This window comes from Marmota flaviventris, chromosome 4, assembly GCF_047511675.1.
Source record: "Marmota flaviventris isolate mMarFla1 chromosome 4, mMarFla1.hap1, whole genome shotgun sequence".
Taxonomy (NCBI): Eukaryota; Metazoa; Chordata; class Mammalia; order Rodentia; family Sciuridae; genus Marmota; species Marmota flaviventris.
In genome coordinates, this window is record NC_092501.1 from 130672976 (window position 1) to 130817154 (window position 144179).

The window sequence follows — 144179 nt, forward strand, 5'->3', positions numbered from 1 at the left end:
AGATATCGTCATTCATTTGCATCTATAAATGATTATTTAAATCCTAATAAACATTAAGCAAAAATCCTCTCCATTTTCAGCCAGGATTAGGACACCTGCTTCACCCACCTTGGCAGTTTTAGGTATAACTGAGCATCAGAACTGCCATATTCTCGGAGCCCTGGAAGCAAACAAGCTACCTGCTGAGAGTTGAGACCACCAGCTCTGGCTTTTTTCCTATTCAAAAATAAACCCAAAGGAACCCCACTACCAAATAATTGCTTTGCTCTCCCTCTGCCCAGCAATGCCACCACCTAACAGGACTCTTTGTTCTAGGTGGGATTCTCACTCACCCCTGAGCTAGGGGTTTTGAAGGAAAACATATAAGGGAAGTAAGAGTTTTGAGTTCCCTCTTTCTTTCCCTCATTTGGGCAGGGAGATCCATTGCTAAATAGAAGCATGTTTAAAAACTTTAAAATGCTGGTATTTAGAGAGGGTTTATGATGTGTCAGTAACTCATCTAAGTACCTTGTGTATATTTCATGTAATCTGCATGACAACCCTGTGGGGCAGATCTTCTGATCATCCCCATGTTGCAAAAGGGATGCCAAGGCACAGGGATGTTAAGCAACTCTGCCAAAGTCACACAGTTGGTAAGTGGTAGAGCCGGGATTAAAACTCCATCTGGCTCCTGGGTCCATACCTTCAGGCTGTCCTGCCTCTCTTGATGTTGTAGTCCCTCTGAGCACAGGGCATCCTGCTTTGGCTCTTCACCAGCACTGTCATCTCAATCTGCTGAATCTTCCCGAGTTCCCATTTCCTCATCCTCCCAGTTGGGACTAGATGAGCTATCTCATAGAGTTTTGCCGGGAGCCAAACATGAAACATCATGCATGCAGGGCACACAGTTGATGCTCAATTAGTGTTACTAGTTACTATTAGTGTGAGTATTGCTATTATCCCTGTGCTCTTATATTTCACTGAATCCTCACAAAAACACTGTGAGGTAAGCAAGGCAGCAGTCACGAACCCCATCTTACACCTGTGAAAACTGAAACACAAGGCATGAAGTGGTGGAGCTGGCAAGAGCAGACCTCTCTCCCTTTTTTATTTATTCTTTTTTAGATACACATGACAGTAGAGTGTCTTTTGCCATATTATACATACATGGAACATGATTTATTCTAATCAGGATCTATTCTTGTGGTGGTGTATTCAAATACAAGGCTAGGAAAGCTATGTCTGATTAATTCTTCCTTGTTGTGGATTAGCATCCACATATCAGAGAGAACATTCAGCCTTTGATTTGGGGGACTGGCTTATTATACTTAGCAAAATAGTCTCCAGTTATTCTTTATGGCTAAGTAATATTCCATTGTGTATATATACACCACGTTTTCTTTATCTATTCATCGTTGAAGGATATAGATCCTGAGTTTTAAGAACAGATCTCATGACACTGCCCTCTCCATTTATTGTAACCCGAATTTGCTCTGCCCTGCTGGACTATGGGCCACACCTGTCTATTTCTAGACACAAGACCTGGTTGCCACCTAGAAAATTCAGAGCAAGAATTTTAGCTCTTGTCACCTTGCCTTCTTCTCCTGCTCCTGAGATTGGCTGGGATCAGTGTCAGGTCTTGCCCAGGCCCTCCTGGGAGATGCAGAAAGATAGTCAATGCCTCTTGGGGTGAGCAAGAAGGAGTCACAACAAGCTCATGTGCCCTTAGATTTTCTTTTATTACCTAGGTCCAAAAAATGTTTTTCTCATCATCACAAATGCAGACAAGTAGCCCACAGACAACTCTGTCTCCCCAGCCCTGGAGCCAGAGGGGAGGCTCTGAGGACATTGCTGGCTCTCCTCTGCTGCAGGCAGCTCTATCCAGAGCAGCCGGCTGGCGGGGGCCCTGCGGTCAGGCTGCACCCCACTTGTTTCTGTATCTTTCCCAACTCAGCCTTTTCAGTGATCTTCACATTTTCTCTTCCATTTTCCTTTCACAAAATCTCTGGGGAATGCAGCTTTTGTTCTATGGCTTTGCATATTTCCCAGGGCTGGGAATGAAATTGATTTCCTTTCACAACCCCTGGCTGGGCGCCTTTCACATCTCCACTATGACAGTGATTTCTAAACTGCAGCATCTGGGTCTCTTTCCTCGACTCCCCCTTCTCCTCCTTTCCCTGCCTCCTTCCTTTCTCCTCTCCCTCTGATCACCCCTTAAAGCAAAGCATTGCACACAGTGAGCCTCCAAGGTCAAGGTGTCCTCTGAAGTCAGCCCCAGAGCTCCTGCTGGAGAGCCCTGGCTGAGAGCCTGCGCCCCTGGCTCCTGTCGGAAGCAAACAGACCAAGCCCACAGTGGCGCTTACTGTGCACAGAACAAGCAGCCCGCTCTCAGCGTTGAGAGCTGGCTCTCAGCTAACAACGTCTGCATGTTCTGCAGACTTGTCAGAATCCTGTTTCATTTCTAGACTTGTCTTCTCAAAGGGACGATGAGGAAGATGCTACTTAAGAAATTTTGAGCTGGGACGCCAAGTTACTGTTCTTTGTCACCTTACAACTAAAGGGGAAATTAATCTCCAGGGCTCCTATCTCCTCTGTTACAACAAGACACAGAAACCAGACGGCACCGAGTCGCTAGTCTTGGTGGGATCTGAAGGTGACTGTCGGTCAGTGGCCTCCACGGAGTCCTGCCTTGTCCCCAGACTCCAGGCGGGTGTGGCTACATCAGAGCCTGCAAAAAAACCCCAGAAGGGTGAGCAAGTCAATCAAATGTCACGTTGACCTCCCGCCAGGGACTCCATCTGAGCCTTCACCTCCACCAGGATGGGTACGCTTTACGCTACTTTCCTGCCTCTGCAAGATCTCTGGCAGGACAATGTCTTGCATCCTGTGACTCTACCATTTCTCTTGTGCTCCACGATACCATCTTGTCACACCTCAAATCTTTACTTCTGCAAAAGCTACATAATAGCACCAAGTCTCCATTCTCCCCAGACTGGGATCATCTGTAAGTTCTGGGCTACCATGTCCCACAGACTGAGGTTCATACCTGGTGCCACGTGCTGGTGGCAAGCAACTTACCACCCTGTGACAGTGAACAAGTTACTTAATCTCTCTGGGTCTCATTTTTCCTCATCTGTAAATGGGAACCAATAATTACATTAGATGACTGATATCAAGTAATTAGCAGAACGGCCACACAGGGTACCCATTCCAGATGCCAATTAGTCTTCCTAAGTATGCAAGGGAGCCCAAGGAGGAAGCCCAGGAAAGCAACTGCCTTGGGGAGGGAGGGGTCAGGATCAGAGAGCGATGGAGAGGGAGGCCGGCCACAGGACCTGTCTCTATCCCCTCCTGCTCCCCCTGCAGTTTTTTCTGGAAAGCCAGAATCCGAGATCTTAGAGCCATATATCATCCGCATTTCCTTTTCTGACACTAATCATTTTTCCAGAGACTCTCAAGTTCAGAGAGGCGCCCATGATAGATCCCAGGTTCATGAACACCTACTGTTCCATAAAGCATGCAGTCAGGAGGGGCTTCCCTCTTCAGCTCTCCCTCCCCACATGAATGATGGGCTTCCTTCACCTTAGGGGCTGATGCAGTTCAGGCTTCTTTTGAACCTTGGGTCAATGATGGATTTTGCATCAAGATCCTAAGAGTAATGGTAGCCTTCAGCCCAAACAGTTAGACTGAGAGGAGCTCCATTTGCTAATGAGCAGTCACTAATGAATATAAATGATGATATACAGGGAAAACTTTAGGCTACTGGACCAATCAGTTTCCAGACTCCCCTCAGTCTTAGGCCCAGGAAGAGGTGAAAACTGGGGAAAGGACCCTGGAACCAAGAAGGTAAGAGGGGAGTTCCTGAGTCACCTAGAACAACATCCCTGGAGCAACTCTGGGAAATGAGTCATAGGAGTATTTAGCTCATGCACAAATTGGAGCTAAGATGACCAGGAACCAGGTCCATAAAATTCTCAAGTGTGGCATCTTTATAGGGTCTGGACAAACTGGAGTTGGTTAAATACAGATATCTTTAGTTACAGGTTCATCTGATAGCTATACCATATTCTCCATGTCTGTCCGCCCCCACCCCACCCCCCCCGCACACACACATATAAAGATCAAATCATGTGCAGTCACACTTTATGCTCTTTGGAAAGTGTTACTTATTCAGATATGAAGTTGTTGTACTTCCTTGCTAATTCTCTACAAATTTTATTATTCCTTATGCCTTTCATTTTTAATTATAGAATTTATTATAGTATTACATTTCTTTGAAATGTGAGGCATTATTATAATTTTAAAAGGCATTAAATTTTTCAAAACTGGAAACCTGCCATTAAATGACAGAGCATAGTGTGTTTGAAAGCTTTGAGTTCACGTTTGTTTCAGTTTTGTAGCAAATAAGGGAGAATGGAGTTGATTACAGAGGGAAGTATCATTTTTTTTCCACTGACTGAGAACACTTGGCCGTGTGCCTCCTCATCCATCACCACATGTCAGTCTAGAAGGGCAACTGGATGTCCCCATCTAACATCCCTCTATACCTTGGTTTCTCCAAATGTTCAAGAATATTAAACATCACATCCATGTCTCACTCAATTTACAGACTTGTTATATAAGAATCTGTGAGCAAAATCTCCACAGAACAGTATCTTGATCACAAAATATGCTGGGTATCTTGGAAATGCTACCGTAAGGGAGTATTATTCTAATTAAAAGAAAAATGGAGCTAAAGGGGGTTGGAGTTGCTAAAAATAGAGGGAATTCAGCAAAGGCAACTTCCTTTGACTGTCGGTGACCAGCTCTGCTTCCAGAGACTACCATGAGTCTTCTGAAACAACGTGAATACTCTATTTTCTGGCTCAAAGTCTCACAAAGATTTTATAAGTACATTTGATGCTAGGAAATAACACTTCATAGTACTCTTATTTCCTCTCTTATTCAATAGCTTTTCATGGTTTTTTTCTGATTTTTCCTTGTGAAAATTTTTGAACTTTGTTTTTCATCATTGATTCATCTCTTCTGTCCATAACACATTTTTTTCTCTCTTGCCCATTTTTTTCATTTTCTTGCTAGTAGCTTAACTTTGATTGTCCACCTCCTCCATTTCTACTCCCATTTCCCTTAAACTCATTTTCTTCCTTCTCTTTTCTTTCCCTGAGGAAAAAATCCCCTGGTCCCCAATAAAAAGAAAACTGGCTAGGATAGTGTTGGGAAATTGAACTGAGACATCATGCTGCTAGCTGTACAGGCCAGACGTGACTGGATCCATTTGAGTAGATGCCACCTGACAATTCAAATAGACTTGGTCAGCTCAGAATTGCAAGACTTTCTGGGATTTTTCCACACATATGTTTGACATCCTCAATTCAATTCCATAACCCAGATGGTGGAAAAATGTCTTTGTTTACTTGAGATGAATTCTTATCTATCATCTTTCACACCCATAAGACCATGCTCACAGCTCCCAAGATGGCCTATTGGTACCATCATTTTGCTATACTTAATGCTCATTATTGTGCACAATTAGGAAATGTAGCATTCTGGTTAGTTACATTTTCTAATTGGGAATTTTAAGGTACATCTTCTGTGGATTACTGACATCTAGACACCTGGAATAATCCAAACACTAAAGCTAAATTAAATGAAATTACTTTTTCTTGGAAATTTCAGAGGAAACTTCAGGACTTACAGAATATCAGGGTCATCACAGATGGATTGTAGATATGCAGGTGTACAAGGTAATTGGGATTTACATTGGATGCCATATAAATATGGGTCTGGGTATGTAATAGCACAGGCTACACGGAAATAAGGTACCATGTCAAATACATCTTCCTTCCTTTGTTTTAAAATGTGTTTATATTCAAAGGAAAGAAATCCATGACCTGCAAAGTTACAAAACAGTACATAACAGTATGTATGTACTATACACACACCTATACACACAAGTCTGGGAAGATATGCACCTGATTTTTAATAGTAGTATCTCTAGTAGTATTTCTGGGTGATGGAATTACAGGTGCTTTTGTTTCCTTCTTTTCTTTTATCTGCTTTTTCTATTTTTTTAATAGGTAAATAGTCCTTCTCTGATACAAATCAAAAGGCAAACCCCACAGCTCAGTATTCAAAGCAGAACAAAACCCATTCAAAATAAATTAAAAACAGGTTAAATGAAGATGACGGCTGCAGAAGACACCTCTGCATTTGGGAAACAGACATGATATAAGCCACATTGTCAGTTTTGAACTTGAGAGTGTTTGGGGGGATGGGGTGCTATAGGGTCTGCAGTGGGAACAACATGGAGTTTTGGAAGACGTTGGTGTCTTGGAGAAGAGAGGTGGGATTTGGACTATTGCCTGGTTACTTCTAGGGCTCTGTGAGTCATACAGGAAACGACACATATTTACAAGTAGGAATTCTAACATTTGTGAATAAAATCAATTTTTTTTGCCTTCCTGCATCTGTTTCTAACCTCCTAGGTAGATAATAATATATGGAAGATCATATCTTCATTTCAACACCAAGTCTCCATGGCTGGGGTAAAAGTTTGTGCTGAGCCTGAAATCATTCTCTGCTGGGTCTTTGTCACCCTCAAGGACTGCAGCTTCACCCCCTGGGAAGCTGCACCCCATCCTGGCACTTGGCTGCACAGGCCCTGTTATTGGCTTTCCTGGACCTCTGCCCTGGCCTGACCTTTACTCTGCATGGGCTCCCCTGTCTGCCTTCCCACCTGCTTCTGTCTCAGCTTTCCAGGGCATTCTGTGCTAGAGATACAAAGGATGTGATAGTGTCTCCAGAATGCTGAGAGGGTTTGCTATTGCAGAATCATCTCCAGCTCCCTCCTGTTTATATCCTTGGGCAAAAGAGACCTCACTGTGGAGGCGATGTCTCCAGCTTCCAGAAGACCCCACATTTTCCAGCAACCAGAGCAGATTCTTGCCTTTGCCCACTTCTACCATCTCCTACACCTCCTCTGAGAGCTCTTCTCAGTCCTTGCCGAAGCCAGCATCTCTCCTGCTCACTGTGGGTGCCTGGTGCTCTGTGGGAGGCTGGAATTCTGATGTCTCTGTGTGGAGATCCTTCTGTCCTCCTCTGAAGTTCCTCGTGTGTACGTACAGCAAGCCTTTTTCTAGAGTCCCTGTACAGTCTTGTGCTAAGACCTACATTTTTTTTTTTCGGAACGGACTCTCAGTGTTAGGGTCCCCAAGTGAGCAAGCAGTTAGCATGTCCAGATATCTTAGTTTTAGGCAATATGTTCTATCTCATATTCCTCAAACCACCCCTATGAACAGGCCTTCTGACATTCTGGGATAAGAAAAAAAAAAGTTAATTAGGAGGACTCACTGCAGACCTGAACATAGATTTCGGAATTCTGATTTCAACCTAACACTTTCTACCATGATGGAGGTTCCCAAACCCACTGGGGCTCATCAGAATCCCCTATTAGCTGCTTGACAAACTAGAGTCACGGGCCCCACTCTGAACCCTCCAATCGTCCCTGGGATGCAGCCTAACCATCACACTATCCACAGTTGCTCTGGAAACGCTTTTGCTGCTCACACACCTCCCATGAGGACCAGCTCTCATGAAACATGCTAGTCCGTGTTATCCAGGGATAGGTCCTTACCCTGAAAATCTTAGGTTCCTCCATTAGTAACCTGCTTATTTGTGAAAGTCCATGTTCACCTCCCAGTATCTTCCTTCTGTGGAACTTTCCTGAGTTAACAGCACAATTTCTAGAAAGTCCAAGGTTAAAAACAACTCTGCCATTCCTTGATCCCAGGTAGGAAAAGGGAGTGCAGTTTGACAGCCAAGCTTAGGAAGGCCCCACAACAGCTGCCAACAGGCTTCTGAACTGAGCACAGGGACCCAGCCATCCTCAGCAGCTATATCCACATCAGCTAGACCCCAGCTAATTGGACATGTCTGGAAAGACTCTTGAATAGTCAGGACTCTGTAAAGTAAGGGGCAGGGAGCCTGGCAAATTAAATGACCACAAGCCCATCCAAGAATTCAGTCCATCAGGGGGACTGAAAATGGTGGGAAAGTTCTTTCTGTTTGGAAGAGTAGTCAAATTCAGAGGGAATCAGCAACCTCTAGCAGGCAGACCACCAAACCTGAAATTCAGGAGAGACTCTCACCACACAAGTTCTCCCGAGGAACAATTAGGAGCTGGTTTAAGAAGTCCCCTAAGCTGGCTTAACTTGCCACGAACCCAACAAGTGAACACCCTTGACTGTGGTTTCTAAGGAGGGGTCACTTCCAGAGAGGGGCTTGGGCTGCATGCCTAAGTGCTGTATGCAGGTCAGCCTGGAAACGATTACCGTAATCGTCGGGAAAATCGGTTAGGAGAAAAGTTGAAGCAAACTGAAATTTGAAAAACACATTAACAGGGACCTGATGAGATGCCAGAAGAGTCTGCCAGGAGGGACAGCTGGAAGGCCAATTTTTCAGTCCATACTGAAAGGTGGTTGCATACATATCTGAGTCAACATACACTGGTTTCTCTCCTGCTCAATATTCCTGTTTAATTGCACTAGGGGGTCTCCCTATGGACACATCTAACACCCAATACATAGTGGAGTGAAAGAAAAATGTGTCATGGAAGTGCAAATGAGGTTCCCATCCTGCCCACTGCTCCTTCTGCTATGGCCGAGGGTGCCGCAGGAATTCAACAAGGCCACTTTTAAAAGGAGGCCAAGAGAAGGGGTGAGCACCAGACCTCAGCTGGCCCTCGAGAGACATCTGCATGGTGTCCCCATTAGATATTTTGCCAGGGGCAATGGTAACCACAGCAGGCAGGGAGGAGGCAGGGGACTGACTACAACCCACACCCAGGAGTCAAGTCAGATGGAAAGGCATAGAACTGCAGAGCCACCATGTTTGGCAATCAGGTGACAGACAACCTGCCGAGGAGGGTGGCCAATGTCATCAATGAGGTGAGTCCTGAATGTTCAACCAACTACTGAGAGACTGGAAAGCAACCAGATCTCCAAGGCAGTGAAATCCCACAGCCTGACTTTAGGAGTCTCACAGGCTTTGGCTACTGATAGGAAGGCTTCCCCATAATGATGTCCAGACAGGGGACAGGGTAATGGTGAGGGTGGAGGCTGTTGCTGTGATCCTCTAGCAGCCTTCATTATCTCAGAGAAAAGCTAGGCCTGCAAATGCATGGGAACTGGCCTTGGAACTAGGGTGAGAAGTAGGTTCTGTGAGCAGGAGCCACGAATCCTATAAGGCTAAGTGCCACATCTGCTGTCAACCCTGAGAGATAAGAAAGAAGCCCACACAGGGGGAAACTCGAACTCATATTGCCTGGGGAGGATGGGAAAAGATGTGCATTTGGGTAGCTTTCTACCGAAGGCCTACCTGGCTTCAAGCCTCTCGCACATACCTGAAAATTTATCATTCCCCTACAGTGCGAGAGTGATTCACATGAACACACCTGCTCATCACACTCAGTGACGGGAAATCTGAGAGAAATGGGGCTGGGCCATCATGATGCCAAGAAGTCCAAGTGCAGCAGCCTGCCACTCGGGAAACTATGAAATTGTTTTGCTCCATTACTGAAGCCATCTCACACGGACGCGGTCTGTCCAAGAAAACCAAGCCTAAAGATCACATGGTCCTCTTCGTGTTCTAGTTGTGGGACCTTATATGCATCACATGGCCTTTCTGAACTTTAAGTACCTTACCTCTGTCGTGGGATTAGTAATGTGATCGTTGTGTCCATGTGATTACTGGGTCAAATGTGACAATGTGAATGAAATGCCCAGCACCGAATAGCTGCCCAACAAATACCCTTTTTCCACCCTTCCAATTTCCCTTTGATATACAGGTGCCCTCTGTTTTTCCTTTTCTAGCCATTGATGTTGGGTTTTGTCTAGGAAAGCAAAGGTTAGATGAGGTATTAAATCCGGGACCATCTGAGATGTTCCTCTTCCCTCTAAGCAACGTGCCCAACCCCACCAAGCCCTGTTGGTCCCCTGTGCACCATGCAGCCTTTGTCTAAGAAAGGAATTCCTTCAACTTTATGGAGCTTAAGGAATTCTTAGACCTTAATAAATCATAAATCACCTTCTGAGTGATTTATGGAGCAGCTACATATGAATCGGAATAGCAGTGATCTGCTTCCTTTGAAGGTGCCCACCAGGCCCCAGCAGCTCTGCACCTCACCCCAGATTTTGTGCCCATACATTCTGCATGTGGATAAGGAGGCTCAAGGCCAAGACTGTTGGAGGCTCCACCCACCTCTCTGACATCATCCCCTACTGCTCCCTTCCTCCTCCAGCCCTCCCTCTCCAGATACACTGGTCTGGTCTCCATTGCGCTTGCCCAACCTGTCTGCCTCTGGGCTCAGTGTTTCTGGAAGCCCCATTCCCCAGGCTGCCACCTGCCAGCTCTTTCCCTGAATCCTAGTCTCAATTTAGGTGTGGCTGCCTCAAGGAAGAATTTGTTGGCCCTCTTCTCCACTACTCAGATTTATTTTCTCTGTAGCATTCATCTCTACCTGAAATATTTATTTTGCTACATGTGAAGGGTCTGATTTTATCAAAACACAAGCTGTGTGAACGTTCTGTTCAGTAGCACCCCTGGGTCCCAGGGAGGCGCATGCTGGTCACCCTTTTTTCCTAGTGATGTGGCACCCCCTTTCTCCACTGAAAGCCCTCTTCACCATGGCTGATTTTAGGACTGTCAGCAAAAGAGTCCATTGTAGATAAACTTCCTATTTTCATGTCGCCCTGTTTACTTGGCCACTGGCCGAGAAGGTACCAGCACCCCCTTACTAGTTTTCACAAACATATCCAGTATAGTCCTTTGAAGAAATGTGCAAACAAGGCCTCTGGCCTTGAGCTAGGCTTCACAGAGATGTCTACATTTTTAAGATAAGTTACAAATGGGCTCCATGGTAACAGCTGGCAGGGGGAGGAAAGAAAGGGGAGAAGCAGCTCTCCCCTTCTCAGGTGTTGTCCTTGAAGAGTTAACTTGCCCAAAACAGTGAAAGAAAAAGCTGCTTTTATGTGAACTTCTACAGACTGTGAACTTCTGAGCCCTTCCCCTTACATGCTGGGTATAAAACTCTGAAACTCCCTGAATTCGGGGTTCAGGGGATTAATTGATTATAATTGATAAAAGCTGTGCCCTCTGAACCTGGCTGCAGCCAAATAAAACTGTTTCCTGCTCTCTTTGGTGCCTTGCCTCGTTTGTCCCTACAACACTAGAGCAGCAAGAAATGGATTGTTGAATAATCCATGGCTGTTATAATCCTATCCTGTACTAGGCTGGACAACTCTTCAGGTTTGGACACTTCCAGAAACGTCAGCTGTAGGAGAGCAGGGCGCCAGGAATAGGAAACCCCTCTAGGTCATGGCGAAATCTGCTTCCAACTTCTTATGACCCAGGAGTCAGAACTAGGGAAGTTTTACTCTGTGTCCTCTCTACTGAACTGAGCAGAAGGGTGCTGATCATTCCCCCTCTCTCAGATTCAGGAGCCAACCAGAGGCAAGGCTTTAGGCCTTGAGGCAGAACCCAACACCAAAGGCTCAATTGATCCCAGTAAACACTGTCTATATTGCCCAGCTCAAGGGGTATCCGACTGTCCAGAATACAAGAAAGGGGTGTGCAGGGCAGGAGGATGGAGGCTCCACTCCCGAAGGCAGCAGTGTGGTGGAAGCCACCTGTGTCCACTCTCAGACCAAGTCTACTGCAGACACATCTGAAGTGCAGAGTAGAAAGATACCCAATGCTAATGACAAGACCTTGGAGCTTACTCTTGTGATCAAGTGGAGTTTTAGGTCTGCCCATGATCTCATCCTCTGTGGCATTCAAGTTCTGGATCAGAAAGTATGTGGTCATTTTCCCTTTACCTTTTACTTCAATTTCACCTCTCTCAATGATTTCAAACCCTTGATTTTCCAGGGCTCTGCACAGAAAGAAAAAGAAAAACAAAGACCACAGGTTGGCTATAGTGCCAGAGGAGAGTCCCGGACCCAGGACACACACAGCAGGGAGGAAGGAGGATCCAAGCCACTGGTCAGGGCCTCCAGAGGGGCAAAGGCAGTGGGGAGAAGAGGGAGGCACCAAGGTTGGGTGTTCTGAGTCGGGTGCCAAAGAGCAAGAGAGGGCACAGGGAACCCTCCCAAACCCTGATGATCCTCCCACAATGTTCTTCCTCCCACACATTCCTCACACACAGCCCCCCCATTTCTACTGGACTGCTTGGTTTTCACTCCCAGTACCCCGATTTTGGCTAGATCCCTCTCTGAAACTCCTCGTTCAAGATTCAGCGTGGCATCTTCTCCCCCGTGAAGCCTTTCTTTCCAGGGTCAGGCTCCTTCCCCTGGGCTCCCATGACCTGCTCGAATTCCCAAAGCAGGAGAATAGAGTAGCTGAAGAGCGGGGAGTCTGAGCCCTGAGCTCTGCCAGGAAGCTTCCAGGTTCCTCCCCTCCTGACCTACCTAAACCTGGGGCAAGTTATTAGCGCTTTTTAATGCCTTATTTTTTTCTCATCTGTAAATAAGAATAATAATAGTACACTTTCATGGAGTCGTTGCAATTAAATGAATTAATATACGTAAAAGATTTTAGAATCCAGTGTGGACGATTGGAAGTACTCTAGACTTTCTAAGTATTATTTTGAGCCTATCTTTATCTTTGTACTTGTCCCACTCTAAATATTGAAATGTGAATTTTCTATCTTCTTCCCCTAGACTAAGGGCCAGTAAACTTTTTCTATAAAAGATCAGATAGTAGATATTTCAGGCTTTGTGGACCATATAATCTCAACTCTGTCTTTGTATCACATTAGCCATGGACAGTGTGTGATAAGAGAGCATGGCTGTGTGTCAATAAAACTTTCTTTACAAGAAAAAAAAAAAAAAACCAAGCCCATGGGGCTTTATAACTTGCTGTTCTCTCCACTAAGCCACATGGACCTTGAGAGCAAAATCTATGTCATAGTGGAAGCTCAACAATCCTGTCTGGCACAGTGTCTTCTGTGAGCCAGTGAAGCATGGAAGAGCAAACAGGAATCTCCTCCACTCCCCGACCCCATGGCTGGTAGACATTCTGTAAGTTCTGGAATGAGGGGATGGATGAAAGAAGGCACAGAAATATGAATGGCTACCTGTAGGCTGTGGGGCTGAGGTGCACTTTGTTAGGAAGCCCATGACTTTCCATCCTAGAGGCTGTGTTCACAGTGTCACCAAACAAGCAGTACCGTGGCATCTTGTCTCCAACGACACCTGCTAGGACTGGTCCAGTGTGGATCCCCACTCGGATCTGCACAGAGAGAACCTCCCTGAAAAGAAACCATCTAATCCTCTTGCTTTTTGCTTTTCAGTTAATGTATAATTTTACATAAAAGGAAAACCACAGCCATTAATGTGTTTAGCTCCATGAATTTTGACAAGTGCCTATGTCCCTAGAACCTCCATCTAAAACCATTCCACAAAGATATAAAATTGTTCCACTACTTCACAGAATTATCTTGTGCTCCTTTCCAGTTAAACTCTTTTCCCCTCCCACCCCCAAAAGAGATAGAGAACTACTTTTTTAATATCTTTTCCCAAAGATTATTTTGCCTGTTCTGTAATGTCACATACATGTAATCGTCTAGTATATGCTATTTTATATCAGGATTTACTTGATCAACATAATTTTGAGATTCATTTATAGGGTATGGATCAGTATTTCATTATTTTTATTACTGAACACTAAAAGTACTCCTTGATTCATTTATCCATTCTCCTCTTCACTTGGGTTATTACCAGTTTGGAACTAATATAATTAGGCTGCCATGAACATTTCTGTACATATTTTTTTTGTGGACATATGTTTTCAATTCTCTTGGGGAAATTCCTAGAAGTAGAAATTCCACTTCTGGGTCACAAGGAAATTCCAATTTAATTTTACCCAAAACAAAACAAAACTACCCAATAATTCTCCAGAGTTCATTCTCTATTTTCCATTCCTGTCAGCAGTGTGACACTGCTCATGGCTCCACATTTTCACCATTTGGTCTTCTAGTTGGTGTGAAATGATATCTCTCTGTGGTTTTTACTTGCATTTCCATAGTTAATAATGTTAAGTACATTTTATGCCCATATTATCCATCTGTATACCTTCTTTTGTGGAAAGTCTGTGCAAGGTTTTGCCTGCTTTAGAAATTGTATTGTTTACCAGTTATTCTTAACGTGCATGAATTCTATACATATTTGAATATATATATATATAATATTTTTTTCTAGTCAATGGTTTTGTATATTCATTGTGTTTAATAAGCAGAGATTTTAATTTTGTTGAATATATTAATTTGCTTGGGCCACTATAATAAAATATCACTGACTAGGTGGCTTAAACAGAAATCTTATTGTCTCATGGTGCTGGGTGCTAGAACGCCAGGATCAAGGCAAGGTCAGATTTCTCCTGAAGACCTCTGCTGGTTTACAGACGACAGCCTCTCTCTGGGTCCTCACCGGGTGGGGATCCCTGCTATCTCTATGTGTCTTCATTTCCTTTTCTTATAAGTACATCAGTCAGATTGGACTCACCCTTAGGCCTCATTTTCACTTTATCAGCTCTTTAAACCATGTATCTTCAAATATAGTCACATTCTAAGAAACTGAGGTCCAGGACCCATGAATTCTGGGGGATTTTTTCCTTTCATGTTTAGTACCTTTATGTACTAAGGAATAATTGTCCCAAAGATATGAAACAATCTCCTGCATTTCCATCCAGAAGCTTTGTGATTCTAGCTTTTATGATTAGCTCTATAATGTGTGTTAAATTTTTTTTTTTAAAAAAAAAAAAGGTTGTTTTCCCCACTGAATCAATTTGGTGCGTTGACTAAAAATCAATTGATCTTTAAGGCACAGTCTATTTTTGGACACTCTCTACTATTCCAATGATCTATTTGTCTATCTTTCTGCCATTTCTACTTTGTTTATTACTATAGCTTTAGAATAGTTCTTGACATTGGGTAGTGTAAGCCCTATAATTTTATTTTCCATTGTCTGAGTTATTCTAGATTCTTTACATTTTCATACAAATTTTAAAATCAACTGGTAGATATTTTCAAAGAAGGCTTCTGGAATTTTTGACTGCTATTCTATCAAATCTATATATCAACTTGGGGACAATGGACAGCTTAATCATATTGATTTTTTTCCAGTTGTGAACATGGTACATTCCTCCATTTAATTAGGTCTTCTTTATTTTCTCTAAGTAATCGTTTGTAGTTATCAGAATAGAGGTTGTGTGTATCTTTTGAAAGATTTAGTCCCATGAATTTAAATAGTTTTTTTTAAAAATTTTTATTTCATCTTTCAATTTCCTGTCTTAATGGGAGATCTGGTTTTACATCACATTCCAACAGTGAGCTCTTCAGGGTTGGTTCTCGGGCCATTTCCACTCTCTGCACCTGGGGAGATTTCTCTCTCTGCCACTCTTCCTTGCCCTCCCCCCACACCCCCACCCCACCCCCCGCCCCGCCCCACTTCAGAGGATCATTGTTGTGCAGGTACTACAGAGAATGCCCCAGAAGAATTTATCTTGGTTCTCACACACTAACACCAGCCCATCCCAAGGCCACTGCCTTGCATTTGGGGAGGGCCCCAGGAACTCAGGGATGTGGAGGTCTCTCAGCTCTTCCCCTGTCCCTAGCTTTTGGCTGAACAAAGAACTCTATGCACTTGGGGAAAGGACTATAGGAAAGAGTTGGTGGATGGGTCCAGACTCGGCCTGGCGCTCTACGGGTCTTAGCCTATCATTCTGGCCGTCCATTCTGGCCATTAAAAATTCACCAAACTGACCTGCTTCCTCCCTATCCCTATATCTGCTGGGTTACTTCTACTGATGCTCTACCAGGAATGAACAAAGTTACAGTTGTTTCCTTCTCGAAAAGGCTAGACACTTTCTGGAATTTAGTTCATTTAGATTTCTTTGCTTACTGATGGGAATAAAAAATGTCTACGAGCATGAGAACCTCTTAAACCTGCCTTTTTATACAAGATTTTCTTCTCCTAGAAATAAGATTGTAAATTCCTCTAGAAAAAGGCCTGTCAGTACATCTCTAAATCCTTCAAAGCACCTCGTAGAACTGCTGCGTACACTCAAGGACCTCAATAAGTGCACATTAAATAATCTGTGACTGAAAGAATAGATCTCAATGTGCACTAATTTTAAAACTGTAGAAATGCTAGTTTTCCAAAGAGAGATGATTCTGGTTATTATCCCCGACGGCCTTAAATAAAACCTACATGATATGCTGTTGCTGGTGGGTATTTAACTATGTTCCTACCTTAGAGTTGCTAACATTCTTTCCTGTTTTGTTTTCTTTTTTCTTGGTAAATTCACCTTAAGAATTACAAGGAGTTCATTGTTTAATGCTTATTGGTATGGCATTATTCTCATCTATACATCTTTCATAAGCACAAACACTTTCGATTTACACAAACATATATTTTAAGTCATTTTTTCTTCAGTGACTTACCTTAGGGTCCTTTAACTAAAGTACTCATCTCTTGCCTGATCTCCTTATCTCTGCTCCCTCATTACCTTCCATTCTGATTTTTATTTATGACATCAGAGATTTTATCCAACGTATATACTATAGTATTGGAGATGTTTTGTTCTTGTGATGGCCTAAAGCCAGTTTTTACCTAAAAGACTATCGGGGACACTGGATCCGGGACCTTCACTATTTCTTAGCCTCCAAATCACTGGAGAGAGCAAATAGAATATATTTTCAGGACTTCCTACAAAGGGATCATAACTTGGAAAAATCACATCTGACCTTATAATTGGTTTTAATTATAAAATTAAATAATTTTAATTTTAATTAATAGTTAACTATTATTTTGAATTTTTGACTGAAATGAGCAGGGGAGGGATCTGGATGTAAAACATCAAAGAGTACAGCTCCAAGCTAGCTCAGGGGATTAGGATCTGCTCAGTTGACAGAAGAGGACATTTACCTTTTTTCTCCCAAACTGCCCAGATTCTATCATGGTGCTTGGAAGAGCAGCTCCTACAAGAATGGTGAGCAGATGTCTTGCTAATGGCCACATGGTGGAAGGAACCATGCTCAATATCTATGGCATCCTGGTGCCTGGGCTGCTGACTGAAGGCAGCTTTATGCCTCAGTCTGAGCTCTGAACTGCCAGTCAGCACACAATTTCCCCAAACAGGAAAAGCTGGCAGTTCAGTAAACCTGAACCACCTGTTGAAATGTCTGAACAAAAAAACCCAGGAATTATAAATGAGCTTTCAGGATGGATTGAGCCCTACAAGGTAAGTAGGGAAATGCACTCAGTACCATCCTAAGTTATGCACAGAGGAAGGATGCAGTGAATCACAGGAAAATTCTTAGTATCCTAGCCTCTTCTGAAATTTGGAAGAAACTGAGATTATAATATCCTTACTAATATCTCATTTCTTTAGGAACATATGCAAGAGAAAAAGAGCTGGGAAAGTTACTCCCTTTTAATTATTGCAATAAACCCCGTGACCACCTAAGCAGACCAGAGTTTTGCATGAGATGTGTGGTATTAAGCAAAATACTCATTTGCTGCCTACCTGGATAGGTTCTCCAGTAACAGGATTCATCACTTCTTTTGCAGCAATTCTCATCCCCAGTGCAAAATTAGCCACTCTCTGAGCATGGCTTCCAACAGGCACAGGTACACCACCTACCACCATATAAGCATCACCTATTGTTTCCACCTGTCGAAGGGAAAAGAAAGGGTACTCAGAGGCTTCCCTTCATGCACTACGTCAGCCATTTTCCATCTATTTCTGTAAGCAGCGTATTAAAGCCGGTGATTGCATGGTAGGGTATGAGAAGGATGAGGGGGAAGGTAAGAAGGAACGTGACTTAGGGAACAACCATGAGACAGCCAAAAAGACTTTCTGGTGTTTGCTTTGTTTGTTTGTTTTGGTGCTGGGAATCAAACCCAGGGCCTTGCTCATGCTAGGCAGGTGCTGTCTCCCTGATTGACACCCCAGCCTCCTTTCTGCTTTCTGTGGGGAAAAAAATCCCAGGAGGTTCAGAATCTGGCCTCTGGAATAGTCATATGATACTACATTAGATAATGTATTATTTGGATATAAATTTTGCTAAATTTTCTAGAAAATTTTCCTAGAAAATAGTGTTTTCCCCTCAGTTGCACCAGGGGACCATGTTAGCATGAGTATTTCATGAAGAATCCTAGTAAGATATGATTCCTAAAATACTCCCAATTCTCTTTTAGCTCTGCCTCTTCTCCCATCTCGCATTCACACCAAACCCCAGACTAGTGCCTACAGAGGAAAGAAAGAATCAAGAATCTGCCTAGCCGCAACCCATGCACAACCACCACACCACACAGACACTAACTTTGTAGACCTCGTGGACGCTGGTTAGCCTGTCAAACTTGGAGTACATGGAGTTCAGCATGTTCACTATGTGGATAGGCTCACAGGCAGCACAGATGTTGGTAAATGTCACCACGTCGCTGAAAAGGATGGTGCAGGTTTCAAACTCTCCTGCGATAGAAATGAGAATCCATGAGAGCCTAGGAGGGAGAGTTCTGCCTTCAGGTGCCATTTTGGAATCAAACCTGCTTGTACCTTGGGGAAGAAGATCTGAGTGACATTGACCTCTCAACAGTCACTTGATAGACACCAACTGAGCACCTGCCACAAGCACATCTCTTGAGTTTCTGCTGTGAGTAGAGATCGTGTGCAGAGAAATGAGCAGACAGAGCGCCTGCCCTGAAGGAGCTCCCAGTGGAGTGAAGGCGACATGAGAGTAAGCCAGCATTCCCAATAGCATGGACAGGTACGATGGGATGACTTAGTACCCTACCGTGAGAGCCCAGGCTGAACCTGAGCTCTAGGAGGTTCAGAATCAGACTGATGGGGACTGATCACCAGGCAGTCTAAGTACAGTGTGGTAGCTACCCGTGTCCTCCTAACCTGTGCCCTGCTTTCATTCCTGTCCAAACTCACACTAATTTCTACATGGTCATCAGATTTCCTCTTTTAGTCTGATTTACCCCTCTTTTAAGTCTTAGAACCTTAAATCTTAGAACAAAATCCCAAATCCTTACCATGCCCTGCCACAGGGATTCCCTCTCTGAACCTGCCACTTCTCTGACCCCATGTCTTGACACTATCCCTGTGGTTCACTCCACTCTAGTCTCACTGGCCTCCTGGGGGTTTCTCTAGCATGTTAAGTGCCTCCTGCCTCAGGGCATTTGCACCTCCTCTCTCCTCTGCCTGACATACTCATTCATTCACAAGGCTCTTCCCTCCCATCTCAGATGCAACCAATTCAGTGAGAACATTGTTGATCTCCCTGTCTGAAATAACAACCCCAAGACTCTCCATCCTCTCAGCCTTATTACATGCCCCCCCACTCCATAAGACCTATGTGGCATGATTTTTTTAATAAAATTCTATATTTAGTTATGATCTGCCTTCCCCATTGGAATACTACAAAAATTGAGAGACTGTTTTGCTTTCTGCCTAGCACCTAGAACAGGGACTGGCATAGGTAAATGCTCAATAAATATGTATTAACTGGGTGACTCCATGACTCCTGAAACACAAATGGATGCCTTTTAAATTATTTATGCCTCTGTAGTATCCCCCCCTTTGTATAACTCCTCTTCTGTGTGGCTTCAGGCCTCCCAGTCTCTTTTTCAAATCCTTACCATCCTTCTGATCTTGTTTCACATCTTTTGCTGGCTTCTCTTCCTTCTTAAATATTAGGTATTCCCTAAGGTTCAGTATCCCACCCTCTTCTCACCTTGAACCTTTCGGATGATCTTACCAGCCCTCACAGGGTCCATGATTAGCCATCACCTACACTGAAGCTACTCCCAGACCCACGGCTCCACACTAGAACTTCCCTTGAGCTCTCCCTGCAATCCCTAACCAGCTGTGTGAAGCATCCCATGGACATCTCAAACTCAAGAAGTTCTAAACTGACCTCATCACTTGCCTTGAGACCTCATCTTTCAGGATAAAGCATCACCAGCCCCCAAGCCGGGTACCTCAGACTCCTCACTCGCTCCTGTCTCTGATCTTCCCTGTCATATTGGCATGATGGCTCCTCGCCAGGCTGCCTGGGTTCAGGCTCTGACGGTCTCTGAACTTCACTTTGTCAGGCTCTCAGCCCGCCTCCCTCTACACTGCAGCCCAAATGGCCTTTATAAATTCACCACATCACTTCCATTGTAAGAGAAATGAACTCCAATGACTCCTCACCTCCTGCAAACAAAGACACTTTCCTTTCCCTTGACAATCCAGATCCATCACTCTTGTCTCCTGAGCCTCACCCCTCCTCCCCAGCTTCTTCAGACATCACTTGTCCTTGTCCTACTTTGTCCTGCATCTGGTACTTTATTTCAGGCTGCTTTCCCTGGGCTCTGGCCAGACCACTCTCCTGAAGTGCTCTCCCCTTCTTCCCTTGCTGAAATTCAACCCCAAGGCACCTCGAGTGCCACACACTTTCATGAGGTGCCTTCACAACTTTGCCTGCCCCCATCTCTTTCTCTTCTGATACCTGTTTATTATCCGTCTCTGAGACATCTGTGTTTCCACTGCCCCTGGAAAGAGCTTGTAGTGGAATGAGTATGGCTCTTGGAATCAGACAGACTGAACACAATGCATTTCCAACTCATAAGCTGGGCTGAATGTCAATGTGCTCAGCTGTACAGAAAGGATGACACTCCCTTAGAGAAACATAGAACAGGTTCAACAAACAGCATATGTAAAATACCTAACATGGTTCCTGGCACAATAATTACTTCTTATTGCACATTCACTTCCTTTCCATTAGCCAGTCCCATCCCCATTAATATATTCTACATATATCTGTCAAACCCAAAGGCTGGGAACTCCTTTGGGGCGCCTGGATCTGGTACAGCACAGGGCACTAAGCTCACTGGGCATGGCTGTGAAGGAACACACACCGGGCAAATGAAAAGTGAGTTCAGAGCAAACACATCATTCCTCCCTCCAGAATGGTCCTCAAAGACACTCCCTGCTTCAGTTAATGTGTGGATGTATTATTTCCTGTTATACTTAAGGACCCTACTTTTGGTCACTGAGTAATGAGGCCAGTCTCAGGACACAGACTAAATTCTTAGAGAACCTAATATATGTGCACGTTGTTATCAAGCATTTTTCTCTACTCCACATTTCACTCTCGTGTGGTTTTTCTTATTTTCAGTGTAGAGGGGAGAGACTGAGGCAATGCAGGCTAAGCAATGGACCCAAGATGGCGCCACTTACAAGTGATGGAGTAGAATTCAACCCCAGATCTGCTCAGCTTCAAAGCCCATGCCCTCAACCCTGAAGGCACACTCTCCCCTGCTCTGAGGTCCCCGTGAAGGGATGCCCTACCTGCGGCCACCTTTTTGCCCTCCTTCAGCTGGTTGGCCACGTGTTGGGGCAGCATGGCATACAGCAGGGTCTCTGTCTTCTTCTTTTCTATGGCCAAGTGCTTGGACAGGACTCGCAGCTCCTCCTTCTTCCTCTCCAGCTGGTTGGACAGCTCCATCTCCGCCAGCCTCTGCTGGTTGAGGAGGATGAGATCCCTGGTGGTGTCGTGGGGGGCAATGTCTGACAGATGCATCTTGCGCTCCTCCAGCTCTTGCAGACTGCGGAGCTTGGGAGAGCACAGGAATATCATGCACCGCAGGGACTCCATCCAGATCATCTGGCCTTTACACCACGGAGAGAAAGGCAGAAACACAGTCTATCTCCAAGGTGGGTTAGCTGAGTCCTCCAGAGAAGTAAGCCTCACCCACACTGGCCACCTTCTAGCCACTATCATGGCCATATTCCTGCCTTTTCTGCCAGACGTCTTGAGAATGATCCATACTCCTGTGTCCACTACCTCATTTCCCCTCTCTCCACAACAGCTCTCTCTGGTAGCTTCTCTACCTTTGAGGTGGCTCATTCATGGCCTCTAAGTTGCCAGCTCCAACAAGCCTCAGTCTCATCTTTACTCACTCTTCTGTTGGTATTAACCTGAACTTCCTTCCCAGAATCTCCTTTTCTTGAAGATTTCTGACATTGCTTTCTCTATAAAATTTCCCCCTACTTCTTTGAATTTTCCCTCTAGGATTTTGTTTTTTAAATTTCCTTCCTTAAATGTTGGCATTCCCTTGGGGTTGGTCTCGATATCTTCTCTTCTAGCATTACACTGTGTAATGGTTTAGAGGGGAGGTGTCCACAAAGCTCATGTGGGAGACAGTGCAAGAAAGCTCAGAGATGTAATGATTGGGAACCTCAGCCTAATCAGTGCATTAATGATAAGAAAAGAAAGGAAAATGACATTGGTTATGACAATGATTTCTTGGATGTGACCTCAAAAACACAAGCAGAAAAAAAAACAGAGAAATTGGACAACATCAAAATTAAAAACTTCTGGGGCTGGGATGTGGCTCAAGCGGTAGCGCGCTCGCCTGGCATGCGTGCGGCCCGGGTTCAATCCTCAGCACCGCATACAAACAAAGATGTTGTGTCTGCCGAAAAAAACCAAAAAATAAATATTAAAATTCTCTCTCTCTCTCTTTCTTTAAAAAAAAAATTAAAAACTTCTGAGCACGAAAGGATACAATAGCATGAAAGGGCAACCCACAGAGTGGGAGAAAATATTTGCAAGTCATATATTTGATATATCCAGAATATATAAATAAACCCAGATTAAATATAGACAAAATACTTGAAAAGATGCTCAATGTTATAAATCATTAGGGAAATGCAAATCAAGGCTATATAAGATCACTTCCTATGCATTATGGTAGATATTAGTTTTTAAAAAGTCAGAAAATAATAAGTATTCATGAGGAGGTGAAGAAATTGCACCCCTTGTGCATCGTTGATGAGAATGAAAAATAGTGCCGTGTCTACAAAAACCAGTATGGCAGTTCCTCAATAAATAAAAACAGAATCACAATCCATGTGATATGTTTCTGAACCATATTCCATTTCTAGGTAGGCTCAAAAAAAAAAAAACAGAAAAAGAAAAAAAGAAAGTAAAGACTTAAAGAGACATTTACATACCCATGTTCACAGTAGTACTAGTCACAATAGCCAAATGTAGTCATTCAATAGCCAGATAAATGGATAAGGAAAATGTATATACATACAACAGAATATGATTCAGTCTTTAAGAGGGAAGGAAATTCTGACACATGGAACAACATGGGTAGAGTTGAGTACATGTCAGTGAAATAAGCCAGTCACAAAGGGACAAAGATTGTATGCTCTTCCACTTCTATGAACTACCCAGAGTAGTCAAAACCACAGACCGGAATTGCAATGGTGATTGCCAGGAAATGGGAAAAAAGAGGCACTTGAAGCATGTGTGTGTGTGTGTGTGTGTGTGTGTGTGTGTATTCCATTTATGTCTAAACCAGAAACAGTTGAGGAAATATATTGTTTAAAAATAAAGCCAAATAGAAATGTCCAAAAAAAAAAAAAAAAAAAAAAACTTGCACTCAACCATAGTCCCTGCCCAGATTTTGGGAGATTGGAAACTTGGCCTCTTCCCTTTCTGACCAATCCCCCCAAACCTGCAGGGAGCAAAGGGCTGGAGCGAGTTGTTACCGCGGAGTTTGAGAGTGGGCTGATCTTTCCAAGCTTCCGGCATCCTTTCTCTTCGTGTCTTCAGGACAAATTGACTGTTGATAAATTTGCAGATGCTGGAAATGTTGAAGGTAACTTGAGGATGAACGATGGAGAAATACTCATCTAATCGAATCTTCTGGGTTTGGAGTCCTGGGACATACTTCTGAACATTCACTCCGGCTTGCTTGACCCTCAGCTATCCAAGAGGAGAGATGTCAGGCTGGGGAACACAAAGCAACCTTCACCATAAACTTTCCTTTAGAAATAACATTTGGCCTTGCTTTGTGACTCGCTGGGGAGAAAAGGGGTCTGTAATGGAATAAGCATCACAGACTGATAGTTTTTCTTAATCAAATCTGTAGCTCATGGCTGGAAGGAAGGCAAGAGGAAAGGAGGGCTCAGCAGAAAAAAGAGGTACACGAGGCTCTCAACTGGGCCAGTAGTCCTTTCCTCACTCCCTAAGGCCTCTCTGGGTCCTTCTGTCTCACTCACTAAGAAAGCAACTAGCAAGTTCTGTAGCACTGGATCTGACACCCAGGCCTGGTGAAGGAGCCTATCTAGTAGGTGGAGACACATCTTGCTGTCTCTAGAGAACACTCAGAAGGGAGCAGTAAAATGGGTATCCTTTACATAAAATGTCCAATGCAGCAGAGTGTTCAGGGACATGTAGCTTTACTAACCACAGGGAATCTACTAGGTGATAGAAATCAGCCTCCTCTTTTCACACTTGTATCATGAACTTCTATACCCAAAAACTTAAAAAGAAAGGGGGTTTCTAAGTAGACCAGAATTTAAAATATTAATAGAGGTAGTAGTAATAATAATAATAATAATAATAATAATAATAATGCTTTATGACACTGGAGAAAAGTCAAAGTGCATTACTTTATAACCACCAAGTTGTTTCATATAGGGGTATTTTTTTTAACTCAGTGAATTCACAATTTCTTTGTGAATGAAGAGTCCACTCAAATGAGTATGCTTCATAGACTCTGTATTTAGAAGTCAACTGTTAGGTGATGATTTAATATGTCTATTGGTTGCAATAAATTATCAGAGAAAATCATAGTGGCTAAAAAGCCTTTTTTAAGATCTTTATTTATTTATTTTTGTACTAGGGATTGAACTCAGGGGCATTCAACCACTGAGCTACATTCCCAGCCCTTTTGTTTGTTTGCTTTGTTTTTTTATTTTTAGACAGGGTCTCAATAAGTTGCTTAGCCTTGCTAAGTTTCTGAGGCTGTCTCTGAACTTGCGATTCTCCTGCCTCAGTCTCCCAAGCCACTGGGAATACAGGCATATGCCAACATGCCCAACAGCTGAAAAGCATTTTAACTGATTTTTTTGGACCAAATCCATTTTGCCTACTTGTCCTTTAAATTCACAATCAATTCTGTTGACAAATATTTTACCCAGAGAAATTTCTAACAATAAAATGGTATGCTCACAACCCCCACAAAACATGGTAGGAGACCAGCACAGACCTCTCCCCAACTAAGATGCAGGAAGTCAAGCATGGTAGGACTGAGACATTGAGAGTGATCCCAAGGATGGTGGGAGATGATGCTTAGAGTAACCCAATGTTGCTACTGATGTCAGTGTGCATAGTGAATGCTAGCGTCACTTCTTTTTGCATTTATTTATTTGAATGGTAAAAGTTCCCATTCATTCACTAGTTCAAACCTCCTTTCCATATCTACCTAGATGATCCTGAATCCCAGTTTCCAGAAGATGCCACAACTTGAATCCAAGACAATGGTTCTGCCAGGCTAAAAACCCTGGGAACTTAAAAGTCTCCTAAGACTATAAATCAGCCCCCCTTCCCTGGCTTATTCCCAACCCCAAGAGGGAATAATGCTCTTACTGCTTCATCAAAGATAATGTGGAAAGGAAAAGCCTCACAGAACGTCTTTGCTTCAATCCAGAGACTCTCAGGATAAATGGGCTCGAAGGTGTCCCTGAGGTGCCCTGGACACAGAAAGAGAAAGTCCTAATGAGAAGCAGCTCCTGCTGTGGCCCTCGCACAGAGCCCAGCTCGGGACGGGGATAGAATCTTAAGTGTTTCACAGGCAAAGTGTGATCCCCACTCTTTAGCCCAGGCTCCCTCGGCGTCTCCAGATGGCCCCAGCAATTCTTCTTCCAAATTAAAACAAACAGAAAACTTGCTACCAGGTTGAGAAACCCTTCTGCCCCCTGCCAAGTTTCTGCCCGCCGCTCAAGAGTTACTGGGCCAATTGAGTGTGTCTCACCATGAAAACAGAGTCGGCATTGAAATGGTGACAGCCAGACAATGAGTGTGCCCGGCCCAGCATCAGGGACATTTGCCATGGAGCTTTTTAGACTGACAGTTTTGGGTGGCACATGAAAATTTAACCAACAGTCCTATTTGGCAGGGGGTAGAGATTCGAAATGGAGCCTTTTTGATATGAAAATCTCCTAGACAAAGGATGTCAATTGCATGTTTGACTCATTTGCCACGGCTTGAAGGACTCAAAATGCAGCTCTTTGAGTCCTGCAGACCTTCTCCCAGATGCATGTCACCTGACCCTGAGGTCATGACGAGGAGCATCTAGCTCCATTCTTACTGTGGATCAGAGCCCTTGTTCCAGCTCTGGCATTAGGTGCCGGTTGCTAGGCCGGCTTAGTACTCATGGGAGTGCCAGAGAGAGCCTACTACACTCATTTTGCAAATGGAAAATTGAGGACCTTATCCAGGGTCATATAGCTCCTCAGGGACAAAGCCAGAAATCTTTCTTGGCTCTTGATCCAGTGTCCTTTACTTTACTGGATGACCATGGTTATTATACACAGATTTCCAGCCCAGAAACGTGTACCAATCAAGAAGGCCTGGATCCAGAGGAGGACTTAAGGAAACCCCGTTGTTCTTGACAATAACTCAGCCTCTATCCATCTTCCTCCTCAGCAGTCACCAGTTGGGACCAATTCCAATCCTCCCTCCAGTGGCTTAGGAGAGATGTCTGTGTATTATCCAGATGTATAGTATTATCCAATGGATGGCAAGTTAGTATGATATTTTAAAGTTAAAAAAAAAAAACCTGACCACTAAATCTAAGCTCTGCAGAAATCAGGGGGCATCAATCACAGAGAACTCTGTCCCATTTGTGCACGGAGGCTGCTTCCCCTGGGAACCAGGCAGTCTTTCTGATCTAAGAGCCGAGGCTGGGAGAACAGCCCACCTACCTTTTCCAAAAGTGACTATACTTCTCACAACATCCCAGTTGGATTTCTTCACAGGACAAACAGAGACACTTAAATATTTTTCCTTCATCCTAAGGAAAGCTGCCTGAAGAGCCTGCAGAGAGAGAAGCACAGGTGCCCAGTCATGGGACTGGAGATGCACCAGCCCCATTTGCTGTGATGGGGCCCATCTTTACAGTAGAAAAGTGTCCATGGCCGGTGGGACAGTGCAAGGTTTGTGACATCAATGCTACCAAGATTTTTTTTTTTTATCTAGTTAATCCTCATATTGTTTCTCTATCAAAGGCAGCAAGAACGTTTTACATCTCAAGAGGAGACCAGCATGATATCTGGCAGGAAAATCACATGCAACATCTTGTCTTTCTGTGGTTGAAGACTCTGCAGTAAACCCTGAGATGGGCTTTGAATGCCCTGAGACATAAACACTGTGTGCTCCCAGAATCACAGACCTATCTGGGTATTTGTACCAGCTACATGGACAGAGAGAGTTGTTCTCCTAATATATATGGTACCTAAACTGGCAATGATCATCTTATGAGTTGCAGTTGAGGTGACCAAGCACAGAATTTGAGTGGACTTTGGGCCTGTGGCTAGCATTGGGGAGGTGAAGTCAACTTATTTTAGGAGGATTGTAAAGTAAGCCACCAAACTTCAAAGCCTTTATCCTGGCATTTTTATGGGTGAACATTTTTCCAGGCGAAGGTGCATGGCAGAGAGTCTCTGATATCCAATTACAGTTAACCCAGCAGTTCTCAACACCCACCCTGGGGACACTGGTAATGCCAGGAGGCTTTTGGTTGCCACAACTGAGGGGGCAGGGTTCTACTAGCATCTAGTGGGTGGACACCTGGGAAACTGCTTCACATCCTGGAATGCAGAGGACAGCTCATCACGACAAAGAATTTTCTAATCCAAAAGTTCAGTAGTTCTGCGCCTGGTGGCACAGGCCTGCCATCCCAGCTACTCAGGAGGCTGAGGCAGGAGGATCACAGGTTCCAGGCCAGCCTGAGCCACTTAGTGACAACTTGTTTCAAAATAAAATAAAATAAGGTACTGAGGATGTAGCTCTGTGGCAGAGTGCTTACCAGCAAGTGTGAGGCCATGGATTCAATCCCCACTATGACAAAAACAAAAACAAAAAACACCCTGCCTCAACTCCACTATTAGAAGGTCCAGTTGATTGTGTTGTTTGCATAGATTGTGCCAAGACCGGTATCTCTACTTGGGAGAATTTTGCTTTCTGAATATACCACAAACTCAGTACCTCTTGCTCTCTTCTGATGTCCTCACCATCCTGCAACCTGTTTGGTTTTGCCCTCCTAGTCTGCCTGCGAGACTTCTGTGCAACCAGGAACACAACATGCTCTTTTTTCCCTGTCCTCTCCACTTCTTCATTCACATCAAGGATATCCATGGTCACGTCCATGTCAAAGAAGTCCTTAGCCACAGCCTCAATGATACCTGCGGCAGAAGGACACTTAGCGGTTAGGGATGGCAGAAGGCAGTGTGTCAACAAACATCATCCAAAAGTCAAGTCATACAACTTCTGATGAATTTTCCAGGGTTCACAAAGCCCAGGACCTGCCTCAAGACATATAGCATATGACAGATGAGTAAAATAGAAGTACTTAGAGATTTAATTTGACCATGCCTGAATACCAAATATATCCTGCTGTTCCCATTTCCAGTTCAGCATCTATTCATTTGGTCTTTGTTTCAGGAAGGCATGTTACCTCCTTAAACAAACAAACTAAAAATAATGTAAGCAAAATTCGGTTGTAAAAGCATTAAGAATCATGTTTGCAAAGTTTTCTTTGGGAATCTATCCCAGGGTTAAAGTACACAGTGTGGAGAAAGAATGTGTGAAGATGTTCATCACAGTCTTGTTTACAATAGCAAAAGATTCGTATTGATGAAAAAAAATGCAGCAATAGAGGGCTAGCTAAGATAACCATAATATGCAATATCATTCATCCATTTAAGACGTGGCTATGTGAAAACATGGAAGCATGCTTTTTCTACCATGCTCAATTTTTTTTTTAGAAAGAGCCAATACAAAATAGTATCTATATAAATATCATAATTATGTAAACACCTGCATAATTCAAAATGTTCAATAAAAATAAAAATTATTCTTCCTTTGGGCATTTTGGAAACTTATTTAAAAAGCTCGAGGGCTTTGGAAATAATGATCAAGATGACAAGGAATCAGATATGAGAAGGGACAGAGCTCCCAGCCCACATCTGGCTCGTGGCTGTCCTGGAGAGTTTGTGGGCAGCTTTCCTCCCTCCAGTGGCCTCAGAACTAAGCCACGGCCTACCTGGTACGATGTGGCACAGACCACGCCTGTCCGAGTAGTAATGGAGAAGCATTTGTCCATCTGCCCCTCTCTCCACACGAAACGATGGTGCGTTCATCTCCTAATAAGAAGACACAACACGTTTCTTCCCAGGGAAAACAAATTGTTTAAATTATGACGTCAAGGCTCTGGGAACAGGACTTTCCACCATAGCATGCAGAACTATATCCCAGCCTCCTTCCAGTCACACAATACCGATCACGGTTTCTCAGCTCCCATGTATCAGGAATTTCCTTCTGTACCTAATTCTCTAAACAGCATTTTATGGCAACTGGTGTCTCCATTTTCAAGAGGAGGAGACTGAGGACCAGTTAAACCTAGATGAACAGTAGAACAATGGACCACCCCCAGATTGAGCCTTTGTCATGTGCCAGGCCTCTTCCAGCTACATTCCAAGGGGTGCTGGCCAGAAGGCACCAGGAAGCCTCTGTGAGTCTCTGTAGAGCTTGGCCTATGACTAAGTGACCAAGGGCCTCTTCACCCACAGAAAGATCAGGGGCTCAGAGGAATCTGCAAGTGAAATGAATTAATGAGTTTCTTGCAGTGGTATCAAATTGCACATTTGGAAAACAGAACCCTGAAGGACACATCAGAAAAACTCCTCTTTCTTCAGGAGTAAGTGTTGATATTCACGTATGCCCAGTCTCATAAAGGAGAGATACGTACTGGGAAAGAAAGGTTCACACTTTGCCTGGAGAATTCGCTGACAGAAGCAACTGTCTCTCCTGCTTCCCCACCCCCTTCTAATTTTTCACTTCGAGACAGGGTCTTGCTAAATTGCTCACAGCCTCCCAAATTGCTGAGACTGGTTTTGAACTTGAGATCCTCCTGCCTCAGCCTCCCGAGTCTCTGGGACTACAGGCATGTGCTACCATGCCCCACTCTCCTGCTTGATTAGCAGGCAACTCAGCACCCTGGGCTCACAGCTTTTGGTCTCAGAGAGGGATGAGATGAAGAAGGTGGATGTGTTTTTTATGAGATCTTTGTCCTCTTTCCTAGTAGAGGGTTGCTAGTTGGAAATGGGGTTTTTTTTTTTCCTTTCCAAATAAATATTTCATATTCCCAAAAGTATGTATATAGATAAAAACATTTGATGGTATGTTTGTGTGTTTATATCTTTACCAAATCTAAAGAGGATTTGATGAAGTATGCATAAAGAGGAAATTAAAAGTTCATTTAAAAACTATATCCAAATTCTACAGTGAAAGTAAAGTAATTCAGTACAGAGGGGCTGAAATAGAGATCCACGTGCTCCTGCCAACATCCCCCTCAAGCCATCTCCAAGCCAGACCTCTTCCCAGACATTTCCAGAAGTTCATGCTTTTAGTTCTTGTGGTTGATGTCTCCAAGTTTCTAAATAATGCAGTTATAGTTTTACTTATTGATTAACATAAAACATTTTTTTAATGGAGAATAAGGCAAAGGAAAAAATGATGCCAAGCAGCCGAAAGCAAGGCCTTTTTCAGACAGACGTGGCTGGGTTTAGGTTATTGCTCAGCCACCCACAGTATGAGTGAGTTTGGAGAGTGTCTTGACCTTTCTGGGCCTCAGTTTTCTTATTTGTATAGTGGGGAAAATAAAAGTGCTTAATCTTACAGGCGTTAAGAGGATAGTTCATTTAGCCCAATACCTGCCTCATAATTGCCAGTCAATGAAGGTTAGCAAAAAAATAACAAGATTAAAGGCACAGTTTCCACGAGGGGTGTGTTCCTTAAAGTTGGAATCATTTTATTTATTTTTGCCTAAAGAGACAATCTTTAATCCTTTGTCTAGTATAAAGCACTATATAGCTATAGGTATCATTGCATAAAGTTCATCCTAACTTGTGTTTTATAGCAATTTAAATATTTTATCTGATTATATGCTACATGTCCTGACATATCCCCAGAGAGGTTCTAGTCTATTACTTCTCTATCAGTATGGTTTTGGCATATGTGGGGTGAGAGGTGATTAACTAGTACAGGAAGGGTATCAGCATTGGGTATAAAAATCACAGCCGTGGGACTTCAGAATCTCAATTCCTTTCACTCTCATTCATGAAAGTGAGAGTAATATCCAGGGAACAGTATCTGAAATATTAAAAACATTCCATAACATTTTTATTTAATAAATAAATTAAATATTGACACCTTCTCCAGAACCAAATTTCAGATGATATTAAAAATATTATGGAAGTTTATTAAAGGATCCTAACTATATTTCTTTCTATTCTAATAGTTGTGTCTTTAGCTAAGAAACCTGATAGAAAGTTGCCATGCAAATTCTCATACTTTTAAAACTGTTCCTAATGAACAGAAAGAAAGAAAAGGAGAAGGAAGATTTGCTTATGAAATGCCTGTTCTGAGCCCATCATAATGCTAAGAACTTTTATATGCTATCTCTTTTAATCTGCACACCTCTATGAAGTAGGTTATTTTTTCCTATTCCTTTTTGTCTTTGTGTCTAATGTCTTAAAAATTGTTTAGTACATACTAGGTGCTAATTAAATAAATTTAATTAAATAAATAAGTGGGCAACAACTTGTCCAGGATCACACAGCTTGCAAGTTGCAGTTCTGCTCAGACAGTAACATCTGGCCTCATTGCCCAGACTCTTTCCACTCCCACTACCTCAAGAAGTTCATGTGACAATAATAGAACAGGCTCACAAACTCACTCTTCCTGAAGTGGGATGTTTCCAAGCCTCTGATTACTTATTCAAAATATAGAGAAAATAACCTTTTTTTTCCAATTTTACAGATACGTACAAGTGCACATATTAGTGATGTGCTCTAATATACATAACGTTTTTATCCTCATGACAACCCTGCAAAGGTTGTCACTATGAACACGAAGTCTAGAAATAGTGAAGAGGTTGGTAAAGTAAAGGTGTCCTAAAAATACAATATTTTACATAAAATAAGAAACTGTTATCATGATATGTGAAACACTACTTTATCATTTCCATAAAGTACTTTGTCTAAAAAAAAAAAAAAATTGGTGGTGGGGGAGTCTAGGCATTTGAATTTCCAATGATCTCTCCAAAGAAGAAAAGCAAGGCACGAACTCCAGAAGGACCTATCCCAGAAGGGAAATTAGTTTCTTAACACCTCAGTCAGTCGCCCCGTGGGTTAATCAGAGTTGGATGGTTTCCGATTCTGGCTCTTGGCCCTGTCGAGTCTTTCCTTCTGATACTTGAATAACACGAATCTGGCTGCATAAGCTATTTATCAGCTCCATCCAGGGCAGGAAACCTTAGGAGAGATTTTGCAAATCCACTGAAACCTGATTGTTTTCCAGTCTTTGTTGCCATTGTGATCAGCCTCCTAGATTTAATTCCAAGCCAGCTCTACTGCAGAGGCCTTCCCCCATCACAAAAACTGTACCCACCCCCTCTTTTTTTTTTTTTTTTGGCCAGGCAGTTTATAAAGGTGGCCAACAGGTATTTATTTTCCTTTTCTTTCCCATGAGAACTCCTGCACCAGGGACCAAGGGTTCTGCAATGCAACAGACAAGAAGCAGCTCCCTTCCACCCACTCTTCTTTGCAGGGAGGGAGGAGATGGCCCAGAATTGCTAAGTATTTGCTTCTTCTCAGAATCACTGCGACCAGGCCCAGGTGTTCTTACCTGGTAAGAGAGTGCAAGGTAACTGTGGAGGGCATCCAGGTTTTCAATAAACTCCGTGAGATTTCCTCCCAGTGTCCTCAGCATTCTGTCGTAGCCAGACATCTTACAGAATTTAAAGAAGTATTCTCCAAAAAGTTTCAGAATGGCTTCCATGGACACACCTGTGAAATCCAAAGCACACCCCGCCATAAAAGTCCCTGTAAGGTGTTCATCCTCCCTTGGTATTCATTTATTTTCAAAGTGTCTAAATCCCTGCTGTATGAGACTTTCTGAGCTACCGTCTAAGTCTTCACCTTCCTTATCAGTGAAATGTCAACAATAACGTCAATGTCATGAGGCCCTTGTGAGGAGCCCAGTGCAATCCGGGAACCTGGTAGGTGCTCATTAACTGTGAGTCCTTCCCAATCCCACCCAATCCCAGTTTTTTCATGACATCCATGGCAAATATTTTCCTATGGTGCAGGAGGGGATTCAGAGCTATTGTTCCCCCTTGACCACTGCCTCCAGTGGTCAGATCAAGGGCACAGAGCAGCCCCCTGCAATCTCTTCTACCACCCCTACATCTTCAAATACATGGTATAAAGCACAAAGTTCAGCTCTTATAAGTGGCTAATGTAGTAGTACAAAAGCAAAAGTTTTTTTATCTTAATTTACCCAAAAGATGATAGCAAATGCCTGCAAAGACTCCCTCTCCCTTTGGGCCTCACCAGATCCTGGTTGCCCTTCAACGTTTTCACATCACATTCTCCACAAAGATCTGTCTGAATATCCCATGTCCTGCTGACTTCACTCTTCCCTCCTATTTCTAGGGTTAGGCAGCAACTTTTCCTTCCATGTTTTCTGAACTGGATACAAAGTGGATGCTTGATGAATTTCTGGGGTTGGGTTTGCAGCACCAGGTGAGAAATACTGCCCACCTCTCCCACTCCCCACCTGCACTGTTTGTGTAGTAAATATTTTTAAAGAATAGTCCATAGTTCCTGCAGCACCCATTGTCAAAGTTATTTTACCAATGCTTGTCAATTTCTTGGAAGGTAGATAATGTTATTTTCATGTCCCCCTTTTTCCACATGAGCCCATTGAGGCTAAGTCATCTTTGTGAATTGCAGAGGCCAGATTTGCTGAAGAGGCTATAAATCTAAAGTCTGTGCCTCCTTCTACTATAACCCACAGTCTTTGGAGCAGCAGTTAGGGAAGCAAGTGTCTCCCCAAGGCAATGGCTACCTATGGACTGTCACCATTGGCAAAGGAGGAAGGACATCTATTCATCCTTCTGACCCAGAGCTCCTGTAAGGAACATTCTTACTTATGGTGGACTTGGGACTCATGTGCATGCTAGGGGCCAGGGAGAAGGACCAGAATACTCAGATTTATAGGATTCACGATTCCTCAACTGCATATGAAATCATGTTAGTGTTTCATATGCTCATGAACTCTAGGATGCTAGCTGGATCTGGAACTCACAACAAGGGGACTTCTAGGTCTGCTGAGCTCTCGGAACTGGGTCATACAAAGGGACACGGGATGAGAGGAGACCTGAGCACTTTTCAGCCTGTCCTGGCTTCCTAAGATGGCCTGAACAGCGGTTTCTCTATAGTTCTTTGTCCTTAGCTAGACCTCTGAGCAGATAATTGTTCAGTCCCCACTGAGTTGGTCTGGTCTCATCTGACTGAGTTATATACATATTTTTCACAATTTGTTAGCCGCATCTGTATCTAGATCAAGCTTGGGATGGTAGGGTGGGAGGTGGTCCTGGCCTCCATTGCATTCTTTGTTTGGGGTCCATCCTAGCTGGATACCGGCAGGCTTGTCGACACCAGGAGCCATGCCAACTCTTAAGTTAACTGACATAAATTCTACTCAGGTTCTTTCCAACACTTCTGAGTTCCTGGAAGAACTCCTGAAAAATAAATGAACAGGTGGGAAAGTGTTCCTTCCCCTCTCCTTCCACCTTTCCTTTCCTTTCCTTCTAAATCTAGCTTATTCTGGCTGGGAAAAACGAAAAAGAAAAACAGCTGCTCCTTACAGCCTGCAGCCGGGAGCTCTGAACAGGTGCATCCTGTTACCCACCAGGAAAAGCACGGGTCCCTAAAGCCTTCCTTGTCCCCAGGACCTCTCCCAGGAGGACCAGGCTGTGTGCAGGCCAAGCAAAGTTATGTTCAAGTGACAGTGGCAGCTTTGTGTAGAAAAGCTGCCTGCTTGATTTTTCTTTTATACCTGAAAATTTACAAAAATCCATGAAGTTGCTCGTTCCAGACCCTGGTTATTTTGTTTCTGGGCACCCAGCTCTGTTAACAGGAAAGGACATCTGGCTGAGAGACTAACTGTTCCTTAAACAACAATCTTGGGCTCGGGTGTGGTGTTTTCCATCTGTGCTGGGTTTGGGGCTGCTGCTAGGATTCTTGGTTCAGAATGCTTGTCCAGCAGAGGACAAAGGCCTGTTCTTAAATTCAACACCTGTCTTGTTTTTTTGATACGATTTCACCTCAGTGAATTTAGAATTCCAAGAGCCTCCTAAGTCACAGGGTGTCAGGGACATATTGAAAATGATAAGAAAATGCAAGAACAAAATCAGCGCACATCTGAGGTGCTTTAAAATGTTATTTGATAGTGCAATAGGAAATTTATAGTATGCATAGTTTTCTACCTTTTGTGTAAGAAAGAAAGGGAAATAGAGAAATGTGTATCTATCTGCTTATTTGTGCAAAATTAAACAACAGAAGAATAAACCAGGAGCTATGAAGATTGGCTACCTATGGGATTTTGGTGGGAATGGGATGGAAACACTGTGATGGGGGATGCTACTTCTCTGAACATAACTTTGAATAGTTTGGCTTAAAGAATCATGTTAATGTTTCATATGCTTAAAATAAGCAAGATCAATAAGGAGAGGAAAAAACCCTAAGAAGGAATACAAACAGAAACAAATTAACAGAACAATATTTCAGACTGAACAGTTTTAAATAACACAAATACCCAGGGGAAAAAATTAACCCGTTAATATTTGAACACAGTATTTAGATTACTTTGTCTCCAGGCTATAGCAAAAAGAATGTGAACAAATATTTAATTGGAGTTCAGCTTTCTTCCATCATTTAGGTTAACAATTCTGAAAATACTTCCTGAATATTCAAGAATTGAGCATATAAGTAAACATCTTAGAGCCAGTGGGAGACAGATTTCTCCCTGAGAAAGTGGTTACAAAAAGGAGAGGAGAAAGAACCCTGTAATGTTGAATTAGAAAAAATTTAACATAATAAGACCATAAAAGTCATCATAGTATAGATAGATGATAAATGATAGAGAGATTGACAGATAGATAGATATGTATATTAGCATCTGTTTTCCAGGTCTTACTGAGAGAGCCTGAAAGTAGTGACACCTCAGTGGTGATGAGCTCACCTAGCAATCAGATATTGGTCCTTAAGTACCACTCTGCCAAAAGAAGCCATTTCTCTACTTAGAGAAATGGCAGATTCCAGGACTGGGGCATGGTGGAAAGAATGAGATGAACCTATACCATTGTTTCATTCCAGAAAGTAAAGAGGAGATCAAAGAATGATAGGGACATATCAAAAAAGCACAGGGGCCAATTTAAAGGGATTCCCACTAGCTAAATCTTGGAGAATTTGAGCATCGAAATAAATAGTGAAAGTAAAGGATTGCAACCTATTTTTTTTAAAAATTAAGTTTCAAGAGTCTTGCTTATTTAAATTGATATAAATAAACTCGGGAGGGAGAAAATTCTTCCTTATAGAATTCCAACTAACAAATGCAAGAAATTCTATACTTAGAATATAACCATTTTACCAACATCATAAGTATTGACCCAGATCAGAATCATAACTGCATACTAAAATCCCAGAAGAAGGGGTTTGAGAAGCAGTAAGATATTTGCAATGTCTGAATTACAAAGGGAAAAATAGTAACTTTACAGTGGAGAAAGCTGCCACTTTCACAGAGTGATCAATGTTGACAGTAATAATAGGACAGCTCAATGATGAATTGGGAAGAATCACTTCTGAGTCAGGCACACTGGTGGATACCTGCAATCCCAGCAACTCAGGAGGCTGAGACAGGAGGATTATAAGTTTGAGGTCAGCGTCAGCAACTTAGTGAGACCCTGTCTCAAAATAAAAATAATAAAAGGGATTATGGTTATAGCTCAGTGGTTGAGTAGCTCAGGTTCAAGCTCCCAGCTCCACAAAAAACAAAAGAGAAAAAACAAACAAAAAAGATAACTTCTGTGGTCTTTCCACCAAGAAAGCATAATCGAAATTATATTATGAGAAACTATTAAATAATCACCTATTAAATAAATCCTGAATGAAGGAACATGCTACCAAATAGCTGAGCAGAAGCTCCCAAAGATATCAATGTTATAAAACACAGAGATTCTGGAACATGTCCAGGTTAAAGAAGAATGAAAAGACATGACAATTGGCATCATTCAAGATTTTCTTCTGTTTTAAAGGACATATGTGTCAAGTGGGGAAAATACTCCATAAAGTCTGTAGATTATTTCATAGAATCATATCAATGCCCATTTCCTGAGTTTCATGTTGTACTGTAGTTATGTAAGATATTCTTTTACCAACAAAGAAGCATCATGTCTGTAACACAGTAACAATTCGGGGAGGGAGGATGGATTATAGATACAGATATGGAACAAAGACAGAGCCAATATGGTTAGATGCTAACATCTGGGAAACACGGATGGAAAAGTATATGGGAATTCTTTGTGCTATTCTTACAAATCTTTTGTGGGTTTGAATTTATGTCAAAATGAAAAGTTTTTGCTGATTGCCCTGAAAAGACCTTAGGAAATCTTATATAATAAGACTGCTTATCCAAGGCCAGCTGAGATACAGCTGGAACCTGAATCTCCATAATATTATAAATTTTGTTGGATATAATCAGAGCATTATCATTACATTTTAAAATGTCTTTATCTTGTTAGAGACTCATACTGAAATATTTATGGGAAAAATTATGGGAAACCTGAGATTTGCCTTCAGACATTCCAGCAAAAATAAAAACAGAAAAGGGGTGGAGAGACCAGATAGATGAAATAAGATTGTCAAAATCCTGACAATTAGTGTAACTGGGCTATGGGCCTGTGGCCTACAGTATACGACTCTCTACTTTGGGTTATGTATTAAAAGTTCAGTTAAAAAGTGGTTTTGACTTTGTTTCAATGAAAGGCTTCTTTGTTAACAGGGAAATAACCATCACAAAGCATCTAGGCTTGGCTTCCCAGGAGTGGTGCAGAGCCTCCTAACAGGCTTTTAAATTGGAATGATGTATGAACTTGAACTTTCTGACTTAACAAGCTTGGCTCTTCGGTGTTGCCAGGAAATGTTTATTTTTTGCTGGGTTACAGCTCCACGGGCTGGAAAAAGCAGAGGTGCACCATCCAGGGCAGCGGGAGAGGGGCCACCTGCTAAGGCCCCGATGAGGACTGGCATGTGGCTGGCTGAATGCAGCAAAATCACTGCCACCTACACTCAGCCTTCTGGGCAAAGGGTCTGCATGGGGCTGGATGTCTCATAACCCCTCCCCAGCTCCCACCTCCAAAATATAGGCAATGGGAGTTATTTGTTATGTGACCTTCTAGGTCCCCCCAAAAAGCACATGCTGTTCCATAAGACAGGGAAACATGCTTTACGTCTTAGAATGTTTTCCATAGCTTTACTATCCAAAGGATGAAGCTTGAGGGAGGGGTTGCTGATGTCACCGCTGTTTTACCCCAGGGGAACTCGCACCAGGTGACCTGATGAAGAGAGGAGAGGGCCAGGAGGCCCACCCACGACTGCCTGATTCCAAAACCCTCACCAGCGACATCGCCAACATCTCCTCTGCAGGATTCAGAACTGGCCTGGGAATCAGGATTGGAACCATATTTTCAGTTGGTTGCCCAGTCTGGGTTACTGGTCCCACCCTCAGAGGGCTATAGTAAAGAGCAAATGTCAGAATGCCTGAATTCGGGCATTGTATATTTTAAATTTGTAAATTTTAAGTCATTACTCTTGTTTTTGAAGAAGTAAGTGCGAAAACGGGCTGTTGGCATTTGCTGAAGGCTAACTGTTGAAACATACTTTACTATGGGTTTCTTAGCAGGCAAAGTCTAGACAGACACAGCTGTGCCAAATGGCTGTTGGGTGTTGTTTTGAATTTTGTCACTTCAGATCACTAATAACCCACTTACACACTAAGTAGGCACTTATTCACATACAGAACAATTCCTTATGCAACGCTCAACCTGCCATCTGGTCCCATCCTGAATTATGCTAATTAGAAAGCACAGAGCTATGCAGTGGCAGAGGGGTCTGGAAAAGTCCCAGCAATTGCTTCAAGGTAGGGAAACGGCATCCTGGAGCCCATTGAGAAAGCAAAGCACCCACCGGGGAGAAGAAGCATGCTCTCTCTTTGTCCAAGGGAGGAGTTGGCCTCCACCGACCAGTATATTTTATTGAACAGTAAAATGCCCTTCTTGAAGTCTTCCTTTGGCTGCGCCTCACTCTCTCCAAATCATGAGAGTTGTATATACACAGAGAAACCACATGGCCCAGGCTTCTTACGGGCATCCTGATTCCAAATCCCAACTTTTTATTTGAAAAATGTGTTCTGCCATTTTAGGTATGGGCCAACATGTTTTGAAGATAAACAATGAAAAGGTTTCTGATATTCTAAGAGAGGCAGAAAGAAATCACAGGGATATACTTTGGCTTTGGGTAGAAAGTCAGTCCACACATGGGTCTATAAACTTGCTGCTGACTCTAAATGTGTTGGTGGGGCTGGGATTATGATTCCCATAGAGCAGACGTGAGAGGGCATTTCTCTGCTAAAGGTGCCACCACACACTTGGTGTCTACAAGCATGCACAATGACAAAGACAGACTGGGAGGATACAAGATATAAAGAGCATTTCTTTCTGGAGACCTAAAATATTAGAGAATAATTGAAGCCTTGTAGGTCATGCAGTGGTCTCTCGACAGCTCAACTCTACCATTTTTACCACAATAAGGGGCATAGACAATACATTATAAAACAACAATGGACATGACTATGTTACAGTAAGACTTTATGTACAAAAACAGGCAGAGGCTCAGATTTAACCCATTGGCTGTAAGTAGTTTGCTGACCCGGGATCAAAGGACTCACAATGTTATTTTTTATCACGGCCATTTGAAGGGAACAGTAAAGCCTGTGTCTACTTCTCAAGGATAGCATTAAGAGGTACAAAACAGAAATAGCCCCTGCCTTCCTTTCAGTTTCAACGTCAGCTTGTATTTGCTGAATTCTATATTTGCTGTCACCCTGTATATTACAATACACCTTACCTTTGCTATCTGGTTTAATTCATTCCTTCCCACTACACTTTGAGGTATTGTTCCTTTTTAAGGAAATCAACTCTCAAGGAAATTCTAGCCCAAAGTCACACAGCTGGTGTGACAGAGCAGAATCCAACCCCTCCTGCTCCTTCTAGAATAACTACAAGCTGCCCTATGGCAGAGGGCTAGGAACGAAACGGAGTCAGCTTCATACAGACACCCATCTCTTCCCGTTGCTGGGATCCCCTGAAATAAAAACCAGAAAGAACTGGCTTAATTTTTACTATCCATTCCCAGATCTATTGCCCTTTTCTTTCTTTCTTTTTTTTTTTTAAGAGAGAGAGGGAGAGAGAGAGAGAGAGAGAATTTTTTAATATTTATTTTTTAGTTTTCAGCGGACACAACATCTTTATTTTTATGTGGTGCTAAGGATAGAACCCAGTGCTGCGCACATGCCAGGCGAACGCGCTACCACCTGAGCCACATCCCCAGCCCTCTATTGCCCTTTTCTACTTTATAAGCTCAGCCCGAACTCCAGCTTTTCAGATCAGAAATACCCACCTCTCGTTGCAGAATTTTCACCTACTATTTTGTATTCTTTCCAAGGAGAGAACATAGATGAGAGGGTATAGTTGGACATAATTGAACTTGCTTGTGGGTCACCAGCCCTTACTTGGAATACAGACCTGCAGAATTGTCCCCAGAGGAGCAGCACCTGGGCCTCGCCTATGTGGGGTGGGGCTCATTGAGATCAAGAAGTCTGACTGTGTGGTTTGGAAAAGCACTTTGACATCATAGTTATACAACTTAAATTGTGTAAGAAAGCAATGTCTCAGAAAATAAAGCAGAAGCTCTTTGGCAGGTGCATCAAGTAAGAGGACTGACAGATACTACATGTTGAGAAAGAAGGTGCTCTTGAGAAACAGAGCTGAGGCCAGAACCCAGGTCCCCTGGCTCCCAGCCCAGAGGGGACAGTGTGGCACTGTAAAAAACATGTACCTTGGGGCTGGGGTCGTGGCTCAGCGGTAGAGTGCTTGCCTAGCATGTGCGAAGCGCTGGGTTCGATCCTCAGCACCACTTAAAAATAAATAAAATAAAGATATTAAAAAAGAAGTAGAACATGCACCTTAGATTCAAGGCTCCATGTGGAAAGCCTAATGTCATCTGTTTGTTGCTAGCCCATGTCCTGCACAAACCTCCCACGCTGTCAGTTGTGGGGGAAACAAAACAGGCTGGGCAGGAAGGGATGGGGTTGCAGGTACTATAAACGCCTACAGTTTCCAGCCCAGCTTTTCCCAGAATCTCTCTCTCTAAGATTCTCTGGAATCATAGAGGGTGTGGGATGTCCAGCTGTTATTGCTGGGAGGCCACAGGAGCCTGGTGCTGTGGCAGAGGTGGGGCCCTGGCATTAGGAGGGTCCCCAAGGTGCTGGTGCTCTTGGAATCTGAGTTCCGAAGCTGAAGGGATAAACCTGTTTCACTCATGTTCACTATCTCCACTCTCAGGCCCAACCTTGTCTTGTTTTATGAAAGGTGCAGAAGCCAAGTGACTAGGGGTTACCACACATCTGGTCGGAAATTATTTTAATGGCCAAATGGTGCCCGGATTCCTCCTAGCTCCAATCGCCATCATCTTGCCAGGCCTTATTGACTCCTCTGGCCCCTCTATGGCTCCACCACAGATCAGAGCAGCCTAAAGAGCCAGGGCAGCAGGTGGCAAAGTTGGCAAGAGAAGCAGGTGACCGCCTCTTACTGGAAAGGACTCTGATTGTCACATGAACCCAGCTTCCTAAGCTTCAGTGACTTCCCCCTCTTGGCTTGGCAGAGACTTTTGGCCTCTCCTGCATGCAAATCCCCGGAAGGTATTCTGCATACAGTAGACAAAGGGGAACGTGAGAAGAGATGCAGATGTCAGTCAAATTACCATGTGAAAATCAAGGGGAAAGCCCTCCAATCGATCAGTTCCAGGTGCATGAGTTAAAACTGGCCCAATCTTTTTAATTAGAGAATTTTTCTGAAATTCAAAAGAGAGGGAAATAAATGCAATGCCTCACCCAATACAGGCACATTACTCATCACGACTGTGCTCTGGAGAAGCCACCTGTCCCTGTGGACTCAGGATTAACTAGCTTCCCAGGTGGGTTCTGAGGCACACCTGCAGGGCTGGTTATTGAGAAGGCTCAGGCTGGCTATAACTGGTAACCATCTCACAAATTGCTCTTGAAGACAGCAGTCAGTGTGCTGGGCTCCCAGAGGCACCATGAAAACTAGCTTAAAACCAGGGTCGCTGCTCCTTGACCCTTTGTGAGCTGCACAGGAACCAGCTTGCAGGCCCTGAGTGTCAGGACATGTCTTTCAAGAAACTACTATGTGCCAGATATCACACTGGATATTTTCACATGCATTGTCTCAAACCTTGAAACAACTCTGAAAGGTAAATGTTACTATTTTCATCTGACCAACAAGAAAGCCATGACTGCTTAAGTAACTTGTCCTTGGTCATTAAAGCAGAAAAAGATCAAGCTAAAACTTGCTTTTGTCCTATACCTCCTTCCCTTTGGGTGTGGAGAGTGAACTGGTTCATAAAATAAACCATCCCTGTTGATACACCTAAGGGAGAAACATCCGGGAATATGTGTGTTGTTAATAGGACCAGGCACATGTAGGTCCTCCGCACCACCTTATGAACCTATTGTGGCATTTGAGGGTCTGGGAAGATAGACAAAATGAGCCATGGTAGAGAAGATGAGAGAAAGGTCCTCAATGCCCTGCACAGCACTCCAGGTCCATTTCCAGATAAATACAAGTGTGGTTGGCATAAGGAGATACTCAGTATGTGTGTATATGTATATGTGTGTATATATATGTTAAATATTGTGTCTTTAAACAGAAGCACACATAAATTAATATTATACCTTGATCAGTTAACAAAAACATGTGACTCAATACTTTCAGGAACCTAGCCCTGTATTTCATATTTCACTGAGGAGCACTGATTCAGTATTCACTAATTCAGAATTTGCACAACCTCCTAGAACATAACTACCATGAATAATGACAGCCACCTGCATTTTGCTACAGCAGCCCTTAGGACCCAAAATGAGCCCTTTCCTGCTTACCCAGAACCTTGCAGGCCTCTTGGATGAGCTTAATGGTGATGATGTCATCATACACTGTGTAGGTCATGAAGGCATCTTGAACTTCTGCAGAAGCTCTGGAAGGCAAATCAAGGTGCCGTGAACACCCAGCAATGGAGTTTAATTCAGGAATGTATATACTGACTCAGCAAGATATGGTACAGCCACATACTCCTAATCGTAAGGCACGTGAGGCACTGAAGGTCATGTGTGTTGATTCCTACAAGACTTCCCTGAACACCAGTATGGACCAACAGTCTAGGGGACCTTGTGCCCAGAATTGAGAATCGATGGATTAGAAGTTCTCTGAATTTTCCTCCAACTGTAAGATTTCCAGTTTCGGTCCAGTGGTTTCTAAGCATTATTAGATGTAGCTGTTCAGAAGAGCCAGGTGGGAACCCTGGGACAGACAAGGAGTGTCATAAACTATCACTCCATTAAGTGGGGTCCTCTCTGTCATATTGGGACAGGAAACTTCTACTGGCTCCCCAGGGGCCTGTAGTCCTTTGTGAAACAAAACAGACAAAAACTTGTGCCCTCCTTTGGTGCCTATGAACAAAATAAAGACACAATGGGCAAGACTCCAGCTTAAACCTGACATTGTCATCATGGGTTCTCAAGACTCCAGAGAGAATGATGTGATCTCCAGGACACCCGGGAATGTATCAAACTCTGTGGCTTTCCCCAGCACTCTGATGGGGCCACCCATTCGCTCCCTCTAGGCTGGGCAGCCTCTTCTTTCCTGCAAGCACTCTGCTGTCAAACATTTATTTGGGCTTGTCTATGTGCTGCACGTTGCTGCCCTGCCAGGCTCGCTCAGGCTGTTAGCACTACACAGGGATCTCCAGCCTCCTTCACTGATCCCCATGACCTTGGCATATAGCTCCCCGGATCAGTGCACACATACCAGACTCATTCAAACCACTTTGGTAAAACAGAATGTTCATCAAGAATTTACTTTAAAAATAGACCAATCCACGTTTCTAATAAGATGGCAAAGTTCCTGTGAAGAAGAAGGGAAGGATAGGAAAACGACTATCCGCCAGGCATGGGGGTACATGCCTATAATCCCAGTGGCTCAGGCAGCTGAGGAAGGAGGATCATGAGTTCAAAGCCAGCCTCAGCAAAAGCAAGGCACTAAGCAACTCAGTGAGACCCTGTCTCTAAATAAAATACAAAATAGGGCTGGGGATGTGGCTCAGTGGTTGAGTGCCCCTGAGTTCAATCCCCAGTACCCCACCCCCCCCAAAAAAAAAGAAAGAGGAGGAGGAGGATGAGGGGGAGGAAAATGACTATCCGAAAACATTTTGAAGACATTGGGATTTGGAAAAGCAACAATGGTGAGAAATGAAGTAAGAACTGTTTCCAGTTCACACAGAGAGGAGCATATTTCTTACAGCATGAAAACATCAGCCATGTAGGTACTCATGCTCCCACAGGCAGGAGAGTGAGGAATCAATATTTAGTTGGAATAAGGCACTAAATGTGTTTCTCTTTACTTAGTTTCAACTAGTGATACCCAAAATACCGGGGCAGGAAACCAAGGCCGGGATTGCCTGAATCAGAATAACTTGGGGAGTAGAATAAGCACATGGACTCCTGAGCCCCAGGAGGTTTGTCTGTAGTTTCTAACCACTTGCCTCTTGACTCTCCGGATTTGGAAACACTGCTCAGGAACACTTCTAGATTCAATCCGGCAAGGCAATAGACTATGAAAATGGCGGATCTCACACTGCTCAACCTTACTAAGCTGTGGTTCCTAAGAGTCCAGAGGGGAAATAAAAGACCCTTTGCAGCACATTTCAGAGCAAGAAAATTTAAGTGATGGGAAATTGTTCCTTCACCAGGTTCTTCATGGTGGATGAGGAATTCAGGTAACAAACTTGCATGTAGCTATGTGACATAAGGTGTAGCTGGGGACAAGAAGGCCTGGAGAGTCAAAGGTCTGTCCTGGTGTCATGGCTATCTGGAGGTTGGAGAAAGCACCAGCTCCTTCCTGCCTGTCCTTTGCCAGCTCCCTGCACCTCCACGGTGAAGTCCAGATTCCTGGCTCACACGCCTGCCTGCATGACCTAGCTCTCCCTCCAGCCAGCTCCCCTGCCCCTCCATCCTCTGCTCCTCCTGCTTCTTTCCTCCCCTGCTGCCTTCCTTCCTCCTTCACGACTCGGTTGGAAAATCACAGGGTCTAGTCATCGCACTTTCCCCCTCTGGATTCTGAGGTTCCAAATACTACATGTCTGAGCACCAACTGTGCCTGTGAGCTTTGATACACCCATCTGTATGGGACCATCTGTAGATCAGGAAACGTCATTTGATTTCCTATCGTCAATACCTAACATTGTACCTGGTGCACAATAGGAGCTGGATCAATACTTTGAAAAGAGAATTTAGCAATTTAGATGAGAGACCTAATTGGGCAGAGGCTTACATACTCACGGCGTGTGAGTCAGGAAGGAAGGGACCCGAGAGTGAATCCTGGCTCTAGTGCGGACGAGCTGGGTGACACAGAACAAATCTCCTTACACCTCTAATGCCTCATCTTCGTAGTGATAGCATTGGATTCTGTCAATGTTTCCATGGAGATCATGGTATCCAGTGCTCCCCCGCCAACCACCAAAGATACATTGCTCCTGACCTCTGATTCACAAAGAAAGAATCTGGCACTTAAAACAGCAGTTCTCAAAGCATGATTTATAGAACCCCTATGGGAGGTCCCTCATGTGTTTTTAAGGATCCATGAGGTGAAAACTATTTTCATAATAAAATTCAGACATTTTTTTTTGCCTTTTTAACTGGTTGTGGTGCAAAAGCATGAGAGGGTAAAACTGCTGGTGACTCATGAATCTAGCCTTCATTATATCCTTTAGAGTCATTGTATGCTTTTGCTGCAACACACATGCAGAAAGAAAAAGAATGCCAGTTTCTCTACAGATTGTTCTTGTAGAAGGAAAAAAGGTGATCGATTTTACTAAATGTGCATCCTCAGCACACATCTTTTGACCACTTTGGGATGAATAGGAAGTATATGGACCCGGAAAGTGCTACGTACAGGGGTGTGGACGGTCACCTCCAGGGAAAGCACTGACACCATGAGCTACGAGCTGAATTAGCACCTTTCTTATAGAACATCATTTCTGTTTGAAAGAATCACTGAGAGATGAACTGTGGCTGCTCAAGCTTGGATATGTGGCTAAGATTTTTCTTTAAAAAAAAAAAAAGAGGAGGAGCGGGAGAGAGAGAGAAGGAAGAAGAAGAAGAGAAGAAGGCTGTATGTAGCTCAATGGTGGAATGCCCCTGGGTTCAATTCCCAGGACAAAAAGAGAGAACAAAGGTAGTGTATCACTTCGAAGAAAATAACTGGCAGAATGTATTGCCAGTGATAAAACTCAAGCTTTCAAATGAAATGAGAACTTTGGAAAACATGCATCTGCTCCTGTGAGCTAACGAGCTTCCCATTCTTAGAGGCTTCTCTGGCAAGATTGAGATGATGATATTGACCAACATGATTTTCATATCAAATAAGGAAATGACAATATTTGTAAGAACTGACCAATTTGGTGAGATAAAGCCTAACCAATGCAAGACAGTATGAAATGCTTCCCACTGCCTAATGCATGATGGAGCAAAATGATGGCAACAGATTTATTTCAAAGTGTAATGCCGACCAAGGCATTTTAGCATAACATGCAATGAAAAAAGTTATGGGCACAGTTTCAGGTTCAACATTGCAACTGGCCTTTGAGAAACTACCACTTTTCAAACTTTTGTGAACCTTAGAGACAAGAGCCATGATTATCTGAAAAGAGGATTAAAGTCCTTCCTTCTACATACTCTTCATGTATTTCAAATAAAACCACACAGCACAACAGAATACAAAACAGAGAGGCCAGCTATTTTTTATTAAAACAGACATACACTCAGGAGATTTCCAAATATGCAACATCATTTATTCCTTTCTTTTTTGCTAATTTTTTTACTGGGATAATAAAGTCATTTATCATTAAAATATGTTTCTGTGCTAACACATAATAGGCTTATTATTAGTATTATTTTAGATGAATTAACAAATAACCATTTGTAAAATTTTTTCAGTTTTTATTACTACGACTTTAAGTAACAATAGATTAAATTTTAAAAAAGAAAGCTCTTTGGAGTATTCTTAAAGAGAAGGAAGGTTTCCTAAGATTGAGATGTTTGAGAATGTCCGATTTAAACCAAGAATGAGTCATATTCTCTTTGAAAGCTAATGAATCTGGGGAACAAAAAGGAAGAGCCCTGCCATCCCCGGCCAGTTTAGTCCATCTCAGCCTGGGGAGTCACCTTACCTGTCCTGGCAGTCGTCCTGAGTATCTATGGATGGAGCTCTCGAACATCCAGCCTAGCATCATCTGCCCCTGGTATCCTCAACCTGCAATTAGACCCTGACCTCCAAAGAAAGTCTTCTGAAGGAAAGGCTGCGCAGTCCCTGTGGGGACCACCGGTCCCAGAGGACCACCTTGCCCTGGAGGTGGGGAGGAGGGGTGGAAGGTAGAGGGAGATCAGGGCTGAGGTTCTATCACAACAGCTACCAGGTGAGAAGAACACCTCCACAAGACACTGCTGAGAACAAATAAGTTGTCTACTCTATCAATAAAAATAAAATACAATACACACAATTTCCATCCAGTCATGCTAAAGGAATTATTATTATCTTTACAGAAAATGATATAAAATCATTGCCATATGAACAGGAAATTAAATGGAGCCAAAGATATAAAGTAACATTACCAAAGTGAGTCAGTTGGTTAATGAATGAGAGTAACAACAAAAACATTCTCTTTGAGCTTTTAGTGTTTCTGTTATCTGTCAGCTTTACTTTTTTCCCCTTCATTCTAATAAATACAAACTCACTTTTTGTAGCTAAATTCTATTTATAGTTTTTTTTTTCAACACTGGGGATTGAACTCATGGCCTCACACATGTTAGGCTAATGCTCTACCGCTGAGCTACATCCCCAGCCCCATTTTATATTTTGTGGGGAAGGTAGGTACTAGGGATTAAACTCAGAGGAACTTTAGCACTGAGCCACATCCCAAGCTCTTTTTACTTTTTATTTTGAGACAGGGTCTCTCTAAGTTGCTTAGAACCTTGCTAAATTTTGTAATCCTCCTGCCTCAACCTCCCTAGCCACTGGTATTACATTCACCTGCCATAGTGCCCGGCTCTGTTTTATATTATTTTTAAAGAAAGGTACCTAAAGGATATAAACTTTAGGCCTCAAAATATCTACTTCTATTCTTACATATCTTCGATACAATCTCACTAAACAAAAATATTTCTCGAACTTTACCTTTGAGGATTTTTATTAGAGAAAAAGTTTCTACTTTATATATGTAATATTATAAAATGAACTGTATTTTTTAAATGTCATACATTCTTGGAAGCTTCAATATGATCTTTTGGAGGTTGAGTCCTATAGTTGAAATACTCTGGCCAAATGGCTTCTTGAGGGCCCTCTGACAGCCCAGGGTTTGAGGCAGGTCGGTGAAACCAGCAAACCTGTTTATGGCCAGGAATGAAGCAGGAGTGGAAGGCCAGGGGACATTCTCAGATAAAAGTAAAAAAATATAGCTCTTTGCTTCCAGCCACTTTTAAACTAGACTTTATTTGGAGGAAAACTAGGAGACGTGAAGGAAAGGGAAACTTGCGGTATCAAAGAAAGGGGTAACCATTTGATTCAAATGTATGATATGTCAAGATCGTTGTATTGTCATGAGCAACTAATAAAAGAAAAAAAAAAAGAAAGGGGTAAGAAATTTGGTGAGTCCACAGGACGAAGAAGGGGGAAAATGGTGAATGGGAGCTGTTTCGATTTGTTCTGGCTCATCTCATTTCTCAATATAGAAATTCTCCTTGACTTATTGTGGGATTGCTTCCCAACACACCTACTGTAAATCAAAAATATCGTTAAATCAAAAATGCACATAATGTACCCAACCCACCAACATTATTGCTTAACCTAGCCTACCTTAAGTGCCCAGAACACTTAAATCACCCTACAGTTGAGTAAAATCTTCTAACACAAAGCCTATTTTGTAATAAAGTGCTGAATATCTCTTTAAATTTACTGAATATAGTACACCGTAGAGTCCAGTATTGGTTGTCCACCCTTAGAATCAAGGGGCTGATTGGGGCCTGCTGCTTCCTGCTACTGCCCCACATGGTGAGAGATTATCACACCCAATGTTGCTTGCCTGGGAAAAGATCCAAATTCAACATGTGAAGTCCAATTTCTACTGGACACGTATTGCTTTTGTACCGCTATAAAGTTGAAAAGTCCTAGGTCAAACCATCATAAGTTGGGGACCAACTGTACTTGAAAGGATGCCTTTCAGAATGTCAATTTCTTTTTCAGAGAAAGTGAAAAAGCGAATAAGCAGATAAACAAAATAGCACTTCCTATTTAGCAAAAAAAAATAAAAAATAAAAAATCCTATGCATGCACAAGTAAGGGTCCTTGAATTTTTTAGCTTGTAGAGCTCTTAGGGATGCTGATGAATACTATGAATCTTCTCCCCAGAGAATATATCTAGACACATGTTCACAACATTTTCATACATGATTTCAGAAAATTCTCAGGGCCTCTCAGACCTATCCATGACTCTCTGTGAAGACCCCCTGACACAGGGAGAACTGAGTAACCATTCGCCTCTCTCCTACATCAACTGGTTTAGGCTCAGCACTCATCCATCCAGCTCCCTTTCATTCATTCAACTCCATTCATACACATCCGAATCCCCCAACTATTTACCCCTTCTCCGTGCATTTGTTTCTACAGTGGGGAACACATGCCAACCCTGATGTTATACCCATAACCTCTTCTGTCCTACAAAGGACACCTGACCACGGCCACCTATCAAACTCTCTGTCTCAGGCATCTGGAATGGAGACACTCAGAAAGTGAGCAGGTCAGATGATGATGAGCTCTTGAATCAAAAGGACACGTAGAAAATTTTGGGAGAAACAGAAATGAAGAGGCTTGCAAAGAGAACCAGGAAAATAGAGTAAGCATGAAGAAAGATGCGGAGACACAGGGGTCACTGGCCTTCCATTTCCTCTCAAGTGGCTGGGTACCTCTTGCTCCTAGGCTCTGAGATTCCTTAGAACCCTTACACTAAGCTTTTATACGTTCGTTTATAGGGTAACTGCTTATCCTTACACGCAAGATTCTGGATCAGGTTCTACTACCAAAGTGCCAAGAGTGCTAACCTTCTCATCTCTTAGCCACCCCAGTTCTCACAAGTGGGCGAGGTGAAGGCCATGATTATCTACATTTACAAGGGAGGCCAGAGACCTCAGCAAACCAATGCAATTATAATGACATATAAACTCCTTCCCATCTTCTGCAAGTGTAGCTATTCTGGTCCCCAACAACTTTTCCACTTTCATCTCCTATCAGACGTTTTCGTCTCTGATACACCAGGCACACTGGATTATTTTCTGGGCTTCCAATTCCCCATCTCAGTCTTACCTAGGTCCTCTGCACTGGACTGCTCTCTCTGCCTGGAACACACATACTTCCCTGACTCAAGGTGGCCTCCTTCCTTCCCTTTAGTTCAACATAACCTTTGCAAAAAGACATGTTCTGACCACTTCAGGGAAACCAGCATCTTCTCTCCTATTTGAATAGCACTTGGCACAACCTGAAAGGCTTTTGTTTATCCGCTTATTCGCTTTTTCACTTTCTGTCTCCCACATTGAAATACATTCCCAGAGAACATCCCTCATCTTTTCCTTCATTTCTATCCCCACACACTGGCACTCTGCTTACAAGGAGCTAAGTATGCATTGATTGAATCAATGAGCTTGCATAAGTCAAATAGCTAGTACCTGATGATCCAGGTGAAATGTAAAGGTTTGTTGGATTCCAAAGACCTTGCTCTTTCCAATCTATTAGTTGCTTCTCGTGGTTAAGTTTTGATAAGATTTTAGCCAGGAGACTATAAAAGAGTGGCTCCTGATTAGAAATCTATAATCTAGACTCTATGAGAGGGAAATCAACAATGTGGGCAAAGGAGAAGAAACATCTGTTTCTGATTGCTTCATCTAAAATAAAATCTATGTCATAAGGTCTGGAGACATAGTTCATTTGACTTAATCATTTCTTCTTCAAATTTGGGTAGGAATTGATGGGTTTTCCTTTTTAGCAAAAATTCTATTTTAAAAGCACTAGGGAGCTTGTTATTTGAATGTAGCCTGAAGCAAATCCTGCTGCACAGCAAATAATCTTGCCTTAATTTGTGTTTTATAAGTTGAGTTTTCTGTACTCTACTTTTTTTTTTTAAGAATGAGTTCTAATACGCAATTATTATAGCTAGTTGGACTTTAAGATAGACTTTTGACTTTTGGCTTAAAGATGCATTTCCAATTCCATCCCATAGGTGTCTAGTGTTAAGATATGGATAGACGTTCTGTGACTCAATTCAATAAATACTTCAAAATTAAAGCAATAAATTTCTAGCCACACAGACTCAGGACATGGGTCCTCTGGGTCCTCTGCTTCCAGTCATGGTTCTCTGATTCCTTGCACGCTTGCACCCTTGTTCAAATGCCCTTGGTCACCTTGGAGTTCTTGGGGACTCCAGGTTTCCATCTCTAAGGGTGGGAAGAGATAGTATTCTATCCTTTCAGGAGGCCACATCCAGTATCCAAAAAGGAAAAAGTGACTTCACCCAACTCACTCATGGAAACCTGGGCTTGGAACAGTAAGCTGACTTCCTCAAGCAATTGGGGTTCTGGTACCTGGTCACACTACACCTGCTTGATAATGTAGGTCGGGGCGAGAGACCCTCCTCAAATTGCCCATCTCAGCTACTGGCCATAGGCAGGCTGAACACGCTGCTGTTCTATTGATTCCAAGTATTTGCCTATCTCTGGCTATTTCCAGAGCCTTTGCCTTCCTCCCAGGCAGGACTAACTCCTGACCAGTGGCAGCTGAGCTGAGATTAAAAGTCTTAACCAGGAAATCAGACGGTACAAGGTCCATGGATCAAAAATCAGCAAACAAAACAACCTCCCTACACAAAGGCTCTCAAAGTCCCTCTAGGAGGACTAGATGGTGACCCACACTGGACATCAGAAAGGTCAGTCTGAAAAGATGAGCAGAGACAAAGCCACCCATCAATATGACCTCAGGAAGCCAGGTGTCCCTGGGCACGGAGGAAGGAAGACTTTGAGAAACATCTACTTCCTCAGGATGTTGCAGCTATGTACTGGAGGAGGGGGAGAATGATGCTTATTGACTTCCTACGAGGTTCTTTGGTGTAGATTGTTCCACTCAATCCTCTCCTTAGCCCTAGGAGATAGGGACATTATTCCCCTTTTATCCACGAGAATCAGAGCTGCAGAGAGGTGAAGCAACATTCTCGGTTCTTATGCAGCAGAGCCAGGCTCAAATCCATCCAGTGGGATGCACGTCCTATTGACCCTCCACTTCTCCCCAACACCCCCGTCAAGAACTCACATCTTGAATATAAGCCAACAGCAAACATCAGTTTCCAAAACAGCCGCTGGTATCTGTTGAGTGCCTACTCCAGGCATTTGTGTGTATGTCTGCTTAGTATAATTTAATTTAACACTTGTAAAATTTCTACAAGGCTAACTAGTCCTAGTATTCCTTTATGATGAAACAATTAAGTGTCATGCCCTGGGTCATACAGATAGGAAGAAAAGATTATGGGCTTTGATGCCAAAGGTTGTAGCCCCAGATCCCCTGTTGAATTCAACTACAGTTTCCTAGAGACTTGCAACTATGTCCAATGACTTTTGAGAATACAAATGTCCTATTTCCTAAAATGGTTCCCTATGCCACCTTGCAATGTCCACACCATAGCCTGTCTACCCTCACCAACTCTTCTTCCTCCTCCTAAGACTGATGGCCCCTGTGTAGGGACAGCTGATCTTCCAGCAGCCAGAGGGGCACAGCTGTCCTGTTTGTAGCAAACAATCCCATGTTTCATCAAATGTGGGTCTTTGGTGCCCTAATTCCTAGGTTCCAGGTATATATGTAAACTTTGTGCACATCATAAAACGATGCAGGCTGGCCTGTTTTTTTCCTTCCTCTCTTCTTACTGAGTTTTCCCTTTACAATATAATGGCTATAATAAAAGACCCCAAGTCTTCAAATGCATCTCTCCCCAAGGCCGCTTAGGGTGGGTCGAGAAGGAGCCCTTGAAGATACTGTCATCTCACCCTGGCCCTGTGGCCCTCTGGCTGTGCAGTCTTGGCCAACTCACTTTAACTTCCCTAGGCCTGTTTTCTCACTATAAAATGAAGATTTGGGCTAAACAATCTCCCAGGGGCCCACCAGCCCAAGGTCTCTTTAATCATAATTATTCAGTGATATATTCAAAATGAGTATTTCTTGCCTCGGGGACACCAGAAGTTCTTTTTTTCTCATCCAAAAATGTAGAGATCTAAGTAAACTGTCCTGGAGAAGCTGAGGAAATAGCCCTGGACTTTAACATAAAGGGTCAGGACACTGCAGCACTGCACGCACCCGGGGCTTCCGGCCAGCCTGGCTCTGCCTCAAGGTAGCCACAGAGTTCTAGGAGGATCACTGTATTCTCAGTTCTATTTTATTTGAAACATAGGGGGAAAGAAGGAAATTTTGCATTAAGCACTTTAAGTTTTTACTTTACAAAAGCAAAGCCAAGAAAATAGGAAAAACTGAAAAGGGGAAAAAATTCAGCATTTCATCATTCTATCCCTATTAGTTATTATTTTGGCCTTTCTCTTAGTTTTGTCTTTTTGTTTCATTTGTGTGAGTTGCCACCACATACAGCGATTCTTATTTCTTTAGTCATTCCATTTGTTCTTTGATCGGTTTTGCACCACGGAAGACAGTTTTTGTTTTATTATTTAGAAATGCAAGACTCCCTTATATCTTTTTGCGTGTGTGTGTGTGTGTGTGTGTGTGTGTGTGGTGTTTCCAAGAGAACAGACTCTCAAGAATGGACTTACTACTTCCAAGGAGTTGATAATTTTCATAGTTTTTAGTTGTCTAACTGCTTTCCAAAAGGGCTGCCCTGATTGACAATACCATCAGCAATTACCCATTTTGTTGCAACTTAACCAGAATTGGTCATTATCATTTAAATTTTTGGAGATTTAATAGGCAAAGTGGCACCTAATTGCTTTGATTTGCATGTCACTGATTAACCAAGGAAGCCATATTTTTATATTCCCCTCTCTTCATGAGGCCAGGGAGGATCTTAGAACCCTTTCAGTCCCAACTTATAATATTTTGAGGCTGAAAGATTCCAAAAAGCAGCCAGAGAGTACAAGGATACAGGAATCAGATAGGGAACTCTTTGGAGATGTAAATGACAGTATCAAGGGGTTACCAGGTGAAGGCTGGGAAGAAAGACCAAGAATTAACTAAAGAATACCTAAAGGCGCGATTCTGGCCAAACTGAAAAGAGATGTCCCTATTCTGACCAGCAGCTGCTGTCCTGTGCAGTAGAAATGGTATAAGTGATTTCTCTTCAGGGACCAAAAACGGCAAATGAGAGTTCACTCATGAGCTTAAAATGAGAATGACTTTGGCATTATTTATATTGGGGCTCTGTCTTAAGGTTAATTTTAGGAATAGAGAATGATAGTATCCTTAAGCACAGGTATGATTTATTAAGTTTTTTCAAGTTAGTATTTTTAAAGCACTTGAATTCATCTCCCTAGTAACTGAATCTCTTGGAGAGTTCTAATGATAATATTGTAATGAATCTTATTCAACTAACTGGCTTAATCAAGAGTAAAGAGTTGTAACTGTCAAAACCCTGTTGCTCCAGGGATGCTTCATCTTTCCTTTAATATACTTACTTCAGTTTTTCCCACGTCTCTTCACCAAATTTCTCTATCACGAGAGATTGCAGACAAGTGTTGATAAATCCATACTAGAACACAAAGCAAGTACAAAGAAATCTGTATGACGGAGCATGGAATCTGCAGTCGTAGACATCTAAGTGGCATCTTTGTGGCAGTGGAATCCTACAGCAAACCCATTATACCTCTTCCTTGTTTCTCTTGACTTCATTTGCTCAATAGCTGTGCTCATTCCCAACTCAGGGACACCCTTACAGCCCACCACTAGTGTTATTTCCAAGGAGAAAACATTTGAGCTAAATTTCCACAGATTATTATTAAGGAGGTTGAAGAAGCTTCTATGGCTCATTGCAGTCCTCTTTGGAACTGGGAATTGGTTGGTTAGAAAGAAGAGTTGAAAACACAGGTGGCCAAGGCAGGTATTTAGACATGGAGGAGGTTGGGCACACATTTGAATCTTCCAGGGGCCACACAAGTCATAGCTGGGGCACTCCTGAGAAATGTCAGTGCACCAAAGAAATACTAAATATCTGAAAATGTTAAGGATTACCAAATCTTTCTCTTATAAAGAAGACTTGCCACATCCCAGTCCTACTTACTGGGCCTGCCATCTGTTGGCTGGGGAATGGGGCTCCATATTGTAATACAGCCTCAGGGAGCCCAGGGAAGGTATGCAGCTTAGAGGAAAGGGCTTGGGCTCTGGAGACAAATGGGTTTCTGTCTCTGTGTCTGACAGTGGTGTGTCTTTGGGTAAATTGCCTAGCTTTTCTGGGCCCAGTCTTCTCATGAGCTAAACTGGAAATAATAGCATTTGTTCTATTGGAAGAATATTGTAGGGTTATATAGGAATGGGTCCAGATTTAGACTAGGAGGGCCGATTGCTAACCCCAAGCCTTATTCTCTGTTTGACTCTGGCCCTTCACCAAATCTCACTCACTTTCAGTTATTTCATCTGGAAAACAGCTATGAGAATGATCCTGTCCTCTTAGGGTCAAATGACAACATTGGTATGAGCACATGGCACATGGTAAGTGACCAAAAGCTTATAACCATGCCTTTAGAGAATATGCATCTCGAACAACAAGTGCTAACATGAGGAAGCTGGGAGGAGTCTGAAGGAAGGATGCAGAGAACCACTTACCATATTGCCGCTGGCTTGTCTGCAGGCCCGAGAGATCACAGCAGAGCCCCAAGCTGGTAGTTCAGTTGGATTGGCACATCCAGCAGCCTGTCTTATAGCGATCTGGGTAGTCCACCGGGAAATCAGGATGTGCTCACTGGCCTCCAAGCAAGGAGCACACACCAAGCTGAACACTCAGTCGCACAGGGAGTAAAAAGTAAGGTTGCCCCTGCCCAGGAGTGAGTGGCACCCCAAGGGGTGCACCTCTCATATGTCTACTCTTGGGAGATCAGGCTGAAGCCTGAAGCACCTCCCTATGGTGCCAACAAACCATGGCCTCATCGTGCCAGCCCAGAGCTGCTGCCCTGTGCGGCAGAGATCCACAGAGCACTGGGAGATGGGTCCTGCCAGCTTGCTTCCTGGGTGGGGAGACAGGCAGCTTGGAGGAAAGGAACATCCTGGTCCTGCTAGACCCTGGGGTTTATTGGCTCCTCCCACTGAATCCATCCACAAATTCATAAACTCCCTGAGCCCCTCCCTCTCGATTCCCTGCTGAGAGGTTGGCTAAAGAGGGAGGCCAGGATTCCGGAAACCTGGCAGGCTTCTGCAAAGTCACTCATCTTTCCATTGGGCAAATCACTGTTAGTCACCTACCTGTGTACTGTCATCAACATGAGTACCTGGGGACGAGAGGAACTAAAGGTATCGGTTCTGCTCCCAGAGAACAGATCTTGAGAGCATTCCTGGGACCCTGAACTTGACTTTGGAAATTACTGCTAGACTCTTACAGGAAGCTGCCTTTTATATGAGATTGTCTATTGAGGGGACTTTAATGGAACCACTTTGGATACCATCCAAAAAAGGCCGGTCTGGACCAGCACTTGACCCTATAATGTTATAATGTGGAGTCCTCCGGTGCCTGAAAACCCAACTTTTACATTCCTCCTCCAAACCCAACTGTTCCATTTCAGGCTCTGTAGGCTGTTGCCAGAGGTCTATTTCCTAAGTATCATTTGCGGTCAGAGGTGAGAAACCCAGCCACCAACCAGGTCCCGTGAATGTTGCCTGCAGCGGTTCTAACAGACTGCCAGCTTTGGTGTAAAAACAAGAGTAAAAGTAAATAAATACTCTAAAATCAAGTGGGGGTGGTAAGCTCTCCAGGCTGCAATAGAGAGATGTAGGGCAGGTATCTGGAGGCGACTCATGGTTAAGACAGCATCTCGTGACCCTGACAAAGCCAGAGACTGAGGCAATCCACTGGGATGCGTGTGTGGACATCAGATGCCCTTGGGGGTCCTCCAGAATCTTTATCTCAGCATCCCAGCTTGCTGAAAGACTTCCCTTCATGGTTCTTTCTTGCTTGAACCCATCTTCTATGCTTCCCTTAGAAAGGTTTCTCCATCCATCAAGCCTAGTTGATCACAGTCCTGTCTGAACTCATTACCACCTCCTCTTGGAGAGACAAGAGATGGTTAGAGTCTCTCTCTCTCTCTCTCTCTCTCTCTCTCTCTCTCTCTCTCTCTCTCTCTCTCTCTCTTTTCTTTCTTTTTTTGGTACTAAGGATTGAACCCAGGTGCTTTACCACTGAGCTACATCCCCAACCCTTTTTATTTTTTACTTTGTTTTGAGACAAGGTGTCTCTAAGTTGCTGAGGCTGGCCTCGAATTTGCAATCCTCCTGCCTCAGCCTCCTGATTGGCTGGGACCACAGGCGTGCACAACTGCACCTGGCATAAGTCCTCCCTTCTTTCCAAAACAGGGAATTTGCTTATTCCCAGAAGCTGGACTCTCCATGCTGTTCCTATGTGGAAGGGACATGTGGTCTGGAGCAAGAGGAAAAAAAAAAAGTCTCTGGAATAGGTGATTTCCATAATTATGCTTCCCAGGCCTTTGCCACCATCCAGCTGACAATCCTTCTTTCGGCCCTGCCAAGTGGGCTTGCTCTGGCTCTCTCTTACAGCCCCCAGCCCCCACCCTGCTTTTTCAAACACATACACCCACATGCTCACACTTCACAATAAGTAAATGGTTAAAAAAAAAAAATCTCCCTTTTTCTTTTTTCATGCAGCAGATGGCAGGTCTCAGGAACTTGGTGGAAATTAGGCTTTCTGATTTTCTAATAAATTTCAGCATCTCACACAAAAAGCACAAGCTCATTTTGATTCTGATGTTAAGTACCATATGGCACATCATCCGTGGAACGTGGCAGCTTCATACTCAGGGTAACGAGGACGGGAGGATCTCTGCTATAACAATGAGGTCTAGCATGTATGAACCAATTGGATTCCTGGGTGAATACCATTTGATAATAATATTGTATATGGCAGCGGAGTAATTATCCCTCTTTTATGGTATGTGTTAATTTTCCCTGCCAGTTTCCCTAATTACAACTGCCACCCAAAGGACTACTTTTCGTAAATACTCTGTAAACATTTGAAAAGACATCGACAGCATATGCATGAAGAAAAGCGTCCCTGGATTTTGAAACTGTCTGGAAAATTGGCTGAGGTTTTATATGTTTTTCAATGGCATAAACGGCCGGGGAGGAACTTGGACGATATGGAAATGCCCTCTCCCTTCCATGACATCACAGGCCTTCCTGCCCACCCTGTCTGGGATCATGATTTTCAGAGACGTTTTTTCACTGCTATCTTCATGAATCTTAAGTGGACAGTTCCATGAACCTTGACAAATGCATACACCCGTGTAACTCACGCTCCAGTGAAGATACAGAACATCTCCGTCATCACTGGAAGTTCCCTGGGGCCTCTTCTCAGCCAGCCCCACCACCCCAGCTCCCGCTGTCCTGATTACTGTCACCATCCATCAGCTTTGCTCGCTCTTGACCTTCATATACACTGAAGCACACGGTGTGCTCTCTGCTGCGTCTGCATTCTTAGCTTTTAACGTATGTTTGGAGCATTGCATTCAGATATCATTTTCCAAATTACACATGGGTAGGTCAACGCAGCCTCTTTTGATATGTCTTCCACAACACGTAAAGGAGCCCCCACAAGGCAGTCTATGTACGATACGCAAGAGGGAAAACACAAACCTCTTATTTTTCATAGAACAAGGAGGAAAGGGCAAGATAGCCTATGGAGGTCACTAGATAAATCTCTATCATTTAAGGAAAGAAACAAGAGGGGGGATGCATGGTGAAGCATCAGGACAGAAAAATGTCCCCATTCTTTCCCCAGTGCGTGTTGCTTTCCTAGGACAGGAGCTGCCTTCCTCCAAGCCGGGAGCCCCTGGGAGTGGATTTGTTTCTGTTGTCTACCTCCGACTTCCTGGCTTCCTACCAGTCCTGCAGCAGCAGCATCAGGTGACCCAGGCCTGGAGGTGGAGTCCCAGAGGCTCTTGGATCAAAATCCACTCCCACCCCACCCCCGCCCCAACACACAGCTTCCAAGCATCTGAAATTCTCATTCCTTTAGGCTACAGCTTTGGAAACTTCTGCCATAATAACAATATTATCTATTCCTTTGACGAATCAGACTTGCTGGGGTTCACCTAAGAAGTCAGGAGACATGAAACAGATGAACTTTGATGTGCTCATACCAGACACACGGACAGGGCCAGTTTCCTCATCAGGCCAAGGCATAGAGTGCTCTCTAGGAGCCAGGGACAGTGGAGGGAAAAGATGAAAAGTAGCACAACTTTACTTGTGCAGCACTGAGTTATGCTGATTTTCTCCCTTGGTGGGACTCCCAGGGAAAGGTGGTTCCAGGTGGAAATGATGTGGCTAAAGGGAGAGCTGTGATCATCGGACCCAGGTGCGGTGGCTCTCACCTACATCCCAGCTACTTGGGAGGCTGAAGCAAAAGATCCTTTGAAACCAGAATCTTAAAATCCAGCCTGGGCCACACAGGGAGACCCCGTCTCTTAAAAAAAATAAAAATAAAAAAGAATAGCCTGATCTCTTTTAGATATATTTTCCTAGTTGGAACTTCAGAATGCACAAACTAGGGGGTAAATATCAGTAAGAATCTCCAGGGGTGGGGAGGGGGGAGTCCAGAGGTAAGGTAGTCTGTTCACAGTAAACACTTGCTGTACTCCACTGTGGTATGGATAGTTCACTTTTACCAAGCTTCTGTACATGCCTGCAATGAGGCACCTATATGTGTTTAAGGGTGAATTGCATGAAATGACTGTTTTTACAGGTCACTGACTAAGGAATATTGTCACTTACCTCTGGTCCTTCTTGCTATTCATGCCTCCTTACCACAGTCCTGTAAAGTGGGCGCTATTATTGTTAACCCTCTTGAAAGATGAGAACTTGGAGATTCAAAGAAGCTAAGCAGCTTCCTGGAATCTACAAAATTAGCTGGGGTCAGAGCTGGTATTAAAACGCAGGCCCTTGGTCTGTATTTATGTTGCTTCCAAGAATTGTACTCCACACCCCCACTCCATCCCTCTCTCTCTTTCCTTGAAGAAGTTTAGGTCTGTCCTAGAGTCATGTGTTTGCTTGGGAGAGTGGGGAGAGGAATCTCTTTTTCCAGGAAAGTCCAAACTCCAGAGCTGGGGTTGTGGCTCAGTGGTATAGTGCTTGCCTAGCACGTTTGAAGCACTGGGTTCATTTCGCAGCACCGCATAATAATAAAATAAAGTCCTTTGATAACTAAAAATATATATTTAAAAAACAAAACAGAACAAATAAAAAAATCTCTGGTTTACAAAGCCCTTTTTCCTTCATTGACCACGCTGGAAGATGACGTTTTCATTTGCCCTTGGACTTGGATGCAATATTCTGAAAAAAAAAGGAGGGGATTCTTACTGGGCAACCAAAGCTTTCCCCTTAGGTCCCAGGAAACCAGCAAGAACGGAGGTTTTTTCTTACGGCAGGGACATCAGCTAATGATCCCCGTTTGCCTCCATCCTGGCTACCAGCCCCATGCTCGCTGACAATGGTATCTGTGTATTCTAAGCAGAGGGCACGGCCCTTTCCCTTTCCGTTTGAATTTTAAATTTTCAATAATAAGCAGAGGACAGGCGGGATTATTGGGCCTGAAGCGCCACCGTGTGGCCAAAGCGCCGCACACCAAGAGGTGCTGTACCGGTTAACAACCCGCCAGGAAGAGAGAACGAGGGGCCCCAGAAGCCGACCAGGTGAAGCTCAGGTATGGATTAATCATAAAAAGTCTCCTAAGGGAATTTCTCCAGGCTTGGTCGTCCTACAACTGCAACGTGAATGTGCATTTGCTTTTATGCATTACATTCAAAACCAGACCAGATTGGAGGTGAAACTTCAAACCTTCTGACCGAGACTCATTAAGGACCAAATTCAGCCACCCTCTAATCTAATCTAACCTCTGCTTCCAGGTGATCCAAGGAAAGCTACAAATCAATCAGGTGATGTGGGTAAGGAGGTACAAAGGACTGTCACATTGTGATGAGCTGGCTGTCACTCACATAAGGATACTTTTTTTTAAAAAAGTGTTTTATTTGTTTTAATAGTTATACATGGTATATATATGATACATCATATATAATAGAGTATAAGTTCTCATTCTTCTGGTTGTACATGATGTAGAATCACACGGATCGTATAGTTATATTTATGCACAGGGTAATAACGTCTGATTCATCCTACTATCCTTCCTACCCCATACTCCCTCCCTTCCCTTGAGAGCCCTGATAATAATATGAGCTGCAAAACGGACCTCACTCACTATGTGCCAGCGGCTGTGCTGAGTGCTTTACAGGTGTGGTGTTCTCTGACGAGCCAGGTCTATAGTGCATGTCTGTGGCATAGACACTCACTCTGTGTCCATGTTAGGGAACAGAGACTGAAATGGTTGAGCAGCATATTCCAGCCATCTGGCCAGTGGGCGCGGGAACTGAGATGACAGGCAGATCTGTGACTTCAAAGCCCACTTTTTCCACCACAAGTTGCTACAGTGCTGTCTTCTTCAAAGTGATTCTTCCTCCAATTCTGCTCAGAACATTTTTAGAATCTTTCTTTTACAGCTATTTTCAGAGTGTGTTGCAAATTTTTGAATAGCCTGTTTTATGGTTCGGTGTGAGGTGTCCCCCAAAAGCTCAAGTGTGAGACAATGCATGAAGGTTTAGAGGAGAAACAATTGGATTATGACAGCCTTAACCCAATCAGTGAATTAATCTCCTGACAGGATTAACTAAGTGGTAACTGAAGACAGGTAGGATGTGGCTGGAGAAGGTGGGCATTGGAAGTGTGCCTTTGGGGTACATATTTTGTATCTCATGAATGGAGTCTCTCTCTGCTTTCTGATCATCATTGAGCTGCTTCCGTGTCACACTCTTCCACCCTGATGTTCTGCCTCACCTGGAGCCCCAAGGAACGGAGCTGGCTGTTTATGAACTGAGATCTTTGAAACCATGAGCCCCCAAATAAACTTTTCCTCCTCTACAACTGTTTCTTGTCAGATCTTTTAGTCACAGCAGCAAAAAAGCTGACTAAAACACTGAGAGACAGTCAACTTTCTTGTATTACAACCATAGTTAACACTCATTATAGGGCAGGTATAAATTCATTTAACTGTCACCAAAGCAGTCGAGAAGTAGTTCAGTTGTGCCTGATTCACATTTGGGAAAATAAGGCCTGGAGAGTCTCAGGCATCTGCCCCTGTTTACAGGAGGTCCCCAGTCACTGGATGAGGGAGAACTGAAGTCCAACCATTGCAGGACAGAGACCACTGGGGTAAGGGGCATCACACAAAGATATTCAGCCACCTGTGGGCTCCCCTCCTGCGCTCAATAGGGCTTGGGCTTCAGAAACAGCCAAAGCAGTCCAGAGCTGGTCTCATGAGTAGGGTGGTAAGCTTTCCCAGCTGTGCACAATCCCATTTTGATCAAAATTGGGAACCGCCTCCCTCACCTGGTTTTGGAGCATGCCCAGCCAGCCCTGCTGGACCACGGCACCTCCTCCCCTCCAGCTCTCTGTGCTCTATGGTCCCAACCTCAGAGCTCCCCATTACCTCTCCAGGCACATCCCTTGCTCCTTCTCTGCCTAGCCTCCAAAGGTTGGGTCCTTCCTGCCTCTTAGGTCTCCCTCAGCACCTTTCTGACTTCCTCTGCCCAAGGCTTCAGATCCCATCTCTGTGTCGATGGCTGCCAAGATGACACCCCTGAACCTAACCACTCCCTGAGCTCTATGTGCAGATGTCTAGTTCCCATTGGACCTTTCTCCTGGAAGGTCTACAGAAGAAACAGAACTGTTGATGTCCTTCGATCCCAAGCCCCTCCTGATCAGCCCTTCCGTTACATAGCTCCGTAAAGGGACTTCCATTACTAGTTTCTTAGCCAAAATCTTCATAATGAATCCACTGACATCCAGAATACGTGTAAGTTCTGCTTCAGAGATGATCCTAAATCCAACCACCTCTAATCACTCCATTTCGCCCTCCTTCATCTCACCCACCACCATCTCTTGTGTGGACTCCTGCAGAGCTGCCCAGCTGGTCTCCCAACCTTCCCTTCTGTCCTTTACAGTCAAATTCCCATCCAACACCTGAACCATCTTTTAAAAATGAAATTGCATTGGGTATTCTGTTGCTCAGAATCTTCAAGAATTCATCAGCACATCCATCTCTGCATCCTCAAGGTGCCCTTAGTGTGGCTTAGTGTTTATACATCCCTCTCCCCACATTTAAAAGCTCTGCTCTCTTATTGTTCTGTCCTCAGTCCTAAAACAGCACTCAGAGTATATGGTGCTCAGTAAGACCTTATGAGTAAATTAATGATGGCTTTGAGGTTCCGTCAAAGGTGACACATGCCCTCCAGTCCAGGTTGGTTTTCCATGGTATATCCTCAGCCTTAATCCCTCCCTGTGGCCCTGAACCCTGTACATTTGTATGTCCCTGTTCCCCTACATCTCAGTTCATAATTGTTTCAGTCAGCATTTTCACTGCTGTGACTAAAAGACCCAACCAGAAAAATTGTACAAGAGGGAGAGTTTATTGGAGGCTCACAGTTTCGGAGGTCTCAGTCCATAGACAGCTGGCTTTGTTCCTCAGGGCTCAGGTGAGGCAGAACAACATGGCGGAAGAGTGTGTCAGAGGGAAGCAGCTCACGTGGCGATCAAGAAGCGGAGAGAAACTCCACTCTCCAGATACAAAATATATACCCCATAGCCCACCCCCAATGACCCACTTCCTCCAGCCACACCCCACCTGCCTTCAGTTACCATTCAGTTAGTTTCATCAGGGATTAATTATCTGTCTGGGTTAAGGCAACAACACAGTAATTTCTCCTCCAAACCTTCTTGCCTTGTCTCACACTTGAGATTTTGGGGATACCTCACATCCAAACCATAATAATAATCACTTCATCATGCTGCTATTTGTGCATCAGTCCTTCAACAAGTCACTGTTGGTGCGGTTCTAGGCACTGGAGACAGAGTGTGATGGGGTACCTACAGGCAAATGGGCACATAGATATGTGTGTGTTTGTTCACATGTTATGTCATGGTGAACACAATGAAGAAGATTCTAGCATGGGGGGAATGAAGGGCAGGTCGAGACAGGGTAGTCAGGAAAGGCCTCTCTGAGCCATAACAGAGGAAACTTTGAGTAAATGAAGCCATGTGGAATCTAGAAAGTCCTCCCCAAACCATCCTACCCTGACTAACTCGCACTCCCTAGGACAAGTTTTCAAGGTCTTCCTGCATAGCACATATGATAATTCTGATTTGCATGTATCAGTTCAACCCTTTCTTTAATGTCTGTCTCTACTGTGGACTGAAGGCTGTATGAGAGGCTCCAGCCATACCCCAGACACAGGGCTGGAGTGGTGTACATGCTCAGTATCCTTTGTCAAATGACAAATAAATGATAAATAAATACAAGCAATTCCCCCAAGAGAAGGTCAGACAGGCTTTGGCACCTAGTGTGGCCTGTGAGGTCTACCAAGAAGCCCAGCAGGCTTTGAATGGAGGCAGAGAGTCCCTAAAGATGCAGGTCCTGGTAGCCATGTTCTCAGTTGCTTGGCAACCAGGCAAAAGGGTGGGTACACACAATTCAAATCAAACTCATGGTCCCCATGCACATTCCTTCACCACACACACACACAAAAAAAAAAACAAAAAAAACCAACTTTGTGGTGGGAACTAAATTACCAGTGACTAAGAACAAGCCAGATGCTAGGGGATTCCATCTTCTTTTCTTGACATTTTGTCTAAGGATAGGTCAATTTTCATGTGTCCAAACTAATACAGTCTAGGGAAAGCTACAGTCGCTAATGTACACCCCAACCACCAGCCAATTCCACTGAAAAACTAGTCAACTCAGGGACACAGAATCAAACAGATCAGCTTGGTTTTCTGAATTGACTCTGATTGTTTTAGATCCATTTATCTCGAACCCCAGATGATACTGTCCCAGATTCCCCAGGCAGAGCCTGGGGTTTAATACCAACTTCAAAGACAAAAATCATCCCAGAGGACAAGCCAGCCTTATGTTTCCAAACCATGGGATTTTTTTTCAGGCAGACTGTGTATAGTCTCATTGAAAACAAAAACACACAAAACATAAAGCCAAACAGAAAAGGCACAGCTCTATATTCTATAAGGAATATGCTAGAAAAGAAAAAAATCATAATTCCAAACATCCTCTCTGTCCTGTTTATTTTTTTTTTCTTATCTATAAAGCAAAATGTACACAGTGTCTTTACCACATAATGTTAGGGTAGATCTATGATAAACTGTAGTTTGATAAAAGAAAGAGTAAAGAGACCTTTATCCTGGCTTTATCCCCAGCAGAGAACTTTCAAACACAAGACTTCAAACAAGGCCACATTTGGGGGAAAAGAATGATCCATGGAGATATGTTACAGTACTTTAAAGCAGTTTATAAAACAAGTCTCCCCAAAATTTATTTTTCAGTCAAGTTTCTGGCTATAGTTGGGTTAGTATAAGCAACAAAATGAAAGAAACCTCCCAAACATTGGCATTGGCACTCCAAAAATAATAAAGAGAAGTATTAAAGCATTTCCAGTATGTTTTCTTTCTGAAAATGTCTTGATATATTCTAAGAATCTAGAGAATTACTAGTTGGTCTCCTCCTCCTCCTCCTCCTCCTCCTCCTCCTCCTCCTCCTCCTCCTCCTCCTCCTTCTTCTTCTTCTTCCTCTTCCTCTTCCTCTTCTTCTTTTAGGAGCTAAAAATTCTTAGATTCAGACAATCAGGTTCACATAAATAAAAAACTTTTTTTTTCTTAAAAACTGAACAATAAGAATAGTATCACACAGGCCTGGCAGAAGGAAAACCTTTATTCAGTTTTCAGAGTGATCTGGAGTATCCCTGCTGAATTGAGATGATTGCTTTCTCCTCCCCTATCCCCTCTCTCAACCCCCCAGGACACACACATTCATGGGCATGCAACCCCCAGGCACCTGCTGAACCAGAAAGCATCAGAAGCAAGTAAGAATGGATAGAGTGCAGTTTCCAAACCAGTGGCTCTCAAACCCAAGTGGGTACAGCTAGGTGCAAAAATACAAAATGTGTGTTAGAAATAAAAGAAAATTAAATACACTTAAAAGGAAACCCTAACTCAGTTCCTGAAATACAGAAATCCTTTCTAGACCAGAAGAATTTATGGTTCTGATTAACCTCTGAACTAGGGACAAGGGGACATACAGCCTGTCATAAACTGGTCGCATAGGTACTTATAAAGATTTATTGGGTGAGAACTAGAAAACAAAAGATAAAGAGTCATTCCATATCCTTCTCTAGCCAATTGCCTTTGGGAAGTGGAACTGATCTTTTGGTATGGGGGAGACAGTGGGGTCCCAAGGCAGGGCCCTGACAGGCTCATTCCCTTCCCCTACCACCAAGGTATTGGCCTCATCTGCTGCTTAATCCAGAAATCGTTTCTGGAAAACTCTGAGACAAGGGGCTGCATCCTCAACTTCCATTCTGCACAAAAGAAGGCAACTATGGAACCTAACCAGGGTGTTTCTGAGCCCTGTAGAAAGAAGAGCTGCCTCCTTGAAACTTTTGGCCCAGAGTTCCAAAGGAGCACTCATTTCTGGTACTGAACAGAGTGTGCGCACGCACATGGACATGGAGAAGGGCAGGCCAGGCGCGGCCAGGGGAGTGAGCCTGGGCACTCCACTCAAGGTCCTCCGTGTCTTCTGCTCTGAGACACCAGCAAGGCTCTTCCTTCCTGCTCCCTTGTCCACCTGGTGGGGAAACCCAGGCTCCACATCCCCTGAGGCAGGTTCTCTGGGGAGCTCCAGGTCTATTTGGCACTAGCTAGGCACCAGCCAGCAATGGCAGAAGAGTTGGACTTTGTCACAATTTCCATCTTTAACTCCAACAAACACTTTACACTGAACTGCAAGGAGACACCTTCTCAAAGACTCAGCCTGAGACAAGTCAAGGAGTCCAGGTGGGGTCAGGGCACTGTCCGCTCCCATAGTCTTTCTCGAAGCAGCCACTGCCCTTTGGGATTCTCTGTCTCATAGTAGTCCTCCCCTGGAGACGCCATGGGCTCCGGTGCAAAGAGCTCCGTATCCCATCCCGTATCTTCTCCTGAGAAGTTGAAGAGGATCTGTCTGGAGCTCCCCAGGCTAGAAGGGAGGAATGAGGCACAGGGTTTAAGTTCAGCTTGGCCAGCCGCACAGAGGAAAGGGATGCCTGGATTACCACCATTCCTGTGGAGACCATCAGATGGCTCCCCCCATCCTGGGCTCTGGGGAGGAGCCAGCAGTGTCATCATGGGAACTTTGGATGGATCTCAGGTGGGCCTTGGCCTGGCCTTAAGGAAGGACAGGTGATGAGGGCTGGATCATGGTTTCACTATGTCTTGTACATGGTTTATTATTATGAGAGGAAAATGCTACCTAGGAAGCCCTGATTCCATCAGAATTGGGTGACTTCTGTAGAAGCAAAGGAAACCACTGGATGAGTCTCTATAGGCCCTTCTGTTGGACAGGCAGGCCCCACAGCAAGGCCTGGGTTGGCCAGACCAAGACTTAGGAGCACAAGACTCACACCTGTACGGACAGGCACCAGGAGTGTGGGGCTAGTGATTTTGGTGACTGGTCCTGGGACAGGAGGATATGGAGGAGAGACATGGGAGGTGGTGGTAAGATGGCCCTTCAGGATAGAACCGGGAGAGTCTGGGGTTGAACTCTTTTTTCTAACCAACAAATTCTCAGTTCCAGAGAGGATTGCAAGGAGCAATAGCACCTTCTTCAAACACCTCTAGTAATAATCTGTTAAAAATATAGTTTATATGTTTTCTCCATGGAAATAACACAAGTGTAGACTGCAAAGGTATCTCTGAGCCAGGAATGAGCACAGCTAACTAGCAATTGAAGTCAAGAGAAATAAGGAAAAGTTATAATTGGTTTGCCCAAGATGGCCATTGCCCACAGAGATACCATAAGATGTCTCTGACTGTGGACTTCTTACTGCATTCAACCCCAAACCCTCATTAAAAATCTGTAGCGCACAATGTGTCAATGGCACTTGGGAACAATAATGAAAGAAGATGGCCCAAAACATGAGGGTTAAATGAGCCAGAGAGAAAGGGAGGGAGATTCAGAGCTGAAGCTCTATCCAAGGAGAAGACAATGGTGGACCATGCTATAATAGACACTATCAAAAAATCTTTAGAAATCCTGCCCCCCCCCCCAAATACAATATACAGGAATAATTTTGGCACGTAGGATGGGCACTCCACACACCTTAAGAACCACCCAAGGGTCTGGAGGACACAGAAGCGTCTTAGTTCCAGTACTTAGCCCAAGCACTTACTCTTTTTTGTGGGCTTTGGGCTTAAATTTCAGGGTGTTGAATGCCCCTTCCACAGCCTTGGGCAAGTAAATGGGGTGCCTCTCCAGTCTCCTCTGGGTGCCAATGGTCCTGCGCTCCATGCTCCTTCGAAACTGGCTGTCTGAGGTGTGGCCAGCTTGTCCAGCAATGTCCTCAGAATGTCTGCGTGGGGCCCGCAGGATCCAGTTGGAATGCAAGCTGTGCTCCCGGGAGCTGGTGGCCACTGGAAGAGAGAAGAGGGTGACCTGGTGGGGAGGGCTGGGCGTCAAGAGGGGAAGAAGGCAAAGGAGAGGGTGGACGGGGCTAAGAGCTCACTGGGAATGGGTAGAGACAGTGGATCCTTAGAAAGGCCCCGGTGGCCAAGCAAGGAGGACTGCCTCTTTGGGTAGGGCACAGGGTGCTGAATATTCACTCCATCAAACACAGAGACAGAGGTCTGTATTATTGCTCAAAGTGTAATGTACACTGTTAAATGAAAGAAGATACTATTTTTGTTAATAAAATAAACTGGTGTGTGTGTGTGTGTGTGTGTGTGTGTGTGTGTGAAAGGTCATGTCACTGGATGGTTTGAGGTCATACATTTTTTTACCTTCTTTATGTTTTAGCATGTTGTTTGATTAACTGGAGTTACAATTGACATAGATGGTTATTTTTATCAGGACAAAACAGTCATTTTGTGACAAAAAACATTTTCATTAAAAGATTGTAATTGTGAAGATGACACTTGCACCCTCAGTGGACTCTGTCGTCCTTCCACAGATGTTCTGCATTTCCCAGGTCCCCACTCCTGGGTGAGGGCTTCTGTTTGCTGGGGGATGTGGGGCTGCATCCATGTGGAAGGTGAGCAAATTGCCCACAGGGTAGGATGAGCTCAGGAAATGGGGAACATGTCACAGGACCAATTTGAAAACCCAAATCTCACAGATGCACACCTATTGAGACCAGAGCAACCACAAACCACAAGCATGTCTTCCTTTGGCCATTAGTTTAAACCCCCAAGATTATTTAATATCAGGACCAGAAGCTGTTGCCAAGTATCTAGGTAAGAGTGGGGGTAAGGGCAAGTCAAAGTTTAAAGAAATGGACAGTTTGGGAATGTAAAAGTAGGCTCAACTCCTCAACCTGTTAGAATTCTTTGCTCTCCCCAGTGATCCACCATGGTGAGGAGGGAGGTGAAGCCTACCCCTTCCCCTTCCTTCGCCCCAGGGACTGGCTGGGCCTGGGCAGGCTCCTGGGCCTCTCCTGCTCCATGCAACAACACCCACCACCTAGCTTAGGTAGGGTCAGAGGCCAGGTTTTCAAATATAGTTTATCCATGCCCTTTCTCTTTTCAAAATTGTGGTGACATGTAGGTAACATCAAACCATCTTCACCATATTTAAATGTGCCATTGGGGTAGTGTTAAATACACTCCCATAAGCAATCTCCAGAACTTTTTCATGTCACTAAACAGGAACTCTCTACACACCCTTCCCCCATTAGTTCTGCTCCTTGTCACTTTTCTTCTCTTAGGAAAGCTTGACCCTGTCTCAGCTCCGTGGGCCACAGGGCCTCAGAGTGCTGGCTGGAGGCTGGGGTGGTTGCAGCAGGGACAGCCAGGTCCCCAGAGATAACAAGCTCAGGAGCTGGCAGGGAGAGGGGTTCCCTTTAATCAGAAGGGGGGACCCCATTGCTTATCCCAGAATCCCACTCACATCCCCACGCACTTTCAGCCACTGGGTTAAGGTCCCTTCCCCAGCACGCACCATCAAAATCCACGTCTTCATTCAGCAGGTCAGCCTCGGCCACCCGGGGTCCCCTCTCTGTATCCAGCTCTGCAATGATGGAGTCGAAGAAGGCGATGGCCTCGGCCACATCGGCACTGAACTGCGAGTATTTCTTTGAAGCTACTTTCTGCAGGAGATAAGAGGGGAGGAGGGCTGGCTGAACCAGGTTCTGAGGACCCACAGGCACATAAGCCAGAGACGCTGGAAAGGAGTAACTGTTGCTGAAACTTCATGAATATGGAGTCAAGAATTTATGAAGTTTCGAAGGTAAGCTTGAAAGCCAAGATATGAAGTGAACCATAGTGTCTATCATGAGTGAGTGAATTAAGAAAATGTGGTATATATATTTGCACTCGAATATTATTCAGCCATAAAAAATAATGAAATCCTGCCATTTGCTGCAAATTGGAGGACATTACATAAAGTAAAATAAACCAGGCACAGAAAGAAAAACACCACATGTCCTTATTCACATGTGGAAGCTAAAAAGTTTGATCTCATGTAAGTAGAAAGAGTAGTGGTCACTTAGAGGAAGGGGAGAGGGGAGTGGAGATTGAAGGATAATGAGTTGGAGACAAAGAATCACAAAATATGGTAGATAGGAGGGATAAACTCTACTGTTCATAGCACAGTGGGGTCAATATAGTTCACAACAATTTATTATGTATTTTAGATGGACACAGTACCCTTATTTTGTTTCTTTAGTTTTCTGTGTGTGTGGTGCTGAGGTCAAACCTAGTGCCTCACGCATGCTAGGTGAGTGCTCTACCACTGAGCCACAACCACAGCCTTACTATTTGTTGTTGTTGTTTTACTTTTATTTTGTTTTATTTATTTATTTATTTATTTATTTATTTATTTATGTGGTGCTGAGGATCAAACCCAGGGCCTCACGTGTGCAAGGCAAGTGCTCTACCGCTAAGCCACAACCCCAGCCCCATTATTATTATTATGATTTTATAAAGAACTAGAAGGAAGGAGTTTGAAGTTTCCAACACAAAGAAATGAAAGATGTCTAAAAAGGTAGAAATGTTAATCAACCTGATTTGGTCATTACACTTTGCAAACTTGTATTGAATTATACCCCATATATGCAATTATTATGTGTTAATTTTTTTAAAAAGGTAAATTTGATTAAGTGCCCCATTGAAGGAAGTTCAATACTCCAAATCCATAAGTGCTGTGGGTCAACGGATTTCTAAATATCTCAGGCAGAGATAATGAAAGGACAATAAGATCTATTTCATTCTTGTTCACAGATTTGTCATCAGATATTAGAAAAAAATAATGCAAGGAAGATCAGTGGAGTACAATCAGGGGACCAAGAGGGAGGGAGGAGGAAGGAGAAGAACCGGGAAATGAAGGTGACCAAGCTATGTCATTTATGTGCCTGTATGACTATATCACAGTGCACTCCAATTTTATATCTAACTGTAGTGCACCAATAAAAAATAAATAGAAGGAAGACCAATAGAGTAGATGAAAGTGAGCAGGGGGAGGAGAGAAAGTGGCCAATTGGGCCCCAATCATGGGATAAATAATAATAAGTAAGACTTAAATGAATCTATTCAGTGTCTAATCAAGTTCCAGGCTCTTTGTTGACTTGTGCATGATCTCAGTTTGTTGGAATAACTTTCAGTTTATAGCTAGCAGCTAGCAGCTCTGAGCAGCTCGGATGCTTGAAGAATCTATATTCCTTCAGGCCTGATAGGAACACCTGCAGGATGGGGTGCTCACTCTAGAGGGCCGTTAGTGAAACCTCATCCTTAGCACTTGTGGTTAGCGGTGCCAAGATGCCAGGCCAGGAAACTGATAGCCAGGAGCTTCGACATGGAACTCCTAATTTAGATACCCCCTCCCCTAGGGACAAAGACCCTTCCTGATGATAGCAATATTTAGAACATCCTCATAATGTGGTTACATTAGGCTAAGATGATTGGCTCATGGATACTATCTTGCTTGTGTATGATTGACGGGCACGTCCCACTCGAACCCTATAACAATAGTATGCATTCCAAAAATAAACTGAGCTACTGGACGACAGCCTGAGGTGGGTCTCCAGCCAGTTCTCTCACCAGCTCCCAGAGTCTGTGTGTTGATTCCGCGTCTCTACCCACCGCGACAAGGTAGCCGAGCAACTAATTGACCAGAACCACAGCATCAGTTTATCATCCTCTTGACCACAACCCACACAGAGCCTGCCAAGAGCACCTGACACCATGGAAGTCCAGCACCACGTAGGCTAACAATCACAGATTTAGAAAGAAAGAAATAAACCACTAGCCTAGAAATTGCCACCTCAGTCTCTGTCACCAGAGCTAGTGGGCAGTAGCCCTTTCAGCTGTGCACTCGTTATTCCAAATACATAATCATGTTGATTATTTCCAAAACTTTGAGCTTTAGGAGTCCTGCTTGGGCCTCCCAGCCACACCTGACACTCTGGCTGTATGTGGCAGTAATGCCATCCCAGGCTCCCCCATACACTTGGGACAGCCAGCTCGTCCACCCTTCTGGACCCTTCTGGACCCCACCAGGAGTCTCTGCTAGGCTGTGCAACACACCATCATTATAAAACTTGCTTCTGTTACAAGAAGTTTGGGTCCTGGTATAGCTAGAGTATGAGTCATCATCTGCAGCTTTCTTGTGTCATTAGCAGCTGGCCTACATCTGCCTGTGAGATCAAGTCCCATCTCAAAAGAAGGCTTTCCCCTGAGATCCTTTATGGAATGAAGTAGGTGCATACGCGAATGAATAAGCAAATTGCTGTCTTTTCTTGCGTAGCCCTGCCTTCCTTCCCTGCAAACAAAATCTGCCCCTGTTCCAATCCAGAGCCTGGCCCTGGGAGGTGACTCGTGGATAGTCTGTATCTCCCTCGACATTTTCAGGGTGATTCTGTAACAGCAGTGCCCTCTCCCAGCTGGATATAGAGATTTTCTGTGTCTGGCCTCTTTGCAAAGGAATGAAATCAGATAATCCAGGGACTCTAGGAGTCAGCAGCTGAGAACCAGCATTTGAAAAGCCCCAGGGCTTGGGGGAGAGAGAATGGCTCACCAATCCCCACCTCAGCACTAATCCAGGATAAAAAGCTCCAACACCAGTCTTATTTCCTGGCTTTGCAAGAGCAGAGCTCCATGATGACAGGGTCACAGGGGACAGGACCCAAGAGGACAGGGTACAGATCAGTAAATTCAGAGGACAAAAGCTCTTGCACTAAAGAGCTGAGACTCCTTGTGTCCTTGTGCACATGCTTTTGCACCTCCTAGTGCTTAGCCACAGAGGTGACCCTGCTCCTTTCATCTTGCCACTGGATGACAGCATCCCACACAAGAGGTGCACCTTCCCAGCCCCAAACCCAACCTAAACCACCTGCTGGACAGGCACTTCTCTGCTTGTGTTCATGCAGGGTGTTTGCTCCCTGGGCTTCATGTCCAGCATCCATCCCTGCTAGACTTCCTTCTGGTTAGGCACAGCGAGTGCCCCCATGTGTTTAAACGTCTGGGAATTCTTATCCCATGTCCCACAGACTGGGTGACCAAACATTCTGGCTTGCTCAGTAATCACCCCAGTATATGCCTGTTACCCCGGCATAATTATGAATAGCACCTTGTCTCACTCTCAAAAGTGACCTGAGTTAGAGGACAAATTACCTCATCCCTCTAGTTGTACTATCTCCCCGTTTCCCACAATGAGCAGACTATCTGTTTTATTATCAAGCTTCTGCATATGTGCATAATTATTTCCTAACTCTTCATTTAGGAATGAAATCCAAATATCATTGATCACCAATCCTTTAAAAGGGATTTCTTCAAGTTCCTCATTTTCTTTCTTGCCCAAGTCTTATACGCAATATCTCATTGAAAGTTTCCAGGCATGTTTATTTAAGATGAACTAGGAAATTCAAGCACTTCTGAAGAGATTTCAGTACAAAATCCTTCTAGGTCTTAATGATTTTTTTGTCAAATCTTTCATATTTGCCTTGTCCAGATCTCACTTGCTTTAAAAAAAAATCAACTTTCTAAAATATCCAATTTGGTTTTGTAGAAAAAAAAATTTTACATACTTATATTGCATCATTTATCATATTTAAATAGATTATATTATAAATTATAATGATAAGTCCAAAGGACATAAACCAGTTTGGGAAGAAATATGACAATTTTAATAAGTACATATTAAACTTGTGAGGGCTGGTGAGTACATAGCATACTCTAGTTCTTAAAATTGCTTCCTTCTAAACATTTCAGATATAAAAAATGTACAGAATTGTCCTATGAATCCTGGGAATTCTCACCACCACCAGCTTCAAAATTCATAAACTTTCTTCCATATTATTCATCTATCATCCTCCCTCTTTTTTTAAATAAAGCCAACCCTAAAAAATTATAATTTTACTCATAAATACTTCAAACTGTATTTTGAACGTAGATGTTTTCAGCCATTCACAATATTATGATGTGTAACAAAATTGATAATTTTTAAATATCAGCAGGTAGCCAGTCTGCATCCTATTTTCCCTGACTCAAAAATGTCTTTTGCAAGTTCCGTGTGTTCACATTAGGATCCAAGGTTGACATTGCTATGTTTCTGAATCTCAAAAGAGACTCAAATGTTCATCTTATACATTTCCTACTCCAGACTTGAATTCTGTTATTTCTCAACGAGCCTTATTTTTAATCAGAAGTGGCATAAAACACTAAAAAATGTTTTGTGTATGCCATTTAATTGTTGAATAATTCACATCATTTGTTCTATAGAATTTCTCACATTATAGATTTGACTCACTCCCTGGTGATATTGGTTGACCTGCCCTCCATTTATTACATTCCCTATGGTAATAATTCACTAGTGATGATCTATACCACATATCAGGAGGCACACAGTACACATTTTCCAGCTTTATGTTATATGGGTTTATATGTTTGTATGGATTTGTGTGGTGGTGCTTGATCCATCTAATTTAAAGTTTATCCTCAACCTTTTTCTTAGTGATCTTAGAGTCGTTGTCTAGATCCATTATTTTAGTACTGATTGCAAAGGGTTGATGCTTTTTTCTCCCCAGTGCTGGTGATTGAACCCAGGGCCTCATGCATGTTAGACATTATTTTTCTAATTCTACATTCTTTCTGCATTTATTAGCTATGTTTCTGGTGTGAAGAACTCTCACCAATTATCCATTGGGTTTAGAAATAGAGGAATAAATAATTGATCCTTTCTTCTCATTTATTATTTTTAAAGAAATGAATTGATATCCTAGAAAGTTCCTAAGACAACTATGAGCCCAGTTATTGGGCAGGCTGAGGCAGGAGAATCCTAAGTTTGAGGCCAGCTTGGACAACTTAGTAAGACCGTATCCCCCAAATTAAAAAAGGGCTGAGGATGTAGCTCAGTGGTAGAGCACTTGCCCGGCATGCACAAGGCCTTGGGTTCAATCCCCAATACCACAAAAAGAAAAAGATGATCAATGAGGTTCATTGGTTTGTTTTTGGTATCATTACCAATTCAGAGACTTTAAACACACCTGATAATGCCTTTTCATCTGTTCTAATTATCCTTTTTGATTTTCAAAATTGTCCCATCCTTTGACAATAAGAAACCTTTCGAGGTAGATCCTGAGTTCGTTTGACACAATCTTAGCATCTTTGAGAGCTTCCGAGCTTTTAGATATAACACAATATCCAATGTTCCTCTTGTACATTTCCTACTCCATACTTAGATTCTGTTATTTCTCCAAGTCAGAAGGGGCATTTAGATAGCACAATGTATATGTTAGGGGTTTTTATTGGGCAGGATTGTCATTACTTCTAGGCCTTTACAATAAACTAGGAAATGTTGCTTTTTGGAAAAAGAAAAAATAATCTGGAGTTCATACTAATATCTGTGATTCAAATTACAGCAGTGTATTTGCCATTCCTCTCTCCCAACCTTTGTATTATTGCTATAATGCATTTTACTTTTAATTATGCTCTAAAACCATAATACACTATTCTTCTTTTTCCTGTAGACAGAGAATTTAAAAAGACAACTCCACAAATTTTATTTTTACCCTCTTCCCCACAAGGCTCTTTATTTCTTTGTATGCATCTAACTTTCTGTTATCACATTCCTGCCTCCTGAAAATCACCCTTTAATATTTATTGTACTACTGGTCTCCTGTCAATGCAATGACTACTCTTGGTTTATCTTAGAAATACTTATTTTGCTTTCATTTTTAAAGGTACTTTCACTCTGCATAGAACTCTGAGTTGACAGGTACTGTGTCCCCCAAAGTTCAATATAATTCCCAATGCAATAGTTTGAGAGGTGGAACCTTAAGATGTGATTAGGTCATGAGGGCTCTCCTCTTATAAATGGATTAAAGCCATTTTTGCAGGAGGGGACTAGTTATTGAGGGAATGAGCTCCGGATAAAAGGATGCATTCAGCTCCCTAGACCCCTGTCTCTCTTTCATGTGTGTTTTCTTTCCCATCTTCCTTCCACCATGGGATGACATAGCAAGAAGATCCTCTCCAGATATGGGCTCCTGACCTTGAACTTTTGAACTTCAGATCTATAAGAAATAAATCTGTTTTTTATGAATTAACCAGTCTCAGGTATTTTATCATGGTAACATAAAACAGACTAAGACAAAATAGATTCTGAGTTTTTTATTTTTGTCTTTCAGCTTTTTAAAAGAAAGCACTCCATTGTTTCCTGGATCACATCATTTCTGATGAGAATTCTGCTGTAAATTTTTAATCCATGTTCCACGGTGAGTAATATGTCTTTTTTCCCCTGTCTTTTCAGCAAATTTATTACAATGTGCCTAGGTTTTGTTGTTACTGTTATTTATTCTACTTGGTGTTTTCCAATCTTCTTTTATGGTTTTATGGGTGATGTTAATTTTGGAAAATTCTCAGCCATTGTTTCCTCAAATATTTCTAGCTCTCCCCCATCTTCTTCTCCATTTATGTCTATATTAGACTATTTCGTGTTGTTCTACAGTTCCTGAATGCTCTGTTTTATTTTCCTTATGTTTTCTTGTGTGTTGTTTTGGTAATTTGTTTTATCTACCTTTCCATCTCCAATCTTGTTAATTCCTTCCTTGGCTGTGGCAAGTGTACTGATGAGCCCATCAAAGAGATTCTCATCTTTGATACTGTGCTATCCATTTCTAGTCTCTTTGATTCTTTTTCAAAGTTATCATGATTTTATTGGAATTCTCTATCTGATCTTACAAGCATTCTGCCTTTTCCACTAGGGCTTTTATCATATTAATCATTGTTTTGTTTTGTTTGTTTAATTCCTGTCTTACCTGATGGTTCCAAGGTCTGTGCCATCTGGCTCTATTATGTGAATCTGGCTCTATTGGTTTCTTGGTTTCTTTGCCTCCTCCTCCTCCTCCTCCTCCTCCTCCTCCTCCTCCTCCTCCTCCTCCTCCTCCTCCTTTCTTCTCCTCCTCCTCCTCCTTCTTCTTGTCATAAAACTCACAATTATCTGTTAAAAGCCAGATATTCTGTGTAAGGTAGTAGATATTTAGGCTTTTATGCCTAGAAATTTTTTTTGCTGTGTTAGGCCTTTAGTTTGATTCTCGGTCATTCTAGATCATTTACATGGGATTGTTACTATGGTTACTCTCAGGGTCTCTTAGACTTGAACCTTTTCTTGAAAAAGTTTTTGTTAAAAGTGGTAGCTGATGGTCCAGAGTTTCTCCTCACTGTCTGCTGCATCCTCAGTTTTAGGTCTTGCCTTTGTGCTACCTTTGGAAGAAGGTCTCTCTCCATGTTCTCACTCCTCTCTTAGCAATAGTCAGTATACCACCAAATTCTTGTTTGCAATGGTGACAGGAGGCAGAAGGGCATTCACTGTTTTTCTGAGTAGGCCCCAGTCTTGGGCAGGCACTGGGTCCTGGGGATGCAGCCTATTCAGTGGCCTTGGCCTTCTTTTGGCTGTAGTTGTAAACATCCCTTCCCCAACTAAAGTTTTTGCTCCAAAGGAAGATACAAAAACATAATCCTGTCAGGTATCCAAGAACTTCCCTCAGCAGCTGCTGTCCCCTCCCCAGGCCTGGGACACTTTCTCAGGGCTCTCTACCAATCTTATGTGAGCACCCACTGGAGGTCATGGGGTAAATGTGAATTCTACCTAAATTTGCAAGCCTCGGGGACTCCTCCTCCCTCTCCAGCTCACACTCTGCCACCACCCATTTGCTGCCAATTTTAGGTGGGATCTTCTCCACATCTGTCTGTGTCTGCACCACCTAGATAGGTACAGTCATGTTGTCACTCCATTCAGAGTCCCTCTCCCCTTAGATTTTGGGCTGGCTGCTTTTCCTGAGACCTCAACTCTCTCATGGTTCCAAGAAAAATCATAAACTTGATTATATGGGTTTTCTCTTGTTGTTGTTGTTGTTAAAAGGATGGAAGTGAAATTCTTCTCATCTCTCCACATCCTGAACAGAAATTGACGGTTTATCCAGTTCAAACTCAGTATAATAGGTTTTATGCTTAAATTCCTAATTTACATGTGTGTTTTTCTTACACTGAAAATCTTGGCTCCATGTGAGATTAACAAAATTAGTTTACCTCTGCCACAATTTTGCGTAACCTAGATAAAAGATGAGAAGAAAGAGTCCTTATCATTTGAAATTTGAGGGCTGTATTGAAAAAAATCATTCCCCACTTCCTCCATTATCATCAATTAGCTTTAGCTATGTATTTTTACCTTTCACATGTAGTCCTTGATTGTTTTGGCATTTTTATATTATTTTTATTTTTCATATAGTATGAGGCTACTTTATATGGTGAACTAAAATTTTTCCCAATGCCATCTATCTAAATAATATAAATAAATTGTGTATAAAATTGTTTTTAAAAAGTTACTAGCTTTATGTTACTATGTATAATGATTTCAAAATCTAAAATCCTTATAATGTTTGTATTCTCCTGTTGATGTATCATTACTCATTATTTTTTAATTTATTCATTACATGAATTCATAAATTTTAAAAATAATTTCAAAATAACACCACCAATATTAGTCCATTGAATGCAATGTAAGATTTGTGTGTGTGTTTCCTTGGCATGTCTTTTAAAGTCTCTTGAAATTCTTTTCTTTGTGATTATGCTGTTGACTTGGTAATCATTTAGGTTCATATGCACCAGTTGGTTTTCAACTTTTAATGATTGTTTTTTCTCTTTTGATTTAATGCTTTAAAAGCTTATAACAATATGCATAGTTTCAAATCCAAAACTGTGAGTAACATTCAAGACAGAACTTATTTCCATTCCAGCCTTTTTCATCTTGTTTACTCCATTCTTTCTCTAGTATTTTGTTTATTCTTTCATCACTTCTTTTTGGCAAGATAAGCAAGCATGAGTTTATATCCATATTTACCCACTTAAAAAAAAGGGAAGGAGCATACAACATACCTGTAGAAATTGCTTTCTTCACTTCATGTAGCCAGAGGTTCACTCCCAACAGAGAGAGCCTCCTTTTCCTTCTTAGTAGCTGCATAGTTCTCCATTATACATCTGTACTATAGAAACACACATCAGCCCCCTTGTTGATGGATCTTTGGGTTGTTTGCAGCCCCCTGCTACAACAATTAGCAATACAGTGGAGAGTCTTGTGCATATGTCATTCTGAACCTTGCCAGTAAGACCATAGTTTGGTGTGGATCTGCTTATAAGTGCCCAGCTTATTGTGGGTTGTTTTAAAGAGAGAACTATAAGTAAGCATCAAGTGATCTGGCAAGTTAGTTTAAAAGGGGTTCAGAATAACCCTTTAATAACAGAGCTTTGATTAACTTTTATAAAGTTCACTTTGAAATGTCCCCAAATGGATTTTGTGATGATTTTCTCCATATCAAGGGTCAGCCAGAAGTCAGGGTCAGGGCTGTCCAAGTCCTGGCTTGATTTTAACCATTTTTCCTGCCTTCCCCCAGCTTCCCTGGAGCTTTCTGACCAGCATCGTTGGTGACCCTTCCAGCTGCATTGATAGAGGTCCAGGATTCAGGGCTCAGGTGAACATCACAGGAAAATCTACTTTACAAAGAGGGGGTGACACGAAATGGGACTTCAGTCATCATCCTCCCTGGGTGAGACCCCAAATAGTCTTCCCTCCTTGACTCAGAACATGAGACAAAAGGGGACTGCTGCTCTCCCAGTCTTAACATTTCTGTAGCACAGAACTTTGAACTTCTTTGGAGAGGCTGAATGGGATGCAGTCTGCTTCCTGATATAACATGGCTGCGCCTGAGGTTTGCAGGGTCCCTCTCCATCCTGAAGCAGCCCCAAGGAGAAAGAATATTCTGTAAGAGCATCTGTATCGCATTGCTGTCTCCACTTAGTCACCTTTCACACGTCACCTTCTGTGACCTTAGGTTACCTTTTTCCAGGCCCCCCCTGCGCCACCCATACACCCCGCCTAGATCTTGGGTTACTTCCCCCAGATGAAATCTGCTTTTTTCCAAATCAAACTCTATCGTCTTTCTCATTTCAATTTCTGAACCCCAGAAGGCAGTTTCTGAAATTATTCTGCTTTTTTTTTTTTTTTTTTTTTTTTTTTTGTCAGCCTGCCATCCCTCCTGGCTTCACCTGCCCTCTGGGTACCTACGTTGCCCCTTGTCTAATTTGTCCATTTTCTTCCGGGTTCTATCAGTATTTGTCCACAAGAGATCGGAATTCTACAAAATGAACTTCCTGTTATAAACAATAACACTCTGTCAAAGGGAAGTGTAGGGGGACATTCTAAACCCGCCAGTTCCCCCACCCTGGGGTCAGCTCATGTGTCACCTCCCCTCTGAAGTTTTCATTGATTGAAACAGACAGACCCGCACACTTTTCTATGCTCATGTTCTGCTTTGTGTGAACAGGTACACAGCGGTCACACATTGTGTTAGACCCTCCATAGTCCTACCCTAGACTAGTGATCCCGAACCTCTTCTTTGAGATGGCTTTGGCAAATGACACTCACAATTACAACACAACTCCTTTTAATAGATGCTCCCTACCAGCTGCTACATACCTGTGTCAGGTTGTAGGATATTGGAAACTCCCAACATTATGGTTGACATTCTACCAGCTTCTTTTCCAGGAAACTTAACACACCTGTGTAACGCAGGCAGCAGTGCTTAGAGTGACTGCTTCACACTATGGGCCACATTCAGGCAAACATGACTATGAACATCACATGCCTACTTCTATGCTCAACATGCTGTAAAACTATTTATGGAGTGAATGAATGTACACTCCTATATACAATAACTAATATTATGGTTTGGGTATGAGGTTCCCCCCCCCCAAATCTCCTGTGTTAACCCAGGAATGTTCAGAGGTAAATGGTAAATCTAACCAGTCTATCCTAGTTTGAATGGACTGACTAGGTTGCAGGTAACTGTAGGCAGGTGGGATGTGGCTGGAAGAGGCCAGTCACTGAGTCTTGTCCTGGAAGTGTGCCTTCCTTGTGGCTTCTTCCTTCTCCTTCTCCTCCCCCTTCTCCCTCTCTCCCTATCCTTCTCCTTCTCCTTCTTTCTGTAAGGGGAGCACTCTCCTCCACTGGGCCCTTCCACCATGATGCGCTGCCTCACCTTGGGGCCATAGGGTTAGGGTTCACTATCTGTGGACTGAGATCTCTGAAACCATCAGCCCCAAATAAACTTTCCCTCCTCTAAGTTGTTCTTTTTTTTTTTAAAGAGAGATAGGTAGAGAGAGAGAGAGAATTTTAATATTTATTTTTTAGTTATCAGCGGGCACAACATCTTTGTATGTGGTGCTGAGGATCGAACCTGGGCCGTACGCATGCCAGGCGAGCGCGCTACCACTTGATCCACATCCCCAGCCCCTCTAAGTTGTTCTTGTTGGGTATTTTGGTCACAGCAATGCAAAAGATGACTAAAACACCTAATATTTATATTTTACCATCAATCAGGGTGCTTCTAATTTACACTTTTGGATTTAACTTGAACATTTTAAGAACTCTATACAGATGCTACTCAGTTTACAATGAGTTACATCCTGATAAGTCCACTTTAAGTTGAAAATATGAGTTCAGACTACTGAACATCATAACTTCACCTAGCCTAACTTAAATATGTTCAGAACATTTGCATTAGCCTATGATTGGACCACTTCATCTAACACAAAACCTAGTTTATAATAAAGTGTTGAACATCTAATGTAATTTATTAAATACTGTACTGAAAATGAGAAACAAATTGCTCATTTTTACACCAACATAAAGTAAAAAAAGTCATAAATTGAATCACAAATTCTGAGGTTTATGCTATGGAGTACTGATAATACTCTTCTGGGTCAATTATACCTATAAATCTGAACGTTGATGTTGGTTATATAATTTCCAGGATCAAATGTGAAATGGATCTTGATTGGGAAGATGTTTTTTTTTCCATTGAATCATTCAATCTGGGTGAAATTAAATGCATAACAATTCAAATTTATCCCCAAGGAATATAATATAATCAAAATAAGCTTTTAGGATAAACCATAAGAGGCCCAACTCCTGCATCCTCCTTGCCTTCTGCCACTCTTGAGATGGATATTGAGGACCAAGTCAAAAGTAATATATATCTTATACTTTGTGTACAACCAGAGATATGAAAAATTGTGCTCTATATGTGTAATAATAAATGCAATGTATTCTGATGTCATATATAAATTTTTAAAAAGTAATATTTACCTTATCTCTTTGACATAATTGCACTTAAGAGAATAGTTGAATGAGGGTTTATGAAAAAATAAGGGGATAGATATGAATAACAATCTATGGTATATATGGTAACAAACTGTAGAATGAAAGCATAGTCACTGAAATTTAAATGCATATGCACAAATACCCATCTACAAATTTTTGTTTTGATTAGCAAAATGTTCAACTTGACAGGGCTAAAGAAAAAATCAGTGATGTAGACAACAGAGCTGAGAAAATCAACACTAAAAGGAAAAAAAGTTTTAAAAAACTGTAAAATAATTAAACATTTCTATTATAATTAAACCTTAAAATAGTTTGGGGAGTACAGCTGCCCATCTTTAGTAACAGAGATACAGGCTCACAGGTGCTACCTGATAGTTGTTAGACAATTTTTCTCCCAGCTTTATAATCCATCCATTACTTCTTTTGCAGTTACATGGTAACTCCTTTTCTTAAATGTCATCGAAATGATCCTTTGACTATAACAAAACACTGTGGAAAAAGTTGCTCACATTTATCAAATTTTAAAAGCATAAGTAATAGAGTTGAATTAGTACCTTTAAACAGAGTACAATATCTTTTCATACAATAAGTGAAACGTTTGAACCCAAAGACAGAAGGGAAGGAGTGGTCAATAAGTGGTGATGGAAAACTTCACATTTGGGAAAAGTTCAAGTTGGTTTTCAGTTCCTACTGTTATCAAAATTAATTGCTAGTAGATTTTAAAAATAAGTTTTTAACAATAAAAGCATTTAAAGTCAGGGAAGGAGGTGAGTTAAGTATGCAATTTACCTTGAGGTTTGGAAGGAATTTCTAAAGTGAAAATAATGGAAGAAATAACAAAGACAAAATTGGCATATTTGACTAAATAAAACTCAATAGCTACTGTCCATCAGAAAATGTCAGATAAGGGCTGGGTTATGGCTCAGTGGTAGAGCACATGGCTAGCATGTGTAAGGCATTGGCACTGGGCTCAATTATCAGCACAGCATACAAATAAACAAAATAAAGGTCCATCAACAACTAAAAAAAATACTTTAAAAAGAAAACAACTTGGAGAAAATATTTTTAACACATATGGCAGATAATGGGCTGATATCCTTAAATAAAAAGAATCTTTATAAATAAATAACAAAAAGATAACACAACCAAAAGAAAAACGTATAAAGATATGAATGGACAATTCACTAAACAAGAAGGATGCCAAAAGAAAATGGGCCACTTTTCACTCAATAATCAAAGCCTCTTAAAATAATGCCATTTATCCATCAAATTGTCTGACTTTTAAAATTAATGATAATACTTGGTCTGATAAAATACAGTAAGAAGCGTTTTCTAATCCACTGTTGATGAAAATGCAAAATGCATCTGGAAAGGAGTATTATGAGAGGGGAAAAAGAAATAACTGTTTTTCCTCACTCTCCTCTCACTCAGCAATCAATGCAGAAGGCTTCTATGACCAAACACGCGGAGGTGTCCCCATGCGTAAGAAAGCAAGCAATTCTGTGACTGCGGAGTGTCCTCTGATTCCATTCACTTCTGACTCTATCTGCCTGGAGATAGGTCAGATCTTACAGGTTGAGCTCAGTCCCCCAAGACTGCACCCAGACATACATGCTTCAGATGCCCCAGATTGTTCTACCTGTGCTTCTGACCTACAGGTTATAAATGGGGGTTCCCACAACCCCTACTGAGGTTCGATTAAGTTAGAGAGGCTCACAGAACTCAGGGAAATGTGTTTGCTGTTTATTAGAAAGGACATTACAACAGAGATAGACACCAGATAGAGACAGCTGGGACAAGGTATACAGGAGAGGACAAGTAGCTTCCATGTCTTCTAGAAAGCACCAGAATCCAGAAACTTGCATGTGTTCTGCTATCCTGAAGCTTTCTGAACCCAGACTTAGTGTTTTTATGAAAGCTTTATTATATAGGCACAGTTGATTAACTCATTGGACCTTCATGATCAATTCACCCTTCAGCCCCTCTCTACTCCTCAGAGCTTGAGCCGAAAGTCCCAGCTCTCTCCTCCTGCCTTGTGACCAGCCCAATCCTGAAGCTTCCTAGGGACCTCCAGCCATCAGTCCACTCATTAGCACACAGAGACACTGCTTTGTAGACTCCAAGGAGTTTAGAAGATGAATTTCAGGAAACAGAGCAAGACAAAATATATGTTTCACAATATCACATATATGTAGAAGAATCTTCAGAAAATTAATGACCTTTTAATCCTCAACCCATTAATCACACTTCGAGGGATTGATAAAAAAATGTCTTATGGATCATAGAGTAAGAAGTATTTATTTATAATGTTTGATAATTGTCTAAAATAGTTATTAAAAATTTTTTGTCTTCACAACTTTTGTTTACAAAAAGTAAAGATGGTCAAAAGCCTACAATATATAACATTAAATGAAAAGAAGAAAATACAAAACTAGGGCTTTTCTGGATTTTCCATCAAACTTCATAACAGTTTCTTTCTTTGAAAACGGAGATTCTCAGGCTTTTGGTTTATTGAGCATCTACCGTGTATCTGGAACTGTGCTAGAGATTCAAGATAAAAAGATCAATAAGATGCAGAGTCTGGACTCAATGAGCTCACAGTCAGTGGCAAAGAGAAGCAAATGAGCTGTTATAGTGGCTGTGTGAGTGTGGGGAAGGACTCAGACACAGGGAGGAGGAAAACCCACTGAGATGGAGTGTGGCTATGAGAAAAGTCTCCTGGGAGGTGCTCACAGGGCAAGGAGTTAGCCAGGTGGAGAGGAAGGGGAGTGGAAGAAGTGTTGTTTCTAAGCAGAACAAACAGCTTGTGCTTTAGGGTAGATTAGGAAATATAATTACACATCCTGCGGCTTGACTGAGGGCTTGTAGTAATCACACGCTGCGTTATCAATCATTATTACACTGTCTGCCATCTAGCAGAGAGCTCTGCCAAGCATAATGGAATATTCTTTGCAGCTCATATTGAATTTTTACTGCCTTTCAACTCTGCAAACTAGAGATGAGCCAAGTGAGAGAGACTCCCCCCATCCCCTAGTTAACCCATGCTCACGGAAAATCTGCCTCTAATATCACTGTATTTGCAGAAGTGTCCCCAACAGATCCAAAGAATAATTCCCGGCAGTGCAAAACAGATTCAGAATCTGCTTCTCATGCTATATTTAATTTATCTATGGATGATTTAATCTGTTTGTAGATTAATTGGATTCAGAACCTACTGCCATTGAAGAGAAAGAGCCTTCTACCTGTTATTGACGTGATCCTATTTTGTAAATCAAGACTGAGGGAACTCAAGTGAAAATTGATTCTGCAAACTAACTGTTGTCAGAATGAAACTATTTTAAATAAAAACCCATCACTTTGGGGAGGCTTTTGCCAGAATGCAACTAGTTCTTTTGAAGTCATTCTTATAGAAGGTGAATTTCTTTAGTCGAGTACATTTTGCAACTAGTTCATCCAGGCAGACATACCAAGAATCCCAGCTGCTCAGAGTTTCATGATCCAGGGAAGAATTAATGAGGTTTCTTCTGACTGGTGGGTGACCAGTAATCCTGGCCTTGGAAAATCTCTAGCCTAAATCATCTGGGCTGCATGGGGGTCTATGGGTGGGGTTGGGAGGACCATGGGATTTCACAGGATGCTGTAGCCTGCCCCAAAAGCCCTCCCCAATCCTGGCCTGGCTCCACAACCAACATTCCTGAGGCTCTTCTCTGTGGTCCACCCAATCCACAGTCCACTTATATGTCCCTGTCCTTGTAGTGGAATGTTGGCAGTGTACCTGATCATCTAGCTCTAAAGTATAGAGGGTAGTCCTCAGTGAGGACCCCAAATGCCAGTAAGCAATCTTGTCGGAGACAGGGTAGTCCCACATTCTGACACCTGTTACAACATGGATGAGCCTTGAAAATGTTGTGGTCAATAGAATGAATCAGACACAGAAGCACAGATACATGTCAGCTAGCAACAGACCACATACATGGATGACGGTGGTCCCATGTGGTTGTATCACCTAGTGACGTCTGAGCTATCTTCATTGGTGTAAGGATGCTTTATGGTATTTGCACAATGACACAGTGGCCTAGCGTCACATTTCTCAGAATGTGGCCCTGTCATTAAGTGGCATGTGACCACATAGGAGGTACCTGGTATGGGCAAATTCATGAAGATAGAAAGTGGAATAGAGACCAGGGTAGTAGATAAGGAATGAGTGGGCACAGAGTTTCTGACTGGGATGGTGGCAAAGTTCTAGAATGGGTGGTGGTGATGGCTACTTAACATGGTGAGTGTACTGAATGACACTGAATCATATACTAAAAAATAGTTTGGTAATTTTTAACAGTGGGTGGGTGGCAGTTCTGGGGATCTAACGCAGGGCCTTGCACATACTAAGTATGTGCTCTATCTCTGAGCTACACCCCAGCCATCATTTTTAAATTTCAAAGTATCTCACTTAAGATAGTAGAATGAGACAGACACTATTACCCTATGTACATGTATGATTACACTACTAATGTGAGTCTGCACCATGTACAGCCAGAGGAATGAGAAGTTGTGCTCCATTTTGTATAATGTATCAAAATGCATTCTGCTGTCATGTATAACTAATTAAAACATATTTTAAAAATATTTTTTAAAGTATCTCACTTAAAAAGATTATTTTAAAGAAATAATTGTCAGACCTTTTATTTAAAAAAATTTTCCTGATTCCTAAATAGAGTATTTATAAAACTTCTATGATCTCTTAAGGAATTCATTTTCCAGTACACTACTAGCAATACTTGTTTTATTTGGTAATAGGAACAGAATCCAGAGGCACTGTACCAGTGAGCTACTTCCTCAGCCCATTTTATTTTTTATTTTTACTTCCTAAATTGCTTAGGTCCTCGCTAAGCTGACCTCAAATTTGGGATCTTCCTGCCTCAGCCTCCCGAGCCACTGAGATTACAGGCATGGGCCACCTACCCAGCTCTATGAGTAATACTTTTATAAAGTGTTTTAAAATATGTTAAGGTTTAATTGCCTTTTGAATGAGTCGTCATGGGTTTGTATAAATTGTAAACTGGAAAAGTTCATGGAATCTAGTGGCTGGCAATTAACAATTTGAAAGCTACTTAGTATTATATACTTTTACTTTCTTAAAAAATTGATGCAGGCCTGGGGCTGTAGCTCAGAGGCAGAGTGCTTGCCTAGCATGCGTGAGTCACTGGGTTTGATCCTTAGAACCACATAAAAATAAACCAATAAAATAAAGGCATTCTGTCCATCTACAACTACAAAAAAATTTTTTAAATGATGCAAAATTGTTTAAAGAAAAGTGCCTAATTATTAACAGTAAACACATGTTATTACCTATAATTTGAGAACACTAGAAAGCATCCACTTAAGGAATGACAAGGTGCTATGTTGAAAACGGTTAATGTTATGTTTATTTGACACATGCCCCCCAAAAGTTGGAATGGGTGATGAGAATGTTCTACAGTTAGACAGTGGTGAAAGCGACACCACCATGAATAGACTCAAAACCATTGCCTTGTATGCTTTAGAAGGGTGAGTTTTATGTATATAAATTAAAGGGGGTTTGTTGTTGTTGCTGTTTGTTTTTACAAAGGACTCTGAGAGAAGTGATGTTTATGAGAAGGAGAGTAGAGAGAGAAGTCAAATGCTCCAAGCCCCTCACGATGTGGGTGGCTGGGCTGGAGCTCAAAGAAATGAAAAGAAACAGTAAGGCAGGAGAGGCAAACAGGCCTGTCCCAGAGGTAGACTATTTGGGTGACCCCAGAACAAATCACAGACAGAGCACTTGGCTTTCTAACATGCAGGACATGGTGGGGCGTGTTTGCAAGAAACACTAGGGGACAACTTGGTATAGTTTTCTCTGGGAGAACCACATCTTTAGGGGATTTTGACAGACTGTTGGAAGAACCTGTGCTCCATGCATATCTCAGGCCTCCAAGTCTAGCCCTGGGCTCAGAGGGAGTGGCAGAAGCCTCAGACTCAAGGATAATCCTGAAGCCTTTGCTAAGACTGGGTTCAAGGCTGGGGCAGTTGTCACCGCAGGGGCTCTGAGAAACTGCAGAGGGAGCTCTGTGCTGGTTTTATGCCTTGCTGTCTCTCAACCATGAGCCCCCCTTGCAGACAGGGATGATAAGTGTGAGTTGATGAATGAATGAATGAATGAATGAAGAAATGATTTATTAATGAATGACTACTAAAATATTATTGAGTTCATTACCAATCCCATCACACAAAATTCCCTGTATCAAGTACCATATGAGAAGCATTAGAATTCAAAGTTAGGGGGAAAAAAAAATCTCCCTTCCCCTAAGCAATAGATATGGTCCTTTTTTAGATCATCAGAATTTTGAAGTGAATCCAGCCATTTCCCTGCAAATTTGCTCTGCAAATTTTTTTGAGTGGTCTTGATTTTCTGTGGATTTTTTTTTCCTCTCCTGATTTTCCAGTTTCTACTGCTACTTCATTATTCTGGTGTGTGGCTCATCTCAGATGTTTGTGAAATGAGCTGGAGGTTTGAACATACTTTTGTGGAAATGATTTGAGGACACAGTACCTACCCATGGTGACTGGGCCTGCACTACTTCCCCAGCTCTCTTCCAAGAGAAGAGAACAAACTCAATATTCCCATGCTGTGAAGACCTGGGGTGAAATGAAATCAGGGGTAGCTATGTGAGGGAAATTTTAAAGACCCATGGAGAAGAGACAACTTAAGCCAGGCCTTTCGGTCACTTCTTTCCAGCCAGGTTTCTCTGGGTGAAGGGAGCCTAGGTCAGGCAGCCTCCTTTGGGAGACTCCTTCTGTTGTGAAGTGTCCCCCAAAAGCTCAGGTGTGAGACAATGCAAGAAGGTTTAGAGGAGAAATGATTGGATTATAAGAGTCTTAATCCAACATTGAATCAATCCCCTGATGGGGATTAACTGAGTGGTAACTGAAGACAGGTAGGATGTGGCTGGAGGAAGTGGGTCATTGGGGGTGTGGTCTTGGGATATATAGTTTGGAACTGGTGAGTGAGGTCTCGGCTTCCCTCCACCACATTCTTCTCCCACGAGCCCCAAAGAATGGAGCCTGCTGTCTCTGAACTGAGACCTCTGAAACTATGAGCCCCCAAATAAACTTTTCCTCCTCTATAATGGCCCTGGTCAGGTCTTTTAAGTCACAGCAATGAAAAAGCTGACTAAAACACCTTCCTAGCACCATGAGTATAGCAGGTGGGTACCTCCCTGACCCCTCTCCCTGACTCAGGTATGCCCAAGTGGGCAGGATAGAGAGCAGTGTCCTCAGTGGGTCCTGAGGTGCACACTCTGACATCTTGTATGTTATACAGGCTCAAAAAATGTTCCCTGGGCTGGGGATATAGCTCAGCTGGAAGAGTGCTTGCCTCCCATGCACTGGGTTCAATTCCTAGCACTGGAAAAAAAAAATGTTCCCCAGTTGAAAGGTGCTACGGGACATCTACTAGAGGGTGAATTCTGGCACGACACAGACTGACTTTACATCGTGGCTCTTTGTTCATTGGGAACTTGGCCTCACACAACTGCTCCACCACGTCTCTGAGCCCCAGTTCTCCCATCTGTAGGATGGGCTGATACCTAGCATGTGGGATTTGGAGGATGATTAGCTGTGGGTTGTTCCTGATGGTGCCTGGGCTGTGGCACAGAAGCAGTGGAAGCAGGTGTGGAGGACACTGTCACTGTTTCTCTTCACTGTCGGAAACACCCAAGGTGCCCAGAGGAGGATCTTGCCCTGTTGGTTCAGAGACTCTACAGGACAAGACCTGTTTCAAATATGCTGTCCCACTGCCCTGCACATTGTGCCCTGTATTAGAAATTCGAACCTTTGAGCACCCAAATAATGAATCCCAAACTGTAGCTCATGCCCAACATAGAATCATAAAAATGATCACATATGGATTTTTGTTGTTCTGACTTTAAAATCTTGGAGAAAGTATGTTTCTTTCATTTTTTGTGACAACTTCTTATTCTGAGGGAGAAACAGATCCCACAGGGCCTGGCTGGGACCCCCACCATATGTGACTCCAGGGGCACTTCCCGGGCTCACCTTCCCTTTGGTTTACCCACATTTTTTCCTTCCCTTGACCCACATGGGTGCCCTTCTAGGCTCAAGGTATCTCCAGGGAGCTGGGATGGCAGACCATCGGGCACCCTGGTGCTTCATGCCTGAGACACCAGTAGCCTTTCAATTAAAATGCCTTACTTCAGAGCATTAAAAAAGTATAGATCTTGACCCAGTAGTACCTTGTGAAATCAAGTTAGCATGCCATGACCAAATTTTGAAATAGAATACTTTGAAAAACATCAGAGTGCTAAGCAAGAAAAGGAGTTAAGTCCATTTCATGACAATTTTATTTTCATTGTATGTTTAGGTAAACTAAGTCAATATCTAAAATATATGTAGGAGTTCTGTGGCTCTTAATCAAAATAATTTAAAAGCCATCTTACTTGCAAGAGAGGAACAGGCAAGGAGACTTGGGCTCTGCGTGCGGCCAGGCAAGGGGCTGATATTTGGAGAGAAGGAAGGAGGAGCTGCCATGTGTCTTGGGTCACTTAGAACACGGCTCACTCCCTACATAAAGGCCAGCTCCCTGCTACCTATGGCACAAAAGACAGCAGACTTGAAGTTCACAAAGCATCTATGAGTGCTGAGTGGCGTCCACTGCTCCAGGGAGAGAAAAATGAAAAAGTTACCGTTTCTAGTTCAAGTGCCCCAGGCTCAGTGCAGTCCACCCTGGGAGACACGCATTTCAACAAACCACAGTAGGATGTGGTGAGCGCTGGGTCAGAGAGAACTTCTAAGTCTGGAGAAGAGAAAAGGGCTAGTTCTATAGATGAGTCCATGTATTTCCAAACACATGTGTTTCCAAGTGACGGTGCCAGGGAAGGCTGTGTCCCAGGCCCCTCTCCCAACTTCCAGTAGCTCCTTGGCTTGTGGCTGAATCACTCCAGCCTCCACATGGCCCTCTCCCTGGGTCTCTGCATCTTCACAAAGCCATCTTCTTATTAGGAACAGCAGTTGTATTGGATTAGTGTCCCCTTTCTCTGGCATGACCTCATCTTAACTAATACCATCTGCAATGACTCTAGTTCTAAATAAAACCACCTTCTGTGTCTCCATAATAAGGAGACAGGGAAAAGAACAGGGCTTGCTTTAACCCTTGAGCACCAGCAGGGTTTTCTACCAAAGAGGAAGGCTATGGCATTCCAGAGGGGAGGAGCCTCCTGGCGGCTGCCTCTGAAGTGCACAGAGACCTATTCTGCAGCGACCACACACATTCTTGCACAGTAAGCTCAGTAGGCGGCTCTTTCTGGAGGAGCCACGGGGAGGAAAGCAGCTCATCCGAAGGCTACCAGCCTTCTGCACCTAACATTCTGAGTCAGTCAACACTAGAGTATCCAGAAGTACCAGCTAGAGTCACATGCAAGATGTTACTGACTCCTCACAAGGGATATTATCATTTCCAAGTCTGTGCTACTGAAATAGAGGCCCAGAAAGGTAAACCTCGTTTGGCAAAGGCCCACAGCTTGTAAATACCTTGGTCTGATTGACTTCAATATCCTTTTAAGACTTTCCCCTGTTGACACCATGGTAAGAGGCATCTTCTCAGAAGATCCACGCATGGTACATGTCTGTGCCCCTCTTCACAGCCACTTCATAAAGCTAGAGATGGCTGTTCTACTTCTCTCCCTTTCCTCCATTCGCAGATAGCTCAGCAGGAAGGACGCTAGGTCCCACAAGGGTTGATTCCCTTTGCAGGGCACAGTGCCCAGAAGGAATCTAACCATAGCTTAGAACCGAAAAATACTCAATCTGGAAAGAAGTCCAAAGGCCCTGCCACCCTCTCTGTCATCAAAGCTGGCCCCAAAGTAGGAGACATCTGTCCCACAAATCTATAGCTGGCTGACCACAGGATCAGCAGGGGATCCAGATCTAGGAGGCTTTTGTAGAAATCCCAACACTGACATACTTTTGCAGTTAAACAATTATTTAAATGGCTCCCACTTGGTATTAAATGCAGATAGCTGAAACCTGTTGGGTTGGGCCAAGCCCTAGAGATTTGATAGCAGTCCAATCGGTCATTCAACATTAATGCACCTTGGATGCTGCAGGACACTCTGGCAAGACAGCGAGGGAGTGGGAAGCAGGCCGGCTCTGGAGACCCTCTAGTCCAGCCATTGCAAAAAATGGAAATATTCAGCCAAAGACCCTCAAATTATAGGCATTAAAAATAAACTAAATAAACTGGAAGAAATAAAGAACAGAGTAAGTAAGTGGATGGAGGGGTCATACCTGGAATCAGATGACCTAGTGAGTCACATGCAAGATGTAGGACAAGATAGGGTCCTTGAGCCTTAGTTTACCTTCCATGATACAGGACTTCCTCTCTACCTTTCACACTGGCATTATTTAAATAAAAGAGCATTTACAAAACTCTGTGATAAGTATAAGTGACAAAATACATGCATGTTTTCTTTCATTAATTTCATGTTTGTGGCCTCCAGTGTCCAGCAAACTCATCTGGCAACTTCCTGCAAGCCAGAGACTCTCTCTGTGCCTTACTTGAGCCACTGGAACACCTGAGCCCAAGGTACTGCTGGACTAATCCCCTGGTAGTTTGACTGGCCTGGGACTAAGCACCTAGATATTTGAAATCATCTAGTTCATGCAAAAAAAAAAATCACTTTTCCCTGGGATTTTAAAATGTGATCATAATAGCATTTGAAGAAATCGCAATAAAATGCTGAGAAATCATTGGCCATCATCCAAATGCCATGAAGCATTATCTCTTCCGTTAATTGGGCTGTAAGTGACAGATGGAGGATGCAAATTCAGAACCACCTGGCACCCAGTCCCTGCCCTTCCCACCTGGGTGCGCTATTGATGCCATTAAATTGCTCTTCCTGTGTCCTTAGCTTTTAAAATAAGCAAGGGATTAGCCACCAATCCCAGACTGGGAAGTTGGCCATAGGGAGTCTTTAAGGACTACTGACCCATTGCTTGGGGTGGGTCTGACTTATTAAGCAAGTCCATAGATTAGACAGACAGTTGCAACAGGTATTCACAGCTCCTGAAAGAGCTCCCATCTAAACCGTGCAGCTCAGCCGTACTTTTTTTTTTTTTTTAACCAGGATTTGAACCCAGGGGCACTTAACCACTGAGCACATTCCCCCGCCCCTTTTTTATATTTTATTTAGAGACAGAGTCTTGCTGAGCTGCTCAGGGCCTCGCTAAATTGCCGATGCTGGCTTTGAACTTGCGATCCTCCTGCCTCAGCCTCCAGAGCCTCTGGGATTATAGAGGAGCACCACCGCACCGCGCAGCACTTACCTTTATTTCTTTGGAGGAGGATTGGCCAGAGGCCTTTTTGCCTCCCTTGGAGGATTTGGAGGAGGTGGAGGAAACGCCCTGCGTGCGGTGGGCCTTGAGGTCGCTGAAGCTGTTGAGGTACTTCTTGCGCAGGGCCAGCAGCTCCTGCAGGTACTGCAGACAGTCCTGGGTGCGCGAATACATCCAGGCCCGGTCCTCCTCCTGGGGAGGGTAGTACAGGCTGCTGTCCATGCTGCTCGTGCTTCTGTACTTCTTCAAGGACTCACTGAATTTCTCACCGTGGTCCCCGACCACGTACATGGAGCTGCTGCGAATGAGCCTCACGGTGGGACCGGCTCCGTTGCAGTAGGGGCTCTCCGCAGCAGCCTTCCTCTGCCGGCTGGAGCTAAAGATGGAGTGGATCTTTCTGAACATGGTGCTCGATTTCTCTCTGTGGGTAGCTTCCAGCTGCCTGCACTGCCGCCACTTGATCTAGCTGGAGGTAGAGGAGTCGACATCCAGGCCCCGCGCCATCTGCCTTCCAGGAGGCTCGGATCTCTGGAATCCCAGCGAGTGCGCCTGGGTCAGACTGGCGACGTGCGCATCTCTCCTGGGGGGGATACTTACCTCCAATAATTGAGGTGCCATAGACAATCTGAAGACAGAAGGTCGTGCGCTGTGAGCTCAAAGGCAAGCGCCCTGGCTGGCCTTAGGAATCATTCGTCCAAGTGCCTTGGGTGTTCTGCGATGGGAGACCCTGATTGGATGGGGACAGTGTGACGATGCTTTACCTGCTCAGTTATTTTCTTTCCTTTTCATTTTCCTTCTCTGGACGTGGTCTCGATCAGTTGGACTTGCTCTATGACTGGATGTTTACATTTCCACCTTGCCTGAGCTGGCCCTGGTGCTGAATTCTCTGGTTCCAAAATGAAATCCTACTTAACAGAGACACCCCTCAACCAAAACGTGTGTGCTTCTCAAGATAAAATCCAGAACAGCGAGATGTGACCAGGGCCCTTGGCAAGAGCTCCAAGATGCCCCGATAAGCTGGGCTCTGAGCAGGCATCCGAGCGACCTGGAGGAGCCTCGCCCTGTGGTAAGGGGACCTCGCAGCCGTCACCGGATAGCAGCCCTTTTGTGGAGGGGAGAGGATTCAGGTGTCCATCGGCACTGCGACTTTTTGCATAAAAGTTCATTGAGCTGAAGAGTGGCTGCTTATATGGGGAAGACTTGTTCTTTCAGCTGAGCACATTTTAATTTAGACCCTTTAAAATCAGACATCCACTATTTTTTTTTTTTTTTCTTTTCAAGAGCACTATATGAGTACATCACTATCCCAGAGATATTCCCTTTAGGGGTTTTCTCAGGCTGGTGCTAAACATCGTTATTGCACTCATTTCTCTACACAGTCTATTTCTCTCCTAGAATTCAATTGGAGAGCTCTAGGACCATTTTCTTAAGCCGGGATAGGTGTTAGCGCAGATGACAAGCCCCAGAAATCGCATGTAAAGTGTTATTGGATGTATGCATTAACACACTTTATTTTTGCTAATTGCTGGATTTGTTATACTTTATTGGTTTTTGAAAGAGAAAGGGTTCACAATTTTATCAGACACAAAGAAAGACATTTTAAATGTTTATAAGCTGCTCTAAAACAATAACTATGCCTTTTATGTAGCTATAAAGTAACATTATAAATGTATTGGGACCCAGGGCATCCTCTGCGGGTGGCACTCTCCTTGATGCTATGGGGATATAGCTCCTCATATGTAAAAGCACCTAAGGACTTTAGGGCTGATGGAACATTGCCACACATATTATTTATTACTTGTAGCTTCCTTGGAGAGAAGTGTCATTTCCATTATTATCTTTAATGGTCATCAGTTCACAGATGACAAAGGGCACCCTGAGGGGTTAGGAGCCTTGTTTAAGGTCTAAATGTTCCAGCTTCAACCTGATATGTCCCCTCCCTTCTGGGGACACATTAAGTCACCAGGATCCTAGGTCTCCTGGGAGGTCTCTTCTGGCCCATTTCTCTGGCTTCACTCGGGCACAATATCAAAGTACCCAGGGTAGACAGGGGCTGGTGTCATTTCTTCAGAGGTAACCAAGGACTGTGACACACAGCGTTTCTAAGTGGTTCATGCCAGTGTGCTTATGATTATGCTTATTCTACACGGATTGAGAAAAAGGTATAAATAGATAAAAATTCTATCTACTTTCCTATTCCAGATTGTCATGTGTGACTAACCTCTTGATCACAAAGGAAATAAAACTAACTTCCTATACATTTTCCTCCTCCTCCTTCTTCTTCTTCCCCTGTCTCTCCCTCTCTCCCTCCCTCCCTCCCCCCCTCTCTCCCCCTACATCCTTTTTGAATTGTTTCCAAGATGAAGAACATCAAGAGAAAACTATTCTGATGTCAACTTGCAGAGCATTGCATGCATGCTAATGGACAGGACATTCTGCAGCAGGTACAACCCAACTGGCTGACTCTCATCACCTGTTGTGTCAACCCTGCCCCTGAAGCCACCCCTCTAGAGCTCCTACTAAGGTGATTCAGGGAAGAGAATACTGCCTGCCTACAAAATACCCATCATCTCTGCAGGATGAAGGAAATGCATCTGGAATGGCAACTGCCTCTATTGTGCCTTATTTAGATTGTGCTCATGGCCTTAATGAGACCTGGGGGTGAAATCATGCTTGAGTTTTAAAAAGTACATTTTGAGGACACCCCAAATACCCTCCAAACCCCAAATCAGGCATCCCTCTTTCCTTGCATCCTGGAGAACTATAGAGAATCACCTGGGCAGGAAGAGCAAAGAGGCCTCTTCCCATCGCCCAGCCCAGCCCTGCACACCAGCCCCACGATGCTCCCCGCTGGACACAGAGTTCAACAAAAGAATCTGCCTAAAGTGACTTGATCTAACAAACCTCACTTTATTCTAGAATTTCTCAAAACTTTAAAGATCAGAATTCCAGGACAGCAGCAGAAGTTGGGAGAATTTGGTCTGTAGTAATGCCGGCAGGGTCAGCCCTGGACACCAGGTGGAGAAGAGAGTGATTAAACACCTGCCTGTTCTGAGGAAGCCTTGTCTTCTGGCAATGCTCATGGCTTAGGGAGGAGGGTGGAGTGGTGGGAAAGAAGGCAAGTATGAGCCTCATGGATCCAGTTTGAATCTCAGCTTGATGACCTATCACCTTACAAAAGTTATTTAAACCCTCTGAGCTCTGGATCTTCTATCTGCAAAAGTTCACACCACCTATTTCATAGAACTGTTGCAATGATGAAATGAGATTGCATTGAATGAGTGTTCAACCAAAACCACAGACTACCTATTTCATAGGGTTCTTATGATTAAATGAGACAATATATCCTTTGGCCTCCAAATTTTCTCTCTCATCCTGTCTCCTCTGGTAATCACAGTGTTATTCTCTATCTCTGTGTATTCAGTATTGTTTTTTTTTTTATGCAGAGTTTTTCTTTCTATATTAACATGATGTCCTCTGGGCCCATCCATGTTGTGGAAAGTGGCAGGCAGGATCTCCTTTTTAAGGTTAAATCATGTTCCACTGAATATAGGTTTTTTAATTCATGGATTGATCAATAGAAACTTTCAGTGTTTCTGTATCTTAGTTATTGTAAATAATGCTGTAGTATGCAGATATGTAGGGTAAATAAATCTAGAGATCTAATGCACACCATGAGAACTATAGGGCTGTATTTGGGGTTTGCCCAAAGAATAAGTTTTAGGTGTTCTTGCCCCAAAATGGAGGTAACTGTATGAGATAATGAATATGTTTGGAATGTATATCAAGACATTATGTTGTATGCCTTAAATAGATACAATAAAATAAATAAATAATTTAAAATGAGATAATAGTGCTTAACCATCTTATTTGCTTAAAAGTAGCAATTATTACTTTCTAACAATATGAAATATCATTACTGCTACTTCTATTTTGCAGGTCCCACCATATAGTTGACAAACTATTATCCCAGCCAAACATTTTTGATTCAGTCCTAATTCAAGAGGCCTCTTGTACTTCAATATTTGAAGAGATCCACTAAGTCAAATGGATCCACTTTAGTAACAGTTGATTTGGATACTACTGGATTACCTGCTGCTCTGAATAAGGTGGTCCCCTGAGATGCTGGTTGGTTACTCTGTTGGGACAGCCCACCTGCTCATAGGACATCTGTCTGGATATCCCATCCCTACCCAGCATGCATTCAGGTGAGCACCTCATCATTTTTCCCCATAGCTTGGTGCATGACAGTAAAGGCCAGGTCAAGGTCATGCCTCCTTCAATCCCACCCACCTGCAACTGCCCTTCCCATAAAGAGTCCTGGCTCACAGAAGTCAATTGATACCTTTGTCCCCTAATGGCACATCTAGGAATTCCCCTGGCTTTGTCCCTGACAGGAAAGTGACTTTCAGTCAGCTCAGCATTTCCCAGAAGGCTGGTGAAATGTCAGGGGTGGGGGCAGGTGGGCGAGAGGAACAAAGGAAGAGACAGAGGAAGAGGGGTGGGGGGGTGGAGCTGAGAAAAGGAAGAGATCAAATATCTGTGTTGAATATTTAATAAAGGGTAAGATTACAAAGTTCGACAACGTGTATCCCATGTCCCTGTCGTCCATCTGAACAGCGTATTAGAACATTTCACTTTCTGTTTGTGCTACGAAGGGTGAGGAGAAGAATTTTTACTGGAGACCTGCTTCCCTGGCTCAGGCGACAATGCCCTGTACTTTGGATCTTTGACCAACAAGTGAAAATGGACCTCTGTCTGATGAAGCCCTGTCCCCTCCCCCGCCCGGGGGCAGAGCAGCTCCAGGGCTCCCTGGGCTGGACCCTCCACACACAAAGCAGAACGTGAGGTGGCTTTGCCAGCCTGCAGACTCTAACTGGCTTGGAGATCCCCAAAACATGAGCCTCTGAGCCAACATCAGCTCCTCTGAAGTTTACAAGACCCAAGGTCCTGGTGCCTGAGGACATGGAGGGCAGATGGCAGGACTCATGTCCCCCTCAGAAGCACAGCCCCAATTCGGGAACATTGTATGCATCGGTGCTGATGGACTGGAGGCAGGATGGGCACATCTGACAGTGGGGGGCAGGGTAACTCAGCAAAGCCAGGATTAGCCAGGAGTGATGAAGAGGGGTCATTAGGCAGTTAAAGGATAGTAAAAGGGGGGCCTTTGAAGGCCAGGTCTACAATGTTTTATTTATTTATTTATTTATTTATTTAATTTTGCAGTACTGGGGATCAAACCCAGGGCTGTGTACATATGAGGCAAGTGCTCTATCTGAGTTATGTCCCTGGCTATAACTCTGGATTTGAGTCCACAGGGTACCCTTTATCAGAGCCCATAAACTATCTTCATTTAATTTTAGAAAAAGTGCCCCCTAGAGGTGGAGGCCAGGCAAGTAGTCCCTACTGGCCCCCTAGGCAGGGTTCTCCATCTCAGGACCCAACCCACACAATCTGGCAGCCCTGATTGGTTCAAAACAGAAGATAATGTGCCAATGGAATTTGAGAAAATTCCACTTAGAGATCAGAAAGAGGAGCTCCATAAGACTCAAGAAAGCTCAGTGCTTCATTTATCTATTGTGCAAACCATCAGAACACCTGCTGGCTTAAGACAGCAATCGTATTTGTATTTCTGCTGGGCATGCCAGTGGCACTCCTGTAACTGCATTCAGTAGTGGATTGGCTGGGGTTGGGCTCCATTGGGACACTGGCCTCTCCCTCTCCACATGCTATCTCCAGCACCATGGCTGGCATTTTTACACAGTTTGCTCAGGACTTCCAACAGGGCAAAGTCAGAAAGTGCCAAGACTTCAGGCGAAAACTGGGAACCAGCATCGGTTCCCTTCTGCCACATTCTGTTGATTTGGTCAAGTCACATGACCAGCTCAGATTAAGGGGAAGGGACTACACCAGGATGTGAGTATTAGAAGGCATGGCCCCTGGCAGCCATCAGCATTAATTAACTGCCAATCTACTAAGAGCTAAGATGACCATCCAAGTAGGATGAGGAATTCAGGCCTCACTGGGAGGTAGTCAGTGAATACATTTTTCTTTTAGGAATAATCTCAAAATAATTTATATTTGATTTGGGGTATAGTCTTGTTATGCTTTGGATATGAGGTATCCCCGTCCCCACCAAAAGCTCTTATATTAATGCCGGAGGTAAAATGATTAGATTATGAGAACTGTGACCTAATCAGTGGATTGATCCATTTGATGGATTGGTAATCTGAAAGGTCTAACTGGGTAGTGACTGCAGGCAGGTGGGATGTGGCTAGAGAGGGTGGGTGACTAAGGGCATATCCCTGGCATCTCTCACCCTCTCTCTGCATCCTGACCACCACGAGGTGAGAAGCTTTCCTCTGCCCTGATCTGCCTCAGGCCCACAGCAGCAGTCAGCCAACCATGGACCAAACCTCTGAAACTGTGAGCCCAAAATAAACGTTTCCTCCTCTAAGTTGTTCTTGACAGGTATTTTGATCAATCACACTGAGAATCTTACTAACACAAGTACATAACCCCAGTTTCATGAATGCTTATGCCTCTATCAAACATTCACTTAATAATCAACAGAAAGATTGATTGTGGTTTTCTAATCTCCAGGTAGGAGACTGAGCCTCATGGTGCTTTAGGAATGGAATAATATAAAATATCTACTTGGCCAGTTATTTCATCGATACACACATCCCATCTCCTCCTGCCTACCTCTCTCCTCTCTCCTCCCAGTTTTTCCCTTTCCCTTTTCTCTCCAACTGAAGGGTATTATATTAGAATATCAGTTTGGTTTCCATAACAGAGATAAGAATATACACACGTATTTCTTGTGTAACACTGTGGAGGACAGATGTCTATGCTCTACCGGGGACATCCAGGGGTCCAGGCTCCTTCCATCTCATTGTTCCTTCGTCCTCTGGGCTTATTGGTTCAAAATAAACTATCCTTGTTTTAATTGATAGGAAAACAGAAAAGAAATGGGTTTGCACACTCCTTCAATGTTACTCACCTCCCATCAGCCAGAATCTATTCACATGCTGACCCAGAACTGCAGGAGAAGCTGAGAAATGTCGTCTTTCATGCATTAGACATGTCCATCTCCAATTTCTATGGCTATAGCAGTTCTTGGGGGTGGGGGTGAGGTGGGCAGGGACAACCAGCAATCTCTGGCAAATGACTTGGTTTCCTTTGTGGTGTTAGGAAAGGAGAAAGATAAAACCGATGAAGAGATTTCCTTCTCCTAAACCTAGAGTAGAGATGCTACAGGAAAAACTACATTCCAGGTTTTCACTAAATTTCTGACTTTTGTTCCCCAGGCAAGACATTTTCTAGTGGAGGAGCCCCAGCACATCTCCTAAAGCAGCAGGAGTGAGCCACAATGAAGAAGGAACTAGAGCCACACTGACTAGCCATTCAAGGTGGCGGCAGCTATGTGTGGGCATGGATTGGAAGTAGTGGCTCTTCTTCAGGCAGCAGCTTTTAGGTGAAAGTATCCTGTGCACCAGGTGATCATGCATTCAATTTGGCACCAGGTGATCATGCATTCAACTTGGCTGTTATTTGTCTGTGTCTTAATTATGAATAGCAATCCAAGAGTGGGTCCTTTAGCTACACAAAACCACAGCAGAGCCCAGGGTGCCACAGCCACAGCCAGCATGGCCTTTGGACACACGCCCAAGAGTATGGCCAGCCCCATGACTCCCAGCACGGAGCAAGGCACAGAGTCTTGGAGGGGAAGAGTAGAGCAGGCCTACAACTGTTTCGGTCAACAGCACGTGGGGACCCTGGGAAAGCACTGCTTGATAGGAATGAAGTAATCTTCACTCAGCCTGATGAATGACCCCCTTTATAGGTGAAGACAACAGGTATCAAGATTCATTGTCTAGTCGAAATTTGTCTGATGGCTTACCCACGGCAAAGCCAGAAAAGCAATGAATGGTTTCCTGCTGCCGTGGGGTGTCGTCAGAGGGGAAACTTCTGAGAGGTGAAAGCAACCCAAATGTCCATTAATGGATCAATAGACAAAATGTGGTATTTACATGCAATGAAATAGTATTTGGCCTCAAAACTCATGCTGATACCCACCCTAACAGCTATGAACCTTGAAGATATTATGCTAAGTGAAATAAGCCAGATGCAAAATGGCAAATCCTGGCCCCCTGGGCTCTGCTGTGATTTTGTGTAGCTAAAGGACCCACTCTTTGGATTGCTATTCATAATTCTACTTGTATGAAGTACCTAGAGAAATCAAATTCTTAGAGACAGAAAGTGGAATGGTGGTTGCCAGGAGCTGGGGGGAAGGAGAATGGGGAATTAGTGTCTATTGGATATAGAATTTCAGTTTGGGAAAATGAAAAGTTCTGGAGATGGACCGTGGTGATGGTCACACAACCACGTGAATATACATAATGTCACTGAATTATCCACTTTAAAATGATTCAAGTGGTAAATGTTATGTTTGTATACTTTACCACAGTAAAAACAACATAGATTCCCAAGACTCTCTAAGAGGAAATTCTGACTCAGGGAGTTTGAAGAATCTGGGAATATTTTTCTAAGAAGCTTCCCAGAGGATTATCACCATCAAGGAAGCTTAGGAAACACTAATGCTTCATAATGAGCCAACAGATGTAAGGCATTGAAGTCCATGCTGATTTACAGGCATGCAATCATTGGTTGCTCAATAATAGTAGCTATTATTATTAATAATGTAAATGGTTTTGTCTGTACAACTTCCATGTGAGAATTACGATAATGATCATGGTTAGCGTTTGCAAGCACTGACTGCATGCTGAGCTTGTGTGTGTGTCAACTCATTTAATCTGCAACTTTATCTATTAGGTATGATCATTATCCCTACTGTAGATATGGGATCACCTAGGAACAGAGAGTTTAAGTAGTGTGCCCATCTATTGTGTGATAGAGCTGAGATTTGAACCCAGAAGCCACACTACAGGAAACCAGTATGCTCAATAAATTGTCATTAGATCCCCCTGACAGGAGTTTTGATCCCTTGGTCACTACTGTATCCACACTGCCTTCCTATGTACAGTAGTAGGTGCTTAATCAATGTGTTGAATGAATATTTCATCTTCATCAAAAATGGTTATCTGAATATTTGTCAAGGGAGAATTGCCCCAAGGCTGTTTCTACCAAACCCAAGCCCTTTACATTTGTCTTTGACTTCTGAGGTCCTGAAAAGTTACTGGATTGGATGGAGTTCAAAGTCCTGGGCTCAGATTTGTCCATTACTAGTGTGTGAACTTGAGAAAGCCCTTGATTTCTTCTTCAATAAAACCCTTCCTCATAACACCCCCTGCCCCATCCGGCCTCTTTTCCAAAGACTTTTAAGGATTCTCGTGCCTTGCAGGCTTGGTGGTCAGCAGCTGAGCTCAGGGTTGAGGGCTGGATAAGGAGCTGCCTGCCTGCACTTAGAGACCCCGGAGCTGTGCTCAGGAGCACAGTATGGGATTCAGCCAGGAGGACCGGAGCCCCTGGACCCAGAACTTGCAATGCGAAGTGCAGCATGATTCCAAATTGCATCCATTGCTGGTGATGGAAAACGTTTAAATCAAGGTAACATTTAATATTTGTTGGACAAGACGTTGAGAAAAAAAATAAGACCATATAATGCAAGGGTGAGAAAAGTTGAGAGAAAAAAAGTCACATTGTGAGTGACAGTGTATACTGGAATAACTTTTGTGGGGTAGACAGGAAATACATATCAAATCCTTAAAACTGTGCTCTTGCTTTGATCCAGCTATTTTACTTCTAGTTACCTAGTCTAAAAAAAATAATTATGGATATGCACAAATATTTGCTCATAAATTTCCTACAGAGAATGAGCCAAAGAAATAATGCTCGTATGATGGAACACAGCACAGTTATGAAAAGGGATGCCCTAGAATAGCAGATAATAATACAAAAAGATGTTCACATTGTAACAAGCAAAAAATGTCCAACATAAAACAGTGTAGAGGATGTATTCCCGTTTGTGGGTGTATAATAAATATTTCATGAACTGTTTTGGTTGTACATGCAAATGTGCTATTTTTAGGTCAGAAAAAGAATATTTAAATACTATAAGAAATATTTATAGTCTATTAAGAGAAAAGAGAAAGAAAATATATGAAATGGTACATACAATATAGTACAAATGTTGAAAATATGTATTTACTTATATGAAGAATATATATCAGAAATATGTACATGACCAAAAAAGAAGGCATTTAAGCTAAGAAAAAAAATTGATTGTCCTCATCTTATTATAAAGTGCTATCTTGGCTATTTGCATTTTTATTCCTGCCCACTACAAATAGGTTTGACTGATACACAGCAAATGGAGGCTCATCAATTCCTCCCAAATAATCTGTGAACCATCTTGCTTCCTGACCACTCTTAAAATTGTATATAAATCCTCAAGATCTTGTGGATCTTTATTTTGATCGTGTTTTTCTGTCTAATTATAATCTCAAAACAATTTACAAAAAAAAAAAAACTGTTAGTCTCTCCTCACCAATCCTGTAGTTCACCATCATCAACTGCAGTCAACCAAAAGAAGGGGGCATTTATATCAAACACACAGGGAAGAAAAGAGATGTAGCAATAGGAAGAAGGTTTGGGTCTTGATCTTGATCTGTTTAGCTCACTGCTGAATCTCCTTGGTTAATCAGTTTTCTTTGATATTCTCCAAAGAGCAGCCTGGCTGTTCATCATGTCTCAGGACTCAGACTGTTCCAAGCTTAATCTTGACAAAGACACCCAGGTCGGGGAAAGAGACGTGATGGATCCTTCATCATTCCTGATGCAAGTTTCAGGCTTCCCTTCTGCTCATACTTCATTGACCAAAGCAAGTCACACAACCTCTTCTGACTTCAGGGGGAGAAGTACACCCCACGCTCGTGCCTGCAGGAGATGTGAAATGTCCATGAACGGCCCTAATCCATTCTATGCATTGCCTTGGTTTATAGGTTCATTGTCCTTTTTAGTTCATTGTGAGCTCATACAAAACAGGAATAAACTCCTTCTACATAATTAAATCTTTTTCCATCACCTAACCCCATACCTGGTACATAACAAGTACTTGATATTTATTGAATGAATAAACAATTTGTCTCACATAATGAGGTGGTAACCCCAGGAGTTTCAGAGGTTTGGGGTTGTGTGGTGTTGTCTACTGTTGGCTGGCACCACCGCCCACTTCTAGATCTCCCTTGACTAGACTCTCCTCCCCACCTGGTTTGGCTCCAGTTCAGTTAGTTTCCCAAAAAGAGGAACTTGCCTGAGCTTTGAAAGAGAAAGTGAGGAGAAGCAATTTTCTTCCAGAAGTCACAATAGACACCCATTCCCAGTGGATTCCGGGGCTCTTGGCAAACACCAGGATTGGTGGAGATTTTTCAGAGTTTCCAAAGAATTGCAATAGTTGCTGCTAAACATTAGAGAACCACCCAGATGTCCCATCTGACCTTCTAGCTATTTCCATATCCTTTCAGCTATTTTTCACTCCTCTAGATCTTGTCCATCCAGGTGAGCCCTAATACCTATAACAAACTTCTTTGTCTCCTAATAGAAAGAGTGGTTTAAATTTAGGGCCTTCCTTTACTTTTTTTTCCCCCAGGGGTTAAATGGGATTTTTCCTTTTGATCATCCTCCAAAAAATCTCACTATACTGAATCTGTAGAAATCCATCTACATGAGATTTATTATTTTTTTCTCAAGTTTTGACTGGATCAGAGGCCCAAAGATCATCTCAGAGCTCTGAGGGCACCTGCTAGCATCTCACCTCATCTCTCCAGTTAGCCACAGTCTGTCTCCTGGGCAAAGGTGCCAGTCTTAGTTTCGACAAGTAAATTAGGAACAGGTGTAGCCAGAGGCAGTCAATCTTTCAGGATTTGCAAGAAGACTGGCAAACAAGCCAGTGACCTCTGGATTCTGACCTGTAATTGCAACATCTTCCTGCTGAATTCTCAGCCCCCAGCTTGCCCCTCCAAGCAACGCTTGGTATTTTCTTCTTTTTGAAAGGAATCTTAGTGAAACTGCTACTGCACATCGAATATTGATGCCTGGTTGAAGCCAGGTTTCTGGGGCATGGATTGCACTTGTCAGGAATGCATAAACCCTTTTACTCCCTTTGAATGGAAAATGGCTGGCCATTTCAACGCTATAACTCAAAAAGCTGATGGAGAAAATCCTCCTACTTCTTTAACATTGCCAGTAGATTAAGTGAGTACTGGAAGTGAATATTAAAAAAAATATCAAGACTCAGCAGGATTTCCAGTGCTTATGCAGAATTGCTCAGGTCGATTCATTTGCCCGAATGAAACCCCACCCCCAGCATCTCTGAGTCAACATCATTACAGCCTCTGGGCTTATCTTCTTAATCAGCAGATATTTACTGGAGGCCACTTCTGCTCATCACTCTCCTGGGTCCTATGGATGTTTCATTGTCGATGTTCCTCCTCCTTCTTCTTCACGGTTTCCTCTTCATCTGTTCCCCGCTAAATAAATAGAGCCTCAACATGATCAGCCAATGCTGAGCTCTGCCATGTGGCTGATTTCTTTCATTTGGCCCACCATGCAAGTTTCCTAACTTCCGCCAGAGGGCAGTACCTCTACACAACAACATGCTTACAATGCAATTTACTGTTCACACTGACGGGTCACAGCTCTGGTCTGGGTGGACAGCAAAGCAAATCCGCACCATTGTAAGTCTGTGCGAATTAGCGTGTCTTAATTTCATGCCTGTGCCTATGAGCCTATCTATGTATGCAGACAGGTGGAGCTCACATCTTAAAGTCGTTGCAAATTATTGTCACTATTGCAATGTTTACTGAACACATACCATATAACAGAAATTGTGCTACTTGCCTTAGTTTTTTTTTTTTCTCTTAATAAGGAATTATTCATAATGAGCACTTTATGGGAAGAAGCACCAATGAAAGGCATTAAGATGCATATGTCTTAACACTTTAAAATAAGCATTTTGCTCTGATCCTGTTGACCACCATCTAATTGACTTACAAAACCTCTTTCCTGTTAATAATAACATTTAAAAGTTAAGTACATTTAGACAAAACTCTATTTTAATGAGCTGGAAATCAGAGAGGAATATAAGGGAGAATATTAGAATTATTTCCTTGAAGTTAAAGCATTCCAGAATCTACCTACAAATTTAAAAAGCATTACCTTCTCATCCACCTGTTAAATTGTCCACATCCACCCAGAGTTCTGTGCAGATTCCTCTTGCAAACAGGAAGACAGTATTTGCAAATAGAAGGTATTATGTCCAGAGGTACCTCTGCCCCCCATTCCCAGGACACAAACAGGCACTTGCGAGAATGCAGGCTACATTGTTCTGGGCTGAGAAGTGGTCATGCAAGGCCCGGGATGGGAATGGATTGCCCAGGGGAGGACTGCAGGGGGCAGTCACTAGCTCTTTTTGATGGACAAAGACCAATGCCAGATCTGATTGTTTTGACAAATGAGGAAATTAGTAGAGGTCAACCAGAGGTCTGATAAATTTTAAAAGCTAAGGAGAGAAAAAGGAAATGGAAAGTTGTAGCCACATCTTGCAAGAGTAGCTTCAGTGTAGGTGATTAATGGACTCCTTCTCTCCCGGCAGCAGCAATGAAGCTGATACCATGGTGATTTTCCCCATCTGGGGGGAAGGAAGCTAATTCACAGAAAGGTTGTGTGACTTGACCACAGTCATACAATTAGAGGTAGAGCCTGATTTGAATCCAGGCAGACAGCTTCGGCATCTCTCTGCTTATTAACATTTATATTACACCGCTTCTCTAGGCATGAGAACCATAAGTAAAACTGGCCTACTAGTCAGTGGATCATGAGTCAGTTGCAAATTTATGAAGACAATCATGAGACAAATACTTCAAAATGTTCCCTTCTGTTAATTCTAGGTGGTGAAAGTCACAGGTATAGGATATGAATTTTTTGAAATGCTTTAAAGATCAAAATTTTAACTGCTTATGAGAGCTGAATAAAGCTTACATTTAAATTTTTAAAAACCATACATATTGAAAATATTGTACTAAGTGAAATAAGCAGACATATATTGTATGATACCACTTTTATACAGATACTATATTTCTGAGGGATCTAGGGTAGTCAAATTCATAGAGCTAAAAAGTAGAATCATTGATGGGGGGGGGGCTGGAGGAAGGGGAAAGAGAATTACCATTTGCTACAATTTGGGTAAGGAATGTCCCTCAAAGGCCCATGTGCTGAAGGCTTGATCCAGCTTGCTATCATGGGAGGAGGCAGAAACTTTAAGGGGCGGGGCCCACTAGGCGGTCTCCAGGTGATTGGGGGTGTGCCCTTGAAGGGGATTAGGGGACCCCAGTCTCTTTTTCTTTCTGATTCCCTGGCCATGATATGAACAGTTTTGCTTTGACACACGCTCCCACCATGCTGTGCCACTACAGCCCCAAAGTCAACCAATCATGGACTAAAACCCTGAAAACTGTGATCCAAAATAAACCTTTCCTCCTGATAATTTCAGGCATTTGCTATAGTGACAGCAAGTTGACTAACACGCTGTTTAATGAGTACAGAGTTTGGGGTGATGGAAATAGTAATTGCATGTTATACATATTTTAGCATATTTTTTAAAGTACACAGAAATTTTTCTTAGTAATTATTTGCTATTTTAAATATATTTTCATTTTATCGAACTAAATTTGGCAATTTCTGAAGTATCCAGGGATGCCTTGGGACTGGTTGGGTTTCCCCAGCAGCAGAGCTTAGGAGACTCAGGGAGCCTGGGGCCCTAGGGAAGGAGCAGGTACCCAGGTGTCTGCCAACCTGATCAGGAGGCTCCTCCATGGGCACTAAAGGCCTGAATTGCTAGCGCCTCCTTTTACATTCTGCATCTCAGACTCTGCCATTTTGTGCCCAAGACAGAAACACAAAGGAAAGGAAGCTTTATAATACAAGACATCTGAAAACTCTGGCTCCATAGGAATCAGTCCCCATGACACAGAGACTTTTAAGAGGGAGAAGCTAGTCATGAGGACAGGGGACAACAAGCCAGCCAGGCATTACCAGGGAAAAGGGGGGACCATCCATCCACACACCTGCAGCACCTTACCCATGATCACATGACTGTCCTTCTAGGTCTGCATCAACCAACTGCATTGCCACAGGAAGCTTGCCCAGGAAGAAGAGAGGGCAGGTCACTTTATTATTCATTGGCAGAACTTCCTGACCATCTAGTCAATGTACACCCCTTCTTGGGACTGTAGATAACAGCAAACTAGTCCAAATCCTCACCTCTCTGTGTCCCCTGGTCCTAAACTATTATGTGCCAAATTTCCAGTTCTGATCCAGCTCAGCCAAAGCTCACTTGAATCAGGACATTCACTAACCCACCACTTTGTTATCTCCTTCCCAAGATCCTCAATCTCAGAATCTGTCACTAGGTCTATAACACATTTGGCTTTGCCTCAACACCAGTCTGTTTGGGTGGTGTTTGGGGGAACCCCAGAGATACTGGATTGCTGTGCACAGACAGACTCTCAGCAAAAGGGCCACTCCAGGGTTGGGGAGAATAATCCCCAAACTCCTAACTCTTGGAATGTATGATGGTATGTATAGGGGAGGAAAAGTAATTCCATTTCCTCACCCATCACAAGGATCATGGCTGACACCCCTATGACAAAAGACCAATTCATAAGAGAAAAGAATCACAAATGTATTTAACCAAAGTTTTCAGTGACACAGGGAAATAAGCCCCAAAGTTTCAGGGACAACTGTGCATTTTTTGCCTAGGCTCCATGAAGAATGGACAGTTGTGTAGAAGTACAATTGGACATCTACAAGAGGGGATCTGAGGGTGATAAACTGGGCCAGGGGGCCTCGACAAGGCCTGTCTGTTCAAAACCTCCTTGGCATCCAGTCATGGGGCAGGAGACCCACCACATGAGGACTTAGGGATGGTAGGTCAGGGAATTTCTTTATAATTAGCTCTCACACAGAAAGGTGGAAGGTCAGGCTGCTCTGTTTCCGCAGTTTTCTCAACTTCTACAGTGCCATGTTTTGGGGTATCATGTTCTGAGACCCAGTCATGATTAATGTGAAAGTGAAATATAATCATTTCTCCAACCAAATTTTATTACAATTCCTGTTCCTTTATGAAACAAACAAACAAGCCAGGAAATTTCTATTGTCTGAAGTCAATCTGATCAGATATCAAAAACTGTTGGGCCTAGTCCCAGATCAGAGAGGTGTGATAGCATTTTCTGTTTGAAAGAAGTTTCTGAGCTGGGCATGGTGGCATATGCCTATAATCCCAGGGGCTCAGAAGGCTGAGGCAGGAGGATCACAAGTTCAAAGCCATCCTCAGCAAAAGCAAGGCACTAAGCAACTCAGTGAGACCCTGTCTCGAAATAAAATACAAAATAGGGCTGGAGATATGCCCTGAGTTCAATTCCTGGTAGCCCTCCCCCTCCCCCCCCCCCAAAAAAGAAAGGTGTTTCTGTGGCTGTGATTTCCCCTCCCCTTTCTTGCAATGGCCCAAATCTACCTAGGAAGAGCAAAGGGGACTTTCATTTAGAACAACCCCCAGGGGACAAGAAACTTTCAGTGCAGCAAAGCCCAGGCCCTGTGCTAGGAAATGGTCCCTCTCCATAGGCCACAGGTCCAACAGTCTCAAAGTCTGATTTGCCTCAGGAAGACAGCTTCTCCCAGACCTGGAGGGAGACACCAACGGGCGTGGTGGGTGACTGAATTAACTCCTCGAGGGACACTGTCACCCTCACTCCAGGCACTCAGCTCATCTGATTTTCAACACAGGCTGGAAGCATCACACTCACATATAGTTTGTGAGATGGACTTGTAAGCCAGAGGTAAGGCAAGTTGAGGGACTGGTCTACATAACACATAATAGATAAAATGAAGACATGTTGGAAAGACCATCACAGAAGAGAAAAGGGCCCAGCACAACCTGCAAAAATATCACCCATCCTGTTTCATTTTCCTCATTCCTAAGACGGGAGGAATTGATTTCTAAGACTTTTTCCCACTGTAAAATTCTAACCAGTTGATGTATCTCCAGGCACCAATTTCACCTCTGAGGGGGAAAAAACATAAAAGGGATATCCACACTCCACACTTGGATACAAAGAATTGACATAGCCTTTATTTAAGTCAGCTTTCCGTGCTGTGATTAATACCTGAGACAAGTCACCTCAAAAGGAGGAAAAGTTTGTTTTGCTTCCTGGTTTCAGAGGTTTTGGGTTGCTTGTTTGCTTGGCCCTATTGCTTTGGGCCTGGGGTAGCACAGAACTTCATAGCAGGAGTGTATGGCAGAGGAGGTTGTTCACCTCATGGCAGTTGGGAAACAAAGGAAAAGAGGAAGGGGCGGAGTCCCAATAGCCTCTTCGTGGACACGCCCCCTAATGACCTAACTTCCTCCCACTAGGCCCCACCTCCTAAAGGTCCCACCACCTCCTAGAACTGCCTCAGGATCCTGACCAAGCCTTCAGCATATGGGTCTTTCATAACCTCACAGTCTCCTTCCCTAAGGGATGACTGGCTGTGAGACTGTGGGAAAGGAACAAGTAGAATACCTGGAACAACTAGAAGTTCAGAGCTCTGGTATCAGGCAGGGGTTTCTACATGGTAAAGTAATAATGATAGGAAGACATTGTTAATTATTATTGGATAGTCTGTATGCACATTGATACTTCCCAGGAACTGCACTGTTTTATACCCATCTTATTTATCCTCAGCATTTTACTCATAAGAACATAGAGACACAGAAATTCATGAAAGTTGTCCAGATCTCAGAGTTACTCTGGGCTGGGGTGGTGTGCTGACAGAGTTCTCTTGGATTTGGAAATCTTTGCTCTTTCCACTCTCCTAGCTCTACTCCTCGGTAGCAATGTGACCTTGAGCAAATGACAAAACCTCCCAGTGCCTCAATTTCTTCATCAATGAGGCCCCAAACCCCTACTTTGTTTGAATCATTGGATTTAGTGACCTGTGATGCCATTGTTTTTAATATATTATCATCATTATCGCAGACCTGCCAGGGCTGAAAGAGTGTTCAGGAAGGTGACAACGGGAGTCTCCTTACATGGCACTGGATAGCTATTATAGCCACCGTCCAGTGGGATGACCTCAGGGGTTCTGGGAAGTCCTGCAGGCCAAGGATGAAAGCAGGGGCTCCCAGCAGTCACTGGACACACGACTCACCTTTCCCACCTCTTGCCTCCCAGCCTGTTGGCATTCCCTGGGGAGCCACTCTCAGGACCAGCACTAGGACGGTGCCTGGGCAGAGGCAGGAGGAGCCAGGAAGTCCCCAGCTGCTGGGCCTGGCAGCTTCTAGAATGAGCTCAGCGCCTCAGGGATCCCAGTGGCATCCGTCTTCATTCTCTCCCTAGACCTGGTCAGGAGGAATCCCTCCCACTTCTTCCATCCTGTGGCATTTCCCTCTCTGAATCAGCAGGATCTGACCACAAAACAGAAACTGGGTATTGAAATCAGGGGACTTTAATATGGGAAATTGATCGTACAGGCGATGGAAGAGTCCAGAAGGCAAGCAGGTAACTGGGATAAATCAGAGGTTAGCCTTTCAGAGAACTATCTCTACCCCTAGAGTGGAGGGACAGACAGCCTGGGTCCAAGGTCACCAAATGGGACCAGAGTTCCAGAGGAGAGGCACCACTAGCAAATGTCCCTTTTCCTTGTCCTGCCCTCCAGCCTCCCCCAGGTGACTTCAGTCTGAGTCAGTCCCTTGTTCTACCACGCCAGGCTCCCAGTGCTGAGCTTCTGGTGTGTGCTGGACACTCACTCACGCATTCACGACATCTCACTAAATCCTCGCAATCACCCAGGGTGCCTTGTTCTCATTGTCCTGATGGGAGACAGAGATACACTTTACCCCATCTCCCAAAGAAAAGATGAGGTAAACCCAGAAAAATTCAGATCAAAACCCAAGTTGGCCGTGTTCCCTGGAGAACCCAAAGGATTCTTATTCTATTCCCAAACCCAGAACCACAAGGGGGAAAAAAATTGAACAAATCAAATTCTGAATCATTTAGTATTGGGAGTGAAAGATTTGGTCTATTCCCATTTAGACATCATCCAAGAAGTCAAACACTAAGATGCTGTGCTGGGAGCCACAGCTGAGTCGGAATGACCCCTGGCATTTTGCCAATAGTATTGGTTGAGAGGCGACCCATTAAGATGATGCTGGATTGATTCAATTGTATATTAGACTTTTACTGTCTGCCTCAGCCCGCTACTTTGGAGTTCTCGCGGGGATTCCCGGAGAGTTCCCATTGGTTGGAGAAGTGCGAGAGTAGGGATTTCCGGAGGAGGGATTTTCCCGTTGGTGGTTCCGGGAGGAGCCGCGTGGCGTTCGGGAGAATTCCCGGGGAGCGTGTGTGGAGTGTGCTGGTGGAGTTCAGAAATAAAGTTTGTTCCTGCTTCAGTGGCTCGTGATTTGTGCCCAGCCAGACTGCGGCAATGCTGCTATCACAAAATGCCTTTGATCAATTTATAAACAACAAAAAGTTATCAGTCACTGTTCTGGAAGTCCAGGCTCAAGATGCCAGTAGATTCAGGGTCTGGTGAGGGCTGTTCTCTGCTCCATAGATGGTGTTGTTTCTGTGTCCCCACATGGCAGATGGGGCCAGGGTAGCCTCTCCTATAAGGGTACTAATCCTGAGCCCTTCCCACAAGGTCCTCATGTCACAGGTAAATGGAGGGCCAAAGCTCCAAACCTCGGTTCTTGTGTTCCAGTGAAAGAAAATTTAAAGTCAAATACAAAAAGCCAAGCAAAAGGATTGTTTTGTAACTGAAAGTAAGGTTCAGGCAAAGAGAGAGAGAGAGAAAGAAGAGAGAGGAGAGAATGACAAAGGAAATGTAATGTTACTTCCAAATTTATTACTGTTCTATGTTTGCCCTGAGAACTGGGGCACCTTCTGGGATCCAATATTTAACTCCTTCTCCACATTGGGCAGGAAAGCTTTTGACCCTAGTGGATCCTCTCCAGAACTATCATGGCGACCATCCCATTCAGGGGTCTTCATCTACAAGTCAGTCCTGTGTTCATGCAGGTGTTGGAGTCAATGACTGGGCAGACTTCATCTTAGTGCACTTGCACTATTCATGAAATTTTCCCTTCTGAAATACATCGAGAAACGTATGGCTGTATGTCCTAGCTTTACAATGGCCCAGTAGACCCTGTCAGGAGTTATCCCCATTGATCTTTCCTTCTTGACTCCTTTCTTAATTGGTTCCCTTTGTTAACATTGTTTGTTCTCAGGATTAGTACACTTGTTTTTCTGCAAGTTACTTGATTGTCCATTAAAGGCCATTCAAAGAAACCCCACAACCCTGCTATGTGATTGGTTCACATTCCACTGCTCATTCATTTCTGCTACTTAACACTGTCTTAATAACTCACAATGGGACGAGGTTTCACCATGAATTTGGAGGGACACACTGAGACGCTGTTCCCCATGGTAGGGAACCATCTAATTACAAAGCAGCTTGCAGGGCTCACTCCAGGTATGTGTGACAAGTTCCCCCAAATAATGCTTAGGACTCCTGGAGTTTGATATCACTAAGGAAGAAAAACACTTCTTATGGAAAAGAATACTTAAAGACAAACTTCTTGCCTCGCTCTGGGGAGGAAAGGTGACAGCAGGAGTGGTGACTCATCCAGGGACCAAGAGCAAGACTCTGAGGAGCCAAAAGTGTTGGAATGCAAATACCCAACAAGCACCAAATCCACCAGGTCCTGGGAACATGGCAGCCAGCAAGACAGCGCGGCCGTCCCTTGTGACATTTGCTGTCTCATCCTCACTGCTGTTCCTTCTCCTGAGAGCTGCTTGGAGTGCAAAGTAACTTTTGGGGCTATGTGGGATAGCTGGAGGAAAAGGCGGGGAGGTGGGGTGGGATGTGACCTGCAAGTCAGCTGCCTGGCCCCACAAGAGAAGAGACCTGCATGTGTGTGCGCATGTGCGCGTGCAGAACAGCTCTACACGTGTGTGGCTCTTTGTTATCCTAAAGAGAGTGCGTGTGGAAATCAAGCAAAACCATTATGCAAATTGTTTAAGATGATACCTGTGTGTTGCTTATACTGGTTAATTAACCAAAATGACTCACTGTGATAGACTTTTAGACAATGCTCCATAACTAATAACTGAAGTGTCAGATACTCAGCCATGGAGCCAAACCCTGCAGCCCCTGGGCTGGGAGGACTACACGACCCCCAGAAACTCAGCAGTCACTCTCAAGCCACTGTGTGCATCCTGTGTGCCGCAGGGTCCTGCTCCCACAGGAAATGACAGGTGCCTGAAAGGATGTCTTACCTCTTTCTACATCTGGGCCCAATATTCCATCTGGAATAAAATTACCGCCCTCCCCATCCTCTGAAATGCAAATAAAATTACCCCTTGCTAGGCACTGGATTTCTCCCTCATCTCAGTGTCTGTTGGGCTTGCATTCATCCCCTGACCAGGATTCTCCACCTGCAGCTGCCATTTTGACACTCTGGCCTGCGGCAAAGCTTGCAGCGCCTCCCCATGTTTCAGTCTTTGCACTGTCAGTCCTTGCCAAAAGCAGTGAGTCAGCTGCCTCTGCCAAAGGAAGAGCGAGGAGCCTGGAAGGGATTGCAACCCCAGGAAATTCCAGACACTGATCCCTGACCTCCTCATTCTAGGTGTGGCTGCAGAGGTCCCCACTCCACACGAATCCAAAGTGCTGTCACACCCTGGACTGCATGTGGTATGGACATCCTTTCTTTTCTTAAATTCAAGAAAACAAGTCCCATCAGAGTCTGTCCTGCTGGGGAACAAATCCCACTGCAGTGTCTGGGGTCTGGCTCCCTCCCCTCAACACAGGGGCTGGAAACTGCTGACATGGAAAATTATGACTGTGGGTCCAACCCATTGCTTTTGACTCAGAAGCAGAAGGGGTGGATTTGATCCTGATCCTCAGTTTAGGTACAAAACGGAGTCACCTGAAGAGGACGTTAAAGCCCCTATGCCTAGCTCTCCCCCAGCCCCAAAGACCAGTTGAATCAGAACCTGGGGGTGAGGCCTGGGCCTGCAGCTAAACACAGCTCCATCGGTTCTAACATGCAGACAGACTTGGGGTGCCTGGATTGGGGCATCTCCAAGGCCACCCATCTCTGATTGCCATTCTATTCCAGGCCTCTGGGTGACGGTGAGGGTGAGGTGGGCCCTCCTTCACCTCATGCCTCTTCTCTCTAATAAAAGGACCCAGGAACGCAGATGCAGTAAATGGAACCAAACATGTGGAAATGCTGCAGCCCTTGAGAACGCTCTGCACCTGCACAGCACTTTGCCCATGTGATTCCTTAACCACCAGGGTGGTCAACTGCACCCCTACAACCACTTCCAGGGAAAGGAAGGAGACCAGCAAGGGCCAGCAGAGGGGCCCTCCCAGGCTTTTATCACCATGCCATCTCCCAGTCGTTGGGCTCAACCTCTTCCTTCTTCACACCCACCAACCAGGGCAGCACCTGCCCCGTGCCAGGCACCATGACAGATGCCAGGGACTCACTGGCTTTGCTGGGGGAGATGACAATAAAAACATGGGAAATGGTAGCAAATTGTGATGGGCACCCAGATGGAAGTCCCCAGGGGGCCTTGCTGAGAACAATGGCAGGAAGTCCCCAGGGAGGTGACACTTCAGTGGAGAGCCATATGCAAAAAAGAAAGCACCCTACAGAGCCTAGAGGCTCTCAAATGGACAACAGGGCATGTGCATTCCCCTGAGGCCATCTAGAGGGTCAGATGACATGTGTGGGAGTGAGAGAAGAAAGGCTTTCCCTCCACCACAGGGCAGGACATCTGGCTTAGGATAGGAAGCCCTTCCCAGTGGGCAGGGACTTGCCTTAGGAAATGGAAGAGCAAACCCCCCTAGCCAGTTGAGGGCACACATACCCCAGGGTCTCAGAAACCCGGGCTCTATGAACACCCTGCTCCATCCTGAGGCTCCAGCCAGACCCTACTGTAGCCGGCTGTCACAACAGTGCAGAAGCTGCCAGGCTCCCTCTGCAGGCTGACTGCTCTTCACAGGGCTGGGTGTTCATTTCTCTGGAGACAACCACATGGAGACCCTCCCTGATGCACCAAGGAGAGCCTTTTCCTTCCCTCAAAAGATCCTCTGATTGCTCACCTCCTGCTGCATGCAGTCACATAGAGAGTCCAGGATCTTGGCCGCGTGAAGCTGCTGCAGAGCCCTGGTGCTCACAGGAGGGGCTGGGCAGGAATTCCAACCAACCTACTAATTTCAGAACCATAACTGCAGTGGCAGCTTCAAATTTCCCCACTAGATGGGGTCCTTGGTTGCTACAGCTCATCGCTCCAAATCATTTAATTTGGCTTGGAAGGCTGCTCAGAAATTGTATTCAAAGCAGAGGGAAATCTTTTACAGGAAGTGGCCATGGGCTGCAATCAGAAAACCCCTTGGAAATCTGTTTTTTTTTATATCCTCCTTAATTAGCAAATGTGATAAAGGGTGAGGGAAGATGTTTGCCCAGGAAACCTAGTGAGTCTGAAACACGGATACAAATGGGGTCAGCTAGAAAGTGATGGCTGTGAAGAGCCATTTTGAAAAACGCTGTAATTGTTTCTCCTTTTTGAGGCAGACCAGAGACATTAACCCTGGACAATCAGGCTTAAAAAAAATCCTTTGGCCCTGGTCATGGTCACTATTTTGCCTGATCAACGGGGACCTGTTTCTCATTGATTCATCTCAGTCCCCAGATATACAAATCAAGCAGACAGGGAAGATGGGACTGGCGAAGTTAAGCCACCAGAACAAGGTAAGACAGTTTTTCAGATGCAAATTTATTTGGCTGAGTTACTGTAAATAATTATATCCTTTGAAGTAATGCACCATGGATATTTATCTGCATTATCAATTGTACACCTCTCTTATTCCTATATCAGTATGGAAACCTCTCTTGACATTTTTAGGCATAGCAAGAACAAAGACACTAACTCTGTCTTGTGAGGCTGCATTTTAGCCCAAGAAACACAACTCCTTCCAGAAAACAGTGCAAAGACATATTTTTAAAATATTTTTTAGTTGTAGATGGACACAATATATTTATTTTTATGTGGTGCTGAGGATTGAACCCAATGCCTCACACGTGTAAGGCAGGCACTGTACCACTGAGCTACAGCCCCAGCCCACAAAAACATTTGTGACATCACTTTAGAACTTTGCAGGTATGGATGGAATCCTTGATGAGCAAACTCATCACTGAATTTTGAATGCCATAACAGAATTCCACAAGAAGGGGGCATGAGCATATTTTGAGGATGATTTTGAAGCAAGACCCCTTGATAAACTTTTATTGTTCACATTTCCTTTAATGTGGAAACTTGTTGGCAGGGTCCCCCTCCTCCTTTTCCCTAGGATTGGAGATATTTTGACATTCTTGGGCATTCGGTCATCAAGCAAACAAACACCTTTAGGCCCTTGGTAATCTGATTTGACAATTTTAACTTAAATTTTCGGCCACAGAGCATCTCCCCCTGGAAAAGTTGGGGTGGGTGGGGAGGAGATTCTGGGTTTTGTTTCCATCATATGCTGGGAACAGGTACAAGACAATCCTCTAGGGGAAAGCAAAATTAGATCTTCAGTCATTTGGGAAGGTGGCCTTGCAGAAATCTGCTTCCCTTAACACACTTCTCTGTCCTGGTCACTGATGCAACCTAAAAATTATATGCACTTCCAGCAGAGTTAGGGACATCTTCTTAGACTGCTTTGGCCATCCTACAATACTTGAGTCCAACCCAGATGAGCCTATCAATTGCCCAAAGATGACTCCTATGTCACCAGAAAGACACATCTAGTAAGCCCAACAGTTGAGAACAGTGTTTCCTTCACAGGTTCTTGGCTCAGAATAGAAACCAAAACCAGAGCTCAGCTAATGCTTGCTGGGGTGAACCAAATCCTTTGGTTTTACATAGACCAGCCGAGGAGTGTATTCCTAGAATCATGGGGCTGCCCAGGTCTTCTGAGATATCAGGAGCCAAACAGGATCTGGTCTGAATGAGGAATGCCAGAAATACTACAATTGACCAGGAACTCCAGAGCACAAAAACCCTTAACTCTTGGAGTTCTTCTGCCCTGAGCAGAGGCATAAATTCACTCTAGATACTACTCAAACATTGTCATAGAATAGTGACACACACCCCCTAAAAATGACCACATGCTAATCTTCACAATCTGTGAATTAACGTGAATCACAAAAGGGAATTAACGTTCCTAAGCAATTAGATAGGGACAGTTTACTGTGTTGTCTACTTTAAAATGGAAGAGGGCAACAGGGGAGGACGTCAGAAGGACGCGGAAGGATGTGGTGTAAGAACTCAACACACCACTGCTGGCTTGGAGGATAGAGGAAGAGGCCACTTACCAACAAATGCAGGCAGCCTAGCAGCTGGTAAAGGAAAACAAGACCAACCTTCTCCCCTAGAGCTCTCAGATGAAATGTAGCCCTGTTGAGTTCTTGGTTTTAGCCCAGTGAGACCCAAACTGGACAGTCCAACCTACAGAAAGGTAAGATAATAAATCTGTGTTTGTTTGAGAAACTGATGTGACTCCATTTTTGAGAAACCAGCCTCTACCTCAGAGCAAAGCCTGTCTAAGGAAGGGGGGCCCTTGTCCTTGGAAAACCCCACAGAGCACTCCTAGGCACATACCCACCCTGCTGAGTTGTTTGTCTGCAAATAAGAGGAGAGATCTGCAGCGCCAGGTGTCCCTGATTCAGTTAGGCTAGATGAGACCCATAGCAACACCCTAGCAACCACAATCAGCATGAGATGGGGAAAATATCTGGGATGCCAGATGACCCCCAGTAGTTTATGGTGGTTGATAACACGTTGGGAAACCATGTAGTTTAGCATGAACACCCCCGTGGCTTAAACCAATCAGTTCAAAGGAATTCCCCTCTTGTACTAACCAATCACCCCTACCCAACTTGTACCGGCCAGTGAATGTGCTAATCAATGTTAAGAGTTGTTGTTTGATTTTCCCGCAGTGTGAAATGATTTGCTCTGTGATGTTGTGACACCTAGAGTGTCCCCCAAAACCTATAAAATCTCACTGAACAAAGGACCGGGATTCACTCCTCAGCACCGCTGTGTCAGGAACGGTTGTGAGTCCAGGCTGAAGCTTGCAATAAAGACTCTTGTGTGATTGCATCGGATTCAGCTCCTGGAGATCTATTGGGGTCCCACGAATCCGGCATTACAGTTTAAGCCACTGAGGTTGTGGTCCTTTGTTCCAGGTAACACAAACCCCCTCTGTGACCGGGCACTGAGCCAGCCGGTGGGGTACTCAGTAGTGCCCAGGATTCCAGGAAGGTACACACAGAGCAGTCCACCCACCGGGAGGGAGAAGTGCGCATGTGTGGTTAACGCAGAAGGTTCTACGGGGAAGTCCTGCACCATGCCTACAGTAGAGGTGCTGTCCTCTGCCCCGAGGACTCAAGTCTTCCTGGAGGAGGGAAGACATTTCTGCTGAACCTGGGAGGCCCATAGGAGGGTTGTTCAGAACAGCCATGGGTTCATGTGTTCCCAGAACCTTTCATTTAGCTTTTTTTTTTTTTTTTTTTTTTTTGGTTGGGGGTCATATGTGTCGAAATGGAAAGCATTTCTTTATTGTCCAGGCTGGTCTAGACCTTGATTCTCCAAGGGTGGTCCAGAGACCAGGGGCGTGGGCATCCCAGAGAATGCAAAATCCCAGCCCCCCAGCCCAGCCCTGCAAAGTCAGCATCTGCATTCTAAGGTTTCCATGGGTTTGTGCCTGCATTCCAATATGCGAATTTCTGCCCTTACCCTCAGTGTGGAGAGAACAGAGCTGGGGTTCCAGAAGATGCTCACTAATATAAACCGGATGGAGCAGAGTTTCTCGGACCACCCGCCACCCATTGCTGGGGAGCCATGCCCAGGAGGGTGCTCCCCCTCCATGAGCTTCTCAGCGTTTGCAAAGAATCACACACGATCCAGTTATACACGTCCTACTACGGGAACATCAGGGAGGCTTTATTTCATAAAAACGTGGTCACAAACATCATCCATTTCTTTCTTTCTTAGAAAATATGACTTCGCCTCTAGCAATTCTAACGGAGAAATTTTTTTCTAGTCTGATGACCTCAATCCCATAATCATTTATCCTAACAGCTCGATCTTTAAGTCACTAAGTTTCAATTTATTCTCCTGCTGTCAGTATAACCAGTCAGGGGGCTCTGGCAAAGGCGACTGCCTCCCTGATCCCTGCAGCCTTTTTGCTGGGCTGGAGCTCTACCTCTGGTTGGCTCTTAGGCTACACACACTCAGAGCTGCCTCACACATTGCTGGAAAACCTGAGACACTGTCGCCCCAGGGGTTGACGTTCAGTCCAAGGACTGGCTTCCAGGGTGTTTACGCAGTGCACAGACTGGAGTCCCACACTCAGAAGCAGTGGAGGTATAATGCTCTGCAGTTTCAATCTTAAAACTCTTGATGATTTTATCTTTGACTTGGCGTTTTCTCCATGCAGTTCTATGGTACAATGGAACATGTGCTGGGGACTGGGAGGCTCCGTTCCCACTGAACTACCTCCCATCTTTTCCCCACAGAGACTGTCTACCACTCCTCTCTCCTCTCTGGTCTATGGTCACTGTATCCATCTCCGCCCTTCTCCGAGTCACATCCCCACGGGGTCTGGGCTGTGATCTGTTAAGGATCAGGGTCAAGCACCAAACCCCTACGAGGATGTCTCACTCGCCACCTGCATTTGTGAGTGTCTGCGCTCAGGCCACTGAGGACCTTTGTGCCCAAGGGAACCGGATATGAAATAACAAGTAAGAGAACATGACAAGCGTTGAAAGAAAGAAAAGAAGAAGGAAAAAAGAAGTAGAGGAAGGATTTCTCTTGCTTTTCTTTTTTTAATTGTAGCAAAATTTGCACAACATAAAATTACCCTCTTAGCCATTTTAAATTGCTCAGTTCAGTGGTGTGCAGAAATTTCATTTTGCTGTGAAAACAAGGTTTCATCTTAGGAAAGGAAAACTCTGTGCCAGTTGAATATGAAATCCCCGTTTCCCTCCCCTCCCCTCTTCCCCTGGTAACCAGGATTCTGCTTTCTGTTCTATGAATCTGAGCACTCTGGGTACCTCACATAAGTGCAGTCAAACAGGTTTTGGTCTTTCTGTGACTGGTTGATTTCACTTAGCACAGTGTCCTGGACATCCATTCACAATGCAGCAGGGTCCCAGCTCCTACCTCTTTGAGCCTGAATAATATGTGCAAATGTACAAATCACATTTTGTGTGCCCATTCGTCCACTGAGGGACACTTGGCTAACCAGCATGGGTGTGCGGAGATCTCTTTGAGACCCGTCTGCTTTCAATTCTTTTGGGTCCGCACCCAGAAGTGGAATTGCTGGATCAAATGAACTTCTGCTTTTTGAACAAACATTTTCATTTTGAACTGGGCAAGTGTGAATTACGCAGTTGGCAGCTCTGCCACTCCCAGCGAGGGGGGGGGTCGGAATCATCAGCATCAGAGAACTGCTCTGGGTCAGCTGGTGAAACTGCAGACTGGGAAAAGAAAAAATGCATGACTTGCAAGTGTCACCACCACTGTGGAACAAATGAGAAAAGTGAGGCACTGAGTAAGAGTGTCAACACCCATCAGGAGCACCTATGGTTATAGAACATTCTGGAACTGGTTTATCCATGTGTGCAAGTACTCATTCAATACATATGTCTTTTTTAAAAAAAAATATATTTTTAGTTGTACATGGACATAATACCTTTATTTTGTTTGTTTAGTTTTTTGTGTGATGCTGGGGATCGAACCCAGGGCCTCACCCATGCTAGGCAAGTGCTCTACCACTGAGCCACAGCCCTAGCCCAATACATATGTCTTGAACACCAACCAGACATGAGCCTTTGAGGGCACTGAGGGTACAGCAGAGAGCAAGGCAGACAGGATCTTACAGCAACTAATGGCACATTTGATGGTTTGTCATGACAGATCCTATAAAGGAGAAATAAATGTTGGAGCTTGGCTGGGCATGGGTCACTGTACCCATCTGCAGGAGGTTGTCAAGCTGGGGCAGAAGTTCCAAAGTGGTATGTGAGATGATAGCTTTGATTTTTAATAAGTGCATATTCACTTTAATACACACAGACACACACACAGACACACACATTTAACCCTCAATTCTTAATTATTGAGAATAATAATGGGGCTCAGTTAAAATAAAAAGACACTTCAACATAAATAAGCTAAATGTATAGAAAATATTAAAAATAAAAATGATTAGAGGCTGGGGACGTAGCTCTGTGGTAGAGTGTTTGCCTAGCATGTGCAAGGCCTCCGGTTCAATCACGATGTACTGCAAAAATAAAGAAAGAAAGAATTAAAAAATAAAAATAAATCAATCAGAAACTGCACAGTAAGACAAAAACAATATAGAGTTTGCGAATCAACCGACTGCATTTTAGAAACTACTTGTAGATTTTACAGGCAAATATGTTTTTAAATATGAGCAACTTAAAATTCAGAAGGACAAGAGCTAAGACACAGCTAAGGACAGCACTGGTGTACAAGAGGGGCTCCCAACTCACTTTAGGATTCAGGAAGGGCTTCCCTGAGTCCTGCGTACCTGGAGTGAATTTTATTCTTTCCATGACTCTGTCCAGATGCATTTGTTTCGACTCTTCAAATCCTAGCAGTGCAGACCCACGGGAACCAGCTGAAGCAAGTAGAGTAATTTCCAGACACGGATGTGCAGAGTCCTTCTCATGATGGTCCTGGACACCGGGTGACGGGCTCTGGCTGTCTGTGCCCCTTGTCCCTGCTCGGATCTGAGCATCTGCTTTCCCACCTCCCTCTCTGCACACTTCCCTTCTGGGTGTCTTTCCGAGTAGACAGTGGGGAAGTCTGCCCACATCTGGGGTCTCTGGCGTTCTAAGGACCAGTGAGCTAGACCGAGGTTGACATGTCTCACTTCCAAAGTCCTGATTTCTGCCGAAAAAATTCAGCTTGGTCAGCACAGATGAGCACAGAAGGGGATTCCCGTTTACACAAGGACTGTCCTCACTGTGTGGAACAGGGAAGAAGCAACTCCCAGAATCGGGGTGGGAACCTGGGAAAACCCTCATTCCAGCAGCTTCCAGATGACTCCTTTGTGTCCAGCATAATGTAGGAACCGAAAAATGAGAACTATTCCTTGTAGGTCACTCTGAGGAGAAGAGTGGTGTGCTCAGAGAGAGGAGGTGACAAGGGACCTCCACTGGACTGGGACCACCACCTGGACTGAGACCCAAGAATCCCCCAGGAGAAGCAGGACCGTGAGCTTGCCAGATCTAAGGACTTTGGGATGTTTTCACTTGTGGGAAGGAGATGGAGAGCAAATGCAGTTTAGCCAGGTAATCTTTTTTCATTGATTTTTAAAAAATATATGACAGCAGAATGCATTATAATTCATATTACACACATGGGGCAGATTTTTTCATATCTCTGGTTGTGTATAAAGTATATTCACACCAATTCCTGTCTTCATACATGTACTTTGGATAATGATGTCCATCGCATTCCAACATCATTTCTAACCCCCTGCCCCCTCCTTTTCCCTCCCACCCCTCTACCCTATCTACAGTTTGTCTATTCCTCCCATGCTCCCTCTCCCTATCCCACTATGAATCAGCCTCCTTATATCAGAGAAAACATTCGGCATTTGGTTTTGTGGAATTGGCTAACTTCACTTAGCATTATCTTTTCCAACTCCATCCATTTGCCTGCAAATGCCATGATTTTATTCTCTTTTATTGCTTAGTAATATTCCACTGTGTATATATGCCACATTTTTTTTTATCCATTCATCTACTGAAGGGCATCTAGGTTGGTTCCACAGTTTAGCTATTGTGAATTGTGCTGCTATAAACATTGATGTTATCCAGGTAATTTTTTTAAAGTAAATTATAAAAAATATAAAGTTATCTCAGAAAAATCACAGAATTCAGCCCATCCACTTTTGAGAGCTTTTGTCATTCATCAGAGTACTTGCTCCTGTATTTATAGTTCTTATCAATCTCCCCAACCAAGTACACACTTTGTGCTAATATTTAATTCACAATGCCTCTATGATGTATAGTTACCATTATCCCCATTTCTGAAGATGAGAAAATGAAGGCACAGAAAGGTCAAGAAACCCACCCAAGGTTGCACAGTGTTATGGTTCGGATATGAGATGTCCCCCAAAAGTTCCTGTGTTAGTACAGGAGGTGTGATGTTTAGATTATGAGAGCTGTTGCCTAATTGGTAGATTAATATAGTTAATGAATTAATAATTTGAAAGGACCAACTTGTGGCAACTATAGGTAGGTGGGGCATGGCTAGAGAAGATGGGTCACAGAGGGCACGCCTTTGGGGTTTACAGGGTGCCTCGCTTGCTCTCTCTGCTTCCTGGCTGCTGTGAGCTGAGGAGTGCTGCCCCACCTCACCCTTCCTGCAGGATGGTCGCCTCCCCTTGGACCCAAAGCGATGGAGTTGGCCGATTATGGACTGAACCTCTGAAAATGTGAGCCCCAAATAAACTTTTCTTCCTCTAAATTGTTCTTGACAGGCATTTTCGTCACAGTGATAAAAAGCTGACTAGCAGGGAAATGAGGAGCTGGGACTCAAACCCAGGCAATCTCTATCCTGAGCCTGTGTCCCTGACCCGGCTAATTGACCAGGGTTAAAAATCTTGCTGTCCATTCACTTATTATAAAGTCTCTTGGATCTATTTATCTAGTGATAAAATGAAACAAAAAGACACCTCGTTTATAAGATCATTGTGAAGACTAAAGGGGAAAAGTCTCTACCTATGAAACACTTAGGACAAATGGGCACTTGACGGAACGTAGCTATTAGTGTTCAGGAAGTGCTAATGAATCGGAATGACATTCAGCTCCCATGTACATCTGGTGTGTCCCCAATTTCCACAATGGAATTGCCTGCCTAGGCCAACTCTCATTTAGGCTGGTCCACTTCTCTGCAAGGGAATGATCGATGTAATTGTTACCCAGTGCCAGCGTGGGTGAGTGCATTACAATCAACTGTGTTACGTACGTACAAGTCGCGCTGAGAGTGCTTTTCATATGGTTATCTCAGTTTGCAGTTCTCCTTCATGGAGGGAGACATACACAGTGAGGGTGTTCTATGTCTAGGTCACATATGCACATATTTTCAGGTCAGGGTCTAGAACCCTTCCCATGCCCAGTGCCCAGTGCCCAAAGGCTCCCTTTGCCCCTTCCCCATTGATTCCCACCCTCAGAGGTAGCCACTGAGCTGACTCCTACTGCCTTGGATTAGTTTTGCCTGTTCTTAATCTTCACAGAATGAGATCTTGGCATTTTAGTGGGTACCCCTTGCCTTCCACCCAGGAAGGAGAGCAAGCAAGCTGTGTGTGGCCAGGGAGACTTTGCTGAGAACCCCTCTCTCCTACTGGAGACTATCATGCTGAATGAAATAAGCCAATCCCCCCAACCAAAGGCTGAGTGTTCTCTCTGATATGAGGATGCTAACACAAAATAAAGAGGAGGGGTAGACATTCATTGGACTGGACAAAGGGAATGAAGAGAAGGGAGGGGGTAGGGGAATAGGAAAGGCAGGAGAATGAATCGGACATAAACTTTCCCATGTTCATATATGAATACACGACCCGTGAAACTCCACATCATGCACAACCACAGAATGGGAAGTTAGACTCCATGTATGTATGATATCTCAAAATGCATTCTACTGTTGTGTATGCAACTAAAAAGAACAAATAAAAAAATTATTAAAAAAAGAAAACCCCTCCTTCCTCACTACCCCCCTCCACACACACACACACCTCTGTGCAGGAAAACACATGCCAACATCAAGAGGCAACCAACTGGCATTTTTAAAATGTCGAAATAAAAAGGTCAGTAGCAGCCTCAGTGTGTCATGAATTAAAAAATGTTTACCAAAATTCAGATCTTGGCAATGAAATATCGACCCCCATGTTATGGTTCTCCCAAAGACCCCCACAGAGGATTTATAAGATGTGAGTGTGAGAAGAGAGAAAGCCGTGTAGCCATCATTTGAATTTAAGGCAACCTCAAATCACTAAGCTTTGTGATATTACTAAGAATAATGGCCTTAAAAAATCAGGCTTTTCCACATTTACAATGTCCCAGGCCTTGGACGGTGAACTTTATACACCTTGTTTCAATGAGTAGGTGTTAGGCTCATTCTGCAGATGGGAAAACTGAAACTCATATAGTAGTTAATTTTCTGAAGGTACCAGAATAAGTGAAGGTACCAGGATTCGGATCCCGTCTGAGGGATTCTGGAACCTGTCTCCTCAGCCACTCCACTGTGCACAGGTAAGGTGAGAGGGTATCCCAAGGAGGACTTTGGCTTTGGTCATGAACAGAAGTTCTGCCTCTCCCATGGCTCACAGAGTGAATGGCTTCCCTTCAATCCTCAAGCAAGACCCGAGCAGGGAGGGATGATAGTTCTTATCTTGCTGGTTATTAAAAGGTCAGTACTAAATTATGTGAAGAGCTTCTCTCCTGAAGGCCCTCAGGCAAGGGTGGCTCTCAGGACTAGTTGCCCAGTGCCCCCTGGAGGCCGGAGCCTGGCCCCAGCCTTCCCCAGCAGGAGCAGCAGGAGCAGCAGGGCTGTCAAGCGTGAGCCTGCATTTTTCTGTCACCTCGTATGGTGTGGACCTCACAGCTGGGGCCTTCTTTGGCCTGAAGGTCCCACATGACACTTCACGGACGTGGCAGCAACTGAACACACAAGTCAACCAATAGATCTGAACGACTTGCAGTAACCCATCAATTCAGGGAAACAACTGTTATTGATTTCTGGGTTTTTTTTTCCCCTCCCCACTGGTTGTTTAACAGAATTGATGGGTGCTCTGTGGAATTGATTACACCAGCCAGTTCTTTTAGTGTGATAAAGACAAAATGATAGTGTGTGCCCCAGAAAAAAAAAAAAAAAAACGAATGAATCTGCTCGTTACAGAGAACATTCCGGCAAACCATTTTTTTTCCCTATGACAGTAGTTTTCCTTCTTCACTTCGTCAGCCTAGGGAATTGGAAAGCATTTAAGGGGGCTTTCATTGCTTGTCAATATGCTGATAAACTGGCTCCCTTTCCATTTTCTCATAGTTCTCAGGGACGGATTCAATGCCAAAATGAACCCACCAATCTCTCTCCCCTCCACTCCTAGACTCTTGCCAGTTAGGAGTCATTGAAACCATCGGGTTCTGTAGGGTCCCTGCCGCCACCACCAATCACATGCATCAAAGCCGATTTTCAACATTAAAGGAAAATGCAGACGCTCAGGCAAGCCAACCATGTGCCAGCTCTTGGGGGTGATGATTTACACACCTATGATTGATATTTTCTTCCCCAGAGGTGGCTTTTCATGGGTTTCAGACAGTATCACACTTGTTTTCACCGACAGTGATTTAAAAACCAGATGTCGGGATAAGGCTGGGGCTGGGGAGAGAGAACGGCAAGAAGAGAAGATCTGACTTGAGTGGATTCTGAAATCCCTCTTTGAGCCCTTATACTTTCCTCAGCCACAGGGAGAGACAGACTTACTGACCCCCTTTTTAGGAATTGAATTCTAGTTGAATATTTTTATTAACTTTCAATAAAAGCACTCTATCTCTGAGTCTTTGTGATTCCACCGTTGTGCTGAGATTTCAGGGTTATGGAAATTAGCTTGCCACGGAGATTCTCACATACAATAAAGGAGGGAATGATCTTAAGGACAGGGAGATTCACTCACCATCAAGCTCCGTAAGTCAGTTGACTTGGAATATACCATGTAGCTTTCATATTTTTATGTACTTTATACAGCATGAAATGTCAAATTCCTGCCAACTCATGTAATGCAGTATGACATTAAGGCTGGGTTGACATAATGCCAATTTTTAAAACTTTTATTTGCTTCTCCATATTGACATACTTTATGGTGCCTAAAAGATAAGTGAGGACACAAGCCTCCTTCATTGAAAACTGATGAGGAATTGCAAATTTGACCAAGAGGTACTAGAAAGTGGATCATTTCTCAATGGTGTCAGAAAAACACTCCTCCAAGTGGCAGGTATAAAATGAGTTGGGAACACCCATAAATTATTAAAATCTCTCAGCAAACCAGAAATAGAAAGGAAATTCTTTAACCTAATTTTTTTTTAAGTATCTGTTAAGATCCCACGGCAAGCGTTATTCCTAATGGCAATGAGTGAAAATATTCTCTCTGAAATAAGGAAGAGGACAAGAAAGCCTGCAACCAGCACACAGTATGGGAGATGCTGCCAGCATAGTAAGAAAAAGAAACGAAACCTACAAGGATTAGAAATGGGGGAAAATAAACTGTTGTTTTTCACAGTTGATAAGGACTGTCCACAAAGAAAACTAGAGGTATCTAAAAATAAGCAGGATTGACCACAGAGTTCCACACTGTTGTTCAATAGAAAAATCAGTCATCCAAGATCAATTGTCTTCCTGTAGCCAATTCCTTGAACCAGCAGATGTTTATGTAGCACTTACTGCGTGCCACTGTTCCAGGTACTTGGGGAACATTGATGAACAAAGTAGGCAAAGAATGTGCCCCTGTTGGTCTTGCCAGCCAGAATCACTTTTAGAATGTCATGAAATGAGTGGAATCAGAAGACCAGATGATCAATGGAGGTGAGAAGGCTCGTGAATGTTAGGGTTTGGATTCTAGCTGGCTTGCTGTTTGCTATTGCTTATCAACATGTATACCTGCTCTTGAACCGTCAAAATCTAAGTAGGGTAGAAAGAAATAAGACCAGCACTAAGAGCCAAATTTTTTAAAATTCTGATTTGGTATATATGACAACAGAATGCATTACAATTCATATTACACATGTAGAGCACAATTTTTCATAACTTTGGTTGTACACAAAATAGAGTCACATCCTTTTGTGTTCTTACATGTATTTAGGGTAACCATGACCATCCCATTCCTCCATCTTTCCTACCCTATGCCCTCTCCCTTCCCTTTTCCCCTTTGCCCTGTCTAGAGGTCATATAATCCTCCCATCCCTGCCCCCCACAGGATATTATGGATCAGCATCCTTAAATCAGAGAAGTCATTTGGCATTTGGTTTTTTGGGATTGGCTAATTTCACTTAGCATTATATTCTCCAGCTTCATCCATTTACCTGCAAAAGCCATGACTTTATTCTTTTTTAATGCTGAATAACATTCCATTATGTATATATATCACATTTTCTTGATCCATTCATCTACTGAAGGGCATCTAGGTTGGCTCCACAGTTTAGCTATTGTCAATTGTGCTGCAATAAACATTGATGTGCCTGTGTCCCTGCAGGATGCTGTTTTTAAGACCTTTGGGTATAGACGGAGGAGTGAGATAGCTGGGTCAAATGGTGGTTCCATTCCCAGTTTTTCAAGGATTCTCCATACTGAAGAGCCACCTTTGAGCTTTGTTTTGTGGGCTGTTGACACAATGTTGCCTTTTTGTTTTTTAATCACACCTCCCAAATTTCATATTGATTGAACAATAATAACTATTAAGCAATCCATGTTCAAATATCCCTTATTGTCTTAATAAAAGATCTTTATAACTGACTTAAAAACCTAGGATCTAAAGAATGCTCACACATATATTCGTCAGATTGCCTTAGGTCCCCTTTAACCTAGAACATGGTGGGTGTTTGTTTTTTTTTTTTTTTAAGTTTACATAGTGCTATATTTTTAAAAAAATTATCTCTCTGCTTGGACAGAGGTCTTTCACTCCCTGTTGCTTTACTCATGGCCCCATATTCACAGTGATGTTAGAACAGAAGCTGTCTTATCCTATGCATTCAGAACCAGTTAGAGATTTGTTAATGCAAATACAAAGGAATTTTCTCTCTCTCTCTCTCTCTCTCTCTCTCTCTATATATATATATATATATATATATATATATACACACACACACACACACATATATATATACATATATACATATATATATATATGTAAACATATATGTATATACATATGTTGGAAGCCATGTATAAATTATGGGTTTGTTTGAGCCAAAATAAAGCAGGGAAGCTGCTTTTCTGGGAAATCCTGGGTGAAATTTCCCTGTTTGAGAAAGCCCAAATCAAGCTGGTGCCCCGCCTTAGCTCACAGCCTTAGGATCAAATACAGCTGCCCAGAGATGGGTAACCTGTCAAGCACCAAATATCTTGTTTTTTTCTGAAGAAGCATCCTACCAATTCCTTTTGGTCTGTACCGCTATAATAAAGCAAGTGTGGGTTTTTCTCTTTGTTAGGGCCAGACCCATCAGTCTGCTCACCCATCATTGCCCTCACTTTTGAATTCTTGCCTTTTTGTCTTTATTTCTTAATATACTACTTTCATAGCTTTTATTTCACAAACAGCCCACACCTCTGACAGTTACCCACCCCCACACCACACAGGACACGAGCAAGATATATATTTAATATATATGTTTTTATATATATAATATTTTAACTAAAAAAAGTGTTTGCCAGATTTTTTTTTTATTTAAGGCCAAGAACTTTTTTGACATCATTTTTGCACAGATGAGACCCATGCATATCATTTATAATTTCTAGTTTATTTGCAATGGATCCATAATTTTAAAAATGATTGTGAAACAGTGTGAAACAATATCCTTCTAAATCTTCAGGCTTTTTTTTTCTTTTTTAATTACTTAACCCACATGTATTTAAAACATTTTTTTTTTCTCATCAAGTCTTTCCCACTTAGTTTTCAAAGAATTAGCTTTCTTTTCATACCCATAGGTTGCTGGTTTATTTAACATTTCACTGAATCATGATTTTATTATTAAATGTAAATTCTACTAAGCGTACCATTCAAGTGATAGAAGAAGAAATTCATGGATGTCCAAATCTCATTTATTACTTATATCAAACACATCTTCTTGATTGGATGTTTTGACATATGGGAACTTACCAATCCTGGGGAAACTGCTCCTCCAGGAGCTGGTCAATTCCTAGAGGTAGCACTGTCAACTCCTTAACTAACAAACCTAGAGCATTCTCCTCCTATCTCTTCTAATAGACTCTTACACTCCAGGCCTAATGACCTAAGACGAGGTAATAGACACTCAAGACAGTCCCTGTACCCCAGAGCCTGCTGAAACTCAAACCAGTCAATCCTAGGCCAGCTGATACTGCCTCACCCATTTCTTCCCCTGGAGATTAAAATAAAGCCTCTTGTTATGTTTCCTCCTGCTCCTTTCACCTCCTTCCCTGATAGCCCTGCTATAGGGGGGTATGGAGTACCGCCTCCTTCTGGGAACTATGGGTGACAAGCCATCTTTTTTAGTGGCAGTCATTGCCTAATCTATTGGCCTCATCATACCTGACTGATAGAAAACAAAACCTCTATTTAAAATGTTGCTGATGCTGCCAGTGCATGCATCATACTTTAAACAACTAATTTTAGTAGTTTTAACTACTAATCCTCTCTTTAGCTTGTCCAAAGTTGTTTCACCTTCATCTTTTGAGTCCTTAATATCAATTGCTTTCTACTTCTAAAATTTTCCATTTGATTAAATTCCAGTTCTCTGATGAATTTCTCCATCTCATCATAAGCTTTCTTGAATTTACCAACCTATTTAATTTGAAATGTGTGCCTGAGAGTTTCAGTGTCAGAAAACTAGGTTATCTTTTTTTTTTCCCTTGGTTCTGTTTGTTAGTATGTTTAGTCATTCTTGTCAAATGCTGCACATTGTCTTTGGAAAAATTACAGAGACTAGGTGAGAGAATTTACCTTCTCCTTTATAAAGTGACAGAAAGAGAGCTCATCTATATCTAATCAGGCTGTGAGCAATCTCAGGCTGGATACATTCTTTGAATATCTTAATCTATTACTAGTTTGCATCTGTTCTTGAAATGTGGTACTTGGAACTTTAAAGTTCCAACTTTAAAGCTTGAAGTGTTTCCCACAGTTCCTCCTCTGGCAGGTCTCAAACTCCAATATTTTGTTTCAAACTATGCCCAGTTTCTTAGTCCTTGCCCCTGAACAGCTTGATTAACTAATATATTCAGGGGAAAACAAACCATGTCAGGGTTACTCTATACACTTCTTCGATCTCTGAAATCTTGACCTCCAAGTCCTGGCTGCCTTATCAGCCCCAAACTCCAATTTATGACTCCCATGTTCCATGAGATTGATGAACGCTGTTGGCTTCACTGTCCCTCTCCCACCCTGCTAGGAATCAGCAGTTGCACCCTGAGTTCAGCAGCATGAAGACTTCAATGAACTTCTCTGCTGTTTAGCATCTTGCCCCTCACACAAAGGCAGCCTCCGTTGTCCATGTACACCTTCAAACATTTTCTTTTATTTTATCCTGCTTTACTAGTTTTTCTCAGCAGAGGCATTGGTCCACCACAAAATATTCTATCATAACCGGAAGATAAGGTTCCACTAGGGAAAAACAGAAGGCTAGCTCTTAAGTATTGAAGGTAAGACTAAGAGGCAATACCACACTTCTTAGAGAAACAGAGTGATAAGGATTAGAGAATGAGAAAGCAACCAAAAAAATTATAGGAGATATAAATCATAGGTTGTCTAGGAAAGGGATGAAGGCAGGTGAGGACTTAAAGGAAAACAGAGGCTAAAAAGTCAGGAGCCAATGATCATGACCTTTTCTCTAACTTTCCCTGTGTCCAGTTGTTCATCTACCAAATCTCCATGGGCAGCATATGACTAGCACTCAATTCAGTGGAGTGTTCCAAAACTTCAAAATTCAGGTAATGTCTATTAATATGAAGTGTGGCTAGAAAGTATCTTGGAAATGTGACCATGACATGCTCCCCCCACTCAACTGTAAGCTCCACTAAGGGGCAGACTTTGTATTCTCGCTCATCATGTGTCATCAGCACCTGGCTCAGTGCTTGCCACCAGGAGCCATGTGAAAACTCTACTGTTCCCCTTCATATAGACATCATCAATAAAAGGTGAAAGGTTTCTATGATCTAAGAAAAACCAGAATATTTAAAAATCTACTGAAAATTACTAGATGAATGCTTCATTAGAAGTAAAATTGTGAAAATCATGAAACTATATAGATTCTAAATATACACTGAAAGTAGAGCCAGTAAAATTTCATGCTGTGGAATGTGAAAGAAAGAGATAGATCAAGGATGACATTAGCCTGAGCAATTGAAAGGATGGATTTGACATCAACTGAGGTGAAGAAAGATGTGGGTGGTGCAGGTGTGAAGAAGGACCAGCTGAATTTTGTTTTATACATGCTTGCTTGGAAACATCCATTAGACATCCAAGCTGAGCTGTCAAGTTGTTTTTTAGAAGGATCTATAGTCTTTAGCACATAGATGGTATTTAAAGTCTTGGAACTGGCGTTCACCTACATGGTACCCTTGCTATCTTCCCTGTGCCCCTCTATTTCCACTTCCCATCCTTCTCCATTCTCCCTCCAGGAGACTGGCTCATTTGGACTTTATGGATGATATTTCTAACTTCCTTTGGGGCTCAACCAGTGGGTTAAACAAGAGGTCAACAAGTGCAAAGAGAGAATGTGGGGCTGTTGATCTCCCCAGGTCCCTCCTTGCTGAGCCATGTGCTCATTCTGTCCTGTATCAAAGGCTGCAGCTCCCACCAATCAGCCCACTCATCCCATTACCCTTTCTGTATTTCATTAACCATTCCTGCCTCAAGCTACTTCAGGTTTCTAACTGTTTTCTAACAGGTTTCACTGTTTCTAATTCCAGAATACAGGTGGCCTTGTTGTAGGATGGTTTATGTATTTTTTTTTTAGCTTTACAATGATGCAAAAGCAACACATTAGTAGAAACCATAATTCCAATTTTGAGTTTTTGATATTCTGCTGGCCTGGCTATACATAAGATAGTCCTTTCTTATACTGGAGAGAGAACAGCAGCAAGCCACAGCTCCCAGTCAGTCAGGTGAGCACTAGGGAAACATCAACACTCTACAGTGTGCTGTGCTGATAAGCTAGGATGTTCTATAGATTAGGTGGATTAAAGGTATTTTCAACTAGTGATGGGTTCACTGTGATGCACTATCTGTACTGAGTTTCTGTTATTAATGTTCCTAGATTTTTCTTACATTTTATAAAAAGTCCCATTATTAAACTCTGTTCAAAATATCTAGATTTTCCTAATAGGGCCTGAACCAACACAGGGAGAAAATAAAGATACAGCTCCAAGGACTGGGACCTGGGACAGTCAACTTAAGAAGTTGGGAAGAAGCAAGGCGTGGTGGCTCATGCCTGTAATCCCAGCAACTCAGGAGGCTGAGGCAGGAAGATAGCAAGTTCAAGGTCAATTGTTGAACCCTGATGCAAACAAAAGATGACTGGCTCCAATTTTAAATCAAATTAAAGCAAGCTTGTATTTGTGTACACAAAGAGAGCTGATCAGCAGCTGTCTCTCCTAACGTAGGCTAGAGACCAGCACCCCAGCTTTCTAGGAACAAGGTTTTATAGTACAAAAAGTTGCAAAGGGGTGTGTCTTGAGAACTTACAGCTAACAGGATTTTGACAAGCATAATATAAAAGCAGGTAGTAGATTAATGATTTACATGGCATGATATTTCAAGGTAGGGACTAAATTCACATCCCAACATCATGATTTATGAAGTGCCGCTGAGGCTTCAGAAAGGATTGTTATCTGGTCAGGGGGAGCCAGGCATGGGTGAGTTCAAGGCACGGGCAGGAATTCCAAACAAGTTTAGAAACTGCAGTAATTTATAGTAAAACAGAAATTAACTTTTCATGACTTTGTGACGAGATGGCTCCCAATCTTAAGATGGAATTAGGATGGGTTCATCACAACCTCAGCTACTTTGTGAAACCTTCAGCAATCTAATGAGATCCTGTCTCAAAATAAGAAGTAAAAAGGATTGGGAATGTAGATCATAGGTAATGTGACCCTGGGTTCAATTTGTAGAATCAAAAGAGAAGAAGGAGGAGGAGGAGGAGGAGGAGGAGGAGGAGGAGCAGCAGCAGCAGAGGAGAAAGGAGGAGAAGAAGTTGAAAAGAACAGGAATAAATGAAGGAAACTAAAATAACCAGTGAGGTAAGAGAAAATTCAAGATAGTGTGGGCAACCTAGATACTAAGTGAGGAAAGAATTTTAGAAGAGATGACCAACTGCATTAAACTCTGCTGAAATTATCTAGGTGAAGAACATGTGAGACAAAGACCAACTGAGAATGTGCCATTGGATTAACAACATGGTGGTCATTGATCACCTTGACAAGAGTGATTTTGGTGAAATGCTGATGGAATGCTTTCCTGTGCGGATGTCACAGACAGGAAGTGAGAAGAGATCTGATGATCTCTTCCCAATGGCAATAAATACTCATAATTCCTGGGAAAATAGATATAAAACTATATTCATGCCATATTTTAAATCAGCACAGCACTATAATGATGGCCAATATTAAACAAGCACCAAGATTCAGGGTCAGAGCCAAGTGCTTTGCAAATATTATCTTATTTAATCTTCATAACAATTCCATGAGACAGAATAACTGTTCCCATTGATTACTGAATACCTTCTATGGGGCTAAATATCATTCTGATTTCAGGAACTATATCAGTAATCAAAAGAGGAAATCATGCCTGTTCACAGAACTTATGTTCTGGGAGTAGGGCTCAAATGAGAGACTATGACACACAGAAGTTACATTATTTTTCCAAATTCAGAAAACTAGAAAGCAGAGAAGCTGGAATTTGAATAAGATGCTGCTCTATCCAACATAGTTTTTTGGCTTTGAAATCATGTGCAAACATTTTTACAGTTTAAAAGCTGGTATTAAAAAAATCCAGCATGACTTTAACATTTCTATAGGCTAAATATGATAGCCTCAGCCAGTCTCAATTTCAGATTCGAATATGAAACATAGGATTGCCCCGTATTTGTCAAGGACTAAGATAAAAAGCCCAAAGCTTTCTGCCCCAGAAACCCACCAGCAGTTTGCTGCATTTGGACTTCAAAGGAAGCACAGACACACATACAACCCACTCAAATACAGGTGCTCTCTCTTACATGCACATGCATGCTTTCAAATACAGCTTTCTGGTGACTTTGGCTTTGTGTGTCTTTAGGCAAGTCCAAAGGATGAGGGATTTCTAGAAGAAAGTACACAACAGAACCTTCGGAAGTGGAAAAGCCCTGTTTAGATTTTGTCCAAGGGCAATGCTTACAAACCCCATGACTCTAGGCATCCCCCAATCCCTTCCTGAGTGAGAACAGAAGGAGCTAGCCTCTGGAGACCCAGACCTCCTTTCCCAGCAGCGGCAGGGGGCCTGCCATGTGCCCAGGAGGGAGACTAGGCTTACCCATGAGGACTGGGAGTGTCTTCATGAAGCACATGGGACGTGACAAATGGCCTTTAAATCTATTTTCATGGTTAGAAAAGCCTCGGTGCTTCATTTTTTATTTTTAATCTTCTGGGTGGATGTCTTTTATATGGGCAGATTGCTGATTGGATCCCAGCTAATGGGTTTTTCTGATTCTACCCAAGTATGTTCGAAGATAACACACGTTTCTCACTCGATTACCAGGCTGTGGCTGAGCTGCCCATCCTGCTGCCTTATGGCTTTTATTTTTAATCTCTGTGAGCTCTGTATTCTCAGAGGAAAGAAGCCTTCAGGATCATTTATCTTAAGCTCTCCAGAGGCTGCCTGCCAGGGTGTGTGTCCATATAGAAGATGAAATTCCCACCAGTCAGTCTGGGCTCCAAGCTCTCTGCTAGCTACGCACACAGCTTTCCAACAGAATTTCCAGTTTCATACTTTCTAGAAGCGGGAAAAGAAAGGGAAACTTCCTTGTGGATCACGTACCAGATGCTCTGATGGACACTTTATAAACATTGGTTCCCATTCACAGGCTAGAAAACATGCCTGAGAGAGGCCCAGTTTGCAAAAGGCAGAGCCAAAGTTGGAGCCTAGTTTAGACAGTCGGTTGTTCACATTGAATAAACAGTTTACCATTGTCTGGTGAAGTCTTCTGTGCCAGAGATTGCCAGCTTCCCCAGCAACCGTCCTCTCTTCTCTCTCAATTTTAAATGAATGGATAGTTCCCCCAAATAAGGGCAACATTTCCCAGTCTTCCTTATGGCATGGTTCCCCAAATAACAAAGTACTGCCAATGGAAAGTAGGCAGAGGTAGAATGAGCTTCTTTCAGTTTGTTCCATATATATATGCTAAATTATTTGTGTGTGTGTGTGTGTGTATATATATATATATATACACACACACACACACACAAACACACACACACACTTTCTCCTCCTGACCACTTTCAGGGAAGGTAAAAATGGTGGCAAATTATTTTGGACTCTGGATGAAGTCAGCCCCAAGAGTAAGGAAACACAGAATTGGTCACTGTCACCAATGTCATGAAGCCACCCTACCCATCTTATGACATGAAAAGGAAAAAAAAATTCTATTGGTTTAGTCTGCAGGTATTTTGGATCTCTTCCACCGTGACCAAACCTAGAACCTGACCAAAATACCATTTTTTAGAAGGTTACATTTTTCTTCTCATCTCTCTTCTGAGAGCAAGGTGTTTTCCTCTAAAGGAATTTAGGTAAATACAAGAATAGAAGTTCTGGTGGGAATCCTTTGTTGATCACAGAACACCTTCAAAAAGCAAATGATTTAGCATACAGAGAAACATATGAAGTAAGATGATTTTGCAAAATGAGAAGCCTTGGCAACATCCAAGGACCCGTGGGGGCAGATGCTATTATACGTAAGATGCAATGGAGAGGTGATTAGTAAAACAGGTGCTGCATTCCTTTTTTTATTTTTTTATTTTTTAGCTTTTGAGTGAATATTCCTTTTTATGGGAATATCCTGAGACTAGAGATGTGAAAATAAAGGCTGGGTGCCAACTTAGCCACTCAATAGCCCCGGTGAAGTCCTTCGCTTTTCTAAACTTTGACAACCCTTCTGCTGTTAGTAACTAAGACCATGCTTAACAGGAAACGGGGTAAAAGCAATGCAGCAAAGTCACAAACAAGTAAATATAAATGATCAATAAACATGTGGAAACAAGTCAACTCAATAGTTGACAACAGTAGTTTCTCAACAGTAGAAACATGGACACTGAGGGGGGCACAAGACAGGAGTCAGAAGCCACAAGTTCTATTCCAGTCTCTACTGGCTTCATCAAATTTTGGCCAGCCTCAGTTTCCCCAAATAAGAGGACTCCAAGAGATGACTCTTAGTGTTTATGACTGCTACAGTTTGAATGTGTTCCAGAAAATTCAAGTGTTAGAAACTCCATCCTTAAATTCATGTCCATCATATTTGGAGGTGGGGCTTTTAGGAAGTAATTAGGACTAGTCAGGTCATATAGCATGAGTGGCTTAATAAGTAAAGGAGGAGAGACCTGAGCTAACACATTTGTTCTATCACAGCATGTGATGCCCTCCCCCATGCTGTGACACAGCAAGGAGGCCCTCACCAGATGCTGACAGATGCTGGCACCTGACTCTTGGATTTCCCAGCCTCCAGAACTGTGAGATAAACAAACTTTATATTCTTAATACATTATCAGGTCTCAGGTATTTTGTTAGAGCAACAGATAATATACTTAGACAATAGCACTATGCATTTGTGTATTTTAAATTAATGGCCAAATAATCCAATTAGTACAACATAGATAGCAAGCAATGAGTCAAACCTGGAAAAAATGAAGGGAGGATGTGTAGCCAATAGTCAACTGTGACTCAATGATTGGGGCAGTAAGAGTGGAAGGGAGGTCACGAGAAAAACTGACTTGTGATGTTACAAAACCAAGACACTTTCCACCTTCCCAACTCTCTTGATTAGACCAAATCTATGTGTCATTATTCCAGGCTACAGCTCCCCACACACCACCACCACCACACACACACACACACTCTCTCTCTCTCTTTCTCTCTCTCTCTCTCTCTTTTTCTACAAATCTTTAACCATCATTGTCACCTGCACAAGATTTCAAAAGTGGCTTCATTCCAGTGTCTATCTTACACACACATTTTGTTCACAGGACAGCTGCTTGCTCCAAACCAGAGGCTAGACTGGGTGTCTCAAATCTCCCCACATGGGTCTGTAATCTTCGTTGTTTATCCTACTTGACCAAGATGTCTGGGAGTCTCTTTCCCTACTCAGATGTTCCTATCACAAATAGCATCCAAAGAGCACATCAGGTCAAACACTCCAAACCTCTCCATGACACCTTCACTGGCCCCCACCTCTCAGATGCTCCTATCTTGAACATTGACCACAGTTTGTCCCTTACACCCGCGAAATTCTAGAACCGCCACAAAATCACACTCACTTGACTCCTTAATTGACTTCCAAGTGACAAGCTGAGGAACAGTGATCTCTGGTCCACTGCTTGTCCCCTGCTGAACAGTAAGTAGTGAAAGGGGCATCCCAGCAGCCACAGGGTATGAGCTCTGCGGGTGCTTACTGAAAAAGAGGCATGAAATGTCTTCCTCTCACAGAGTCCCCTCTGCTCACAGAGGTCTATCTTACCCTCTCTTTGTACTGAGACTACTTCTACTTCCTTTTTATGAAAATTTGGGTTTTTTTTTTCTTTTTAACACATAATGATTGTGTATATTTAGGGGATATAAAGTGATATTTCAATATTGTACACAGTGTGCTATGATCAAGTCAGGGTAATTATCATGTATTTATATTTGAAGCCTTCATATAATTCTTCCTAAACTATATAATAGGCTATTGTGAACTACAGACACCCCCCTGTGCTGTAGAACACTGGAGATAATTCCTCCTTGGTTCCTGTTATCCAACCTTCAGCTCCTCTTACCCCATCCTTCCTAGATTCTTGTAATTGCTATTTTACTCTCTTCTACTTTGAGATCAGTTTTTTTAGCTTCCACATATGAAAGAGAATGTGCAGTATTTTTTTTTCTGTGTCTAGCTTATTTCATTTAACATAATGTCCTCCAGTTCCATTTTGTCACAAATAACAGGATTTCACTCTTTCTTATTGCTGAATAATATGTCACATTTTCTTCATCCATTCATCTGTCAATGGGCACCTAGGTGGATTCCACATCTTGGCTATTATGCTGCAATACAACCATGGAATGCAGGTGTCTCTTTGATAGGATGACTTCATGTGCTTTGGATAAATACCTAGAAGTGGGATAGCTGTGTGTGGTAGATCTATACTTCTACTTTTAATCACTTTTCCATTATATAATCCTAGGTAGAATTGGGTACCTTTGAAGGAGAAATCAGGCTTCCAGCAGTCGATTGACCTAGTGTCCATATCTGATTAAGCAGTTTGCAGACCATAAATCCAATACAGGTTCTGCCCCAAAGTTTCATTAAAATGCAATAGACCCATGTCAGGAATACAAAATGTGCACCGACATCCTGAAACCACACAGCTCCATGCTGTTCTTAAGGTGAGCTGCCTTCTCTGTGACTCCTCCAAATGCTCCTTTCACACGCTGTGAAATTCAACTCCTAAAATTGACTTCCCAGGTCTTGAATGATGCTGGCTTTCAAAATTCCTTGCACTCCTCTGCCTCCACCAGGCCAGCCATCTGTCTTGGCTGATGAATTCTGCATTAGCAAGAGATACATTAAGCTCAAAAGCATTCCATTTCCAAGGACATATGCTGCATTCTTTTTTCTTCCTCAATAAAGTTGAGCTTAAGTCCTAGATCTATCCAGTAAAGCAGAAAAACTCTGTCCTTACCAAACATATTTCTTCACTCGCAAGTCTGCCCTTGCTCCAGAAGTCACTGTTGCTTGATGAGAAAAGGAAAGGACTTGGAGAATGTAGTCCTGGAATTGAATCCAGTTTTCCAGATTAGTAACTATGTGACCCTGGGCAAATTATTAATCTTTTGTGAGCCTTTGTCTCACCATCTGCAAAATGGGATGATGATGGTACACTTGCTTTGCGAAATTAGTGACAGTCCATGTATAATACCTGGTACCTGATATTAATTCAGTTGATGGAGGCTAGTATTTAGTGTTTAGTCAGAATACAGAAGTGGTTAAAATTTTAGTTTTTTTTCCAGACAGACCTGGTTTATCATCCACATCAGTCATATGATTTTGGAATTTTTGTTTAACCTCTTGATTTTGTTTCTATCGCTGTGAAGTATTAGTGACAATTGAAGTGCTTTGTGTTGAAAAGATTGGAAGCGATATTTTGAAGCTGTCAGCATGTGGCATGTAATAAATGGTAGCTGTTATTATCATCCTTGGTGTTGCTATTATTATTATTGGCCATCTTCCCAAATGCTAGCTCAATGTTTTCTGTTTTGGCAAAATCACCTACTACATCTGTTTAAGAGGCAACTCATGCCTTGGAGCCCAATTTTTTCATTTTCTCCACCTTGCAGCTGAATCTTGGGTACAGGGTTGAGAGAGGGTTTTTACTCCTTGATTTTTTAATTCATCAAGAATCTTGGTGGTAGCTGGGCTTGGTGGTGCACGCCTGTAATCCCAGCAGCTCTGGAGGCTGAAGCAGAAGAATCATGGTTCAAAGCCAGCCTCAGCAAAAGCAAGGCACTAAGTAACCCAATGAGACCCTGTCTCTAAATAAAATACAAAATAGGGCTGGGGATGTGGCTCAGTGATCGACTGTCCCCGAGTTCAATCCCCAGAACCAAAAAAAAAAAAAAATCCTGGTGGCCTCCCTAAGAAATGTTTCTCTTACCACATCCAATCTTCAGAGTAGTTAGGAAAGGTATCACTTTTAATTACTTTTCCATTATATAATCCTAGGTAGAATTGGGTACCTTTGAAGGAGAAATCAGGCTTCCAGCAGTCGATTGACCTAGTGTCCATACCTGATTAAGCAGTATGCAGACCATAAATCCAATACATGGGGAAGATTTCCTCTTCATAAGTGGGAGAGAGGCTTGAGGAACTATGAGGCCACATTTATGGAGACACAAAGGGACTGTAAGCCAGAATATTTCAATGCCATATGTTTTAAAGGGAACCAATAATGGCTGTTATTGTTGCATAGGCAGTGAGCTCTGCCACACAGTGCTGCTTCCTTACTGCCTCTCAAAATTTCTCTTTATAATCTTCATTTTTAAGGCCCAAATAATATTCAGATTGTTATGCAAAACTATAAATTCTCCTCTAGAAAAAAGATTGAGCTGAACCATCTACCCAAGTCTTTGCTCCCAAGTCACTCACCTTCTTACTCAAAGGTAGTGCTCCATCACCTCCTCGGACCTGCTCCAGGAAAGAAGAGGTGCTTGACTTTGATGTTCAAGATCTAAGCAGGACAGAGAAGTGA

At 43.2% G+C, this 144179-nt stretch overlaps 2 protein-coding genes and 1 long non-coding RNA gene across 4 annotated transcripts; 1 reads left to right on the forward strand and 2 right to left on the reverse strand.

Annotated features, from left to right (window-relative positions):
- Positions 1 to 2573: 2573 nt before the first annotated feature.
- LOC114087287 (guanylate cyclase soluble subunit beta-2-like) lies at positions 2574 to 60463 on the reverse strand. Its single transcript, XM_071611745.1, has 16 exons — positions 60441 to 60463; positions 56271 to 56289; positions 55127 to 55200; positions 43250 to 43344; positions 32798 to 32958; positions 29154 to 29253; positions 28123 to 28293; positions 26815 to 26913; positions 25478 to 25581; positions 23593 to 23809; positions 21379 to 21699; positions 18362 to 18510; positions 17563 to 17709; positions 13112 to 13266; positions 11757 to 11908; positions 2574 to 2707 (listed from the first exon to the last, which is right to left on the reverse strand). The coding sequence occupies exons 1-16, from the start codon at positions 60461 to 60463 to the stop codon at positions 2574 to 2576; spliced, it is 2121 nt and encodes a 706-aa protein (XP_071467846.1).
- A 7156-nt stretch (positions 60464 to 67619) lies between these two features.
- Positions 67620 to 95229, reverse strand: C4H13orf42 (chromosome 4 C13orf42 homolog). Its single transcript, XM_027928947.2, has 4 exons — positions 94816 to 95229; positions 70750 to 70897; positions 68987 to 69227; positions 67620 to 67794 (listed from the first exon to the last, which is right to left on the reverse strand). Exons 1-4 carry the CDS (start codon positions 95227 to 95229, stop codon positions 67620 to 67622), a joined length of 978 nt encoding a protein of 325 aa, XP_027784748.1.
- Positions 70962 to 105846, forward strand: LOC114087456 (uncharacterized). 2 transcript variants are annotated; one of them, XR_003581825.3, is made up of 7 exons: positions 70962 to 71037; positions 77432 to 77518; positions 80693 to 80845; positions 98764 to 99032; positions 102135 to 102323; positions 104189 to 104394; positions 105514 to 105846. It is a non-coding gene; the product is annotated as an uncharacterized lncRNA (long non-coding RNA). The 2 variants fall into 2 exon arrangements; XR_003581826.3 differs by lacking the exon at positions 80693 to 80845.
- Positions 105847 to 144179: the final 38333 nt, after the last annotated feature.

Excerpts from the sequence above, each read along its gene's own strand:
- C4H13orf42 (XM_027928947.2), bottom strand. The coding sequence starts at position 95,229 with ATGTTCAGAAAGATCCACTCCATCTTTAGCTCCAGCCGGCAGAGGAAG. Across the intron at positions 70,898-94,815 it reads CCTCCTCCAAAGAAATAAAG|AAAGTAGCTTCAAAGAAATA; the intron begins GTAAGTGCTGCG and ends TATCTCCTGCAG. Across the intron at positions 69,228-70,749 it reads TGAAGACGTGGATTTTGATG|TGGCCACCAGCTCCCGGGAG; the intron begins GTGCGTGCTGGG and ends TCTCTCTTCCAG.
- LOC114087287 (XM_071611745.1), bottom strand. The coding sequence starts at position 60,463 with ATGAATAGCAAGAAGGACCAGAG. Across the intron at positions 28,294-29,153 it reads TCTGTGCCACATCGTACCAG|GTATCATTGAGGCTGTGGCT; the intron begins GTAGGCCGTGGC and ends CTTCTGCCGCAG. Across the intron at positions 23,810-25,477 it reads ACATTATCTTTGATGAAGCA|CTGAGGGTCAAGCAAGCCGG; the intron begins GTAAGAGCATTA and ends CCTCTTGGATAG.